Raw genomic sequence first — 142311 nt, 5'->3', positions numbered from 1 at the left:
CAACACTTATGAAGATCAGGTTTTATTGGCCGGGGTCTCCTAAAAGCGGCTTCAGAAAAGGTATGAGAGGAGCAGGAGGGAGGACATATAGATTTATGTGCGGCACAGTCGTAGGAACGGGCTGCCTATTCAGCCGGTATCTTTTTCAATTGTACACTGTAGATATCAAACTGGAGCTGCGCTGTACTGTGGAACTGTTTGGGAAAAGGTCACAGTGCTGCCTCGCTCACTGCATGCAGTCAATTTGTTCAGCTGAAGAGATTCAATTCTCGGTACGAGCCGAACCGGAATGAGAGGACAAGTGTAGCGTTTGAAATGTGTCATCATGCCTCACTTACTGACTTTAAAGAACAGTCATTAGTATGATTAAATGCCATATCTAAAACACAGAACATGATGCATATTGATTGTATCATTACCACTTGCACCATATCCAATTGATTCTACTCCCAGCTTGATGTTTTTGCAGGAAGGCCGCCATAATGTAATTTGAGTGGCAGCTGGATTCTGCAAGGCTGAGATTGGCGAGGCTGTTATATGCCAAAGGCGTGGTCATATAGATAAAATATGGTTCCAGTCAGTTTAAATATTAAATGTATTATGCATGGATGGCTCTCATTCTTTTTGTGCATTTCCAAGTTTGATAAGTGCATGTAAATGAAGAGTAGTTTCAGCCACAGTAGGAGCCCGTTGTAAATGGAAACGTCAGACGAACGCTGCCATCTTTCTGGGAATAATGACAAAACCAGTGGGTGAAAACACTTTGAGAGTCTGTTTTATGGCTGTTTTTCATCCTAAATGATATAGCTTGAAATTCAGCTCATTGTCATTATAATTGCTATTTGTAAAATATGAAGCTTTGGTACCTCAATGTTCGTTGGCTTCTGTTTATTTTTGGATGAGTTGTACAGTTAAGAATGTGAAATTGAAGAAAGATCTCTGATACCTTTTGTTTCAATTCTACAAACTAAATTCCAAAAAAGTTGTGAGGTTGTGTAAAATTAAAAAAATGCGATCATTTGCTGAGCCTTTCTGGCATGTACTCAACAGAAACAGTACAAAGACAGCATATTTAATGTTTCACCTCATCAGCTTCATTGATTTTTGTAAATATATGTTTATTCTGAATTTGATGCAGCAACACGTTTCAAACAAGCTGGGACAGGAGCAACAAAAGACTGGGAAAGCTGTGGAACGGTCCAAAAACACCTGTTTGGAACATTCCACAGGTAAACAGGTTGATTGGTAGCAGGTGATCATGATTGGGTATGAAAGGGGCATCCTCAGAAGTGTAAAGGATATTTCTCATTGGGCTCTGGAAAACTGTTTTTAATTAAGTCTTACACAGTGTCCCAACTTTTGCTGGGTTGTGTCTTTTCTCTCTTCTGTTCTCTTCTATTCGCTCCAGTATGGAACAGTCGCGGCGGTGGAACAGATCGGCAGAGCCCTGCGAGAGCAGAGCAGATTCGTCGTAATCTGCTGTATGTCGTCAGCATGTTATTGTTCTCCTTGTTTGAGCCACGATTAGACAGCAGATTGAAGGCATTTGTTGTGTGCAGTCTCACAGATTACTGAGAGACACAAAAACAACCGGCGCCGCCTGCCATACATCCAAGAACATCCCGATGTGCACGGTCACGATGGGAAAATGAAATGCCAAGCACGTGTTTCAGACACATCATGCAAACTGTTTACAGTAAATAGAGATTACACACTCAACTACACATTGTGCATGTGATCACGCAAGCTAACAGGTCTGAACATTGCAGCATGCGTGCAAAAAAAGCAGACAAACAACTAAAATTTATATTGAGAAAAAATATTTTTGAAAAGAGGTTTTTACAGCACAATACAATTGTTTTACAGGTGAAAGAGCAAATCTCAGAATATAACAAAACAAGTGAAGTAAAGGTGTGTTGCAGGATGAAGCCGTGGCACATTATGCAGATCTATACCTCTACTAATGACATGAAAATTACATGTTCATGCTGCATTACCATACACTTGATTCACACTCACACACATACACACACATGCATTAACAAGGCTTAACTTAGCATGCATTAACAAGAGTGCGCTGATGTCCATGACAGACCCACGTACGCATGAGCTAATGTTGGTATGCATATGTGTGTGGGTGTATGGGTACATGAGTGCTGGAGTGCTGAATGTGTGTGTGTGTGTGTGTGTGTGTGTGTGCGTGCCTTTTACTGTGTGTGCCCAGGCACGTACGTGTGTGTTTTCCTCCCCCGTCTAGTGCTCTAATAGTGTGTCCTCTGGATTAAGTGATATAAATGGATAGCTTTTCCTCCTGATGCACCATTCACCTGCAAGAAAAATAGGCCCCCGAGGGGGAACGTCGTCTCACGGGGCCGACCCTCCCTTATTGTCTTTTCCCCCCTGTGCGGAGCGCGGTGTTCCACGGCCACCGCTGCAGTCACCAGGGATCAGCAATGAGGGAGAAGACACAAATGGAGACGCAGTGGAAATCAGCAATTCAGATCAGTCTGAGGATGTGGGTCATGATATTTGCGAAGGGACGTCAGGATGTGCCACCAGGAGGGAGCGCAGGCAGGACTTTGCAGCTAAGGACTGTGGCAAAGGTGTGATCATTGTCGAGCTAGAAAAGCACTGCATCCTTCAGTAAGTGGTGTACTTTCCTGGCCAGTCGCAGACATGCAGTAATGGCATCATGAGACGATATTCCCATGCGTGGGTACAGTAGAAGAAAAATATTCAGCAATTCAAAACACCACTGGTAAATGTTAGTTTTTCGAAGATTGAGCCCTGCAGAGCTTTTTCAACGCTCACTGTTTCATATTTCTCAAACATGCAGAAATCCAGTTGGGAGGAATGATTTCTCCAGAACAGAATATGAGGCCGTAATGAACTGGCGCCGCAACGCATCGACGAGAGGTGAAGCTTTTTGTTTGCGGTATCAGTCGCCGCCGCTACACGTAGAGCTGACAAGTTTACCCCTGCTCTCCGAGGTTTGTCAGAAGGCATTTCAGGACATGTTGGAAAATCTGTACCTGAGGCAGCCGAAGGAAAGTGGGTTCAGCACAAGAGTAGATTCCAGGGCTTCATCACCAAATTATTTATGATAAGACTTTAACATCACAGGTAGCTCAGCATTGGAGAGTTTTGCTTGAATCTTTTTTATGGTGAGAATCAGGGGAGGAATTTCACAGAGGCCATGAGGGCCTTAGTTTGGCCTTATAACCCTTAAAAAATGATATGCCCCGCAGGCGGAGTGGCCTTGATGCCCTGGACACACTGCCCAGCCGATGCTGCCACTTTCTCCTCCGCCTGCCTTTTCCTGTTTACATTTTTTTGTTTTGTTTTTCGCGTTCACGTTGCTGCTCTATGCTGGTATTTCAGCATCGCGCCTGGGATAAAAAGGTTGCATGAAAGTCTATTTACAGGACTTTAACCTAAATCTGAATCGTGCAAAACTTCCTAATTTGCATCACAACATCTCCACAGCGTTTGCCTCCCCACCCCTGGCTCTCCTCTGTCTTCCTCCCGTCTCCCTCCATCACCTCCACACCTTCGCTCACCTCGCTACCACACATCAGTAACAATCTCATTTACCGCCCCATTAATTGCTGGAATCCTAGACACTGGTGAGAGAGGTGTCTGCGTGAGTGTGCGTGTGTGTGTGTGTGTGTGTGAAGTTTTCAAGTAGCAGCAGTGTATTGAGGGAGGAAGGTGAGGCGGAGAAGCTACCCAGGATGTGTCACTGACAGTAAACCTCCTCCTTGTGCTGTAAAACCACTCTGGGGCCTTGCTGAAGGGGGAAAAAAAGCCTTATATACACTGATACAGCTTATACCAAACATTCGTCAATCAATCAAATAATCAAACTTTATTTTTACAGTGCCCTTCAAACCAATCAAATGCAATTGGAATGGATTTAGAGACTAATGCACACCAGAGGTTAATAAAAGACAAATAATAAAAGAGCGATATTGGTCATATAGTGATTAATGAAATGCATCTTAGCTGGAGCTTTTATTCCTCACTGATTTCCTGTATTAAATTTATATCAGTGACAAAGGATGTAGATGAAGAGCAAGGGAAGAGTAAGACAAAGATTTTTAAAGTTTGAGACAGCCGAGATGTGGATTAAGTTTTATGTTTCATGCATTCAGTTAATACTGGTCTTATCCCTCCTGGTTTCCCCCCACCCTATCATCTACATAGCTTCACAACGGAGACTCATATCTCTGTCTGTTAATGTCTCACAGTGACGTGACGCACAGACACTGGCAAACACGCACAAAAGCACAAAAAGTAGAGTGGCACATTATCAGGGGGCTGCTAATGAAGTGAGTCCCCGCTGCAGTAATGACTGCGCAGATTTAACTACATTAGCATCCCATTCCTCCTCAGCAGTGCGTCAGGTAGGGCATGACAGCGCTCACAGTCAGACACATTACAGTTATTTGTTGCAACATTGATCCAACCATCAGGATGCTGCTGCTTCGCTAGGAGAGGAGATGCAGGGGGGAATTTTGCACTGAAGTACTGTAAGTTGTGCGGAGCCACTTTGAGCTCTGTTTGTATTTGTGGTAATGCTTTGGGAAGGTTTGTTGTTTGCTGCTGTGTTTTTCTTTCATGAGCATCACAGCGGAGACTTTTCTGATCTGAAAATGAGATATAAACTCTTTGAAAGGAGCAGAAAAGACGACGCTTTTTCGAACAAAGCCACTGTTGATGTAAAAATGAAGCACATAACTGCTGGAATCATTATTAACATATGAATATCTAGATATATATATTTATATATATATATATGCATTTTGTGTATTTTTTTTGCAAAGCACTCTCTTTCATGGCTTAGGATTGCCAAACTTCACCTTTCATCTAAAGCAAAAAGACGCACCCACTCAGTTACAACCTCTACATCTTTTCCTGGAGGTTTTTTTTTTCCTTTCTACATACAGCCATGCTTTCTACAGGCAGATGCCAGTTACATTTCTGGTGTGCAATAACTCTAATGAGCGTCTCTGCATGCGGGGCACATCATGTGGATACTTGGCCATGAAATGAAAGCATAATTACACCAGGGAAGTGCTTTTGTCTCTTCATTTTCTCTCATCTTCACTATTCCGTGCTCCGTTGCTCTCAGGTGGCCCCGGTTCTTACGTGAATGCACTCAGGGGCAGCCTCTTTCTGTCTCTCCATCTTCCTCAGTCTTTTTTTCTCTCTCTCTCTCACACACACACACACACACACACACACACATGCATAGACTCCTGAAACTCTTTGTAACAATCATTGTCAAGGCAGGTCTGATGAGAGTGAAAGAAACTGAGAGAAAGGATCGGAGTGCATGATGGGCCTGAGTCCTGGATAAAGGTCAAACAGATTTATGGTTCTAAAACGCTCGCTGCAAGGACACAAGGTTATGACATCTTATATCACCGCTGTCGCTGCCGCCAATGCCATCAGCGTTGTCTCCATCAGTGCAAGTTTTATATTACCAATAAGTGGCAAGCGGTATCTGGCATTCCAAGGCTTTTGCAAATTGTTCTCTCGACAGTTTGAGTTGGTATTTCTCGCTCTCTCTCGCAGGTTTTAGTTTGAGATGAATAGGGATGTTTAAGTGGTGGCTCGGGACGCCGTCAAATCGTCCTTGAGTGTCGTACAATAGACACAAAGCAGAGTAGAGAGAGGTGAGAATGGGAGGCGGAAAGAGATAAGAGGGAGAGGGTTAACAAAGAGGCTGTCAGAGGCTGAGGCGCTTTGTCATTGTCTGGAGCTTTTAATGAGCAAGAATTAAACAATGACAGCCCGTAATAACCTGAGAGCAGTGTGTATGTGGGTGTGTGGATGCGTGTGGGTGTTTGTGTGTTGATACCCGAAGGTTTGCCTCTGCACTCGTATTAAGGTGGTGAGAAATACCTGACCCGCTATTCCGAGCATTTAACTGATATTAACACCCCGACCAAAAAAAGTCGGACTCACGCAGCGGCCGTGTGTATGTGCTTGCACACCTTGAATCATAAGAAGTAAATCATCCCGTACTGAACACGGTATGGACCGGGCTAAAAAACCCAAGGACTCGCATTAAGAAATGACTGGCAGCAGCTGTATCCATTTGCTTAGGATGTTAATTGTGATGTCCTCAGTTGGTTTCCTGTCGCTCTCATTATAGTGTCAGCTGTCTGACGATAAAGGCAAAATGCAAAGGAAATAATCTTAAAAGGGAGGAAAATTGTGCTTTAACTACTTTTCTACTACTATCTACTACTACTATCACTACTCACTACTACCACTATCACTAGCACTAGCACTACTACCTTGTGATGGCACCAGGCGCCAACAGGATCGCCATAGAGATTACAGTTCACCCTGTGGGTGTCAGCCTTGTGGTGGTACAAGAAAAAAAGTCACATAAATCAGTGGGGTTTATCTTCTTGGGACCTCGAATGTCTGGATGAAGGTTTATGGCAATCCATTGATTAGATTCTGCCTCCTTATGAGGTGTTATCAGCTTAGTATGCCTAAAGTTAAAGTGCCTCTGGTTTCTTCCAGGCTTCACCGCCTACTAACACACAGTGTTTTCAGTGTTTAAAGCTCCAAATACACCAGTTCATACAGTAAAATGTATATCCAGACTGTCTGACTGACTCTCATTCCCAGGATGTCAATACAGACATTTTTTCACCATCCTTGGCATCTCATACAGATGCACAAGGTGCCCTTCAGCACAGCGCTTTCAACATGCTCCATTGTCCATCCTTGTTCCATCCACAGCCATAATAGACAGCAAGGTGATGTTGCATAAAGAGCAAAAAAGTCCACATAGGTTCGAGTGGATGGATGGGTGCAACACAGGACTTGCGTAACATATGTAAATGTATTAACCCAAACCATGATATTTTATTAGACCTAACCTAAACATAACCAAACTGCACACGTTTCACAGCATTATCCACCTGTTAGAAAGGCTTTCTGACAGGCGTCTCATACAGGTGCTTGACGGGGACCATGTGCCTCTGCGACAAAACATCATCAGTATTTGACAACCTGTGAATGAGAACTGGCAGGTATCACAGGTGTAACAAAACCCTAATTCATTGGAGACAAGTTTTACAGCAATAAAGGTTAACTGAATTGAATAGCACAGAAGGTATAATATGAATGACTCTGACTTGCTCTGCAACCACAAAATCTGCTGACCATTAGCTGACTGGTTTCTAAATGAACTGTACATCTATTTTAATTCAGCTGTGTGAAGTTGTGAAATACTGATCAGCGACACGGTAGTCACAAGTTTCCTCTGCATGTTTGTGAATCACTGTCCTGCCTTTCAGTTGCCCAAACTGCACAGTGGAAGAAAAAAAAGACCAACAAGGGAAGGCTTTACGCTCTGATTTAAGCATTGCAGCATCTACAGTAGCAATGCAACGTTCACACTGAAAGGAAGCAGGAGAGGCCGCCCACAGTTGCTAAAAACACCTCCTTTGTATTTTTTAAAGGAACAGCAAGCATGGCCACGGTGCATTTACTCATCCCGGTGTCAGTGGAGCCACGGTGAAGCTCGCTGATGCCAGTAAACCATAAAGGAAGTCAGCTGCCACAGCTTTGTTTAAGCCTCCGACAAATTCACTGAGGTGGGTGGAAGCATGTTTTTGTGGAGGTCCAAAAATGATGCCAATTGCCAAACAATTGTGGCGTGCATCCAAAATGTATTAAATTATTAGGTGATAACGAGAAACATCACATTAGCCTTGTCACTGTTTTGCATGGGACTCTCTTACATGAAATCTCGCAAAAACACACACTTGCAGAACCTGCAGTAAATCCCTCCTCAAAAAAGCACACACACAAACACACAGACACATTCATACACTTAGACACAAAATAACTTCCGCGCCACAGTCTCTTAATGAGCATAATCCTCCATGTTTGAATCACACAGGCTCGTAAAAGGTTTGGCCACCCAGCGTCTCTGCTTTCCAGCTGATTCCAATTAGATGCTCCCATTAAATAATATTGTAATGCAGTGGTTTACTGAAAAGAGAACAGGAGCGAGAGGAGCAGAGCGCATTAAAGAAGCTTCTCATCTCTAGAGGTTAATCTTCCATTTTCAGCCTAATTTACAGAGCACCAGGAAACATGCATGCGGGGAGAATGCGAAAGAGGGAGAAAAAAGCCAGTAGTAGTGCAATCAGGGTGTGGGAAGCAAGATTAGAGACACTGAAACAAATAAGAGACAGTATTGATGTATACTGAGAAAAACGGGGGAAAGGCCACAGCTCCTCCTGGTTCTGACCACGCAGCAGCACTGCATGTAGCACAGCGTTTCATTTGTTGTCTATCTGAGTGGAAAATGACTGGTTGTGATCCAATCAGGCTGCCTGTCGCTGGGACAAGTGAGTGAGCGAGCCAATATGAGGAAACGTATACAGACCAGCCTACCCTGCCGCGAGCATCAATCTCCACCATCAGATTAAACAGGCTGAAATTAATCCAGACCAACTGGGCGATATGCAGATCACACCGCCGTATGTAAATGACGGAGCAGCTGTCTCAAAGGTGGATGGAAACCCACAGTCACGAACAGTACAGATATAGACGCCAGCACTGGCTGCTGTGTCATTGGATCAAATGCTCATCCTGTGTAAGACAAAGGAGGATCTCTCAAGTGAAGGCATCGCATAAACGTCAAATGAGGCAACAAAAACGCTGTGAATATGCTGAAATAGGTCAAGCTGGGTGCAGTTGATCTGAGGTCTTCACGCAGCAGGGTGAGCTCCATCCGTGAGGCTTTGTCTGCTTCGAAAACGCACCGACCTGGCTGCTTCCTGTCTGGGTACACAGCACCCCCTAGAGGGTGATCCGAAGCAGGGACTCCCCTCGTGTGTGCCTGTTTGTGTGTGCGTGTGTGTGTGAAAAGGATTGAAAGGGGGAAAGGCAGAGCGTGTGTGTGTGTGTGTGTGTGCAGTAAGCGGTAGGCTAGGCCAGGCTGAGAGGGAGACTCAGTGACTTTATACTCCTGATAATCTGGATTAAAACCCTCTGGGACAGCATTAAACACCGCCGGCTGGGCATTACACGCACACAGATACACACTCACACACACACTCTCTCTCTCCCTGCATTTCTTATACTGAGAGATGCGTGTGTACATTTGCATGCATAAAATCGGGCTCTACATTTATCTTTTGATCTGAGTGTTGTAGTATTGAATGTTCACACCCATTTCATCCGAACCCCTCAATAAAAAGTGGTTATTTTTAAGGGTGAATCATTTCCACAAAAGATTTTTGACTCACACGCTCTCTCGCACCAAAAACCTAAATCCTTTCATTACCAGTCGACAAGGATATTCCAACTCCTAGAAACATGGAGCGACGGCGCCGTTGGATGAGACGAGGGGAGGGGATGGCGAGTAGGTGGGCCCTGGCCTGCCTGGCCCAGTGGGGGTATTAGGTTTGATTGGATTGGGGTTGGGGATTTGTGTATTAAACTGAGATTACCATGTGATCCAGCAATTCGCAGGGAAATCCACACAGCAGCGAGAGGCAGAGCTGGTGGAGGGAGTCCGCTGACCTCCTGCACACTGCTCGGCTCCATTGGCTTCTGCCCTGCTGGGTTCTTGAGTTGGGTTTACTTTTCAATTCTTTCTGTCCCATCGTGATTCTGTTCCCCTGTTCTCTTTGAATCCACTGTTCTGTTCCCTCTCTTTTGGTTCGGTTCTCCTGCCTCTATTCATTCCAGCCTGTTCCACTTCGTTAGCTCAGATCAGTATTCACCTCTCCGCTGATCTGTTCCATTTTGTTCTATCACTCAAAAACCAAATTCAGCTGATCCTGATCCTGCCGGATGCAGTTTTCTGATCTGACACACCTATTAACAGGTGAACACTATTTGTCAAACTGTTATAGTGAATGGGAAATACACTTCTTTTCTTTCTTGGGGAGAGTTAGATGATAAGATTGATGCCGCTCTTGGAGAGCCACCAGCCAGTTGGCTTAGCTTAGCATAAAGACTGGAAACAAAGATCATACAACGCTGCACATTGCGTGTCTCATCAGTTTGAACCATACAATAGCTTTAAAAAATTCAACATTGGCCAGAAGTTACTACTCCTGGTGAAGACATAATCCATCAAATAACCCCTCGTAAAACAGCGAACAGCTAACCGGCTGCTGCTCCCTGACTACGTACCGACCATACAGACGTATGAGCGCTATTGATCTTCTCATCTAACTGTAAACAAGGCAACAGGAAGCAAACAGCAGCCCTCTGTGCCACAGCCCAACATTTCCTTGACCCTTTCAACCACGTTGAGGTCCTTTCCTTGTGGACTTTTGTGGCTCTTGGGAGGACAGTCTAATAGTTAAGTAAATTTATCAAGGTCCACTTCCTTTCATCTAAATCTTCTAGTCTTCCTCAGCAGATGAGTTTGCACAAGGAATAGCTAGTAAGCTGACCTTGAGTTAAGAGGGGTTTTGCCAAGAATGACCATTTATGCTTAAACCCATTTAGTGGCTGTTTTGGGGCTTTCAATCATATCACATGAGCTTCATCAGCCGATGGAGTTTGCTCAGTAGGTATGAAATTGTAGACATTTTTTCTTCATCCGCTGAGAAGTATTATCTAACGCAGTTTAAACTCTGAACTTCAATAATCATATTTCATTTTACATACACATGTTGTATAAAGCACATATTACTGATGTCATGATCGGTTTGAGATTAAAAGTTTTCTAGTTTCCTAAAGTAAATGCAATAACGGACGCTCAGTCGACTCATGTTCTGTACTTAACTTGTGTTTTTCATTGCTTGTTCATTTTCTATTGTCTCTGCTATATTATTGCTTATTTAATATGTTCTATGGAGTCATTTTTGCCGTTGCAACATATTACTTTTGCTGCTGCGCCAAAACTAATCTACAGGGATCATTAAAGTTTCATTTTTTTCTTATCCTAAAATTCAAATTTAACTTTGAGTCCTCACACGTTCACTGCAGATTTTCACACAGCCCCCACGTCCCCTGTCTCAGACAGACCATGTTTGACTGCCAGAAAGCGCCATGAGACTGTGCACAATCTGCACTCGTACTGTTTAATTCTGTTGCTCTCCTCTTTCCATTTATGTCATTTTTGCCGGTCTGTACTGTTTTCTAACATCCTCCTCTAATGACTCTCTGAAGTTGTGAGTCATCTGGTTAGCCTGACCCCAGTGTGGCTGCGTTATGCTGGAAGTCTCTGGCCTAATGCTTTTCAGAAGCATGAGCGGCATTGTGCATCTGCTGTACTAATCTGTGTGTTGTGTCCGAGTCCACAAGGTTGTGTGCGAGCATGAGAGCCAAGGAAGATTAGAGCTCAGAATGGAAATCAAGATTCAGTGAAAGGAGATGTGTGACAACTCTGTCATAAGCTACAGACGTGAATCCATAGTGTTTACAGTGGGTCAACCGTCCACCAGCCTTTATCCCTCTCTCCCTCTCTCTCTCTCTATGCACAGAGGTAGCAGTATTGGGTCTACCGAGTGGGTCATTGATTTTCTGTCAGAAATGCAAGGGCTGAGGGCCCATTAGGCCAGGACCAGACAGACGGACAGATGTGCACACACAAACACAAACTCACACACACGAAGTTAGGCCATTTGCTACGCCGCCACATGCATCCAAATCAACTCTGCAGGCAAAGCTTAAGATTGTTCTGCATGTGTTTGTAGTGTCGCATTAGACCAGGCAGATCTCCTGCAATTTAGTATCACACTTTGATAAAATCATGGGTATTAAAGATTAACTCAATACAGGGCTGTAAAGTGTTTCATTGCCATCTCTAGTTTAACTGACTTTCACTTCTGACTGCACCCAGGGTGTCACACGAGTGATGGGTAGTCAAAGGTGTGTTTGCTGCACCCTTAACCCCACCCACCTGTGATGTCCCAGTGTGCTGACACACCCTAGAGTCCACCTGTGCATCGCAGCAGCAAAATGTGACGTTAAACCACTGAAGGCCAGTAAAAACAACATCAGCTATAGGCCAGGGTTTGCTTAAAATGAGCTAATTTGACACAGGAAAAGGTGTTGTGGACAGTTGTGGATTGCCACACACACACACACACACACACACACACACAGGTAAGGTGGAAAGCCAGCCATGATAGAGAGGGACGAAAATAGCACAACTGGAGATAACAGCACAGACTTCTGGACACTGTCCTCGCAGGCATCGTGATTTTGCAGCTCGACAGAGTCCAAACCCTGCCCGCTTTCACACCTTACTAATCGCCGCGTGAAGTCGGTGTGACTGTCAGATTGTCAGTTTGGGGAAGCTATAAAAATCATATGACACAGCCCCCACATCCCAACATCAGAGAGATTTGGTGGGAAGGGGGCTTCGGGCACTGTTCAATGATCCAGCAAGCGCTTCATTTGAAGTATAGTTAAGCCTTTATGAGCAGCAGATTTTAAAGAAGAAGAAAGCAACCAGATAACCCCTAATTTTTCCTCCACGCAGTCAATTTCTGACAGACGCTTTGTGTCAGAAATTTGTAATTTTCAAGCCCAAGCTGAGATACTCAAGGGATGTCATTTAAGTAATTTCCTCTGACGTGATAAAGCTCCCTCGAAGACCACAGGAGACCTTATGCAGCAGTTTCCCAGGCTGTGTTATACAGTACATCCTGTGACTAATCAATTGACTTTGGCATGTAAAATAATTGATGTTCCCTTTAAGCATGAAATAGTGTGTGGTGCGAGTGCAAATCTTGAAATACTGCGTTTGTTGCTCATCCAGTGATCGTACATACAGTATAGTTACATGGACTCAACACTGCATTACATCATTACTCTTCTCTAAAGTTCAACCTCTCTCTCTCTCTCTGTGTGTGTGTGTGTGTGTGTGTGTGTGTGTGTGTGAAGGACATTTGGTTGATTGATGGCGGTCCAGACGTTTGTTAAGAGGCTCCAGGTGGAAAGCTGTTACCAGCTGTAGGCCACCAGATTACCTCCAGCAGCTTTCTGCTCCAACTTTTCCCTCCTAAATCCGTCCATTCACAAGCTGCTCCCAGGACGCACAGGCACACATGCACATAAGCACAAGCACATACAGTAACAGACACGCACAGAACAGATTTTTTGCCTTTGATGTTTTTCTGCCATATTTCACTTCTCTTTGTCTTTTTCTCCTCTCCGCTATCCCCCCTCCTCCGCCATCCCTTAAGTCAACACCTTTAAGTCAACACAGCGATGCCGAGTGTTGAGAAAAGACCTCCGACTAGCTCACTTAGGTCTCACTCTCTCTCATGTGTTGACCCTTGGATTCAATCTGCCGTACATGTATCTGTCACTCTGCCTGATCTCCGACTGTTTGAGCTGTTAAAATATTAACAAAGGGTATTTTCTGCCTCGCTCTTTGAGCGGCGCTCCGTCACAGGTCTGACACCAGAAAATGAGAAGATGTTATCACCTTTTAAAGAGTTTAGCAGCAGCCACAGCGAGTGACACCTTTCACCTCCGTGCTGCCGGTGACAGGCTGGCTCACTGTGCTGGTGGAGAGCTCAGGAGTGTGAAAAGCATGCATGCAGGCAGGAAAACAACTGTTAAGGTTGAACTTCATCACTCATTATCACCGATATATGGAAGATTGCCCCTGCAAAACTGGTATTCTTCTGTCAGTCAAGATAGACTATCTGCTCCCACCTTCTTTATCATTTTGCACGAGTCATTTGTGTCACTCATTTGTGGTGTCTTGTTGTGGATTGACTATAAGCCCTTCACATAATGTCACTTCCAGCCTCGTGGAAGTGAAGGTGGAGGGATTGTAGTATGTAGGAGCCGGGTTAGGGAAGGAGAGAGCGAGCCGACGGGCTGGTGGAGACACAGCGGCCCTCGCAGGCTGCCAAAGGGCATAATACAGAGCGCGCAGAGGATCAAGATGGATCCAAGGGCTATTATGCAGGCAAAGGAGATAAAAGCTGCCAGGTTTAAAGACAAAAGTGTTACAAAGTCAGAGGTACCGCTGCATGAAGGTGACTGGCAGTGCCAGAGGACAGACAGAGTCGCAATGCCTCAGTATTTAAAGGGAATAGAAGGCTTACAAGGTGTTGCGCAAACAGCGATAAAATTAGTGTATATTTGTTCCGGCTAAAATCGTATTTTTCACCACCAGGGTCTGTGGCCACTGTATGTACAAGCATTAGCCCACATTTGATAAAGAAATTGAAGTTGCATATGGATAAATATACTGGACCATTATCTTGCTGCAGTGTTTGCATTACGTGTTGATGGAAAAGCTAGTTTAGTGGTAGAGGGAATGACAATGACATTGTTAGACAGTGGGTCCTCCACCTCAGTCCAGACTGGAATATCTCAAAAATTACTGGATAGATTGCCACAACAGACTGGCGGCATTTAAGGTCCGCTGAGGATCAATGCCAGTGACTTCAGTGATCCCCTTTCTTCATGTGTAATCCATCCGAACAGCCGTTGAAATACCTTTGTTAGTGAATTACGGAATGGTTTGCCATGAAATTTGGTACAGACATTCATGTTCCCCTCAGGATGAACTGAAATGATTTTGTTTATGACTGAGCGGCTGCAAAGATCTCACATTCCCATCAGCCTCAGGACTTTTTAGTTTAGTTCTACTTAGCAACACCATGTTAACACTGGCATTTTGAGTATGTGAGCTTGCTGTTGAAGCATTTTGCTCAAACTAAAGTCTCAGAACTGCTAGCATGGACTCTTGATTAGTCTGTGAGAGCAACCCTCTGTGCAATTTCCTATTTTGGATGTTGACACGGGCTAGTTTCTGAAAGGCAAGGGTAGAAACTCATAATGCTACGATTCATTTTCTGCATAGCGTCTCGTTTTGGGAGGCTACGACTTGGTCGGCCGCATCTGTCACATGGAGGCAGCCCCTGTGCCTGTCCTGCTCGCTCTCATTTGCATGCTCTTCACCCCTCCGCCCCTCATTGCACCGTGGCACTTCTGGGTCAGCCTTCTATCACGACAACAGGCAGCGCTTCAAACTTGGAGAAAGACCGAGAAGAGAGGAGAGAACAGACGAGAACAAGAGGGAAAAAAAAACAAAGAGACGGGAGACGGAGCGAGACAGAGAGGTGGGATGGATGACGTGAGGAGAAGAGACATACGGACGGACACAGTCCAACAGACGGAGAGCTATGGGGACATTTGGAGGATACATGAGGCAGTTATGAACCTATTTGGTTTCTTCTACAGGAGCATCCAAGTGTCACTAATGGCAAAGTAGGGGCTGGTAAACACATTTCTGTGATGGCACGACACTGTCGAAAAAACAAATTAAACTCTCTTGTCGCATTTCATACCCTCTCAACCCTTTTCTCTCTATCTCCCTCAATTACTCATTTCTTGCCGCTTTGGTTTTCTCTCTCCTCTGTCTTCCTTTGTCTGGCCATCTCTCTCTCTCTCTCCCTCCCTTTCAACCCATCCGTCTGCCTTGCCTTCGTCTCCCCGTCATCGCCCGCTCCTCGCCTGTACCTCCTCCTCTCCCCCTTCTCCTCTCCACTGTGTACACCCAAAAATGAAAAACAGGGCCATATGCGCGGGGACAGCGAGCAGAATTGCGCTCCTGATGTTCCTGCTGAGGCGGTTAAGCGTCTCTCTGCAGGCCGCGCCCACTTCAGCCCTGCCCAGGACATGTGGAGAGTTGGCGAGCGCTGAGGCGACGAACAACACGGTGGCTGCTTCCTGGCTGAGTGTGCTGTGGTGAGACTGGGAGCGTAATGAAGCTTCTGGGTCCTTGTGTAGACTCGCTACGCCGCGTACAATGGCTGCCTGAGCTGCCGGCGCGGAACTGAGAGAGAGGTGTGCAAGCTCCTCTTGCAGGAGAGGAAAAGATGATGACGAGGAGTTAGGAATCTGTAAGATTTCTTACAGGATGACTGGCATGACCCGTGTCCATATGCACACAGATCCACACAAACTTAATGTACAATAAAATATGCTGTTGATGCCTTAAATTGGCCGTTTCTGCTTCCTCGAATGAATCCTTCCTTCAGCAGCTAGATGTAAAACAGCTTCAAATTGCAATTTTGGCATCAAATGAAAGCTGAAAGCCAGCGTTAGCCCCTCCAAAGACATCCTCCCCTTTCCTCGTAGCCTCAGCTTGGGTGAACATGATTTCTAAACACACAGCTCACTGTACCCCTCTCTGACCTTCGCTTCAGGAGAGATTTATGCACATGTGTCGCGTGCATGTGTCACTTCCCTTCACGCTCATCGCCTGTTGTCCTTCAACATATCGATCCAGGAGTCACGTTTTTTTTTCCTTCTTTCTTCCGAGCACAAGAGCCCAATTTGTTTGACACCCTGCGTAAAGCGTGGGTAACGTATCCCCTGACCCTTGCAGTATTAGAGAATGATTTAGCGCGCTTTCAAGGCATTTTGGAGGCTAATCTGCCATCGTTGCAGGGTGCTGGTGTTTTCAAAGAGCATATGCTGCAGACACTGTGTTTGGGTAAACTGCACAAAAGTGGCACAAACATGATGACGATAAAAAAAAGGTCTAACGTGTCCTTGCAAGCAGATCTAGCCAGTGAGTGATTCAAGAGAGTTTATTCTGTCAGTTTTCTTTTTCTAAAATATCGATATCGCTCAAAGAATTGAGATGAAATCTTTTATTTAACTTTTGTGCCGTCCTAAGAAACTGACACATGAAGCTTTTATGTATTTGTGTGATTGCAGTAAACATAGTCTGTCAGTTTTAGTCGTAGCAGCAATGCTGGATTAACAACAGGACAAAGAATGTAATTTCCCCACAGGGCCCCAGCTGGGCCTCCTCCTGCCTTGTATACTTATATGGCCGTACGTTATATTATGCTCACATGGCTCATATTTCTTGATAGCGTTGTACTTAATCAGATGCTCCGGCAGACGAGGTTGGTGCAAAGGGTGCAGCATGAGAGGTGGATCAGTGGGAGTCTAACTTTTTGCTCCTTGAGTGTCGCCAACGAACCTGGCCATGAGAAGCAGGAGTAATATACATCAATGAATGCAGATGTGTTCCTTGTCATGACCAGAGAGAATGAAACTGAGGCTGTGAAATGAATTGAATGAGTATTACCGCACAGAGACATGTGAGCACGTACCAACCACAACATCACGTCTTAGAAATTTTCTTCTGTGCTCACGATAATACAGAGCAATTGCTTATATTTCGCCTAAAGAATCTCTCTTTTTCGTAGCATTTCCACTGAGACCGCCTGCTAGTCCTTGGAAGCATAAGGCTCCAGATACTTTGCTAAAAAACTGCACAGCGAGGACCTGGAACTGCAGCAGGTGGCGACGAACAGAAGGAGTCAGTTGGATGCTTCTCAGAATAACTTGAATCAGACGTACGACTTTAACACCAGGTTTACCAGAAGATGCTATAAAACGCAAACAATTTGTAAGCAGAGTTTGTAATGAGTAAGGCGACATTTAATTGCCCTTAGATGTGGAAAGATTGTATTCTGCAAGTATAATGTGCGGTTACATTGCATCCTCGGATGGCCACATGCTAACCAACACAAAAAAGCGTGATTGTCCAGGAAGTCATATTTCAAGCCACAACAATGCAACTGAACTATTTTACATTAAAATATAGCTCAAGTGCTCAATGAGGCCTTGTTTTGACACTACATTACGCTAACGCCAACAGCGTGACACCGCTGCTATTAGCTCTTCATCCAGCCTCCCTTTCCTCTTCTGCCCCACCTCCTCACATCACACCACACATGCTTTCTGTTATCAGGGAAGGTGTCAGAAGAAAACGCTCTTAACACTTATGCGTATGTGCATGTGCGTGCCTGTATTTAGCGAGGTGACACTTTGGATCGACCATGCGCCGCAACGGTGGCCCGCGCTGGTGTGCAGGGGGGGTTGCATGGGTCACTAAGGCACTAACTGCTGCCGAGGGAAAGCCAGGAGGGGATTGTTGATGTTTACAGGGACCCTCGCTAACACCTATACTCTGCGTGTGAGCTGGTGTGTGTGTGCTAACCTCTTCCTGGACTTTAATTCTTCCGAGAAACATTAGTAACAGACCAAAACACTCCCATCTGCCACTGCTCTGTCCTTCGATCTGCCTCCCGTCCTTTTTTCTCTCTCCTTGTTTAATCATCTCTAAGCTTCTTCTTTTCCACTTTTCTGTCGCCGTATCAGTTTCCAATCAGTGGCTTTCGGCTTCTTTTTTGGCTTCTAAGGTCTCTTTTCTCTCTTTTCAAAGAAGTTCACCCACTCCTTTGTGGTGTTTTTTTCCTCTCCTCATTCTGTCATTCTGCTCTGGCATCCACATCTACAGCTCACACGCTCATTTTAATACTTTTATTCTACGCTCACATTTTAAACTTGAATATTGGATGACTAGAAACTGGAATGCCACTACTGGTGAGAGCTCTCTTTGTCTCTGCTTCTGTCTCTCTGTCTAAATATTTGCCTTTCTCACTGTTTCGGTTTCTTTCCCTTCTCCTCATCTCTTTCACACACACACACACACACAAACACACACCCCTGCCTCCGATGTGGGGGAATAGTAAAACCGAACACAATAAACGTTATCACAACAGCCACTGAATTCGGAGAGATAAGAAATTCATTAGGCGCCAGCTTGCTAATGACGTGCAAAGAGATGAAATTATGGCAAGGACAAAAAGGATGCAGAGACAGGAGCAGGGGAGGAAGGATGGGAGGAGGTGAAATGAAAAAGGACGTGCAGGAGAAAACGTTCCCCGGGATGGTACAGCGTATCGCGGCGTGCCAGCTCGATTGGCTTTTGACCTCTGCAAGTCAAAGGATCAAACGAGGCCTCATTCATATGACAACACCGTTTCCCTTTTTTCTCTTTGCCGCTTCTTCCTTTGTCTCTTCCTCCCTGCCTGTCTGATATCACTCACCACACACCACGGGGAAATCAAGGTTGAAAGTCAAAGCGCTCACGCTCGCGTTCTCCTCCTCGGCTTACTGCTCTCGTGCTACTCGAGGTCACCCTGAGCGCAGGCCCACATTAGCTAAGAACGGAAGCTCACAACCTTCTGCCACGGTGCGACGTTGGCAAAGAGACGGTGAAAAAAGCATCAGGGATGTTTCATATCGAGGGCTATTATCCACCTGCATTTGGTGCTGAGAACAAAACACTACAGGTCCATCTGTGGCACATCAAAAACAGACTACCATAATCCCAATGTCAGTGCCTCAGCATGCTTAACATTCCCTCTAACACACACACATGCACATCCGCCATCTGGTGCCAGTCCTGCCCCATGTTATAACCCCCTCTGCCCCGTACTGGATTACCCCCTCAGTATTTACATCTTGCAAATCCAGCCGGCGGCCTCTGATAGGGGCCATCTGTAATCTGAAGGTTATATTTGCAGCATGTGTGTGTGTGCGCGCGCGCGTGTGCTCTCGTGTGTCTATCGGCCTGTAATTTGTTCCCGCTCAGCGCAGGGACAGTATCAGCGTCCGCGACATCTGTTCAACACAGGGCCTACACAGCAGAACTGAGCGCATCATCTGCACCGCGCAGCACAGGGATGATGCAGTCTCTCTCTCTCTCTCTCTCTCTCTCTCTCTCTCTCTCTCTCTCTCTCTCTCTCTCTCACTCACACACACACACACACACACACACACACAGGATGCACTCACACATATACACGCACTGTATGTTCATGCATACAAGTGAACAACCGTGCAAATCTGCATTAAATCACAATGTAGCATGTTTTTCAGGTGTTATAATGCCTTTGATATTTTTTCCTCCTTTACATATTCTTCTGTCTGTGACGGCTCTTTGTTTGACGTTACTGTTGTGGTTTCTCCCTGTTTTCATCTGACATCTACTGAGTGTCTGTCCTGCATGAGGGATCCCTGCTCCATTGCAACTCCTGCGTTTGGGCTTTTTATGGGGAGAGTTTTTCTCAGCCAAACCAAGGATGAATAAAACAGGCTGTTTGTGCAGATTGTGAAGCCTTTTGAGGTAAATATGTGATCTCTAATTTTGGGCCACATTAATAAAATTGACTTGACTCGACTAGAATTTTGGCTCTGCTTTGGTTAATGACATATTTACATCACCACGTTTTGGCAAGTGCTCGCTCTAAGAAGAGATATCAAACACAAGAAACCCGAAAAAATACATATTTTTTTTTATTAGAGCACAAGCATTAAGAAATGCTTTAATATATGCGTAACATATACTGTGATCACAACATCCCCATGCAGACCTTGCATGTTGCCTTGACACAAAAACCATGTTAAAGTTATGCTCCAGTAATGTAGTCTTGCATTTCCATAAAGTTGACTCACAAAAGTTCACACAAAAAATTCACTGGGCCAAAATTCATCCAATTTAGGTCAATATTGCACTAATGCAAACATCAGTTAACTTTACCCAGGAGCCAAGTGTAGAAAACCACCCAAGACAGAGAGTTTAAATATGGTGGTTGTGAACTTCAATTGTAAAATGTAAATAGAAAGAGAACGTGATGATTTCTAAAACACCGAAATCCAATATTTAGTAGAAAACAACACAAAGACAACATACCAAATGATGAAACTTTCATTCATATTTCACTGTTTTTTTAAATTATATCCTCATTTAAGAATTCATGCCAGCAACACATCGGGACAGTGGCAACAAAAGACTGGAAGAGTTGTGAAATGCTAAAAGAAAACACCTGGTGGAACATCTCACAGCTAATGAGGCTAACTGGCAACAGGTGAGGTGGGTAACATGATTGGCTATAAAAAAAGAGCCCAGAGAGGCTGAGTCTTTGTGCAGTAAAGGTGGGGGAGGGGTTCACTCCTCTGTGACAGACTGCGCTGGGGAACAGTGTAACAATTTCACAAAAATGTGTCTTCAAAAACCGTCGTCTGTGAACACAGTTTGTCGCTCCGTTCGCAAATGCAAGTCTAAACTCTACTGTGCAAAGAGGAAACTATCTGTGATGGTATGGGGGTGCATCAGTGCACATGGGTAACCTGCAAGGCAGCATTAACGCTGAACCATAAATATAGGTTTTGGAGCAACATATGCTGCAAAGTAGAGGATGTCTTTTTCAGGGAAGACCTTATGCATTTCAGCAAGACAGCAGGGCTCCGTAGTTAAAGAGTCCGGCTGCTAAACTGGCCTGCCTGCAGTCCCGACTTGTCACCAATTGAAAATGTTTGCTGCTTTATGAAAAGTAAAAGATCCCAAACTGTTGAGCAGCTGAAACTGTACATCAAGCAAGAGTGGGAAAACTATCCACTTTCAAATATGACTCTGTCTTTTGACCCTACTTTTTTGGAAATGGGATTATATATTGATGCAATCTGGGCTCAAAAAAGAACAAAATAGGTTGGACAATTCCCATAATGCAAGTAAGCAAGTAAAGTGACCCTCGTGAGTGAAATCAGTGGAGGCCCTTTGATGAAAACAACATGGGATACAGTTTATTTGCAGGAACGGTTAACAGAGCGTTTGCCTCGGTTACGTGTGCATTTAGGTGCGTTTGTCTGCACATGAGCACACGCTTCATGCAGTTGTGTGCATCTGTGTGTGGTCAGCCTTGATGGAATCATCTCTGTTCCACCCAAAGAGAGACGGCACAGCAGGAAGAGGAGAGGCTCTGAGGCGAAACACTGGAGTCTGAATGCCCGGCATTTCTCGCCAGCGATGACAACAACCCAAGTGGGAACCACGCAGAGAAGGAGAACAAAAAGACTGAAATGAATTTACAGCTCACCCGTTGGGGGATGGATGGCGAAGATGAAGTGATGATCATCTCTGTTCTCTGCTAAAATGAAATATGATGGCGAGGGAGCTCAGTGCCATTTCCTGCCTGGCACAGGAAGCGCCCATCTGGAGTTGAGTGCTGTCTCTCCTCTGTTGTTGTGTTGTGCATGGTGTTGTAATAGCTCTTGTCACTGCTGTTGCTGTTCTCAGTGCTGTTATTATTTCAGAAGCGCCACGCGGGTCAGCCGAGGGAGATGGGGGGGGGGGTGATGTTCTTCATTTAAGATGCAGCACCGTTGATCGTTGAGGAGAGCGCCGGTGAAATGGACAAGAAGTGAGGAGTTTATCATTTGAACTGCGAAGAGGGGGGGTGATCGAGGCGTTGGGGGGGGAATCTGTGGGCGGAGGCGCAGTGAGACGCATGCTGGCAGCTGCCCGTACGACTGTCACATCCCACCGCCCGCCAGAAAAGCAGAAGGAAGCCACTCGTCATCGCCGTGACAACCAACGCACGACGGGAGGAGGGAGGAAACGTATCCATCAAGAAATGATGCAGGGATGAGCGCGCTCCTTCGTCTTCCTGCTCGCACACACGCGCACTGCCTTCATATTTCACGTGGGTGATCAGAACCGCTGTCTCCGAGAGGAAATCTCCGCGCTTTCGCCACTCAGCAACATACTCATCTATTTTCCTCGTAACAAAGTGGCGGTGACCCCCGCAGGGCTAATGTTCAGAGCGCAGAGTCAAACTGGAGGCACAAGAGGAAGAAGAAAAAAAAAAAAGCATCACACTGACACTGAGGGCGAGCGTCTGGCTGCGCTGTAGGCAAATGTGTGAATTCATCTGAAGGAAATTCACCTATAAACCAGAAAATAGTCCTCTAATACATGGAGATTTATTACAGGCTCTAACACCCAGCTGACTGTGACTGACTGTGTGTTAAAATCTGAAAAAACATCACACAAAATTTCTAAATTTAAAAACCAAACCAAAATGCTTGCTGTGTCACTCACTGTATCTGCTGCAAAGTGACAATTTCCAGTCCTCCAGTGCTCTGGAAAACCTGCCTAATGGATTTCTCCTGAGTTATACACTTAACAGGAACATGACCTACAGCCGCTGGTATCAAGCAGCTGAGATTGCAGACTGATGGTTGTTGATCGCAGGGGGGGGGGGGGGGGGGGGACCTGAAATGAAGCCCGCTGTACAATCGGAGGCGGGCAGGAAGGGCTGGAAACTGTGATTGCTGAGCGCCACCCAGTGGTTTATTGCCGTATGTGTTCATTTACAGCTCTCACTGAGGGGAGGCTGCAGAAAATCCAGCATGAAGGTGGTACTTTTCACACTTCTGCCAGTTTTTTAAACGACAAAGCAAACCTTCAGGGCCACCTGATATGTCATCTCAAAGGGTGCCAACCTGTTTGTTTTGTTGCCTCGCTGCCTGTCTTTGCATTTAAAGTAGCTACAGTGGGGATTTTATGGATCAAATGACAAAGTGAAAACAGTGTGACAGTGTGCGCCTGAATCTGCAGCCCCCCTCAGCTCCCACAGAGCTTTATAATGACTTTCAGCTCATTGTTTAGCTGCTTGGCCCACAACGTTCCTGTTCTGCAGGTGAATGAAATGAACCCCAAAGTGCCAAAAGCAGCTCCTCAAGAGGCCACTTGAGGCTGGCTCCAAAAGCGAGTTAGTCCCCCCATACTAAAATGCCCACTTTAAAGCAGAAATAATGTTTGCAGCCTGCTACAGCTATACGCAAACATGACTCCAAGTGAATGCTAATGTCACACCGTAAATGCTGGCTCACAGGCTCAGCAAACTAACCTAAAACTTGATTATACAATCAATGCTGTGTTCCCAACTTCCTTCTGCTGCCCCCAAGTGGCCAAAACACATCTTCCACTGCTACTTCTGAAAGAAGAAATAACACTCTCCTCATGCAAATGGAAGTTGAATCCATAGTTAATTGGATGCAACCTTGCTCAATCAAACACACTCGCAGCTTTTTGCTGCTAAAGCTTTATCTTACGTTGGCTAAATGTTAGTGAAGTTCAGGTTACTGTGCAACTGACATGAATGAGTCTGTCAGCTGACGTTTAACCACCTCTGGTACTGCTACGCTACGTTTTAGCATTTGCCATTATCACCATCTGTAATTGACACCAAGGTGCCTGCTAACTGACTTTTTTTTCCTCCATGACTAATAAATCCTCAATCAAACCTCTTTTTTAAGAAAAGCATGTTAGACACCAAGTTGATCCGTAATCCAGTCACAGCTGTTCATTGTTGTTATTGATTTCTTTATTTGTTCAATGTACAAGTGACAATGTGCATGCCATTTTTTTTTTCTGTGCAGCTGAATTGCCGCAGTTAATAGTAATAAACTTTATTTGTATGTCACCTTTCATACATAAAGCTACACATGCAGCTCAAGTGAGTTGAGTTACATAAGAAGCTAGATAAGTTAGAAATGGAGTACGCAGAATGCTTAAATCTAGTAAAATATAACATTTTAAATGAAATGCAGCAGTCCTTTAGTGCAAGGCAAAGTACAAAGTAACAGGAAGTCGTAGTTTACCATTTGTTTTTTATTTTCTCTTTCCAAGTCCAGGAATACATGACACCCTAATGATATTGTAGACATGCTTTATGGAAGTTGTGGAAATATAGATTCATGTGTTTTTGTTTGATATTATTTATCAAAGGAAAACTGTCAAATGATAATGGATCCCCACCCTCACGCTGGTCATCAGCTTCTCCAGTCAAAATTCTGCCACCTAGAGATCAATACAGTCAATATTCATGGAGGAAGTCAATAAACATAAAATGTGCTATTTACATTTGTCCGAGTCAGTAAAAACAGGCGCAAATATACAGAACAATACTCCAGATATGTATATGCATATGCGCACGTCACTGAAATTTCATCCCTTTATTCTACTGTCGTCTGTTGGCAAGAGGGCCACAGCGGTGTCTGCAGTGCCACCAAAAAAACCAACAGGCATGACTGTAGCCAGCGGTACAGGCAGAATAATGAACGAATAATGAATAATAGTAGAATAATGAAGAATAATGACTCGGGGAAAAGACGCACACTCATGTGTACACACTCATGTGCCCACATCATAGACACACAAGGACAGACGTAGGTAATTACGCACTATCACCATCTATCTTCCCCTCAGAAAGAGAGAGAGGTTCCTCTGTCCCCTCTGGTGTACACAACTTCATTAAGAGGAAGTCACCGATTGGCTCAATGTGGAGAAATACTAATATCTAATATTATATCTCTTTTACTGCAAGAGGGGAAAAAAACAGAATACGGTTGCAGATTATATCAGCAAAAGTGATCAGAATGTATTTGCACAGGTTGACACTCGGCAAATATCTCAAATTACTCAAAACAGTCAAAACACCTTGTAGCAATGTGATTTATGTGACTTTTTTAATGGAAATTTATGGCAATTTTCTATCATTTCTTCATTGTGTCTATTTCAAAAATTCACCGTGACCATGTGGAAATGAAACCAACTTGTTCTGTTTTTTTATTGTCCATTTCAACTAATGACATAATTGTGATGTCAGTTCTGATTTGTGCTGTTTATACTGGGACAAAGCAAAGAAGAAGAAGAATGGCTGTTTAAAACTGCCATCCTTGTCATGTGCGTGCTAAATAACGCTGCACTGACGTGACTGTCTCACAGAAAACTCACAGAAAAATAAAGCTGATTCCTGCTTTTGGGTGCAAAACGAATGCTCAAATAACGCATTAAGCATGATTTATGATGAGTCACGGCATGACTTGATGCACGATGTATCATGAACTTACATTGCTCACCATTAAAAAAGAAATTATGAAGTTTTAGTAGGCTATGCATGGAAGCAAATAAGGGTCATTAATATTTTGAGCTTGTTAATTTCTCAGCCTGCAGTTGTTTATCACCTGTTGTGTGCATGTGAGAAAATTGTGTGCACGTAACTTTGTGAATGTGTAATAAAGTTTCGCAGCTGGAGAAATATTTGCATTCTCCTTCTGGAATATGCAACATGGGAAACTTTTTGTACACACTTTTTTTCTGATAAATTTGCATGACTGCAGACTGAGAAACTATTTGTGAACACCATTTCACAAGCGCAAAATATTGATGACCCTTTTTTTGCTTCCATAGACGTGAGGCTGCTCCTGACACGAGGAGAAATGAGAGCAGAAAGAAGCTCAGTACATAAAATAAAGTGCTGCGCTTAGGTAGAATTTAGAGTTTCTGTTTTATGCTGCTTCACTTTTAACACTTTTTGCTCATAAAACTTCAGAGGCTGAATCCATATTTTTTACTTGTAATTGTGTCTTTTACGTGATGGTATTGCATTTACTTCAGTGACAGTTTTGAATACATCTTCCACTGCTTTGTGTTGTGAAGCCGTTCACTGTCACCCTCGATGGTTTTGCACTGCAGTGAGAAACAGCAGCTGTTGCTTTGATTTGGCAACAGTTTCATGATACAAGAGACACCTCTTCCCACATTTCAGGGGCATAATCCTATCCTCATTCATGCCTTGTGCCAAAGGCAATGCATATTGTTACGTAGATAGTTTTAGACTATCGACATGAGTAAGCGTGTGCAGTTCAGCACGCTAGGCCATCGGACAGCTTTCATTTTTGTTTTCTTGCAGTACCAAACAAAATAGGAACGTCGAGAGAGACAGGTAAAGATAAAGGATTAATGCCAGAAAGTCAGGAATTAAATCAAGATCCCAAAACATGTTCCAACTTGCACCGTGTGGACAAAAAGCTGTTTGCATTGCCACAATGTGACCTACCTACCGTGTGGGGACAAGATGTATTTTGGTGCTGAAGGTCCAGTGCAGGATACGATTGCATTAGAAACTTAAAACTGTCTAATATATTGGTCTTTGTTTTCTGTGCTCTTAGCAGAAACGCATCAAGCCCACTTGCTTGTCCTGACCTGCTCTTGCAGCCGGTGAGACTTTGCCTCGGGTGAGAGGTCTGATGTCAAACTGTCCAACAGCAACAATCTTAGCTGTCATCACAGCCTGAGCCTGAAGGTGACCACTGTCGGTGATATGAAATGTTCAAAACCAAGTGTGGCGAGATCCTGATAGACTTGCCCGCCAGCCCTGGAATTTAAAAAACCATTAAAAGTTCTGTGGAGTCTGGTTAACTGTTTTTCCTGCAGGTCATGAACTGATTGACAGACTTTAAATGTTACAAACTGAAGCCTTTCAAGGGCGACATTAGACTTGATTATAATTCCCTCTATGCTAATTTGTGTATTTGTATTTAGGTCGCTGTTTTTATTCTTTTGGGGTTTTTTAGCAAGGCTTCTGTGCTTTTATATATTGATACTTTCTCCGCCGCCTATTTCAAAATCAATTACCAATGATTTCAAATGAAGAGGTAGAGGAGGCAGACGCATTGCATTCTGCTGCTTGCCTTGTATAAAAAACTGGGGGAAAATAGTCTTTATTTTTGCACTGTTGTTTGGTTGAACATTTGGAAAAAGGAACTTGAAACTTCCTTTCTTTCAGTTCCTCCATTCTCACCTGTGCTTTGATTATAGCACTCGAATCATTGATTCATTCCTGCACCTGTTTGCTGAAGTGAGCTTCAATTTAATTTTTGTTCATCTCAAAACAACATGCTTAGCTTTTGTCTCCTGTTCTTGTTGTGTGAGAGTACAGGTAAGGACATTTTCATGAGTGAACGCAATAACAGAATCCAAAGTATGGCTTTCAGATATACCCTTATGTTTATTTCTGTCTGTTTTGTGCTCTTGTTGCCCTTACAGTGAAATCCTGGGGTTCAACATGGCCTTCAGACTATATTTCTCTCCAGGGAAGTACTACAGCTACAGTGACTACAGAAGGTAATATAGAACGTGATTCTTTAGTAATTACAATCAAATGAAGCTATTAAAAACAAACCAAGAGCCTACAGTCACACTAGATGTGTGAGTAGATGTGAATTAGCATGCTAGCTAAATGCTAAAAGTTAGTATGTTTGTTCACAGTGACCGTGCTAACATGCCGGTGTAGAGGTGTAACGCCCTCGCAGTCTCTCCCGTGCCATGTAAGGATCCTATATGTATGGCCACCAAGTTTTAATATTTCGATTTAAGCACAGTGGATGTGTCTAAGTAATGCAATACCCATGACCCTAAACTGCTGTTGCCCTGGAGAAGAGGCCAATTCAAGATGCTTTGTTATTACGGTCAAGAAAATCACAGCACACAAAAACACAGCACTGAATCCACCCACGGTTGACCCATAATGTAAAAGCAAATTGATGTGCGCTCCAGATGTGTTATCGGTTTTCTCAACAGCGTATTAGCTTCTATCCCTTGCTAGCTGGGAACTTTGAGATCGGTCGTGGATTGGATGTTTCTTGCAGAAATGCACCTTGGGAGTCGCAGTCAATGTCCACCGTGAAGTTTTTATGTACGCATGCTTATACCTTTGACTTTCTGTCAGAGACCCAGATTTTTTCTGACAGAGTTCTTAATCGTCTGTGCCCATGGTTTAACCAGGAGAGCTCTGTGCTGATCCGAGCTGCAGTAGCGCTTCAGCGGGAAAATTCGACTTTGGCTTTCTGAATTAGATGACGATGATGTGAGGCTGATGGGAATGTCATTAATTGTGATGGTATGAACAAACGTTTTGGGCATCTAAATTTTGACCTAGATAAAAAGTTGAAGGTGCAATGCAGCATGTAAAACAAACAAACAAACAGAGTAACTTCCTAACTGCTAACTGCTGTTGCTGCCACAGAGGATTCTTCCTCTGTGCACCATGGAAACCTCTTCCAAATTTCATAGCAATCGATAGTTGCTGAGATATTTCAATCTGGACCAAAGAGGCCTTCAAACTGACATTGCCATCCCTAGATCCACTAGTGTGGCTGAAAATGTCTGCGATACCGCTAACTGTTTTAGCTCTACTCTCTCTTTCCTTCATCCATCATCCTCCATCCGTCCCCAGGAAAGCCATCTGCTCTGCAGCTGCAGGCCACACCGGACTACCCCGTTGCAGCAGGTCAGAGGGTCGACCTGCACTGCAGCGCTCTCACCAAGGCGAACTATGTCACCTGGGCCTGGGACCGTCTGGAAAATCAGACCTGGCGAGAAGTGAGCCACGGCCAAGATCTGACCCTCACCGAGCCGCAGCAGAGCGGACTTTACCGCTGCCGTACCGAGAGCAACTCATCTCAGAGGAACGTGAGCCCTGACCATATGGTCTATATCATCTCCGTGCATGCGACAGGTCGGTGGGTCTGTTTTGATAACATGACAAACATTCTTGTTGTTAATATTTTCATCTTAACAGTGGATCACATGATGACTTTTATGTGGAAGGGGTAGCTGGTGAGAAAAACAACAGTTATGCTAACACCCAACCCTGAAGTTCCCCTCAGGTCTATGCAGTTGTATTGCATCAGCTCATTGTTTTAGCTGTCTGGCCACCACTTGACCATGTTGTTCCCTCTCATAGTGTTGTCTCTGGCCACAGCAGGAAGTGAAAACACTCTAAAAACCTTGCTACCTGCTACTAGTTAGCAAAGGAAAATACGTACGTACCAGGTGGCCAGACACACGACTCCAAATGAATGCTAATGGCGCTCCACATCTGCTGAATGTATAAACAGGCACTTGTTCGCTAACAAGTTCGTTATGTAAACTTAGAAGGTGATAACATAGTACAGCAGTGTTTACAGTGTGCATCTACCTATAATTGCAGTTTGAAATTCATTTAAGATTTGTGACCAAGATATGTGCAGAGTGAAGAATTTTATGGTTGAAATTTATCAGCGCCATCTGGTGGACAAAGGATGCGATGCTGAAATTGTTAACTCAATTATTACCTCAAACATGTCTTTTGCATTTCTACTGTGACATTTCTTGTTACTTTTCAAGCACCATATGCACAGATATTGATATACCTGCAGTGGGCTAATATCATCTGATATTTAAACAACTAATAAAATTGTTGTGTTTGTCATGCACAATTCTCCTACAATCCTGCGCTGCTTCCCCGACTTACAACAGTCGGAGAGAAATTAGGAATAGCGGCGTTCGCCCTCTCCCTGCTGTCCTTGATCATCAACCTTACTATTCTTTTTTGGCTGGGCTGGCAACGACTTGGCGACATGTTGACCACCTCCAGCCCTGCACCTAAAGGTAAAGAACACCACTGAGCATTTCCTGTTGGGCTGAATTTTAAGCAAATGTTTTGGGGATGATTTTAACCTCTTGGGTTTTTTTAAAGGTGTTGCTGAACCTCAAAAGTCACCAAAGTAAGTCCCAACAGGAAAGAATGATATGTGATATATATGATATTTCTGTTAATCATGTTGGTTTGCAGTTTGTTCACATGTTGTTAGCCAGCTGAGTGAGAAGGCTGCATATATTAACAGTCTGATCACACTTTTTCTGCACACCAGGGAAGGTTTGCCAAAGACTGACAGTGACGGAGACGTGTATATGAATTACACAAGCACCAACCATGCCTACACTGATCTGGACCCCACCAACGTGGCTGAGGATAATGTGTACTCAAGTCTGTCATGAACATCGGTGGGTGGGTGGAGATGTGCAATAAAAAGACGAGCAGACTAGAGTTAGGTAATATCTGCATATGGAGCTCAGCATTGCCTTAAACCTGATAGATGAGGTTTTGCATGTACAGTTGTGGTGTGGCGTGTGTGGATTTCATTTCGCACACGCAATTTAACACAATCTGAATGTGGTAAAACGCACAGACCTGCAGTTCTAGCAGGAAAACTGTTCCCACCAAACACTAAGACCCCCTTCTCTCTCTCTTCTCTCTGTGCACGTACAGGTTTGCTAAAATTTGTGTGTCTGAAATCGCAAGTACTGTTGGGTAGATGTCTCCCTGCTTGTTGATACATCTGCAACTTCTTAATCGTCATGATTCAGTAAACACACAAATAAAATGTTAATTGCAAGATTTATATGGAGTAAAAGCAGCATTTTTCCTTTTCTTAAGATCAAAATATCACAACACACACTTTTTTAATAACAAAAGAGAACAAAGGCTGTTCCACCACATGAAAAAAATTCATCATAAATCTGTTTTTCAACAGCAGGTAAGCTCACAGTATATAAAAGATACAGTACAGTGCATATACAGCAGGTAGCTGAATAACAATAAGCTTTCTTTGTCACAGTGAATCATGGGATTTTTTACAGTGAGACATGTCACAATACTGGATGCCAGAGGGGAAACATAGCTCAAGCATTATTACTTCTGTTCCTCGCTTTCACAATACCGGATATAACTTGTCCAGGCAAGGCTAAAAGAAACTGTAACTGATGGGAGACAACAAATTCATTATCACACATTTTACTGTGTGTGTGTGTGATCTAGTGAGAAGCCCCACTCCAAACACCCAGAAAGAGATGGCAAGACTCTGTATATATGTGTATTATCCTTGACTTTTCTCCCGTTTTTGGTGCCCTACTTAGGGAAGGACAACACCTGTGGGAGCATTTAACCAATCCGTTTGGTATCTGTTGAGTTTAATTCGCAGGCTGAGAAAGCATCCTGCCGAAATTTCAGTCAGAAATGTTTTGCTGATGTCGTTCTGCTTGCAAAACTTCTGCTTTTCGGCGTTAACTTAGCACAGGAAGAGTAGGAGGACTGGTGCAATTCTAGCCGCAATGTGAGATCAAATGTCACAACAGTGTGAGACCACATTAAAAAAAGATTCAGAAGATGTGGGGCACCGATGCGAAATTAGACAACAAGTTATAGATGCAGCACAGTACTGCGTGTTATTCAGTCTATTATGAGCGGCAAAATGAGAGAAGTCTTTCACACACAGGTCACATATATCTACTTTTTTATACAAATATTACACATGATTAAATCAGTCCATTTCGGGCTCGTGGTGCTCGCTCTGCAGTCTCTGGCTCTGATTCCTGCTGTCCATGGAGAGCTGTGAGGTGACCGTCTGAGAGCACCCGTCTCCTTTCCTTAACTTCCTGACGTGGGCCATGATGAACTTCCTGAACTTCCTTGTGGCAAAACAATAAACTACAGGATCCAAAATGCAGTTGAGGCCCATTAGAAGCAAGGTGATCTGGTGCGCGTCGTTGAGCGCCTGACGGGTCTGCCGGCCCCACTCTACGTGGCCCCAGCCCTGTTCGATCTGCAACACCGCCAGGGTCCAGGGGCCTTGGACTATATGATGTGGCAGGAAACACAGGACAAACACTCCCACCACTGCCAGCAACATCTGCAGGGCCCTCCGTTTCACCCCCCTGGGCCTCTGAGATGAGGACATGGTCCTGTTGGACTTTCTAGATACAATTGTCGCAGATCTGAATTCCGGCTGAGGAGGGCTTTGAGAGAGTAACACCCGAGCAATGAGGGAATTACACACCACGACGAGAAAAAAGACGACAAAAAACAATCCAATTATTGCAAAATGAGTAGCAGCTACTGTTTTCTTCTCTGGGTCAGTCTGATTCTGGTACCCTTCGAAACAGCGAGTGACGTTGTTCTCGTCAGTGTGGGTCCCCGGAGACACCAGGTATGGAATAGACATCGATACGGTCAACAACCAGATGATGACACACACGATGATCCCGCGACGCCTGTGGTCCGAAGAGGCCGCGTCCAGAGGCCGGGTGACCGCCCAGTACCGGTTGATGCTGATGGCTCCGAGGAAGAGGATGGAGCAGTAGGTGTTGATGAAGAACAACGAGCCGGTCAGCCGGCACATGAAGTCTGCGTAGACCCAGTTGCCATGGCGGCTATAATAGCCAACCCAGAACGGAAGGGCGCACACGAAAAGGAGATCAGCGATGGTCAGGTTTGTCATGTAGATGCGGATTTCGCCCATGGCCTTGGCCTCGCGGAGGCAGCGCAGGACGAACAGCACGTAGAGGTTGGCGAAGAGGCCCAGGATGAAGATGATGCCATAGGCAACGCGGAAGAGGACATAACGAAACTCTGAGTCCAGGAAGGTTGAGTCATTAGCGGCGAGAGAGCCCAGACCAGAGGTTCCTGTTACGACAACTTGTTCTATAGTTGGGGCCAGCATTTCTGTCTGTTGGAGACCAAAGACATCAACATCAGCGTCACGTCCTATCACAACTCAAAGCGTTCTGGTGGCTGTCATAGTCAAAAGAAGCACACCCAGCTGCCAATTTATTAGGTACACTTAGATAATACTAATGAGCCTAATAAAACAAGTCCTTCAATTAATCCTGAGGGGTAATGATTCACCTGTACGATCATTTTGGAGGCTGCAGTTTGTGGCGCTGGTGGATACTGATAGGCGTTTCTATTATTTTGTCCATTGTTTTCACAGCAAAAAGTGAACATTATAGTTAGCATGTAAGGTAGGTATCAAAAGTAAGCTTTCCTCTCAGTAGTACTGCATCTTCTAATGTGTTGATTAATCCCTAACATTCAAATCACAGCTCACCAATCAGCTTCACAGTTTAACAAACAGGCTTCATCTGCCTGCTTTGACATGACGTCCTTTTTTAGAAAAAAAAAGACAAATATCAAATTACAGGCTGTCGACTCACCGGACTGCTTCCTCTCCTCTAAGGTGTCTCAGGACGCTGTGAATGCTTCAGTCGCTCTGTGGTACAGTTAAACTGACTGACTGGGCGTGTTTGTGTGTCAGTGGGAGTGCTTCAAAGGTCAAGATACAGGAGGTGTGAACTACTTTCCAGGCTTCTTCGGAAAACCCCACATGGTGCAACGCACATATCCGCCTCGGTACATCTCCCCACGTGGTTCCTGTCCGTCAAAACGAAAAAAGATGGTCGCTTTGGAGCAATCTTGGAGTTTTGCAGTTAGTCTTTATTTGCCTAGAAATATGTTAGAAATATGTTTTAACTGGTCAACGATGCCAATAAAGTGGTGTAGAATATGGCAAACAGCAAGACCATATTTCACAAAGGAAAATAAGTTTCTTATTTTACTTGACAATATAACTTAAATCCTTATAAATATAATAACACTTAAGCCAGAAATCTCCACTTTATTAGCACCAAACTGTCCAGTTTTACTCATGATTATATTCTGAAGGTTTTTACAGAGGGATTTGTTCAACTCCATTTTTATGTAACATTTTATTCCTAAAACTTGATTTTTTTTATGGCTGTTGACAGTATTTTCTGATTTATGGAGTGGTAAAAGGGATATCCAAAATTCCCTCTGCAAATTACCACATATTGAATTAGATAATGACTCTGGGGATATATAAACATACAATTTCAAAAAAATGTGGGAAATTTCACAGTGATGTATTAGTTCTTACCATATTTACCTGCGATGCTCGCTCCTAGGCATTGAAAACACACTTTATTCCCCTCTAGAGTTAAGTTATCACAACACTTCAATTTATCCCAAACTGGAACCAAAAAGTCTGTCTAAGTTTATGAGTTTTTATTTCCTCTTTAACTCCTACATTAAACATTTAATTAACGCCTCTAATTAATTTACAGGCTGTCAGACCTCTGATTAAACAAGTTTCCATCCCCTCAGTGGATCATGACTGGGGCTATTAGTCCGAATGGTGACAATTAATCACCTCGTCCAAATACAGATTTGTTTGATGTTTAATTTAACGTCATTAGTACGCTTTAATCGTTCTTTATACAGCTCATTAGGAATGTGCATTTTGAGGGTCACCCCAGCACCCATTCTATTATCCCTATGCCTCCTCCTGAGGTTGGCACACTATAAACCCGTATGCACACAAATATACACACACCAATGTGCACAAGGATGAAACACTGATCTGATGATAAACATTGTTTTATCATTGCTTTAAAATGCAACACTTGCAACTTTAACAAAAGGTTTAATGTACTTTAATGGATATTAAGTATATGGTGTAATTACATAGCAAGCCTGCTCTGCAAATATTATGAAGCTCCACACTAGAAGGAAAGCAGTGCACTTCAATTTACTGCACCCACAGTTAGTGCTAGCAAGGTCCAGATAAAATTACTTTGAGGCTATGTGTAACAATATACACGCAGTATAGAAGAAGATGCTTTACAGGCTAAAAACAACAAACAGGAATCAAGTGTTTATTATAAACACAAAAGGGATAACAGCCCCATCAATCCATAGAATAAGCAACAAGCATAAGTACAACAAAACATAACAATAAAAAGTAAAACAATAAAAACCAATGGAGCTGGAAGGTAAAATAGAAGATCAGAAGAAGGCTGCAGTATAAATGTATGTTTTAAGAAGGGACTTAAATGAAGAAATAGACTTAGCCATTCTAATTTCCTCTAAGAGTGTTCCAAAGTCTGGAGGCGCTGATGGCAAACGCTCTGTCACCTTTGGTTTTTAGTCTGCAGTTAGGAACCACCAGGAGATCAAACACGAGGGCCTGTGACAGAGCATGGAGAGTTAAAAGGTCAGAAATATACCTTGGTGCCAAACCCCTCTGGGGGTGATCAGTAGAATATATAGCATGTACTGCAGGATGAGGAGTCTTCTTCACAGCAAGAAAGGTACTTTTAAAAACATACCTAACCAGCTTTAACTTATAGATTTCCTGTGTCAGATTAAACTGGTTCTTATTTGAGCTCATCAGCAGCTGAGGTGAGTGTGCAGTAATGCACTTCAACCACACGGGGGAGTAAGAGACTAACAAAAAGAGCAAAGGCATTCTCCTGCTTTAAACAATGTATGGTGGTGGACTGACTTGTAGCCCAGGTGAGGCCCCACAGAGCACTTTGTGAACTGCATGAGCCACCACTCTCACTCTCTGTGCAGTTCAAAGCAGCTCCAGCCCCCCTCTTGTGGTAAATGTTTAATTCCAGCTCCTATGTACAAGCACACAACACAACACGTCCTCCTCTCCCTGGTGCCACAGTGTAATTCCTAGATTAAGGTTAACGAGCCCCCCCAACCTTATTGCTGTTATTATGGCTTGGCGGTGGAACAAGAGAGCAGAGCTTTTTTGGTGGTTGTGCCCTGCATGACTGCCAGACGTGCTGTGCCAGTGCTGGGTATACACAGTAAAAAAAATCTTTTCACGATACATCGTGTCGCTTGTGGTTTGGGTGTGGATTCAAAAGATTCCACAGCAAGTGAGTGAGATTTGTCTCGGTCATGAAACGGAGAGCAGCTTATGTGAGATGTGGTCTGGTTCAGAATCCAGTGTTCAGATGTGCGTATTTGTTATTTCATCATTAACGTCATGTAAATGCATGATCTTACTTACATATTTCCAGTTAATTCTAGTCAAAAACAACACATTTCAGACACAATTCAAACTAACAAACATGAGTTACTCTGACTTGAGGTCATGTGGCTTGAAATGAGTTCAACAAATGCACTGCTGAGTGTTTGACACATAATTAGTGTATTTGCATACTTCCCAGCCTGCTTTGCTTCAGGCTTAAAACTCTCCAGAGACCATTATTCCTTGTTGTTAAAGAAAACATACCTGATGGAAACTTGCTGTCTTGTTAATATTTATTAAAGGAATTGCTGAGAGGTAAATGAGAAGATTGATACCACTCTCGTGTCTGAATGGTAAATATTAAGCCAGCAGCCTGTTAGCTTAGCTTAGCATAAAGACCAGAAACTGGGGGAAACCACGCAGATATGACAGCGATATCAATTTTTAAGATAAGTTTACTCTGATACTAATGAAAACAATGCAAAACACAATGAAGATCAGTATCCACTTCAGTCCCTTACCCCCTACACTTCAAACTGATATTTTGGCCATTATGAAAATAACCTGTAAACACACTGACATATCATCACCTTTTAAGCCAATGAATTGGACTAATAAGCAGACATTGTTCATCCAGCAGTCACAGAGCAACATTATCATTGATTTGGAGTCATGTTTCCGGTCACCTGATGAATGCAAATCCTATATTCACTCTCTTTTAGCTCTGTGTTTGTTCTATACCACCCCCTGAGGGGAATTTCCGCCAAAAGCAGTGCTCCTGAGAGTGTCGGTGCAAGGGAACCGAAACAGTACATTTGCACCTAAACTCATGAGCTGACTTATTTCAATTATCTCACATTTTTAAGGCAGCATTTTTAAAGGAAACCTACATTTTTAATTATAACCAGCTTGCGATGTTTTGCAGTGTAATGCTGGATTTAAACATACACATCCCATGTTGCACTGGCAGTACTTTGACGCACTTCACAAATTCTTCTATAGGCTGCACACCTGTGTCTGGCTCCTGCCTGCACGTCACTTGATTCTTTCTCTCAAATATCCTCCTCTATATGGCCTCTAAACGGCCCAGAGCAAATGGAAAATAATCAGATACAGATTCATGCAGGTGATCCCTGATGTTCTGCACTGCTGCGCTGGTCAGGCCAAGGGATCCTTTCTCCCAAGGAATGGTTGTACTTTCAGTCCAGGTGTGCAGACACACTGAGAGGGAATGCTGCCAGGACCTTTTTTTTTTTAATCGCCCTGGAAGAACTATATAGTCAGGAGTCAGAAGCATGCATTCCTCTGGGAGGCAGGAAGGGCGTGAGCTGCCGGTGTGGCGCTCTTCCCATTAACACCTTTTTACAGTTGCTCCTTCACCTCACCTTGATCCATGGCGCTTTGCCTCTGGCTGACATGAAACGCCCTAGCAGGATATTTTACAGACAGCAGGACTTGACTATATGCTCGGGCCACTTGTGAAGAACAGGGAGAAATGTGTGAGGCTGAGAACTGATAAATAGGAAGTGTTTCACTGCAGATGGTTCTGGGCAGACCTGAGAACGTAGGTCTTTCTCTGGCAGATTTACTGCATGCCAGAAGCTGAGGTTGGAGGAATGTCCCCCTGCAGTGAGAAAGAGAGGGCCATGAGAGGGTGAGCTAGACAGGCTGAGGCATCTGTACATCACGATAATATAAGACCTGACAGTAAAACAAGATTTGGAGCTCCCGCTCTCTCTCTTTCTCTCATGGGACATTCTGTGTTTCCAAATTAAGACATGAAAACCTCAAATATCACAACTCACTAAGAGCCGTCGGCAGTCACTCGTTCGCAATTTAAGATGAAAATACTAACATGATTTTATGACATCTTAGATTCACTGCAGTGTTGTGCGAGTGAGGCTGTCCTCAAACACAGCATCTGCACGCCACGCTACACTGATATTAGGTTACACAATGTTGCACAACGCTGTCGGTGCTTGATGGCATTGGATAAGTGCATGTTTCCCCTACATGACTAGCTGCCCCACATTTTGATCCATCAGGGCTACATCTGTTTAAATACTGGCCATAACCCACCCTGAGAGGACAGGGAATTAAGCACATTAATCCTTATCCCTGCTGTAAAAAGGACATAAAGTAGGAAAACGCTGGCATGTGCCACATTGTGGCATTAAGTCCTCCTACTCTGGTCCAATTTCATTACTTATATGCTCATTTTGTAGTCAAAAGAATATTGTAAGGTGACTATTGACCTGATCCTTGCACTCTGTACCACTTGTAATTTTGGTGACCTTTGCAGGATTATTATAGATTAGTCTGCAGTTGAAGCCTCTGCAAGTAGCTCTGGGTGAGATAAACTACCTAAAATGTGAAGTACAAAGAGCAAAATCACGTGGGCTTCCCTTTGAAAGACAATCACTGACTGAATTTAATTACAATTTTTGCTGTTCATCAACAAATTCTTATTGAAACCAGCAAGTTGATGTTGCTGGGTGGTTGAGGATGTTTGTGATTAGGAAGGATGTTGGCTTGAACGCGACTCTTCCTGAATCAGCTTGCCTGTGTGCGCGACAGTTTGTGCTGTGGGAGATTACATTCCCTGCAGCCCCGTCTTTATGCAGCAGATTGCAGTCTGTATTATGCATTTGCATTCATATCATTTGATGTATTAAGGCAAATTCCCCAAATGACAGAAACTTGTCTGTGCATGAGCCAACCCTCTCAAGACGGATGAAACATGACCGACACACAGCCTCATAAAAAAGAGGCACTTTCCATGGCTGTCTTTACTTATATGTCATCTCACTGTTTCTATTGCCCTGGTGGATTTTTTTGTGCTTTGCCTCTTCATAGATCAAGAGTTGTTTTAATGTCTAGAGCAGACCAGTAGCTCTGGAAACTGCAGGAGCAGCTCATTTTCTGCAGCTCATGACACTATGTTTCTCTCTCACACTGTGCCTTTATCTTTTAGGAAACATTAGCATGAGGAATATGCTAATGAAAGGCAAACATATAATTTAATATGTATGCACACACACTCATAGTCATATGCACCTGCGCTTGGCTTCCCTTCTGTGGCGCTCAGGTGTCTGGGCTTGCCTTGTAGCTTCCTTTGATTACTTGATATCTTTGGCCTTTTCCCCACATTGAGAGAGCAGCACTGTCATTTATTAATACCTCTTATCCATAATTCTGACATCATATAACTGCCTTTTTCAGCCTCTCCCTTTCACACAATGCCTTCGACATCCCTTTCGACAATGTGCTGCTGATGTTACTTTTGAATAGCAACCAGGCCGTATAGGTTCTGTTTATGATCATACAACAGAGCGCTACAATGACGGCAGTGTTTCTGTCCTCCAGTGCTGCTGAACAAAGCAGCGTTTCGCAATAATTAGTCCAAATTGTTCAAGTGATACAAAAACACTTCACTCTGTGTGTGTGTGTGCGTGACTGCGTGGGCTGGACTCCACCTGGTTGGCTGGCTGCCTATCACATTCATAAGTGCTGGGAGGTATTTTATCACCTATCTGAAATCATTTCAACAGTTATGAAACCGAAAGACAAGAAACCCATGATGAAGAATTCATTGCCGTACCATAATCAAGCAGCAGTATACTGCATAAACAATACACTTCTGTCAAGGTTGTTATGCTGCATGCACTTGAAGTTATCACTCTCAACGGCACCAGTTGAAACCAGGGAGCATTTCGTACCCAGGCAGATTGATCCATGCGTCTATCTCGAAGGTCAGGCAGTCTGAGCTGCACCAGTATGAACTAAGGGGACGACGATGATGTGACGTGGCCCCTGGTTCAAGCTGCTGAAAGACCCAGCAACCCTCCAACAATGTCCACCATCACAAGACTCAGATGAAAGTTGGTTCTGTGATTCCACACAGACCACAGAACCAACAGTTGATGTATTTGCACGTTTGCCCATGTGCAGAATAATCAGTCAGTCTGCTCTTCCTGGATGTTTTATGGGCATTACAGTGCACACAAACAAACAGCTTTATAGCAACACAATAGGGATTTATAATATGTCTATGCTACTGGAAAGTACATTTAAAGTAATCTTATCAGTATTCTTCACCCATTATGCTTACTTTAAGACTCTTGTAACTTTGCTACAGGTGTTACTCATTGAGTTTATAGCGACTTTGTGATACTTTTGGTTATTAATTCCTGTGTAACTACTTTTTAATATTGCAGTAGGGACTTAAGCTGTGATACACAATGGGAAGCTTAAAGTAAGTGTGTTGTTAATGGTGCTTTATATGCCCAATGGTATTATTATAATACTGCTGCGGAGGCTCATGGTGTGTAAGTGAGTGTATACTGACCTTATGCACTTCAATTCAAATATACATAGTTGTGTGTGAGCAGAGAGATGTATTAACTCGGAGCATGGGACTGTCCTCAGCTCGGATTCATTCCTCCCCACCGGCCTGACTTATGTTATGTGGGGGGAGAGAGGCGGGACCTCGCAGCCGGGAAGGGCGTTCTCTTTGCGGTCAGACCGGGCAGAGTCAACCCGAGGGGTGGGTCCTCCGGCAGCAGAAAAGGAAAACCCACCTTTTTTCATTGTTAAGGACGCGGTGGAATGTGATGGTTTGATCTGAAACGAGCCAGGGAGGGGAATATCCGAGAGGAAAGGACCGACCAAAGTGATTTTGGGAGAAGGGGGAAACCGAAAACGCATTCCCCCCTCTGTCGCCTCCAGCTCTCCGGTCGGATCTGAGGATATGTGGATGAACTTGTCCGCGCCGTGTCGGCAGCAGCGAGTCCCACCGTCCGCATGAGCTCAACCCGTGTGAAGTTGTGGATTTACCGTCGTGTTTTCGGGACCCGGCGGCGGAGCGGCTGAGGTAAGAGTCCCCATGTTTCGGTGTGTTTAAGGTTGTATATGGGAACACGGGAGCGGGGATCGCGGGGTTCAGACAGCGGCTTCCTGAGTTGGACCCAGTCAGTCGGGACTGCAGAAGTCTGAACTGCGGCAAGTTTTTCAACCCACCTCCTCCTCCTCCTCCTTGTTCTTCTCCTCCTCCTCCTCCTCTGCTCGTTTTGTAGCCAAAATGAAGCATCCAGGACTGCGGAGAAAACCTCAGGTGGTTAAACTGTAGCGCTGCGTCCATCATTTACGTGTTTTTTCTGAACACACCGCAGGTTTTACAGTGTTTGGCGGGATAATTCGGACATATTTGCGATTCGCTTGTGTCTACGCACTTCAAAACACCAGGCTCGCTCGTTTACTGTCATAATATTAGCTTGTCATAAGCCAAAGTCTAGTTCAGAACATGGGGTCGATGAAAACATTTAAAAAAAATCAATGTGTTGCCTGCTTGTTCGTGCTCCTGACATTCATGTGGGCCCGGTCTATGTTTTGGTCAGCGGTTAGGATATCATCTTGTGTAACCTGGCTAATCAAACTGTAATTCCCCTGTTCCTTCAGGAGGAATTCAAGGGTATTTTTTATTGCTTAAAGTCAAAATGTTTCAGTTTCCTTTCTTACATGCAACCGCTAAGCTAGCAAGATTTCCAAAGGCAGCATGTTTACCCACACACATCCATATATTTCCTGCTCGTCAGGGTATGTTTACAGACAGGACATACTGTCTGATAAATGGTGGAAATGACATATTATCTTAGGAGCTGCTGTAGTTGTTCATGTAAACTGGCACATATGGTACAGTATATTATCTGGCCTCAATGCATTTTGGAGGCTTTGGGTGCTATAAACTCTTAACTTAAGCACGAAGCCCCCATAAGGACATTAACTTCATACAGGAATGGACTAGTGGAGGGCAGCCACACAAGCCAGTGAGAGGACATTATGGTGATTTTTACACTAGGAAGGAAAATTGATCATTTTTAAGGTCTTTAATCTGTTGAATGAGTTGTGCACCTGTTTCTGTGTGCAGGGCTCAGTGTTTGGATGGTGGACAACTTTAATGTAACTGCAAAAATAACTGAATTAGCATTGGATCGAGTGCTGACAGTTAGTGCTGAAAATTAGTAATAGACAGACAGAAAATTAATCGCCAGCATTTGAAGTGATTGATTAATAGCAAGAAAAAAATGCAGTTTAAATTACTGTAATATAATGATTTTGATGTTTTGGACTGTTCACCGAACAAAACAAACTATTTAAAGACATCACTCACAGCTGTGACTGTCATTGTTCACAATTTTCTTGCATTTTATAGACTAATCAAGGCTGACACATCAAACATTAACTGAATAATCTCACGTTTGCAACAAACTTTATGGACGACATGTTTGTCCTGCTTTGAGTGTATGTGTTCGTTTCCCTTCACATGAGGTGGAATGTGTGGGTTGCAAAGGCTACGCATACATGTACGAAACCAAAAGTGTGAACAGTGTGTGCCCTGTTCTGCCTCACAACAGTAAAAGAGGAGTGTGTGTGTGTGTGCGTGCGTGTGTGTGTGCAAGTGTGTCAGCAGCAGAAAAGGTAGTTGTAGTGTTGGAATACTAATCTGCCAGGTGGGGCTCGTAAAGAGCCGCACAGGGAGGGAAGGAGATGAAGGGACCTGCCTTGACCTGTTTCAGACACGAAGGAGACAAAAAAAAAAAAAAAATCACTGATGACTTTCCAGTAAGGCTCGCCCTCCCAGCCAGCTGTAGATCACACCAGCTGAGCTACCAGCGTGTGCTGCTGTAAAGCCGCTTTCCTCCAGGACTCTGCACAGGCGCTTGCATGGCAGCGCGTCACGGTGGGAGATGTGTGAAAAGGGTTTCCTACGGTATTTTTTGAGGGGATTGTGACACCGCATGTGGAGGGAATGTCTGCAATCTGCTGTCAGTTTTGAAATGTCAAGAGAAATGCAAAGGGAAAATTAAATGAGAGTAACAGCAAAGTGAAGAGTGAGATGTCTAAATATTCCCTGATGACTGCTTGATCCATGCATTTACAGTCTTGGGGAAATTGTGCTCCAGTGTTAGGTTTGATTGCATTGGCTCTCAGGAGGGATAATTCCCAGCCGATGCCTCCTTTTGACTTACATCCCAGCAAGTGAACATGATTGCTCAGTGCAATGATAGTTGTTAGTGTTGACACAGTAGAAACGCCACCGCCATCACCATCACTTGTGTGATCTTTAAGTGATCTTGAGTTACACAAAGACTTCTTGCACCATGTCCTGTCCAGGAGTTGTCGCCTGCCACGCAAAGTAATAATCATCCCCCTCTCTCTTCTTTTACGACCTGGGCTATACCACGCATGATCGGTTTTCCACTCCGCAGAACGCCGCGACCGCCCTATGAAACTGCCTGCACTGCTTTGGGTGAAACCAAAAACTAATCATTATGGGTGTCCAATAAGGGTAATTATCAGACTAAGCACTGGACCTGGGGATTACGGAGTGGCTAAATGACTGCTCTGGGGATTAAATTAAAATATTGAGGTTTTCTGCCTGGGAGAATCAAACCACTGGGAATGTCGAACCCAGCCTGTCGGTGGTAGTATTACTGCCACTCCGCACATCAAGGTTTATGCACAGAGCCCCTGCTGTTCGTGTAGGACCGCCACATCAGTGTGGAATTACAGTACATGAGCACTGACGTCATGTGTTGCAAGTGGAATCAAATAAGAAAGGATCATCAATCAGTATTATTATCAGAAGGTTAAAACAAAGTGGAAGGACAGTTAGCTAATATTAAAACATGAGCTCGCTTGCAGTATATTGCAACAGCTAACAACCATTTTCATTATCAGTGAATTTGACAATGTTTTCTCGATGAATCAGTTGATCATGTCTGTGAAATGTCAGAAAGTAGTGAAAAATGGCTATTATAATGTCCTGAAGCTTATGGTGAGATTGCTTCTTAGAAATGACCAGTAGCTCAAAACCATCAAATCTTCAATTAGTTTATTAGTTTAAGACAACTTAAAATGTCACTGTAGCCTGCTTGCTCTCGAAGGAATGAATGGCAAAAGAAAAGTCAGCACCCACATGAGCAGACGTGCGTCCTTTGCAGCGTAACCTACACATCCTAATATGCTGTAATGGATAGCTCAGGTAGAATTTGGACCGGATGGTGTTGGTGTTGGTTATTATTAGTGGTAGACTCAGGGCCTCCTTGAAATAGCACAGATGAATCATGATCTGTTAGAGGCTCTTATTAAAGCCCACACACACTGAGTGTACATCCTTTGTGTGTGTGTTTTGTGATAATGCAATAATGGGCTCAGTATCCGGGACAGAGGCTGCTGTTGACAGTGCGCAGGCCAGCTGGAGTTGCTGTCTGTCTGTTAGCAGACTTGCATGAGGATGGCTTCATGCCATAAAGACGCCTAAATAAGGACTGTGCTGTATCTCTGGAGTATTTGTGTTGGAGGTGGGAACAAATAATCAAACATATTAAGCAAAAATGCCCTCCCAAAAACAACATGCTTTGCTTTCAGCTTGTCTGAGTTTAAGAGTTGTTGCTTTTCTCTGTTTTCTATCAATTTGAGTTAATTGATTTGTGCTTTTCGACTGTTGAGAACTTCTTCCTCTCTCTTTTACTGTACACATTCATTTTCCCTCTCTTGCCTCGCCTCTTTTCCCTGCCAGCTGTCTTTATCAGTGGTGGGCCAGTGAGAGGGCAGGGCTCTGTGATTGCAGCTGGAGTTCAAACTACTTGAACTTCGGGTGTATTCGTGTGTGTGTGCGTGCGCGCGCATGCATGTCTGCACGTCAAAGCACTTTTCCTCGGTGCTGTTCCCAGCCATGTCGATCTGTCATCAGATACTAGAGCCTGAGAGTGTCAATCACTCAGCGAGTAGTATGCAGAAGTACATCCCAGCTCCAAGTGTTCGCACGCCTCGTTCAGGCTCTCATTAACACGTGCACCGACACACACAGCGGCAGATATGTGTTCTCACTCTTGAAGAATTTCACGTCATTGCAAGAATGGATTCTGTTCACGCAACTTCTTCTGCATGTGTGTGAATGAGTGCCCCTCGTTAGTCCTCCAAAGCGTGCCAAACAGCCTCCTCATTACCAGCTGCTCTGGTGGGCTCTCTGTCCCGTGTGGTGGCGTGGTCCCTCGCTGAGGCCTCGCCGCTCTGCTGTGCCGCAGGTGACCGTGAACCAACAGTGTCATCACGGTAGATCTGCCCCGGTGAAGGCCGTGCGAGCACGTAGCCATATTTTCCCCATCAGAACCAGGTGGATAAGCATATCGGTTGGGCGATTAGCATAACAAACAAACAAAGGCGCTTCATCACGTTAGTGCAAAAATATATAAACGTGTGTGTGTGTGTGTGTGTGTGTGTGTGTGTGTAATATGACCATAAGTCATCAGTCCTGCTCATTAGTTTCATACATTTCACACCCAGAGGTTGTGAAGGAATGGCTTACTTTGCATAAAGTCCCAAACTATACAACCTTTTTACCTCAGTTTTACCTTAATTAAAGCTTTCTGGCTATTTGTAGTATCTTGTGTTTTTTATTTGTGTCACAATGCTTAGCAACATTTCACGATTGTGTAATCCTGTCTCCTGTTGCACCAGATTTTATAGTTTCTGTGTGTTATCATACCTGTTACCTGACCAGGTGGCTATGAAATAGGAATGTTGTCGGGCTGTTAAATGATCAGCTTTGTACACCAGCCAAACTCTACGGTTCACAGATTGTTCGTATCGAAGGTCTGCCACTGACATGAATGTGTCATCAAGTTTGAGGAAAAACGTGTCTCTTTGAAACATTTACTGAAACTTTACTCGGACGTACTGCTCTGAATGACACATTTCCAGTTCCTTGTATTCTTTTATGTGTGACAAGCCAGTCAGCTCAGCAGTGTTGGCAGCTGCACATTGTCCTTCCTTTTGTCATTAAGAAGAAATCCTCACAGCTCAACGGAGAGCTGTAAAAGTACATTCCTAATCCTTTTGTTCTATATGTAGCTGGGGGTCTTCCATGCCAAGCGGATAGCATGACAGCATGTATATGACATGTTTGTTGCTAAATTTACATTATCTCTATGGTATGTCAACTAAGAAGTTAAACCTGTAGTAACATCCTTCATACAATCATGTGTTCACAAAGTGGTGAACCTCGCTCCATCCTCGCTTTTCAGCAACTGAGCCTTTCCAGGATGCTCCTTTCATACCCAATCATGATACTATCACCAATCAACCTGTTTACCTGTGGAATGTTCCAAACAGGTGTTTTTGGAGCGTTCCACAACTTTCCCGGTGTTTTGTTGCTCCTGTCCCAGCTTGTTTGAAACATCAATCAAATTCAGTATGAGGAGATATTTACAAAAATCAGTCATGCTGATGAGGTCAGGCATTAAATGTACTGCCTTTGTACTGTTTTCAGTTGAGTACGTGTACAAAAAGGATCAGCAAGTTGTCACCTTCTGTTTTTATTTTAAAATAACTAACTTTTTTTTAATCAGGGTTGTAAGCTAAAACATGTGGCCATTGGAACTCAAAACCTGGAGCTTTAACTGAATATTGATAAGAAAATTCAGTTCTGGGCATCTTCTTATGACAAATTATAAAACTGGCTCAGACCCTAACTGGACATAGTCTCAAGTGTGCTGGCTTGAAACAGATGTCTTCACTGTCTATCCCCGTTCCTCAGGAATTATCTATTGGTTGTAATGCAGACCTGTACCAGACTTCCAAACTGCCTCCTAGCGCCATATTTCAGGACTTAGATTTATGAACACCCATCACTCTCATGCAGCCTCCAGAACCAGGCAGCTGCCCTGCTGTCGACCATGCGATGGTTTTTAAGCTATGATAACTGAAGAGAGAAAAAAGCTCATCATCTGGTCCTCATTTTGGCTTCCCAACTGTCCACCATTTCCTTATCACACGGGAGCAGAGATGGACATAGTTAGCGTTGAGTTGATTTGCTTATGCTTTACTGCTTTTGATTGATCAACCACAACAGCAATTGATCAGCTTTGCCGCTGTTTCCGCTTCCATACGTTTGATCTTGAATCGAAGTTAAAAATAAGTTTGATCAAATCAAAGATTTCTCTTCTTTGAAGTCTCATGTCTGTTGCTAACAACAACAACATTATCTATCGTGGATACAACCTCAGTGCAGCCAATCAAAGGCTTAAACATTGTTGAGAGCCTCTTACGGCACAATAGATTTCTAGATTCTTACATGTGAATAGTGACTCCTTGTCTGTTTCTCAGTTGCCCTCAGTGCTGAGTGCCAGTTTATTTAGCAAAACCCTCCTGCCAAGAATGTGTTTGTGGCTGTTAGATATACCCTGATAGCTGCAGGTGATAAGTCCTCTAATGTTTAATCTGCGGCCTGGCCAGGCCAGCTGCCCCACACAGCTGGAGTTTGGACCACGTTGACTGATAATGTGGGTCACTCTGCTACTGTGTTTGTGTTTAACATGCTGTCAGGTTGACCTGAAACACAAGTTTCCTCTTGGTTTGGGGATTTTCATTTTTTCATTTCTCCAACTAGTTCCTGTGTGGGATTTAGGTTTCTGTTGGACATTTCAGCCTTCAATAAGTTGTTTTACAGAAGGTTCCCAGTGCGCCTGTTTTGTTTCCTGCACCGTACAGGCTTCTCAAAAATGGCTACCTTGCCGATCCTGGAAGAAAAGAGGAAAGAAGTGCAAAGGAAACAGACTTCAAAAGCATGTAGGAGGCACAGCTAGGCAGAGAGAGAGAGAGGAAGGGAGGGGAGAAACGGACTGAGACGTTTTAATGGGGGAGAGCTAAAGTTAAGACATTTCTTGTAAATTCCTCAACCACACTGTTATTTTTTTAGGTGTTCTCCTCCTCAACAGGCCAACATTTCCCCTCTCTCCTTCCGATTGTTATCTTGTCTCGCTCTCCCTCTCGTTTCGCCTTGGTAAAGAGGAGAACCCCCGCCCCCTTCTCGTGTCTCTCCCCCTTCTCCCGCCTGGTCCAGGATTATTTTTGGAAGTTAATGAAAAGAGAAATCTGAACCGCTTACCCTTAAAAGGCATGTCTGGGTCAGCTGGGTGGAAACTTGTGTGTTATTAATGTCCTTAACATTTTCTAAGTGAGTGGGTCATCTGTGATTGTAAGCAGGCGTGTGTTCGGCGCTGCGTACAGCGCAGGAATGCTGTGGGTTGGGGGACTAGAAGGGAAGGAGGGTGGGCTAGCGAGCAGACCTACGTCTTCAGGAAAAGAGGGGGGTCAGGGGCATATTTGGCATATTTCAGGAGCCATTCCAGTCTGGTTCAAGATGCATTCTTCTTCCTAGAGATCTGGCCGAGCAGCCAGACAGACAGCGATCAAGGGAGGAGAAGAAAGGTGAACATCACGCTCTACTTCCTATCAGTCTTGTGATGCTGGTGGTGGAAGATGGTGCAGACTCTGCATACCTCGCTTTGATGGAGCAAAACCTTAAAAAAAAAAAAAGTACCACCTCATACCACCTTCATACTGACACAGATGTCTAACTCCCCCTCAAGCCTACAACCTCAATAATATCCATAAAAGGCTAAATGTTGAACCAAAGTCCTTCACCCAGCAGCAGGGTTTGTATGTCTTGGGTACCATCACTACAATTTAATGAGTGTTTATATCCTGCAAGCTGTAATATGTCTCTTTCAACCTCTCTTCCGTAGCATTATAGTTACTGCTTCTGTCCCCTAAAATTTATGATGTTTTTTAGCCTGTTATTTGCAGTCGGATGGCTACTGACTGACGTGACAGCGGTTGGCAGGAGTTCACTGTGGAAGCACCAGTCCAGTGCTGAGCAGAGGTCGGGTTCACCCTGAGGTCTCGAGTCTGTGTTGAGAGCTGGTTAGAATAGAGTGTACGGATCTATTCCTGACCGGAAAACTTCTATGTTTGATTCTTCATCTCTGAAACGTCTACTTTTCGTTTTATACAATCACGGCTTGGTGATTTTGTGTATTGAAGATGGTGATTACTGTGTCTCAAATCAGAATGACACTAAACTAACCTGATGGAACGGCAAACAATTCGAATATCAAACACTTTGGTGGGTGTTTGCTGTTCTGACTCTGGCGCTGCTGTTTCTGGGTGAGGCACAGGGAGATGACATCAAATGTGCCTGCTGTCTGTCGTAGGCTTTGATGTGTCTGATGTCTCTTATGTTTGGATCTTAGTAAGAAAATGTGGATAAAGGGAACCACCTCAAATGTGACAAATTAAAGGAAAACTGACTGCAGAACAAATGATGCACAGAATGATACATATGGAAATGATGTGAGTATCCAGACTGCAACCCAACTGAACACCTTTGGTCGATTTTGGACCAATATTTTACCCAGAACTCTCCACCACCATCAACAAAACACCAAACGAGGGAAAATCCTGAGTGTTGCTCATCCTCGAGCGCAGCTGCATAGACTTGTAGAATCAATGCCAAGGAGCACTGAAGCTGTTGTGGCCGCTTGTGGTGGCCCAACACCTTACTTAGACACTTTATGTTAGTTTTCCCTTTAATTTGTCACCTATTTGTACTCTTACTCAGTGTCACGAATAGCCATTGACCGCTGGAATGAACATAACATGAAATCTATGTTCCTGTCCACCTATCTGAGTTGTTTGAGTAGGACACAATTTGTCTTTTGAAAGCAGAGAAATTAGAGTAATCACTGAAAATGAATGTGTAACTGTGGAGTGATACGCTTCCTTCTCCATTAAAAGTTTTGTTTGCTCATCTTTTGCATTTCTGCTTTATTTACGTAGTGGAGAGAGACAGGGAAGGCAGGGGACAGAGAGGTGCTGACATGCAGCAAAGGGCCCAGACTGGAATTGAACCAGGCCGCTGGAGTAAGGGCTTGATGAATGGTATGCGCTCTACCAGGTGAGCTACTAGAGTACCCCAAAACACTTCTTTCTTTCTTTCCTCTGACTAGTTGCCAGGCAACCAGCAGAGACTCCAGGAAGTTATTGGTCCTGACCAAGAAATAGCCGCACACACAACATACCATACACGCACAACGCATTTTCAACAGAGGAACAGACTGAGAAGTTGGGGAAAAGAAAGATGGACTTTGGACTAGTGATACCTGTGTCAACATCTTTAAACGTGTCATTCATAAATTAATTTCGTTGTACAGACAGTGTAGCTGTGTGTGTGTGGGTGTGCATGTTTACTCATTCAATCATATGCCACTCAGACCAGTCCGGGTTTGGATCCTCACGTGTTCTTCCTTTGTCCAGTGATGCTCTCGTACCTCCACCGCTCTCACTCTCACACGCTCTCACACACTCCTGTCTGAGCAGCTGTAATCCTTGGATCTACAGGGTGGCTCTCCAAATAAAATTCCTCCTGCAGATTATTTTTCTTGTGATCAGAAAATACACATGTTCTCACAGAGAGGAATGCTCAGACGCCATGGCGACCTGGCGATTGCTCACTTCCCCCCATCTGTTTCCCTCGTCCTCGCCTGTTTTAGTCTCCTGTCCTCAGTTTCTGCTTTAAGATTCCATTTTGATCTCTCTCAATCGTCACTTATGACCCAGTGTTCGTGGTGGTGTATTTATCTGCAGAGCCCTCTGCCTGTTTTTTCTTATTTCGCTGTGTTTTGGGCGTTTCTGGGCTGCAGCCTTTGGGCATTGGGTGAATAGCCCCCAACCAGTAACAGTGCACAGGTGAGGTTGTGAAAAGGTAGTGACCAGTCTGACACTGTTATCTGAAGTGTCTGTGTATGGATGCTCTGCTAAATTCTCCTTCCTGGACACAAAAACAATTAGTTAATGTTGCTGTTAGCTTGTTTGACTGCTGTCAATAAATCGGCAGATTAGTAAGCATTGTAATTATCCCGTACTCACCATGAGAGGTAATTATTGTCTATATGGCTGTTAGCGAGCGAGTGTGCAGACAGCTAGACGTGCTGGCTAATTAGAGCCAGTAGTCCAGCTATTAACGTAGCTGTTCATTCATATACACAAACACATTATTTAGTCAAATGTTTGCAAGAGACCGCCATCGTCTCGCTGTGTGTGATGCTGCGGGTGGTGCACTGGGCTGTGTGTGTTCTGGGTAGGGGCAGGGGGCTTCTGGTGGTGTTGATGCAGGAGGACAGACCAAGTTTGAATGTTATGTAACCTACAGTTCCTGCATAGTAGAACTTCATTTTTCTGTCCCTTGACTCAACTTGTCCCCTTATTCTCTATTTGACTTTTGTTTTCACCTCATTTAATTTACCCCAATGGTAAGATGTTTTTTCTTCTTCCCCGCAGACACACCTCCCTCTGTTCATCCATCCATCCATCCATGTATTAGCAAGTCTGGTTTTAGGAGCTTTCATCATTGTGGTGCTGATGCATGCAGACCCCGACTGCTAGGCTATTTTCAGCCTCTTTTTCCCCTCTTCTGTCTTCTGTATACCCCCCCCCCCCCCCCTCTCTCTGCTTTGGTTTTATTTTGGAGGAGATCTCTGCACTGCTGCCTTTTGTAAAGGGCAGCTGAGGGCTGGGTTGGCTGGTTTTCCCCTAAATGCCAACATTGCTTTTGGAGCTCCTTCTCGTGCTAGCTGTCCCAACCAGGGGAAGTGAAGCAGCACAATGCGAGACATGGCGAGGCCATAAAATAGACTGACTAAAGTGCAGCTTTTACTTCAAGAGACAAACCCTTTCATGTCCAAGACTGAGTAGAGCTGCATCTAGCATCTTTTTTCCTGTTTTGTTGGACAACTAATAGTATAGAGACAGATAGAAAACAAGGTGACATGCAACAAAGGTTACCAGGTAACCAGGATGACCCACTAATGATTATTTTAATTTATTCATATGTTAATTGTCTTTTTTCAGTTCAGTTTAGTTGAAAAGATGTCTGGAAAGAGTGAAGAAATGACCTTAATTTCCTAGAGCTGAAGCTGATGTCTTCAAAATTAGGGCTGCAACTAATAAACTCATATAAACTTTTATCTTCTCAATTAATCAATCATTTGATTAATAAAACTTAAAACAGTAAAAATGTTCACCCTCAACATGCTGAAATTTCTTGTTTTGTCCAACCAATAGTCTAAAACCCCAAAGTGCTCAATTTATTACAATGCAAAAGCAAGAAAAACAGAAAACATCACATTTTTTGCTCAACCTATTGATTAACTGACAAATAGTTTCAGTACTTTGGCTCAGTTTGAAACAGTCTGAGTCACTGGAACATCTCTGTCTTAACCTTAACACACTGAATGACTCGCAGTGATAACACACATGCTGTGCTCTCCCAAACACACACAGCGACTCAGACTGTGAGCGAGTCATTGGCTCCCCCCCGGTGGTCCCTTCATCCGCCCTGTTCTTCCTTTCTTTTCCTCCCTCCGTGCGTCACCACGAGTCGGCTAACATTTGGACAACTGCACAACAAAAAAGACACCGTTTCACCAAAATGTAATTATTTACCTGCTTTCTTTTCTGTTGCGACTGTTTTACTGGCGAGTGCGCACTCACTGTTGGATAACACATTTTAAACAGCACTGCATGTCTGGCTCACTCACAGTTAGGTAGTGTGTTTGTGTGGTTATGTATGCGGACACATTCAGACACAGGAGCCTCACAGGAATCCCATAACACTCCTGAGTCCCTGAGTGGCTCATTTGTACACTGTGGAACATTGTGGAATACCAGGCATATTTTATGATCCAACCTTTAGCCGGCTCCCTCGCTTTCTCCCATCGTCAGGGTTTATTTGTGAAGCTAAGCCGGTCTGGCCTTCCAGGGCCCCCCGCCCTCCTCTCTGCTTCTCCCTTCAGCAGAACATTTAAACATTTTAGACATTTAGCTGATGCCTTATTCAGAGTAACTTACAGGGGGAGGTGGGCACAGTATGCTGCTCAGGGATGATTTACACAGCATGGTTTGTCACCCTGTGAGAAGTTTAGGTCTATGTGGGTCATATGTACGTATATGTATACCCTCCTCTTGTGGCCTTGGCAAACAGGCCTGCCACATGTGATGGTGTGTTTTGACTGCCAGGGCAAACAAGGGTACAGCAGAGCTCAATGCCCATGCAAAGAAGGACTCTCACCCACCCACTTGGACAAACTTGCTGTAGCTTTTACCTCCTTGTTTTCACCCTCTAGTCATACATTTTTTGCTTCTCTCTGTCTAAACCTCCTCAAATCTTTCCCATTTCGGCCTCCAGTTGCCTCTGTCATCTCCACTCGCCTTCAATACTCTCAGCCCTCTCCCTCATTCCATCTCTTTCTCTGCCTCCCTCCACCTTCGTCTCTTTCTAGGTGTGGACTGCACAGAAGAATGCAGTTAAATTAGTGCTTTATCTGTCCTGCCAGCCAGCTGCATCTGCACTCCCAGCCATGCCAAGCATTTGAGACACAATTGACCTTAAAAGGAAACAATAGCGGCCTATCAATTCTGCTCTGCCAGTCAAGGAATGGCTCACTGCTGCATGGGCAGGGTCCAGCTCGCACGCACAACACAAGGAAGTGTTTGGGAACTGAACTTTGAAACTACAGGGAAATGAGAGAGTTACGTTTTTCTTCAGATTTTCTAGGTGCATGCTGTCTGTACAGGGCTGCAACCAGGGTTTTAGAAATACCAGGGCCACAAGTCTGGCCCCCAAACACATCCACACCCCCCATAAGACTTTAACCAGGTAACTTAATTTTATTCCCACTGTGACAGTTTAAAGGCTGTTTTAAACATGTTATCCATGTGCAAGGAATATAAAATAAAAGAAATACAAAATTCTTTCTTTTTTTTTTTTTTGCCTTAAGGTAGCCAAATGTAAATATAAGAACCTGAAAGACAGTGAAATTAGCCAGTAAAATACACACCAATAGTGAGTTTTTACATGCTGAATGTGACCTCCTTCCCCAGTTCCATAAACCCCCAAATTCACAGAAAACACACATATAATTTTTGTGTCCTCAATGTGTGTGTGTATGTGTGTATTTAAAGACAAAACACAAAATCTGTGTGTGAGAGAGTTGATTCAAATGCAATGCGTAACACAGTACAAGTGCCAAGGAGTCTGCTGTTCCAGCTGATCACGTGTGAGGATTTGCTGTTCTTCTTTGTCTTATGTGATAGTAAACTGAATATCTTTGGGTTTTGGACTGTTGGTTGGAAAAAAAACAACTGAACACACCACCTTGGGCTTTAGGAAAATGTGATGAGTATTTTTTACCACTTACAGACATTTTTATAGACTAAACAACTGGTCAGATTAATCAATGATGAAAATAATGAGTGGCTTCAGCCCTGAAGGTTGTCTAAAAGGCGGATGCTTAATGAGCTGAGAGAGAATGCAAAATTATTTTAATTCTCATTTGTCGGATTTCTTGTGCAGAGAGGCTTGTTTATTTAAAGTAGTCCTCCCATTTTTCCCATTTCACATGCCAGGAGGAGGTTCTTGTACCGCTGAGCTGCGCAAGCCGGTAAAGGTATTCTGTGACATTACTAGTAGTCATATTACTGTTGTACAAATGAAAAATGGTCGACACTAATCTGTGTAGTCAGCAGTAGTGTGTGTGTGAAAGCCTCAGCTGTTGTTTGTGGAACAGGGAGGGCTGGAGCGCTGTAAGTCATTAGCTATTAGGACAGGTTCTGCGGGTTCACGGTGAAGTTAAATAGGTGGATGGTTTCCAATCTGACAGCTCATCAGCTTGTAGACAAAATTCTTACCCCACCTTGCCACTCGGCTGGAATGTAAATAGCAGCAGGAGGAATGCTGTTCAGTGGCAGCGAGAGAAAAATCGATCTCGTACCCTGTTTGTCTCTGGTGCTCCCTCCTCCTTTCTTTTGTTAGCTCCTTCTGTTGGCTACTTTCTGGATCTCTGCTTCCTGTCTCTCCCCATCTTACTCCTCGCTGTGTATCTGCTTACTCGTTCTGCCTCTTTTTCCCTTGTCCTTCTCTCTCTCTCTCTCTCTCTAGGCATCCTGTTCACTGTGTTTGATTTGGGCATTCCTTTCCTCCCTGAGCAGACAAAACAACGCCAGACCTCTCTGAACTGCAACCCCCAGTGTGCGTGCACACACACACACACACACACACACACACACTCTCTCCCTTCTGCTAATCACACACAGGAAATGGGCTCCCATGCAAACGAGGCCCGCCTGGCCAGTGGAACCCAGGATGGAGTTTCAGGCCTTGAAACGTTCTCCAGTGGAGGAAATTGAACATGATCTCTCTCTTCCCCCTTCTTTCATTCTCCCTCGTTTCCTGTCTTGTTTTACCCGACATGGTTCCTCTGCCCCTTTTTCTTTTTTCCACGCTGCATTTGAATGCATCCATTTTTGCTGTGAAACATTGCCATTCAGATCAACTAATGCACACATGCAGAGTTTCTCCGTCATGGAGGGTTGGTGTGCCGCTTGTATTTGAGTAAAGCACTGTGAAATCTGATTAAAATTATTAAAATGTAAATAGACATCTGCCCACATTAAATTGGTATTTTTTTCATGCCGTGTCAGACCAGTGTTAGGTTTAAGTGTCTTTGCCAAAGTGGACTCTCTTGTATGTGGGTGTATGTAGCCTCACATGTACTGTATTGTTCTCAAAGTGTAAGCCTAAGTGCTCAAAAGCCTGCAGTACATTGATAACTTATCAACAGCCTTCAATTATATGTGTGATAAACCATAAGCACACAATACAATGCTTATGTAGAACACAAAGGCATGCTAGGACTTTCTGTTCTGTTGAACAGAGTTTGTAGTTCAGGAATATGGTGTTGCTTTGTAATATTAGCACACTGACCGGACTTGTATTGTGGGCTTGGACAAGAAGTGCTAAATGCAGCAAGATCAATGAATATGCAGAAACTTATCTTGGTATGATTGGTGCAGACGTGTTCTGACAGATTGTACAGGAACAGACTGCCTCCTCATTTAGATCATGCTGATGTGTTTGTTGTGAAAAGGGACAGAACAATAAGGACATTTTAGTTAAAATGGTCAAAACAAAACAATTAGAACCAGAAGAGTTGTCAAAGAAAACCCTGGATTTAATCTGGTCTGGAACCAAAAATGCACTTAGAAGCTCTTCACAGAATACCAGTTTATTGAATCTTAAAATTCTTAGATGTTGCTGTGTTTTATTTCGAGTAAAATGGATGCATACGTATCTGTATATGTAGCAAAACACACAAGGCGTTTTGTTCAAAACTTTGAAATCAGCATAAACAAACCGGCTGCAAAAAAATCTGTATTATCGTTTATCTGTGTATATCATCAATGTGTATTTTCAGATGAATCATATTTTGATGATCTTCACAAATTTCTGTTGTTTAAATGATTGAGTCTGAGCTGTAATTAAAATAAGATAATAAGGTGTACAGTGGGACACTGGTCATTGCTCTGAACATCACTTTTATTATAATCTTAATGCATATATATACTGGAGAACATGTTCTTCAGTCATTGTAGGTAATGATTTCAACTACTGAGTAAGTTCTGTTCATGACACATGAGGAGGTGCCACCTCGCACTGTTTCAGTTTATTCTGCTGAGTAACGTGATGAATCCTCCCCAACCTGACATGCTGTGTGCGTGAGTGGGAGCGAAGGATGAGAAAGAGACAGCTGTTTTCTGTTTCTTTTGGTTACGAGTTGGCTAACTGTCTGAATGAATAGCTCCACCCCCCCTACACACACACACACACACACACACAGAACACATACAAACACAGACAAACATGTGGTCTCTGGTCACCAGGGTATTCGGCGTCTTCTGGATTGCAAAGAATGTGTTGAATCTCATTCGTAAAATCACATATTTTAAATGAAACGCATGTTTATCGCTCACACAGCGCACACACACAAAAAAAAGCTGGCTTCGCACGCAGCGGAATTGCACATTCAGTTTAGTGAAGTGTAAAAGCGTTGTTGTGTAGTGTGAAAATGTCAATGATGTGTAGGAGGAAACCTAAAGGATGACACAGAGCGGAGTCGAGAGTGGCAGGAGCAACCAAAAGACTGATTCTTTCTGTCCATCAGTGGCTGCTTACATGATTGAAGTGTATTTGATCACATCACTCACCTCCCCTTTCTCAGTTAGCTTAGCTTAAGTCGAGAGAGAGAGAGAGCCCCCCCCTTGCAAACAGTTTACTGTCTTGATTTGAATTTTTAAAATCATTTTTTAGCCTAAATTCCAGTGGTTCCAGTTGCTCAGATGTGAAGATTTGTAGATTTTCTTTGTCTTTTGTGGTGGCAGATTGGGTTTTGGACTGTAAACAATCAATTTGAAGACATCAGTGGTGTGGGAGGTCAAAGAGGCCAAAGACACGTGACATCTGAAGAAAAGTGTTGACAACACATCATTGTTGTCAGTACACTGTAAGCTTGTTGTGAACACATGGAAATTCATCTAATTTCCACAGACTAAGCAATTCATTGATTAATCAAATAAATGATCATGAACATAATCGGTAGCTGCAGCCTTACATACATCTTTTCCCCCCATTTCCTCTTCCTTTCTTGTTACAGGAAAAGGTCTAATGTTCAGGTGTCAAAACAGTTTCAACTCAAGGCCGACTTACTTGCTCGCTTTTAAACATCTATCACAGTCTTCCTCATCAGTTGCAGAGTTTTGTCATGAAACTGTAGATGTTGGAACTTTCCATTAGTCTCAGCACCTCTTGGCATAAAAGATGAGCATGGTACTTCGTTCTTTAATGTCTGCTGTATGTTTTCTGTACCAGAGGGTCCTGTTGCTGCTTACAGTTCACAGGAATGTTCCCTTTCTCCTTCAGCCCCCTCGTCCTCCTCCTCCTCCCCATTTCCCCCCTCCCTCTACTTCCCTCATCCTTTAAATTCAGTCCAGACTCCAGTCTTAAATCTGGATTCTCTGTGCTTAACCAAACATATGGAATGCTACTGTAGTGGAATGCTCCAAGTCTGGGTTGTTTTCTGTGTGTGTGTGTGTGTGTGTGTGTGTGTGTGTGTGTGTGTGTGTGTGCGCGTGCACGTGCACGTGCACGTGTGTGCATGCACATGTTTTGAGGCAGATGAGAGCTTCTAAGATGATGATGATTACGATAATGGTGCGTGTGTGTTTGTGTGTGTACCAGTGCCTCCCCAGAGGGCTGAATAGGGCCTTCTGTTGTCGTGGCCAAACACTGCTTGTCTGCTCATGCATGAGTCTATTGCAAAGCCTCCGAATGTGTCCCATATCTGAGCAGTTAGCTCATTCTTAGCCTGTTAGCTTGACTGTGAACCATCTCCCCTACAGTGAGCGCATTGTCAGCCCGGCCACAGGCTCTGGGCCTTGCCAACTGCCAAACATAACAATGGTGAAAGATGGCATGTGTGTGTGTCTTGATATTATGATCATGACCAGTGGATCCTCAGTTACTAACCTCATGCCCTGCTTGTATGTGTTTTCAACCACAGGATGGAGATTTTGGGAAGAGGAGCTTAACATGCAACGCACAAAAGGATGACTCTAAAATGTAAGTTGTGGCCTTCTGCTTTGATTAATGTTTCTGCGTATGTTCAGTGTCTTTTCCAGGTCTATGAAATCATCAAATTTAATTTAAATAAAACACCATTTAAAATGCAAAATCAAGCCGTTCATTAATCCAGCAGTATGAGAGTTTAGCTTAGCTTAACATTAAGGCTGGAAGCAGGGGAAACGGTTAGCCTGGCATTCACCAAAGTACAAAAAAAAAACACCTGCCAGCTCCTCCAAAGCTCACACGTTGTATCTTGTTTGTTTAATCTGTACAAACGAGTAAATCTCAGTGGTAATTCCGTACAGAGCATTTTCAGTTATACCGCTGCTTGTCTGGCAACTTTGATATGACAAGACTCTGGGAAGTCACTGTGCCCGGCTGTTGTTCGCCAAGAAATCGTTACGGTACGTGATTCCCTCTTTGACCTCAAACAGTTTTTTTGTGAGTTTTTTTTTTTTCTTTCACTTCAGAAATTGCCAGGCCAGCTGTTTCCTCGTGCTTCTAGCAGGGGGGGAAGACATAGCATTATGCTAAACTAAGCTAATTGGTATGTGCTCAACGCACAGACATGAGAGTGGTGTACACCTTTTGATGTAACTTGCGAAAAGAAAGAACTCAATTTTCCAAAATGTTCAACTATTCCTAGTTCTGTGTAAAACTGAAAAGTGGTGAAGATTAAAAGAAAAACTTGGCTTTCTTACAGTGAAAGATTTCCTGTTGGTCGCTGTTTGTGTGTGAGTGTGTGTTCGCTTGCATCATATCACCTAGTCAGGCAAGCCCAAGTCACAGCATTGATAATGGTCTGACTTTAAAACATTTCCCTCTGACTCCCTTCTTCTTCTCCTCCTCCTCCTCCTCATCATCCTGCTTTGCCCACCTTTTCCTCCCTTCCTCTCCCCCTCCCAGTCCTCCTCTTCGCTCTCTTCCGCTCCTCCGCTGCTCTTTGTGAGTCTGTTTCCTGTTGGGCACAAACGCCGGCGCCGCACTTCCTTCCCTGTAGCCTGAAGTCACACAGGAGTGGCACACATACATACATGCATACATAGATACTGTATATATTCTGTAACATTTTGGTCAGTGCACTCGTCAGCATGCAAACTGCTCTCAGAGACAAGCAGCCGGTGTTTGTGTTTGCGTCTGTGTTTGTGCTATCAGGTCAAGTTAGTCAGCAGAGACAGCACATGTGTCACTGTCTTACTATGTCTGCTCGACTGTCTGCTCTCACAACCCTTCAGGTCAATATGTGGCTAAGGCGTGTTCTGTGCGTCTTCACTGAGCTGCATTTACATGCGTTTACTATTCCGGATGCTGGTTCACATCCTGCTTGAGCTGAATTCATCCGTAATAGTCCAGAACTAACAAAGTCCATGAAAGCTGTCAGTAAAGCAGGAAAAGGAGCTTCTCATGTCAGTGTCCTGCTACTAAAGACACCTCACACATTATAAAAGAGAAGCCATTGACTCATGCTAAAAGGAGCAGTTTGACATTTTGGAAATGTGCTTACATAGATATCCACCACTGCTGGACAAAAGACACTTTAAACTTTCACAGTTGTAATTTATTGCTCCGTTTGTTCCTATTTGCACCTTTATTTGCACCTCTGTTGTTCTTGTTCTTCCTATTGTAGCGCTACCACAGGTCAGGTAAAGATCCAAACCCGCTACTGCAGGGAAAAAGTCACTTTAAACTTTTACAGTTGTAAATGTTTTGCTCCGTTTGTTCTTATTTGTTCTTCTCCGATAATAAACATCCAGATCCACTACTGCAGGGAAAAGGTCACTTAAACTCTTACTGTTGTTTTTTTTTTTTGCTCCGTTGTTGCTCATTTGCACCTTGTTCTTGTTCTTCCTATCATTCTTATTTGCACCCTTATTGTTCCTGTTGTTCTTATTTGCCCATCCATTTGCTGTTTGCACCCCACCCCCCGCCACCCGTGTGTTCTGAAGAGCTTCTGTATGAGTGAATTTCTCCATTGTGAGATCAATAACGTCTAATCTAATCTAATATTAGAAGTTAGTTACCATTTATGATTGCTTATCATAGCTTATTAAAGCTTATTAAAGAAAGACAAAGGGGAAACGGCTAGCCTGGCTCAGTCTTACGGTTGTCTTAAGATCTGAAGATAAGTGAGCTTAATTGCTGCTGCTTGGGAGATTTTTTTGTGTGTTTTGTGGCTGAGCCAGCCTAGCTGTGTCACCCTGCTAAGCTAACTGTCTCTAGGCTATAGCTTCATATGTAGTATACAGGCAGAGGATTGCAATGGTATGAGATTTTAATGGTATAATAACTGTCTCAGAAAATATCATGGTTTCACATTATTATTATTATTATTATTATTATTATTACGGTATACAGTATTGCGCAATTCATATTAATACTGTTATTATTGGTTACAATGACCCTTAAAGGTAAAGCAGGTGAAAACAAGCGTTTTTTCTGGTTGAACAAATGTTTTCTTATAATTTTGCAAAACATTATAGCCTGACAGGTGAAACTTGATGTAAACCCGAAAAAACAAAATTGAAAATACCATGTTATGGGGAAAGGCAAGTGCACATGGTTTGATAACTGCTGATTTTCTCACCACAGTGAAACTGCTGTACTGCTACAAGCCTACAGGCACGAGAGTGGTATCAATCTTCTCACGTAACTCCTGGCAAGAAATAAGCATAATGTGAATAAGTGTATTTATCAAAATGTCACACCTTTCCTGTAAAGTGCAATCATGCAAGAGCCTCAGTCATTTTCAAAACACACTACTTATTGTCTGTTCACCTGTTTTGGCTTTTGCTCTTCATGCAAGTTACCTTATTCTGCTTACACACAAGAGACCACTTGAAGGGATATTTATTCATATAGAATCCATGCTGATTTTTAAATTCCAGCATCCTGTTGTGTATTCGGATATTAACGTGCTGAAGGGCAACTTTGCATGCTTGATGTGAAATGTAACAAGTAGCTCAACTTATCTGTTGTTGTTTTTTCCCTCCTTTGTTTACTTACAGTAACAGGACAATCTGAAGTAACTTATAATTCAGCATGCCTCTATCTCTCCTCTGATGTTCGCCTTCATCGTTTTACCTCCTGCTACCTCTGCTGCTCTCTTCCCTCCCTCCATCCTGTAGCCAGTGCTGCATTCCTGCTGCAGTAATCCACTCTGGCAGCTACCTGCTCTGCATTCTGTGCAGTCACTCCCCTCGTCTCACTCTCTCTCTCTCTCTCTCTCTCTCTCTCTCTCTCTCTCTCTCTCCTCGTTCGTTTTCTCTTTCTCTACCTTTCTTTGCTTACCTCGCATTATTGCATGCATTTTGCTGTGCACGTTTGCTTTGTCTAAGCTCTTCTGCTGCTCTCCCTCTCCCTCTCGCTCTCTCTCAGAGAGCCACTGAGGTCTCCATTCAGCCGCAGCAGGCAACTAATGCCAAGGCTCAGGCTGATGGAGCACTGCTAAGCTCTGCCAACCAAGCTCTGTGTGTGTGTGTGTGTGTGTGTGTGTGTGTGTGTGTGTGCGTGTATGTATGCGTGTCTGTGTGTGTGCGTGTTCTCTGTGCTAGATTGGGAAGGCGGTGAATGAGCAGGATGTCAAGCAGCCAGGCAGAAGGTTGAAGGCCTGTACGTTAAGAGCTATTGATGTATCTATGAACAGACAGTTTTTTTAGGCTGTTGTCGTCCGCCATCGGGAGGGCCAGCCTGGTAAAATGCCCAGTCCTTCATCCCCGGAGAGGTCGATGATCAGCTGTTGTCTCTTCCTCTCTTAGGTACAGTGGGAAAGATGCATTAATGCTGCAGGAGGGCAGGGTAAAAAGAAGGGAATGCAGCAGCAGAAGTACGGGTTTAAAGGTCGAGGTGACATGAAAGGGACTAACGGAGGATTGGAGAGAAACAGAACTCGAGGAAAGAAAAGAATGAATAGTAATGAGATGGTGTTGAGCAAATGGCAAAATTCCGACCTTTCAGTTCAATTTCACACTCATGTAATTTCTTCTGTTTGAGAATAAAGTTAAACACAAATCCCCTTTATTACGATCACATTATCATTGGCCGCATAGGGTTTACTGCGTGATTTGTATGCTGGGTTATGTGCCTTTTCGCCACAGACTTTTGCTTGATTCAGGCCCTTTACGTTGTCAAACCCAGTCCATCTGGGATGACTAAAGAACAGATGTGAGGTAGCATTTCACCATAAATCTCACCTCACAGCTCCAATAAGCCTGTTAATGCATTTGTGCTCCCCTTGGCACCTGGCGTGTAGCGCATTTCTCGACATTTTCAGTGTGTCTGCAGACGCTCTCTGCCAGTGATGTTCTGCAGACACAGTGCGCAGTTCGGCTGTCGTCCGATTGTAAATGACGCGTTACATTTTGGCGGTGTTTGTTTAACAGAACGTGAGAATATTCTAACATCAGGTTTTACAAGTTCAGCCAGAAAGCACTCAGTGTGTATCTTATCTAAGGCTGCACAATCCTCCTTTGTTAGTTGTTTTGTGTTTGTTAATATAAGAGAAAAAAAAATTTTTAAGCATTTTTGCCAGTCTTGCAGTGTTAATAAATCCTAGATCCCACCAGGAGCAAATCACTTCCCACCAGACTTGGGTTTTTTAAGATATCCTGTTAACTCCCAGAGACAATTATCTCTGTCGTTGTCTGTCCTTATCACTCTAACTCTCTCTCAACCTTTGTCTGTCTGCCTCGCCCTCACATTGCCTGACTCATACTTATTCACACAGACTCGTAGTTACCCCGTGTTGACTCTAACAAGTGTCATCATGTTGTGATGTTTTCGTGTTCACTTATCAGTGTGAAACAGCGACACGCACACATTCCTTCCTAAGCAGTTCATCATTGCACACAACTGCACATATCTGCGCGCACTCATTCAGTCATATGAAGTTTTTGCTGACGTCTGCTGATACCTGAGAGCACTAAGAACAGCTGTTGAGCATTGCTTTAAATAGGTAGCTAGTGTTGGTCCTGACAGAGAACGCTGTCAATGAGAGGTCAACAAGTTTGTCTGCAGTTAGATTATTCGAAATGATGCTCTTTGAAGCTCACCCGACAATCATCACATGATCTTCATCAGCAGATGGAGTTTGTTAAGTTGTCATATTCACATTTCCATTTTTTTCCTGAATAAGGACACCTTATCCATGTTGGTTTAACGTTGAGATTAAACCTTCGTTCTCAAACTTGCAAACAGAAGACTGACACATTCATGAATGCTTAACAGCATTGCACACCTATAATGATGTTGGAATCAAAATTGGCCGCAGAACCAGAGATGTCATCTTTATTCCACACATTCTTCGTCTTTGTCAAAACCTGCTGCCTACATTACCCACAATGCAACTTAACAGCCGACTGTTCAGTTGGAGATGCAAGTGTGTTTCGCTAGTAGCAGTTAATGTATCCTCAAGCTGCTAATCTAAAGCAGAAGAAGCAGTTGGTAAGTTGGCAGGGTAAAAACCAATGACCCTTAATGGCTGAAATTCTTCAAGTTATTGGCTTTGGCAGATATTGATTAGTCTTGTTCCTGTGTGTGTTTTGTGTTAATTCTATATGTGAAACATGTATTTTCATCTCAGCTGCTTTAATAAGATTATACGCTTCCATGTAGCTTTTATGGACACATGACTTTTACTCATTACTCACTGAGCATAACTGAATTAGTGCATTTTTTTCCTGTCTTATTAAATACTGTGTATGCAATCCCTAAATAACTAATTTGTTGGAATTTTTTTTTTAACATACTCATCATTAACATTTTATTGTCTCTCCCGTGTTTGAAGTATCCGTGTGTTTTTGGTTCAGCAACACTATTTAGCATCAAAACTCCATTCTCATTTCCCACACTGCATTCACTGATGCCGTTCAGCTCGGTTCAGTTTGGCCCAGCTGCAGAACAAAACAACACAATCTGCTTCCCTAATCAGGACCTCCTGTTTGCCCCCGTGTCTTGTAAGGAGTCTTTTGCATGTTTACAGTGTCAGCAACCTCTGACCCCAAACACAGAGGGCAGCAGGCTGAGGACATGCTGGAGTAGAGTTGGGAAATATTTCGTGGAAACATGACGGCAAGTCACACGGGACATAAATCTGTGTGTTAACATCAATAACAAGTATTGCCAAACTTGTGTTTGTTCAAAGCAGTTATGCAAGTGAGCCCTGCATGTATTCAGAAAGAAAATGTAGTGGAAATTTGAGTAATGATCTGAGATCGGACACTTACATTTGGCTGTGATTGAACTTGATGGTGGCTGATGCAAAATGGAATACAAAACTGTTAGAGAGCAGAACATGAGTTTGAAGAGATTAGGAGGAGGAGGAGGAACGTGATGACAACATCCCTCACACATCTGTAGCAAAGCTCGTCAAGGGTCAGAAAGTTTGGACTGCAGGGGCTTCCCGCTGTCTCACCTGGTAGAGCGTGTACCATTTATCAGGTTGAGTCCTTCCTGCAGCGGCCCCTGGGGTCGAGTCTAGCTCAGACCCTTAACTGCAAGTCATCCCCTCTTTCTTCCCCGTCTTTCCCATCTCTCTCCTGCTGTCACTATCTAAATAACAGAAATGAATTGATTGTGAGTCCACCAGGGTATCAAACATATTGACACTAGAGCTGAAATGATTAGTCAATTAATCAATCAGTCAGTTGACATTAAAATAGTTGCTGAGTCATTTTTAAGGAGGAATTCCAAAAAATTGCTACTTTTAGCTTCTCGGTGTTGAATATTTGCTGCTTTTCTCTTGTTTTATGTAGTTTCAAACTGAATATATGGATTTTAGACAGTTGGTCAAACAAAACGTTTTTTTTATTTATATTTTTAATTGATTAATCAAGACAGTACTCAGTAATTATTAATGAAAGGAATTGTTGCAGCCCTTATTGACACACAGGCCTGAGACCAGCAGCAATACAACATGACCCTACCCTACAAGATCTGACTGAATGTAATTTAGACTGGATCACGTCTTGGTTACTAGGAATGGATTGGACCTCTAGTCTTTAGTACCCTCTGCCATGCCAATACCTTTGCACACTACAAATGATGTGACAGTTTTTTTCGGGCCATGTTAGGCGAGTGAGCATCTACCAATCCATCCATCCATCCAAGACACCGAAATCCTTCCCTGCATGCACTGCAATATTCTGTGTTTCTATCAGAACTGATTACATTTAAGTTAATCTAGATCTCCTTGGCTGCAGATCTGCCTAAGGACTAGCAACTGACTGGCTAGTATTTGTGGGTGCTGCTTTTTTTGTATAGAGCATCTAATATCCCTCCCCTGCTCTGCTTCTTGGCCGTAGCAACAGTGACTGTTGCATGTAATCCTGTGTGTTGTGCTGATATCTGATGGAGAACATGCTCCAATTTACTGTTATGCCACCAAGCTGAGCCAAAAAGCTCTGAAGGCTTTGAATTTGATTCAGCCTCTTCAAAGTTACATCTGCAATTAGGTCATAAACCGAGAAGCCAATATTTAGTCTACGTGCACATCCATCATACTCTTGCATTAAAGCTGACAGGTCAGATGCTGTAAGTCTCTCTCACCCTGCCATGTCTGTCTTACCCTCTCTTCCAACCCTCTCTGGCGTTTCTCTTCCCCTCCCTTTATTCCCCTCTCTCATCTTATCATGCCCCCTCGCATTAAGCAGGGTGCGGGTTTTAAGCCCCAGCAACAGGACTCTTGATGTAGACAGATGGGGGAGGAGGAGGAGGAGAGACCCAGAAAAGCTTTGGGTTACTGGGCTAAGACCAGAGAGAGGACTTTCTCTCCAGCCAAGCTTTCAAACTAAAACTGGCCATGATGTTCACATAAATGTTTGTCAGGAGGATGACCTTCAACCAAGCTTCACCTTTGACCTCACCGGCCTAAGCTTGATCCCATCTCACTTTCTTTTTGCGATACAGAAGAACAGTGAGATTTAGCATACACATTTCTGTATACAGACCATTTCTCCTTCTCTTTCACGTGCTGTTTTTTATCCTTCACTACCCAGCTGTGGTCAGTTGTGCACATCGTCCATTTTCAGTAGTCATCTTTCTATGTCATGGAGCATCTTTTTATTGTCTGTGGGGCTGCAACGATTGTTTTCATTACCGAATAATCGGCTCATTATTTTCTCGATTCATTGATTAGTTGTCTTTAAAATGTCAGAAAACAGTGAAAAAGCCCATTACGATTAAAACCTATATTCATTTTACCAAATTCATTTGATAATGACAGTTTTCTGTGACTGTCATTGTTCAATCAATGAACTGACTAATTGCTTCAACTCTAATTTTCTGTCTATTGTATATATTCTGTTTGACAGAACAGTTGTCCTCATAGGGTCAACCCTTTGGTTTAATAGTCCAAGGATTTTAATCATATAAATATAATTTATATAATAGAATATAAATAATAGTTATTTTCATTGATACTTGGCTGCTATCAGTATATGGTTTGGCTAGACAACAACTCTCTTGCCAAACAATAGACTTTTTTTCTCGCACTGCTGTCTTCATTTTCCTCTTTTCTTCCTTTGCTCTTTAATTTTGGTTTTTGACTCCCTGTGAGCGTTCAAAACCATAAAGGGCAACTTAAATTGTAAAATTAGTTCAGACTGTTAACAAATGACAGGAAATCCAAACTTAATTGAAGCTAAGTGTCCATGCTGAGCATTTCCAGTCATTGGCAGCCAGGCCTTGGAGGAAAGACACTCAAGAGCAATGGAGCAAAAGTGTGACGTAATGACTCAGTTTTTATTTTGTTTTCAGTCTGTTTTTAAGTGGAAGAGATGAAAAGAAAAAGGAAGTAATGTCACTGAGGAATATCTGAACGTTGAGTGATGCTGGCATGACAGCATCTGCTTTGTCGTGATAAAGGGATTGTGGTTTACTTGCATGTCTTCTCCCATAAACAAATCTATTTTTCTACCAGAGACAATGTTTTGTTCACCCACTGTTTCACCACACTGCAATAGTAATACTGTAAGTGCTCGTTTAACCCAGGATCTTTAGGTGTTCCCATCCCATTTCAGCTTGTTCTGATGAAACAGCTACATGACCTTTAGTTCTTGCCCATTTTTCTGCTGAAATGTAACACGGCCTTTCGTTTTTTTGTTTTTTTTTAACCATTTTTCCAGATGCGGTGCAAAACTGAAAGGGTGAAAAAAAAAATGTAGAAAAAAGTAACATGACAGCACAGGAAACGACAAACCGAGCATTATGGGATGCCGGTTTTCTTTTTCTTGGAAAAACGGAAAAATGCAGGCCAAGCATCAGGTCTCCACCATCTTGTGGCTTCCAGTGCTGCGCCAGCATCCATCCACTGCAGTCGTCCTTACACACACACACACACACACACACACACACACACACACACACACACACACACACACACAGTATTTGTCACACATTCACATACACAAACTGGCAATAACCCCCTACATGAAGATGCGGTTGAGGCATTTTGATTGGACTGGGGCCCTTTATTAACTACCGTTTATGAGGCAGAAGAGCTTCAAACCCATAAGTTCCAACCTAACGTCAAGTGCAATAGAGAGGGGGATTTTTTTTTCTCTTTTTCATGGAGAGAACAGAATGTACTGAAGGCAACAGGCAGGAAGAGAGTGGCTAAAGCCCTAATGATATGGTGTATGATTGTAACCTTGGTGTGTGTGTGTGTGTGTGTGTGTGTGTGTGTGTGTGTGTGTGTGTGTGTGTGTGTGTGTGAGAGAGAGAGAGAGAGAGAGAGCAAGCAGAGTGGATGGACCTCTTCAACAAAGTTTTACTTCCAAGTCCTTTCGGTGTTGTTAGTCCAAAACAAAATGAAGTGGCTCTGGTTTTCTGTTTCTTTGTCCTTCCTGTCCTCTTGCATGCATCACTGTCTGGCTCTCCCGTTGCATCTTTCCATGCTTGGCAGTCCTCATTTTCCCCTTTTAGATGTGGAACACCTGGGCATGAAACTTAGTCACACTCCCACAAATTCATGTTTAGCTGACGAAAGAGGTTTTCCACAACAAGGACTTGTTGTGACCAGTTTTACACATGCCAACATACGCCACCTATAACGAAGGAAAGCAATAGCAGAACCAGTTTAGACCTGCAGATGTAGACGCGTTGATGTGGCCCCCTGCAGGCAAAGAAAGTAATGGTTGCTGCAGTCAACATTGTGGAATCTGTTTCATTCCTTGCCTGAAGATGGCGCTTACTGACATCTACATTTTCAGGTGAAAACGGCTGCTGCTGTTGCTTCTTTTGCCACTAGGAGGCACAGGTTTGACTGGAACTCACCCTGGGTATGAATGCTATGCATTGGGCCAGTATTTACCCAAAAAGCGAAAAATTACCCGTGGGCTACTATTGAACCCCCCATTTCTCCGACTGTCTGTGCATTGTATGTATTAGTAAGTTATTAGTACTTGACTTTGTTGCAACTTAAGCACACATTGAGTTAAATGTACCATGCAAGCACAATTGATAATGAAATAATAAAGGCCCTAAACTGGATTTTAATTCAATTGGTTTTAATGCAGGCGTTGCCTTAAGGACCGTATTATTTCAGTTTTAATGTGCTTTAGTAGCGCATACAGTAATTAAATTACCACAGTGTAATTGCCACATTCTGAATGTAGAGTCACTGGGACCCCTGAGGGTTTGAGGCCCAAGGGCAGTTGCCTAATTTTGTTAAATGAATGTCTTTATGTTCCCTTTCCATCTTCCTGACTCATTTTTCTCCTTCTGCTGCCGGTATTGTTTCTGGATCTACAGTACCTTCTTTGTTGACATGCACTTCACCCCCACACTGTCTTTGCTGTCTAACCACAGAGCCTTGCAGACTTATTCAGGTGGAGGTCACCTAAAACTAACTGTAGTCTGGCAGCCTGCACGCTTACTGCTATTCAACAGTCTCAATGCCCTGCGTCTCTTAATGACGGCAGTAGGAGTTCAGAAGTAAGTTAAAGGACAACTAGGGAACTTCCTGTCCAGATTTCAGGAAGTGGAAGATGCCAGAGTCATACAGTGCAGTCAGCCAGGACTTGGGTTAAACTGTTTTTAATGTTCTCTTGAATTTATATTGGCTTGTGAGTTTTTTTTTTAGAGACGCTGTATAAGCTTAGATGATACCCTGCTTTCATACTGGGGTCAGATAGTCACAATATTCACACAGGTTTGCCACACTGTCAGGACAATACAAGCATGGCAAAGACAATCACAGGAATCTGTTAAAAAAGCAATCACTGGAATTTCTTTCGCCAAAATCAAATCTGGACGCTGGAAATTGCCCTGATCCATCTGATGCTCAAAGCAGATTAGAGCAAAACCGTAGAAACATTTTTATATACTCGCTGGGCCCTGGCCATAAAACCCAGACAATGCCCTGGTTAGGAATGGGCTTGGGAGAGCCCAGTGGCCTGGTTAAGAGCAGACAAGGCAGAGCGAGGGACTGGCAGTGCCCTGGTTAGTCTGTCATTAGGAACGTGTCTGCATAAAAGGGGTCAGTTTCACTGCCTCACAATTCTCACCCCCCTCCAGGTTTCCCATCATTGTCAAACAACGCACAGAACAGGAGAATTAAACCGTTATCTCCATCCGTCCCTCAAACCCTGTTCTTGAACAAACGTCCACACCTTTTGCTGTTCTTGCCACAATCTTGAAAATGAACGACATCTTCCTGAGTGTTGAGTGGTCAGATGTGGAAAATCAAAGGAATATTTGGGTTTATGATCACTTATCTATGTGAATCATGGTCCTAAATGGGAGAAATTCGTGGTCTAAGACTGACGCTCATCCATCATTTCTTCAGCTTTCATGCCTTTCCCGTTTCCTCTACCACCCGACATCATCTTGTTTCTTCTCTCCTCCTTTCCACCTCACCCACCACCCTTCTAATTCCCTCCTGTCTTGTCCTGAGTGTAGCTAATGAGGCCCCAGCCCTGCGATAAGTGAATCAGGTATGTTGATTGGTTTGGCAGAGGCAGACCCTTGCCAGAGTCGCTTTGCACGCACCGCCGCCCCTTAAAAGTGCCCACTTGGCCGTGCTGGTGTGCGTGTCTAAGAGAGATGGAGGGGAGAGATGAGGGAGGGAGGTAGAGAGCTGGCAAAGAAATAAAGGCAGAATGAAAGGAGAGGTAGGCAGCTTGCCAAGACAGGAGTAGCTGGACATAGCGAAACACCATTATTAACCAGGACGGGGCTCAACCAGAGCTGCTCTCAGAGTTGTTGAATTTCAGAAATCGGAGGGCCCCAAAACCCAACCCTGAGATAACCAGAAGTGTGTTAAAGGCAGAATAATAAAAATAGGTCTTAAAGGATGTTTCATTATTTAGTGGGTCAGGACAGTCGGACCACCAAATTGAAAAAGCACCATCTAGTTTTGGTGTCATTTTCAGTGGTTACTTTTTCCCAGAGCTGCATAGTGCAGTGTGAAGAGCTGTCAAGAACAATTGAACTGTGGCTATGTATTTTCTTTTGTTTCAGTGAGCACTCTCTGCTTTTAATGGATATGTGGAAATTGTTCATAGTGTTTTTACTCCTCTGGAACAGGATCAGTCAAGACAGGTTTGGATCACTGCAACCACCTCAAGACAACAGAGGAAAAATGGGTCTACAACTCACTTAACAAGCCACAGCTGGGCAAAGCTAGAGCAACACAAAATGACTTTATTGACTACGGAGTTTTGGCATTCAAGTGTACAGCTAGGCTAGCAGTTTTCTCTCCAACATTTTCCCCATTTGTCATTTTCCCTACTCCCTCTTCAGTCCATGTACATTGCAGTATTTTCTTGAAGTCTCGTGCTCCACTGAGAAGATTACTAAACCACTAGACCTCATGAAAGTAAAGAATAATTAAAACGCTACAGCTAAACGCTTTGAGTTCACATTGTACTTTTTCATAAAGTAATCGTTGCCATACTTGCTTTCAAAGCTTTTTGCCTTGGTTTAATGTTCAACAAGACATTTAATGAATTGTGGCAAGAGTGGTTTAGGCTTTTTACACCAAATGAAACGATAGAAAAGATATGAAACTATGCTGGAGTGAACCATAATGGCACGTTGTACCTTGTTGTGTACCATGTACGCACATAGATAAAAGAGATAAAAAGACTGAGTAAATTTACTGGTTGACGTTTTTACAGCAGTAAAAGTTTTTTAATGTAAAGGAAAACTACAGTAGTCTTTATGTAGTCTTTAGCGGTTTGTAGCTTCAGAAGGGGAATCTTTGAACATGGTACTGTAGACAAGAGGAAAGAGGGAGGCAGGGTTCTGCTTGTGAGGGGTCGATAAGTGATGATGTGTGCAGATGTTATGTCCTACCCTCAGGTCGATTTTTCCTCACAGTCGCTGGGGGAAGCTCGGCAGAATGATGGGGGGAAGGGGAGTAATAGGATTTGGAAAGAGAAGGAAAACCCGCTACCTGAATCATGCATGAGACAAAAGCTTCAGCTGTTCAATTTATGGGGCCCATGCTGATAGGCATACTGTGGTGTGCTAATAATCTCTGTTCTCATCACATAGAGCCAGGCTTTGGTCCACAGATGGACACAATCACATTTTATAGGCTGCAGAAACATATATAATCCAACCTCTGACATAATTGCACTGAATAACAAGGCTAATGACAACACTGCTTCAGTATCCTTGTTTTGTGTTTATGAGATTTCTTAAATGTCTGATTAGAGCTAATTTATTTCTCCCTTGTGACCATGAATAGCATAGTGTTGTGATGGGCCTGTGATGTTGTGGTTGCCAAGGTGACGGCTGTGTATGTGTGCAGATGGGGGTATTTGAAGGAGGCCGGTGTTATTTTAGATACGCTGCTGTCAGCAGAAGTGGGCTGGCAAGTATAAATCGATGCTGGATACAACAGCAGGGAGATGACAAAGTGTATGTGTGTGCGTGTGTGTGCCTGCGCCTGTGTGTGCAAGCCTGTGCAGGTATGTTGAAACCCCCATAGTCACAGATGCATGTAAGCAGTGCCACCCCAATCTCCTTCAAAGGACAGGCAAGGTGAAATACATGGTGGTTCAATGGCAAAAAGGGAGAGGTGTATTTTCTGTATTATGTCCACTTAATGCACTCTTGATTGTCATGATGATGAATGGTACCTTTACCACAGACAGTGTAATGTTTATTTTCATGACTGAAAGGATGTCAACTAACTTCATGGTGACTAACTAAACTAATTCCTGGTCGTATTTGTAGTTGTTCTTTTTAAATGTAACCAGAGCTAAGATTTGTTTCTGTTCACAAAATCATGTGCTAGTTTGCCTTTTTTCTACATGCATTGGTTTTTTGCTTCAAGTCATCTTGTCTTATGGTTTATGGCACAGCATTTTGATGGATGTGTAAAACCATACAGTTTGCCCACTGATCTGTGTGTGCTAAAATGTGCAGTCCTTTTCCTCACTTACTGAACTACCCTTTGAGAATGCAAATGACTGTCATTGACAAATAAGGGATGACTAAGTGTTATTTCCTCTCTCCCTCCTACAGATGACAGATTCGTCTGCTAAACACCACTCTGAGGCAACTTCAAAGTCTTAAAGTGATAGTCACAAACACAAAACAAGACGGACCACAGAGAGAAAAGAGTATTTCCCCTAGAACCTAAGGGACTTGATATTACTACCACACAAATGTGGACCTCCCAAAACGTTGTCATCAAATAATCTGAACAACAAAATAAAGCAGCAGCACAGCAGTTATAACTTGAAGAACTTTGTAGCCATGTCTGACCATAAAGACATGACACATCGCCACTTGCGGCACAAGCTACAGAGTCTCGGCCGAAGACTCGATGAACTGGAAGAAGCAACCAACAAGCTGCAGAAGTCTGAGGATGAGCTACTTGACCTGCAGGTCAGTGCTGGTCTTACACTGTGTTCGTTTATGTGCGCATTTCAGAAGCAGTGAGTGGAAAGGTGGAACAGAAATCCAATGTATGTATAGATTAATGACTGATTGAACTCTCTCTCCTCTACAGGACAAAATCATCCAGGCAGAAGGCAGCAACTCATCCCTGCTTGGTGATGTGGAGGTCCTGAGGAAACATCTCTTAAAGATCCAGGGTAAAGATGAGGAGGTACGCAAAGCCGAGGACCTCTGTCGCACAGTCAGAGAGAAACTGGAAGAGGAGGAAAGCCTTACAAAGGACCTACGGGCAGAGATTGAGCGTCTACAACGGAGGATGGCCGAACTAGAGAAACTGGAAGAAGCTTTTGGGAAAAGCAAGTCTGACTGCAGCCAGCTCTGCCTAAGCCTCAATGAGGAGAAGAACTTGACTAAGAAGCTCTCGTCTGAATTGGAGGCTCTCAAAGCACGTTTGAAGGAGGTGGAGGGGTCTGAGACAAAACTGGATAGGGCAGAGCAGGCTTTGGCTATGGAGCTTGAGAAACTCAAAGGGTTCACCCAGACCTTTGTGAATGAGCGTAAGAGGCTACTAGAGAAACAGAGAGAGGACGAGAAGATCATTTTAAAGTTGACAGAAAAACTGGAGCACCAGAAGAACCGCCTTGGCATGTCGGCAGACACTGGTCGTACAGATTTCATTAGGTCACGAATTGAGGATGAGCTATCATCCACAGGGCTTCTCACAAGTAAACTGACGGGGCGCAAGAAGAGCCTTGACTACTTGAAGATGGCTGATGACAACATTGGCCATGTGAACAAATCTGAGAATGAGAAGAACATTGGTCTCGAGGGCTCACAGGAGGAGGACAACAAAGTAAAGGAGCTGACACAAGAAGTAGAGAGGCTGAAGAACCGTCTTAAACAGCTGGAGATAGTGGAGGAGGATCTAAAGAGCTCGGAGTCCAAACATGGCGAACTTCATGAGAAGTTCCAGATGGAACGAAACAGGACTCGCCAACTAAGCGAGCAGGTGGAACAGCTCAGGACGCAGCTGGGCGGAAAAAGTGGAATTGGAAGAAATGGAACCAGTACTGTGGATAAGCACGGCAACGGAGCTACTAACATTTGCCCCAGCAGCCCTGCTAAGGTCCTTGAAAATGGCAAAGCTGAGAATGAAGAGATTATTTTGAAGGGAGGTTTCAGACAAGAGAAGCCCAAATATAGGAGTGCTGCAACTGTGTCAGAACCGAGTTCCCCGAAACACAGGAACAGGGAGCTCTCTCCTCAGCATAAGAGAGAGACCAAGCTGAGGAACAAAGAGCTAAGCCACTCAGAGGAGAGCTCTCCCAAGTCCATGAGGAGAGCCCTCAGTCCTGCTCACAAGAGTAGAAGGACACCCAAAAACCCAACTACTGCAATTTCATCTGATAACGGATTAAGAGACACAGGGCGAGGAACTGAGGAAAAAACAAGAGGAGCCACTGGCTCTGTAAACACACCTTCAAGTGATGCAAAAAAAGCATCTGTTCTTAGTCGCTACCCTCCAGCAGCTAATGACCAGAAGCCACTGAGGACAGTTCACAAACAGACTGATGGGGAGACTAAAAAGAGCAGAGTAGAAAAGTTTTCAAAATTATATGTTGGTAGTGATAGTGAATCAAACAACTCTGATGTAGTGCCTGAGAGTTCCAGTAACATCAACAGTTCATCTGTTTTAGAAAAGGACACAGCGTCTGCCTCAGATCAAGAATCAACAGACCAGGTTCAGGATTCAGTTGCTGTATCTGTTGCCTCCACGCTGTCCAAAGCCAATGGATCCTACACAGCCTACAGATCCCATGTCACTCCACTGCTATCTAACGACCAGGCATCAGAGGGTCATTCATCTGCCTCTGAAACAGAGTCTACTGGTTCAAGGCCCTCTGAACCAGAGCCTGTAACTGAGACGACTACTACAACTGGAACCAGTAGGACTGCAACCTCCAGATATCCTAGATACTCCCATGTCCATGAATCTCATTCAGAGGGTTCTTCTACCAGGAGCTCGTTTGATGAGGAACTCCACAGCAGAACACCATTAGCCGAGGGAGGCCACCAGGGGTCAACACATACTGCATCTGGGATTGAGATCCAGCGAGTATGCAGCCCACGTGAGGCACTTAGGTCAAAAGCTGTCATCAAGCCAGCCATCGTTGAGATTGACCGTAAGGAAGTGATGATTTCAGAACCTTTGTCTACAAATGGAAAACCCAAAATCTCTACCAAACCTATCGTGACCACCACTAGTAAAATGACCAGTAGTATAACCATCTACCCCAATGACCCAAGCTCTTCCAGAACTAGCAGTCGCAGCAGCAGTGTGTCCAGTGAACCGTTACCGATCAAGGAACGTCACACCTCGACCAGTAACATCCTCATAGGTAAATTTTCACAAACCAGTCTTACTACAGTGAATACTGCCATTTTACACCACACGATCTTTAACAATAACTGAATAAGATGTTCCCGTAAAGACATCATCTTCAATTTTTCACACAATCAAGAACTTATCATCATTGTAATGTGATGTGACTATTCAAACACTACGAAATGACACACCAGAAATCCTGTCGTGGTATTCTGCGAGCTGATAGTTCAACCTTTTTGTAGACATAATATTGGAACTGGAGTTGTACATTTACTGAGCAGTAAAATTGCATGGTAATTGGAATTGCAATGCATTCGATTTTCAAAGCCATTTTCATGGATCAGTTAAATCACCACAAGGTGCTTTATATACGTACATCCCCCAGCAACATGTTTCAAGCAAGTTAGAACAGGGGCCATGAAAGACTGGGAAAGTTGTGGAATGCTCAAGAGTTTGGAACATTCCATAGATAAAAAGGTTAATTGGTAACAAGTGATCGTATCATGATTGGGTATGAAAGGGAACATGAGGTGTTTATGAAAACAAGCGATATTAGCTGTGGTGTGAGGCTGAATTTAGGAACAGAGGTACTTTGAGCTAAATGCTAATGTTAGCATGCTCATAACAAAACACTGATGTTTAGCAGGTGTAATGTTTACCATGTTAACCAGCTTAGTTTAGGACACTGCATTTCAGTCTTGTCTGTGAATCTGTATCTCTATCCTATTGTTATTCATTGTATATCTATGAAATGTTTTGCTTTGAAAATATTTTATATCATTTTACTTATTGGCAGGCCCCAGCAGTGAGCACCATGGCAGCATCTCCGTCCCATATGAGATCTCCATTCCCAAGAGCGAGATCACCATACGGCCGTGCCAGGACCAGGACTATGGGATGGACAACCACAATGATTCCTCATCGCGGTCCAAACTCCACAACACTTCCAGAGTGGAGACCACCACCAGCCACCTGTGCTGCCAACGCAGCAATTTCAGCGTCCAGTCCCCAGACACCACCTCTGCAGACTTAAACGACACAGAGTCAGGCTTCGAAAGCAGCAGCAGCAGTAGCACCACCACGGTCACCAGCTGGAGACGCCAAAGACAAACCCAGCACTCCCAAGAAGACAGTTTACCAGACATGAAGAATGTGACTGTAAGAAGCACCTGGAGGAACCGGGGCCCTGCATCTGTGGATGAGACAGGCCAGGGAAGAGGAAGTACAAGGACGATGACTGATGGTGGGTCAGAGGATGAAGCAGAGGCCGCAACAACATGGAGGGCTTACCGGGCAACCACCTTCGATACAGAAGAGATGATAAACAGTGGAACAGGAGCTGGCGGGAATGCTGAGGCCCAGAAGGGAGCCAAGCCGTCCCCTGCAGAGGTGAAATAATGAATATAGAGACAAAGTCTTGAGTTGAGAATAAGTACATTCCTTACGCAAAAGGAATAATAACTTGTACGAATGGGGTGAACGACTTTATAGCTGCATAATGCAACTCTTTGTGTGACTCCCTGTCCCAGGTGTACATGCGTAGGATCAACAGTGTGGTTACTAACACTAGAGAAGTTGAGGAACCAGGGCTTCGCAGAGGCAAACGCTCACAGTCTCCCGCCATGGAGGCAGGAAGCGGGGGAAGGATCATTCCCCACGCACCTGTGACCTCTCAGTCCTGGGGCCGATCATACACACAACAACCACAGGTAGGACAAACAACTCTCTGCTCTCATAAGAGCCCCTAAGACTCATAAGAGCTTTTCAAATGATGCAGGTCTGTAGAAAGTGTGTCTAGTGATTTTACATGCTTGGAGTATTTTTAGTGTTTTGACAATATAGAAAGACAGCTACTCACTTAAAGAAAGCATAAATTGAAGCTAAAAGAAGTTTTTTCCTCTTACGATAGTCTTCCTAACCCATGTCTGTATATCACTAATACATCGTCTTTCTGTCTTCATTAATATGACAAATGTTTCCTAGTGCTGCATTGAGGTGTATTTTTATAGGGTTTTGTTTATGTTGAATGTCAAATGTATTACCTTTGGGTCATGGGAGACAGCTTCAAACTGAATCACTTACAACTTCTTGGAAAAGAAGTCCTTATATCTGCTTTTACTGTACATTTCTCAAACTTTTCTGGCAGAAAACTGAGCCTGCACTGTTACTGCAGAATGTGGCTTCTAAATTACTCTGAATTGCTCTACAGGTGAAGGTATTATTGCAGCACTCTGCAAATAGTTTTGTCTTGAAGATGAAAGTCCAGAAAGTACAACCGCAGGGCTGAGCTCCTGGTGTGTCCACTTTGCATGAGAGCTCAGCTTGTATTTTTCCCTGACGCCAGGCTCCGCAACTTCAAGCTTAGCACAGCAGTTCTGTAGGCCCCACTCCTGCTGCCCCAGTAAGCACAAAGAGAAAAGGGTGGAACAAGAAAAGAGGGAGGATGGCAATGAAAAAGACCTCAACAGGGGGAAAAGAAGGTTAAGAAACCTCAAGGAGAAGAAAATAGCTTTCTTGTATTTAAATGTGCCACCATATTACAGTCTGTGCCTCTTCCAGGCCACACTGCTACTCTACGCAAACATTACATACATAACTGTTCAAATGCTCACCTCCTCATCATTTCTTTGTGATCCTCAGACATGCTTCCCTTTGCACGTTCTGTGTGTATATCTGTCACTGTGCAAGAGCTTATATTTGTGGCTTTAATTTGAAGTTATTAGCTTCAGTTAGTTAACTTGACATGTTTTGGTTTTCCTTTCCCATCTAGTATGGCTTTCACCACTGTACAGCAAAACCTGACATAACTTCTCCAACACTCAAGGCTGATCGTGGAGTTATGTTATAAATAAGAAAAAGAGCCATATTGAGCTCTCTGATTGCATGTGTATGTGTCTATACATTAACATGTAAGATTGTGTGCATATCTACAGCTTAATTATTGGAGTGTGACGGTTTATAAGTCTTCAGAAAGATGAGGTGAAAACTGCTAATGGGCTACAGTATTAACTTTCTTGTCTATTGGTATATAATATGTTGTCAAATGGCTGTAGTACTGCTTACAGAGTGGGCTCCATGGCTACAATAATATGTTAGTCTGTCAGTTTGACAAACTAGGCTGGACTAGAGGCCTTTTGGGTAAGATCTGTGTTTTCCCCCATAAATACACTGGACGTTGCCAAGGAGACAGACACACACATGTAAAGCGTCTGCTGTCCCGTCCATCATCCGTGGTCACATTTGCGATCTAGGGCAAAAGCTTAAAGTTAGCTGGAGTTTAATTGTTTCTGTCTTGCATTTATATGCCGCAAATTCTGCTGTAGAATATAAATCAGATTTCTTCATTGTTATTATTATTACTTCACGTTGTATGCAATGCACTAGTACAACCTTGATTCCAAAAAGTTGGGACGCTGTGTAAAATGTCAATAAAAACAGAATGCAATCATTTACAAATGAACGGTGTTTACTGACAACAGTTTTACAAAGTGTTTCTGAGCCCATGTAGTAACATCCTTTATACAATCATGTGTTCACAAAGTGGTGAATCTCACTCCATCCTCGCTTGTGAATGACTGAGCCTTTCCAGGATGCCCCTTTCATACCCAATCATGATACTATCAGCTGTTACCAATCAACCTGTTTACCTGTGGTATGTTTCAAACAGGTGTTTTTGGAGCGTTCCACAACTTTCCCAGTCTTTGGTTGCTCCTGTCCCAACTTGTTTGAAACGTGTTGCTGCATCAAATTCAGAATGAGCAGATATTTACAAAAATCAATGAAGCTGATGAGGTCAAACACTGAATATATTGTCTTCGTCCTGTTTTCAATTGAGTATATGTCAAAAAGGATTAACAAATGATCACATTCTGTTTTATCTATGCTTTACACAGCATCCCAACTTTCTTGGAATCAGGGCTATAAATCCTGTAGTGTACCACAGTGTTGTTTTTGTAGCTGTTGTGTTCAAGTCATGATTTAAGGGGTCTTCCTCTAAAAGTAGTGCATTGAAGGTTCATTGACCAGGTCAGGACCAGGACTTCAGGAAGTTGTGTTCTGCACCAAAGTTGTTCAGTGCTGTTATCACCGTGACCAGTTCTCAGCTTCATGGTTTCTCTTCCTCTGAGAACTTTCACTAAGGCTGGGCGTCAACCCTTTTTGGTACAGCCCAATGTGTCAGAAAACTGTCAAGTTGCAAAAAGCTAACACTGAATTTTTTCTCAGATTTGAACTGTAATTACTTGTTCCTTGTTCAGTACTTCAAAATAGGTTTCTACTGTTTGATTAAGTTCTTCTACTGTCACTTGTGTTTGGACAAAATTTACATTTCAGAACTTCAGTAGCTTTGGTTAAGTGAACAAAGCACATGTTGACATGCAAATATTTCTCAACATTAAGAAAAGTATCATATTGGTATCGATGCCAAAACTCAGGTATCATATCCTTCCACACTGTAATACTAAGTTGCACAGTTTGGCTTAGATGATCATTGGTCAACTTGTTCTTCACACTGCTTCTCCCTTATATGTTCGAAATTGTTGCTCGATGTGAGTGTTAGTAAAAGAATAATACAGACAGTGACGCGAACACCAGTATGTTCCAGTCACAGCAAAGACAATGTAAGAAAAATCTCAGAACCTTCAGCAGGGCTCTCATCTCTTGACAATATATAAAAACATAGGAACTGGCACGGCTTGTGAGCTGTAATTGCCTCCAGGGTCCCTCCCTCTCATTAGCCTCAATAGGCTCAATGAAATCTGTCTAACATTGAGCTTCAACCCTTGACGCCGCCCTTCAGCACTGATACAGATTGGTAGAAAGAGCATTAGAGGACAGCCACCTTTGCTTTGTCCCTGACTCCTCCCCTCCTTTCCTCTCTCTTCCATCTCCCTATTTAATTTGTCATCTGAGCCCTGAAATGAACAAAGTGGCTCCAAGACATGTATTTGAGGAGCTCTGTCAGGGTCAGTGCCCATGTGAGTTCTGCTATGGTCTTGACCCTGACTCAGGACGGTGATCATTTATTCTCAATTTAGTTCATAAGTCAACTGCTCTCCTCTTTCTGACCCCGTCCCACATCACTCAATCTTGATTTCCTGGTTACTGTACAGCCCTGCGAATAAGCAATTCTGTGATGTGGGAAATCGGCAGTGACCTGATGAGCTGTCGTTTTTGTTGTCACTCCTTCGTTTTTTTTTGCATTTCGCTATGGGAATTTCCCAAACCCACTCGGTTGACTCTGCGGTGCAGTAAAGCCTTGTTCATCCTGATGTTTGATGCATGAACTGGTCACTCCATTTGGATAGCAATTATGAACAAAAATCGCTGCAGTGCAAAAAAAAAAAAAACATACTTCAATTCATAATTGGGCTTTGAAGCATGCCTTGGAGCTCAGCCGATCATCTTTGGTTGGGATTTTCAGAACATTTCAGTGGTCTGAACAGCGTCCATTCCCAAGAGGTTTGGATACGTGCAGCTGTAGTTAGGACAGTGGGAGGTTGGGATTAGCTTGTGATTGCACTGTCAGAGGTTGATAGAAGAGGTTTGTATTATTACAGGTTTGTAGATCGAGGCACACGGGTTGACGGGAGAGGAATGTAGCTAACAATCATTAACATCCCACTGATCTTGCTTTCACTTAGTATCAGTACTCCTCCATCTTTGGCTAAAGCTTGATCCCTTAAAGTTGCAGTCTGCTTTTAAATCGCAGCTGTTTGTATGTATGATATGATGTTATTGTTTTAGACATTAACTCCTCCTAAATTCTCTTTGAACATAATAAGATTGGTTGAAAAATGTGCATTTGTGCTAGAGATTAAAATCTCCTGTCTAACTGACTTTAATTTCTTTTCATGACCCTTCACATCAAAGGCTTCCCAGTAATGAGAGCAGAGCAGACTGAAAATCAGCTTCCAGACCAGCAAGGCACTATTGATCAGTATTCATTAAAGAGGAGACAACGCTCCCATTCCCTTTGAGTACTCTGGAGTCACATGGGCAAACTGATTATTGATTAGCTTTCATTTTTAAAGCTCATGTATAAATTATTTGGATGTCAGTTATTCAAACCTCTATGAAACAGAGAATGGCATCTTTTCATCTAGTGAAAGATCATGGTCATGTCATCATGGTCCCAGTCCATAATATAAACGCTGTTTAACCCTGACTGTTGCCTCTGGTTTGTCCAAACTCATTCCACCGTTGTTGTCCATAATACAATATCTCAGACAAAAGATTGCCACAACATTTGTGCAGACATTTGTGGTGTCCAGAGAGTGAAGCCTGCTGACTTTGTGGATCCCCTACATTTTTACCTGTAACACCACAATGATCCCAAACCTATAACGTTAACATTTTTGGTTTTCAGTGAAATGTTTTCATGCTGCTGTATGGATTGCCATGAAATGTGGTAAAGACATTCATGTCCCCTCAGTATTAATTGTAGTAACTGATCAATGCAAATACCTGCAAAACTAATGATATTCCTATTTACCTCAGCTACACACAACATTAGCACTTTAGTGCTAATAAGCAAATATTAGCATGCTAACAATAAATAAACATAGGAAATGTTATACCTGCTAAACATCAGCATGTAAGCATTGTCATTGTGATCATGTTAGCATTAGCTGACGATGGCATTTAGCTCATTTAGCGTTAGCTGTGCCCCATAGTTGTAGACTTACTTCAGTTAAGGCTCAGATTATGGACATATTGAGCAGAACAGAAAGAGCATACAGGTCCAAACACTTGAACATCATTTCTGATAAAATTGAACCTGGTTGAACAGGCCAGTGTGAAAAAGGGGAGTATTTGCTTTCTGTAGCAGTCACTCCGCACCTCGTAGTACAGAACAGAACAGCAGTGCAGTAATTCCTCCATGCTGCAGCAGTAGGAAACCTCAGTACATGAATGAGCCGTGAACTTATGTTTGGCTGAGGACAGCGGGGCCGATATGGCCGATGAGCGAGATACCAAAACATCCTTTGTTGAGTCAAAAACCAGTGGCAGCAAGGTAGAGTGTGGGATCAGAGCTGCTCTGCTATTCACCGTTTGCCTGATGTGACCGCACACAAAAAGCCCTGTGGAACAACAGTCTGCGCTGCAGCTGAAGTCGAACTGTGGGATGTTTTTAGTTGTAGAGCATCAGACAACAGACATTGTACGACTGACCCCTGAAAAGCAATAAAAGAATGGCTTTTATGAATCGGAACCAATAAACAGATCATCATCCGGGCAAATGAAAGACAAATTTCACCTTGAGTGTTAAGAGTATTGTCTTGCTTGAGAGGTGATTTAAGAGCTTGGATTGGCAAGACAACACCATTCCTTAAAATTGGGCGAGAGACCAAGGGCAGACAGATTTAAGGCAGGGGTTTAATTTGTTCTGCAGAAGCTCTGACACGCCACTTGTGTTATTTCTTAAATCCGCTGGCCTTCGTTCTGCATTAGAGAGCTGCGTCTTCTCACGGTGTCTGGCTTTCAAAGTGAGCTCTTGGAAACTGTATTGATATTTCTTAAGGAGAGAGCCTTTTTTTTTCTCATAAAAGTCCAGAGTGCAAGAGCTGAGTGAAGGATTTGTAGAGATTGTCAACCCATAAAGCCTAAAACACCCGAAGGGAATAGTTTGACATTTTGGAAAACAGCCTTATTCTTTCTTGCCGAGAGTTAACTGGATTGATACCATTCTCGTGTCTGTACGGTAAATATGAAGCTGAGGCCGGCAGCCGGCTGGCTTAGCTTAGAATAAAGACTGGCCAAGAAATAGTCCGACCCACAACTTGTCATTTTTACACATTGGTTTGCAAGCTTTAGTAGGTTTTGTTAGCTTTGGACCAAGCCAAGCTAGCTTTTCCCCAAAGTTTCCAATCTATGCTAAGCTAAGATGCTACCTCCAACTACCGTACTGATATGAGTGTTTATCTTTTCATCTAGATCTTGGCAAGAAAGCAAATAAGTGTATTTCCAAGATGTCAAAACTATGCCTTTGAATATCACAGCAGACGACTATCCTGTTTATTTGACTCATAAATGTTGGTGTGAGATACAAACTTAACACCACTGCTTTTCCTTGTCGCACCTTTTCTTTTGTTGTTTTATTATGTCAAATCATCATGCTGTGCTGTCAGACATGACTTAGTGTTCCTGATTATAACAGCCTATAAATGTGGGTTTTCCAAGCTGAAGGCGTTCTGATGTGATCTGCAGGAGCAGGTCTTTGAAGGCAGCAGCACTTGCTGTTCCCAGTAGATTTCCTCTGCTGTGGCACATCAGCTTAGTTAACGGCATTTATTACAGGCTGACGTTCCTCTTGCCCAAATATTTTCTTAAATTAACTTTCAGCCACATGGGGAAAAAATCTCTCCGTTGGCACACACAGAAGTTACTAATTTTCCTTCAACTGAAGCCATACATCTTCTAAAAGCTGTTTAGTTCTGTAGCACATTACACTCTTTGCCACTTTCACGTTTTTTCTTTTAACTTTTGGTTGATGCATGCCAAGTCTTTAATGTCGTGTATTATTATTAGTATTTGTACAATGTGTGGAACAATGTAGTATCCTGTGGAGTGTAGGAGGAACACTGGAAGTGCATTGCATGGCAGCCTTGTGAAAGCCCCCGGTCTTGCAGCAGTGGCTTACCATAGAAGGAGAATATGCCACTCTGCCGTTTCCTCCCCTCAGTGACTGGAGCAGGAAGTGACCACACTGAGCACGCCTACTTGGCAGGGTTCGCTGGTGACTGATTTCCTGTCTGTTACCCCAGGAGACCAAGAAAGGCAGTCCAGCAGGGCTCCATTAAAGCCAATTAGCGAGAATACATTCTAAAACTGCATCAGAAGCCAACTCCAACCCACCAAATGTCACTAATTATGGTGCTTTTTTAAAGCCGAAATTATAGGAGCGGGGTGCTGTTTCTGTGTGCTTTAGGAACTGCATCGTCATCTAACTCTCGCCTTCTTAGAGCAGGGTTGCTGAGGTTATGAGAGGGGACGTGCCGCTGTAGCCACCACAGACTAGTAACTTGGGGTTTGTTTTCTAGTCAGCCCACCAAATTATAAATCTCTCAGCTTGGGGTATGTTTGGGGTTTTTGGTTGGGGATTTTTCCCCTGGCAGAAGTCCACATGGCAGACTTTCCTTGTCACACACCAGTTAACATAAACAGCATGTATTTAATGCCCACATAATACTAAAGTCCAAACAAAATGCCCAGAGCTCCTACAACTCCAGAATATGGGATGAATGACCTGACCTCTACTGTAATGTTTGTATTTCTAACAAAGCCAATGCCAAACCAGTCCATTTATTGAACAAGGACTATCTGCAGCTGCCAATTCAGGCTCTTTCTGTATCAAATTTTTCTAACCTCTCCAGGCTGCTGATAGCGCAGAACCCAGTCCAAACCCGAGCCACAGCCCGGCCTCCTGGAGGCGGCAGATACCCAGCAGCAACTCTCACCACCTGGGGAGCTCTTACGACCGGGCGTCCAAGGCAGCAGGGGCCTCCTCCAGAGGGGACCTCTGGTCCAGTCGGGGTCAAGGATCGGGGGCCAGAGCTGAGGGGAGGAGCGGAGCAGGGAGCAGACTGTGGAGCCATCGTCAGGCTGAACATCACTAGACCCACTGGGTCTGAACAGGACTTCTGCAGCAAAAGGACAGGTGGGAGAGGACAGGATCTTGTCTTTTCTTTTGTTTTCTTTTTGTCTGACTCCTCAAACCCATTAATGAAAGGAAGCTAATGTTCATTACCCCTGTTGCAATGATTTCACATCTCTTAAGGGGGTTTCAAATTAAATGCAGCATTAAGCTGGCCTGACACTGCTATAGCACATTTAACAGCACTGAGTTTGTACACCCATCATGGAGGCAGCAGTGTGGTGGTTTAATATGTAGAGTGACCCCCAGTGGGAGACCCCAGGTTCACTGCATCTAACAGTTTGTATCCACCCTGCTGAGATGTCCTTGAGCGAGGCAGTTCCAGGTGAACTGCACTGCAGCTAGAGAAATCCTTTGTTGTCCGTAATTTCCAAATATTTCCTGATTCCTCAGCGCTTCCCTGGAAAGAACTATGCAGTTTAATACTAATAATGTTACATTTGGATGTTTTTTTAAAGAAAAGCTCCATTTAAACCTGAGTTATTCTTCACACATGTTGACTTGTATACCAACAAATTTCACATGTTCAGCTGAGCTGCTGCAGACTGACTGAAAGACAAAGAGTTTTGCTGGAAAATGATTGCAATAATTTTAATTGGAAATGTACCAATTCAGAATCTATTTTCCATATAATTAGTACCAAATGACCTTGTTCTCTCTGGCAAACGTTCTAGGAAATTAGTAAAAAATTACAGACCAATCATGTTCCTAAAGAAGAGGAATACTTGTGCTTAAATATGAGGGATTAAGTGAGACCTTTCTCTTCATTTTTTCTTAACAGCACTCCATTAATCTCTCAATGGCACAAGGAAGGCCAAACATCAGTCTCCCATCAACTAGTGGCTACACCATTACCACCATCTCCAAAAGTCAACATCTACGGCTTTAATAACAAGCAAAGAAAAGAAAAATAGCCGTTGCAGCGGTATAGGACAACAAACCACAGACATCCTTACTCCGACCCTGAGTGTACGCTGAGACGTGAACGGCTCTTCCGATCCGGACCTTTCTCTGTCCCAAAAGACGCATAAATGGAAAGACGGTGCCCGTACGGTGTTTCGGAGGTCGCCTCGCCAGCCCATGTATCCTCTCCTGCTTCTTGTGTTGGATGTGTTATAGTGTAATCCCAAAACTTGACAAGGGAGAGGCCGGCATGCTGGAGACGGCTGGAGATTTTCCAGCGTGCCAGAGAGGGTTTAAAGAGAGTTAGAGAAAGAAGGACTCAAGTGTTGAGAATGCCTTTCTCAGAGGACCATTGCAGTGACCTCAATGGAGCCGGATGTGTCCCCTGCATCAGAATTTTAACTGTTTTTCATAACTGAAAAAAACAACCCGATCTTCTGTCAACAAACAGCACGATGGTTAGGACGCCTCTTCATCTCACAGGGCCGGATCGTCATGCAGAATTCTTCACAAGCTAAAGGATCTTTACCTTGAATGTGACCAAAAACAGGAAGCGAATTACCATCTTTGCTGACTCGTACCATGATATTCACTTCTTCTTACTGAAGTCACACTTGCTTTGACATCCGTATGTGCTTTTTTTCCCCTGATTTCCTCACACGTATGTACGCAGAAACCATACAAACACATGCACAAACAGCAGGAAAACACATCCACACATTAAACTTTTGGTTTATTTTTAACCCGTGTCTCCACTCCCTGGCATGCAGCCTCGATTTAATTTGGAGATGTTGAGCAAACATTTGCATGTTTCTAAGTAATAACTGAGGAGCGCTTAAAAGATTGTGACTCAGCATGCGCTCTGCTGAGAGGATTGCTGGTTTGCTGCATTTAAAGAGCACACACGCACACACATTACTTCTAACAGGCCGGGACCTTATTTATGCTTTTTGTCATTTTCACCACTTATTTTGATTCTTTGTAATTCGCTTCCTGTTCTGCATTATCTTCTTCCTTTCTGCTCAACCATATCAAGACAAATAAAATCAGAGTTTGCACGCAATTAAATGCAATACACATGTAGAAAAAAAAAGAATAACTGGGGAGGCGGGGAGGGGGCATTGTTTATAACCTCAAACCATGCTACAATTTCCATGGTGCTTCGTCTTACAGCTGTTGCAATTGTCCTCATTCATGTATTTTGAAAGAGCCATAGCGAAAAGGAGTTTCTGTTTTAACTGAACGTTGGACTTTGGAGTACCAGCAAACCTGGCCTGGCAAGGTTGATATATTTTCAGTGCTGTTGTAAATACTGTGTACATGCCAGCCAGTCATAGGAAGACACAAGACTTCCAACCACAAGGAACTGACAGTCCAGCTTGTGTGTGTGACTGGGTTCGCAGTGCGAATCGTCGCCGCTTCTCTCCATATCTAATTTCTATAGAGGTGTATTATTTTGCTACGTCATAAAATATGAACCTGTGGTTGGTATATTGGAGCAATCTCTCATTGGCCGGGGCCACTGCAGCAACAGGGGGTGCCATTGAAACTGATTTTAGTAGTGTCCGGTAATAGAATAAGGTTTTCGTTTAGGTGAATGGTGCATATCGATGACAGAAACCTCACTGGCGTTGTCAAACTCTTCTGTAATGTTCGAGTCTCTCCCCAGGCTCCTGCTGGATTTAAGATCTGCCACACAAGAGTCAGTGCAGTTTGACAGGCGATGTATAGTAAACCTCGATCCCACAACAGAATCTATGAATGTTGCTATTGAATGCAGCTGAGAATGACCGATCGCTTGAATGGCTTAATGCGCCAGCCCAACATGACTCTGCTGTAATGGTTTTCAGTGCTGCGTTGAGTCAGATCCTGCAGGGGACGGCCTGTTTCACTCTGAGTACGTTTCTCAGCTCTCCTGTATTCTACCAGCCGCCCAATATTTATTAGTCTCCATGTATGTACAGGTTCTTTGATCGTGCGGGAGCCCAGTCTGTCACCGCTTTGTCACTTTACTGTTTATGCAAGCAGGAGATTATATGCAATCAATAAACTGCCCCCTCCATGCAATGTCTGTAACTGTCAGTCATCACGCTGTGCGCACAAGCAGAGCAGAGGTGATGACTTTAGTCATAAAAACTGAAATGTTTAATGTCAGAATGCACATTTTCACTAATGTTCCAGTACCTTTACCCTCTGTCAGAATAAACTACAGTATGTTCTTCTGTGCCTTGAGATACAGTAAGAGCGGTAGATTGTCCCAACACATCCAGACCGGCAACATATTCTTAGACCCGCTGTGCACATACATGCAATACCAATTGTGAGGTTCTTTTTTTAACTTCATATTGTTTTTTTTTGTTGTTGTGATTTTTTTTTAACATCATAAAAGTATTTTAGTTTAAGCGTAAAAAGAGGTTCTCCGAGGGAACTCCTCCCTGAGGGATGTCAAAGTTCCCAGAGAAAAAGCTTTTTTTTTTTCAATCCTAACTTCAAAGTACCCTTTTAAAGAATATAGACCGCACCGCCCAAACGGCTACGTCCTTTGGACTTGTCTGTCAGAGTCGCAGGGTGCAGCGCAGGCTCAGAAAGGATTGCCATGTGGCCCCTTCACAGCCACTGCTGCCTTTATGATAGAGCAAAAACAGACCAGACATACTGTTCAGAGCTCTTGGTGCACACGCCAAGACCGGATGATCATGTAGCCCTTATGTGCTTTCTTTGTTGCTGTTTCTAATACCACCCTTCTCATTTACCAAGAAAGAATGTCATCTCTTCCCCAATCTCTCATCTTTTCAGCCGATTCCAATTTTCCTTTTAGTATTTTAGAGAAATGTCCCTCCCCCTTTCCCTCTTCCTCTGTTTCTCTGCATCTTCCCTGGATTCTCAGTTCCTAAAGGGGAAGCTGAGGTGATGTGTGTTGCTGGTGCAGGGGGTTGTTTTGTTAAAGGCCAGAGGCCTGTCACCAGACAGTGATGGGCAGCTCCCTGGGTAGCTGAAAGGTTGGAGGTCAGGGCTGCGTCTAATCCTGTCTTTACGTCTTGACTCAGGGCTTCTAAATACAGGAGGGAGGAAGACGGACGGCTTGGCAGCGATGTCCACTTTAGGGATAATTAAAACAGACGAGGGTATCGAGTGTCCAGCTCTGCCTGCCGCTCACGCTGCCGGGCATACTCATGGTGTGGTGGGTGCGAGTTGTTATTAATATGTCAGCGAGGGCTCTCGTTTTGAAGCCGGTGTGTTGTAAGCTGCTGCAGATCCCAGTAAGAAGGCGCCGAATGACAGATGTGCACGTGTGATTGTCGGAGTTGGCGCGCAGGGCCGGACGTGTGTTTTTTTTTTAAATAGTGGAGGCTGACCTCACTGTGGGTCAGGATTACTGTATATAGCAACTTGGTGATGCAACCACCTCCACCCTCACCCTGCCTTACTGCTCCCATAATGTCCTGGTGTCACCTGTTTCTATCCACCCAGCAATAAGACTGCCATGCAGACAGTCCTACAGTTTCACCCGTCCTCGCTACAACTATAAGTGCAACCTCTATCAATCATTTGTCTCTTTCACTTTCTCTCACCCTATAGAGAGTATTTGAGTCGGGGTCCCAGGAAGAGCCCAGCTGTCGGAAACTGTAGGTTTTATGACGCGTTGGATGGTTTCCCTCCCGGAGGCCTGCTTCAAAGAAATGCAGGGCTTAGGGCGAGGGCAAAGTTGAAACTGCAAACTCTGCTATGCACGCTGCCTTTCTTCTTTACAAGGCCCCAAAGTACACTAACACCCAACTGTGCATCCACTCCGTCCACTGGAACCTGGCTGGCCTCTGTGTGCCAGCATGAAGGATGATTTTGAGTTACATGCCTGCCACTCACATGTTAAGGTCTTGCGCGTTGCTTCCAGCAGCGAGCGCCTGTATCGCGTTGACATAGTGGAATGTACTGACTGGTCATCTGGGACTCAAGTAAAGACTTCACAGGTTTCGAGACTTCTATGACTTTTGTGACACTATAAAGAAACGGCTGGGGGGCCCTATTGGAGCTTATGCCGGTTCCTCTCCTCCCTCAGCGACGGCAGGTTTGCAGAACACTTGTGTAATTGGTATGATAGCTGCTGCAGGAGCAGAATATTTAGGACAGGGCTACGAATGATTTGCAAATTCCCACAAGGACGAGTGGTGGTTCAGCAGCGGAGAGAAAGGAGGCTGCTTCCGCTTTCCTGCTCGAATACCAACTAAAGAGTTAGCAGAAATCCTCTTAAGTTCTGCTGGTGTGTGTATAAACATCCGTTATTTACAAGTCATTGTTTTTTTCCTTTTTATAAAGTAGACTAGAATGTACTTAGTGGAGATTGGAGTGGTGGGGCAGAAATGGCTCGCGGGCAGTGAGCGGGCCCTTGTCCTCAAAGGCCTCCATTGTGAAGCCAGGGTCATGGTGTCATTGGGTGGCGTAGGCTGTAATCTGCACTTAACCAGCACTTAACTTTAAGACCTCAAACGACTAATGCCCCCTTAGTCCCCTTTGTCAAAAAGCTTCCTCTTTCGTGTCCCAGAATTGCGCTTTAACTCTGTTTCAGTAGCCGTTCGCTGAATGTACCACAGTCACATGTGTTTTGTGTTTTTTGCACCAGCCAAATTAGAGTAATTAAGAATCATCTCAGCAGTTAAGGAAAGGAAATTGGCGTGCGCTCAGCGAATGAATCATGTTTGAACACATTTTTTTGAGGTATGGCGCCCTGTTATGCCTGCATCTCAGCCTTCTAACGTCGTGCCAAAATCATTCCACAGTATTTCCAGTTTACAGGTAGAGACAGTGCCAGTGCTTCCCCAGGTGGACACCCTGTCTCTAAAATGCTGAAAATTAAGGGGAAATAATCAATTTGAGGATTTCTTTTTTTCTGCTTATGTATGTTTTTATTTCTTTGTTAAACAAAAGATGTCTTATTTTGGAAGCTATATCGGATAGATTTTATTTAAGGAAAATCTTGTAATTTTGTAAAGTGGGCCTTATTATTGAAATATATTAAGTATTTGTCCATCTTGATTTTAAGAATGATATTTTTTGCAAGATAATGTATCTTCCGCATTGCTATTACACTCCTGGAGAGTACTTCTTCCTGTATTTTGTGTTTGTTATTTTAATGCAAGACATTTCTCACGACCTGGAGACGTGATGGCACACCGTGGATCAGAGAGAGACAGAGGCCGGGGTTGTGTCATAGTCACTGAAGAATGAGAGCGACGTGCATCTCGTCAGAGCTGAGCATGTCTGCGGTGCTGAGCGGTTCGCCATGTGTCGCCCCGATCTTGTCGGGGGGCGTTCAGCGCCGCGGCCCCGTCGCCGCTCTGCTCTCCCTCGCTCATAAATTCAGGGTTTGTACATCTTCTGTGCTGTATGTTTGCAAGTGCTGCCAAAGAAAGAAGCGTGCAGGCCCCAGAAACATAACATAAACGCACACAAATAGGACTTACATATAGCTGGATCTCATCTCTCCGACACACGTACATGCACAGATCTAAGAATTTCAGGCCTGTACAATCGTTTTTTGTTTGTTTTTTTAAATTACCGAGTGTTTAAGTTCATTTTGTGTGCAGAAGAAGAAGACAGACAGACAGAGGTGTCAAACACAAAAATGTGTGTAATGCATTAAAATCAAAAGGGTTTTTATGATTTATTATTGCTTCTCAGTCTGTCAGCGATGCCAGTTGGACTCTGTGGGGAGGCTGTTTTTTGTTTTTTCTCTCTCTTTGTTTTAGACTTAATACATTGTGCATGTTTTAACCTTACTGTGGCTGGCGCACTCTGCATGTAGGTCTCTTGAAGCTGCCAACTGTACAGCAAACCATATGTATTCCAATAAAAATAAAAACCAACCTGTTTGTAATATGTCTCCATGTTGGAACATGTGTCAGTGTGTGCGCACCATGTATTTTAATCTCTTTTAATGCTTTTTGCTGAACAAGCTCAGCAAGTTTTGATTTCATAGTGGTACACCCTGTGTGTGTGTGTGTGTGTGTGTCTGTGTGTGCGTGTGTTCAATCCCCTGGTTTGAATGGAGCAGCAGCTGACGGTATGCAAAATAAGCAGGCAGACAAACGAGGTAAATTGGTCAGGTACAAAGAGGAAAACCACAAGCTGTTGTGGAATGCAAAGTCAGCACACACAACTTTCTCTTAAACAGCTACGCCTCGCTTTGTGAAAGCCAGCACTTCTGTTCCTGCAACCGCAGGTTAAATAATCGTCTAATCTGCAGAATCCAGCCTGGTGGATCGTGAAAATGACCGACCTCTCCTCCGCAGTTAGTTTATTATCCATCAGTAATGTGCAGTGCACCTTTTTTTCACCGGAGAGTTTTTCCGGTGAAAGATTTACATTTTATCCACTTCACCTCGAGCTGCCTGGTCCACAGCTCCAGAGAACAGGCCTGAACGCGTTCAATTCAGCTGCCTGGCTTTTATGTGTAGGTGGAGAAAGTGATGGAGCAAAAGATCAAAATGTTCTGGTTGAGAACATGTGACTCCTGGTGCTTTGCTGCAGTGCATTCTGGTCTACTGAGGCCACTCAATACAATAGACAGTGCACATGTTCTTTAAAGTGAGTTTAACACTGATAGTCCCATTTATACCAAACTGCATATTTATTATTTTTATATGAATGAACAAAAGAGCTGAATTCCTAATATAAAACCCCTTTGACACAGTTCTGACGCAGCTAATAGGATGAAAGAATTCCTCATAGTGAAACGTGCATTTATATTAAATGCCACAGAAGAAAAGGTAAAATAATAAAACAGCTGAATTCCATTGAGCTGCTTCAGTTTCAGGGTCCTGATGTTGTGTGTGCTCGAGCAGAACGAAGCTGTCATGAACGTTATAACGCAATAGCAGGTGCTTTACCTACTATGATGACTTAAAATGCCTGCTGTGAATCAAGAATTCTTGCAGTATCAAGGCTTCTTTCTTCAGAGGCACAAGAGAAGAAAATCCCTCATCATGAGAAGCTCACCGGGACAGAATCAAGAGCGTGGCCACGGTTTGTTTGCGGGGCGCCATGAGTCAAAGTGGCTGAGAGTCAGGGGTTAACGCTGTCTCCTGCTTGTGCGGTTTAATCTGTCCTAAGTTCAGATGCGGGGAGGTGCTACCCTAACACAGTGGTGCCTGTTTGGACCCTGGTACTCCTGAGCCTCAGCGCCGATGCCTGACCTGAATTAGTGCGGTGAAGTCAACCATGGAAATGACTCAGCTGCACTCCAGGCGAGTGTTGGAGGAGGAAGATGGAGGAGTGAGAAGTGAGTAAAGAGGCCTCACCGCCTACAACAGGTGTCAGAGGGAAAGACTGGGAGGGGAGGGGCGCCGATTGTGAAAATACATCCAAAGGGTCACTGAGGTTGAGCCTGCAGCCATGAGGACATTTAGAAGCTTGATGTGTAGCCGGCGTGTTATGTGGGGTTTTGACCAAATAGACCAGTCTGCAGCAAAGCCGGCAGCTATAGGGTTGTACTTAAAGCTAAATGCTAACATACTGATGTTCACCATCAGAGTTTAGCATGCTAGCATGCTAACATTTGCCAATTAGCATTGAATGCAAAGTACAGCCGAAGCTGATGGGGATGTTGTTAGCTTTGCAGGTCAAAATGTTGGGCAAAGTCACATTTTGACCTGATGATGGCGCTACATGAAACGTTCAAGGATCGCAGAAGTTACCACTTGTACAAAGTTTCATGGGAATGAGCCTTTCTGCTGGAATGGCTAAAATCCTGCCACAAATGCACAGTGACAATAGAATTTCTGGATTCATCTCATATTTGATGATTATGGATGATGCTCAAAACACACACACAGCACGTGGGAGGTGTTTGTACCTGTGTAAGAGTACATTCCACCCCACACCTATGAATCACACGAGATGTGCTCTGACACGCTGTGGTCTCTCATCTAAAGGATTTTTATAACTAGCTATTTGACTTTCTGTGTCTCTAGCGATCAGCTGATGTGGGCTTTAGGCCATTGTCAACGACAACCTCGCCAGTCACCAGCTACACGCCGCCCTGAGCCTCTGGTTCACCAGGGAGGGGAAAATGCCCGAGTGCCGCGGTCCGAAACCCCGGCTCAAATTACTGTTGTTACATCAAACATCTCTTCTGGTCACGATAATAATAACCGCATCTGTGAGGGAAAACAAGGCCTGTGACGCTCAAGAGCGCATGGAAACAGAGGGGCACGCAGCCCTGAAACACAACTCCACAGAAAGCCTCATAGCTCATGGTTGACCATTTTAATCTCCCCCCTCATTCATCAGATCCCCCACTATGTGGAGCTGCTGCCAGGGACCCTCATCTCTCCCTCACACACACACAGTACCACAGACCCTGGGAGGCAGCCAGACCTGCAATGAAGCAGGGTCAGCGGAGGGTCAAAGTAGAAGCAGCCATGTTATTTCTGCTCATACATGTACAAGTCCAAAAACTGCACATCTGCAGGCGAGAGCGCCAACCTCGCTCCGCTTTCAAGAAGAAACGAGCCGATCTCAAGCTGCAATTTTCAGTCTTCTTTTAATAACAAAACGATTGACAATATAAAAAAGTATGTGATGACAACCATAATAAAATACTTAAACTGCTATGGAAACAAAAAAAAAACATTCACAATTCTTTCAACATATCTGTCTTTTCATAAAACTATTTTCACTACACTCTGCGACCTAAACGGTAGAAAGTAAATTCAGGAGGCGTACAGCTACGGTACACAGCAATGCTTTAAGACAACCGAGACGAGGCCTCCGGAACGACACCAGAGGGAAACGTCTTCTCCTTAGATAAGCACAACAGTTTGAGTGGACTGACACAGTGCTACTGAGTTGGTCTTCTGTCTTGTATGATGTCTGGTTCGAGGTTGTGTGTACATTTAGTATTTAGACAGGGGCGCATAAATAGATGCTGGGTTTTGCAGACATGCTCCACATGGAATCGAATACACTCAATCACTCCGGGTACCGAACGTAATGCCATGCTTCTGGTTTTAAGACTGGGGAATCACACATTTATAAAGTCTTAGATGAGTTATTACTTATTATTAGTATGTAAGAATATTGGGATTTATTCTTTGACCCAGTCTCTGTAGTATGTCAGTCTGGGTGACTGAAATGCCCCAGTTAAGGAATCTCAATTTCACATCACATGTAAAGCCAGAAAATGAATCCTTACAGTGTCATTACTTGAGTGAAGGCAAAGATGCTAAGTTGTGTTGTGTGGGACTTCCACGATCTTTCACAGACAGAAATATCGACAGTTTCTGGGTAAACTTCTGCATTCTCTCTGGGGGAGGCATCCTCAGACGCTGGGCGTGGGCTGAGCCTGCTGAGGGTTGCTGGCGGCCGTGGGAGTGGCCTGTCGGGGAAGCGTGTACATGGCGCCCAGGAACTGATCCGCAATGCGTCCGGCCTCGCGGAGCCCGCTGAGCAGGGCGCCGTGGACCGTGGCGGGGTAGTTCCTGATCGTGTGCTCCCCGGAGAAGAAGAGACGGGGGACGGGCTGAGAGGAGAGGGGATGGGGGGGGGGGGAGAAAAACCACAGTGAGATGGTCATTGGATTGTCCCAACATATGGAGGAATTAAAGGAAAATAGGGGAGTGATGAGAGAGGAAAAAGCGTGGTAGTAAACTGTCAGACCTCATCAGGCCACGCATAAATATGACTTGTTCACATCAATCAGCATGCCGACATCAAAACAGCCCAAAAAACATCTGTGTGGGGAATAAACTGCTCTGCTTTGGTTCGGTTAAATATTGTGGTCAGGGCCGGCATGCCTTTTCTCCCTCGCTTTCTCACACGCATATGAACTGACAGCCTCACCCAAACACTCAACACTCTGGGTTCCCTCTGCATTCGTGTGCTTACCTGCGAGGCTCCCGGTATAGCCGGGCCGGGCGTGATGGGCTGCGCCATGAGGTCGTAGTCGTTACCCGACGAGCCTGCCGCGACGTATGAGTAGGAGCCCCGCGCCCAGGGGTCCGCACGCCAACGAGTGACCACTGTTTCCTTTGGCTGCCATGACAACAAACAACAACACATACTTTTGAGGAGTGATGACACTGGAGGGACCTGTAAACAGCTGGTTGGCAAACAGTTCTGACGCTGGCCTCGACGCATATGATTTTATCCCATTTGAGACCATAAGCAAATGATTTAGAGCGATGCGCGGTTTGGATACGACCCCACTTGTGGGTGCCTTTCACATGTGCTCGCTGCGTGAAGCTGCGCTGGTCACGGGGGTCGACTCAGGAACGAACTTGACATTCCACAAAACCAGAGGGAAGGCTAATGAAGGAGCTTAAAAAATATGACCTGCCACTACATTTCTGTAAACAGCAAATGTCATGAAGTTGTATGTGAACAAAACTGCCAGCTACGTCACATGACGTGGACATCACGTTTGAGAGGAATAAACAATTCGGTGTGTGGACCTGGGGTTCCAGTTCAAGAAATAGAGAAAGAATTTATGTGTATATGTATTTATTCTTATTATTATTAGGCATTTTTTGTTTTCCAGTTGAATTATATGTAATTATTATAAATAATTGCATGAAACAAATGTCACGCTGGACATTGCTGTGCTGCAGTGCTGAAAATATCAGTTAAGAGTGAGAGTCATGTACCTGTGGCACAGCGCTGCTTCCAAATATTCCTTTGAGAATGGCCAGGCAGCGTCCGACGATCACGTCGTCGCTGATGTTCTCCATGATGCCGGCGGCCTCCCCGGCCATCAGAGCGAGAAGGATCGGCGCTGAGAAGAGGATGGAAACAGGTTGTTACAGAGACTTTTTCTGGGTGTATTAGAGAAGCAAAGGGCATAAATGAACAGGAAATACGTGTATCTCAGCACCACACAAGCCCACATCAAATTCTCTACAACGACAGAGGAAACTGAAAAAGGCATCTCTTGCCACCTTTGTAGAGGTTCCAGAAGAGGAAGAGTTCGCCCCGACTTGCTGTGGTGGAGCCGACGTGACCGAACAGGTTGACGCTGGGATCCCAGAACACGCGGTCAAAACACAACACCACCTGCAGACAGGGAGGAGCACAAAGTAAAAACAGTCACACAGCAATCAAAGTGCTTCTTTTCATGAAATGCTTAACTGCCTGTGTAGCACATCGCAGGAGCAGCACATTCACTGCTTCATAGCCGTGAAAGTGTGAATGGCGGAGCGCCCTCTGCTGGAGATGCAGCGCTAGTAGCAGCTCAGATTGCATAATAATGCAGCATTCTTCTCTGTGCTGCAGTAGAATTAGGAGACGAACTACTCTGCTGCAGATGATGCTCCGCGCCAGAGAGAGCCGGCGGGTCAGGAGTGACGCAGGATGAGCACTTGGATCAGATTACTGACAAACAGGCAAAAAGCATCTTTCGTTCGCAGGCCACCAAGCACCGACTGCCTCTACCCTCCTAACACACTGCCCGTGTCACCCTTTCGATCCCACATCAAAACCCAGATGTAAGCCAGGATAAAACTATATCACCTACAGCCAGTTTAAGGAGAGGAGGGAATTCTTCATCGTCAGCGAGGAGGAAGGGGATCTGTTTATGCAGCATGCGGCTAACTTGGACAATGATATATGAACCTGCAACAAATCGAATTCTGAATACTCGTTGTTTTCTGGGCTCTATAGCGCTGAAGGTCGCATTCCTGGCATAAAGAAACTGCGGCTCTAACAGTAGCAGCTCCCAAAGGAACCAAATCCTCACTTCTGCTGCAAACACACTACATGATTTAAGACCTGACTTGAACTACGATTCGCACATGATGACTCATTTCAAGACTGGGGAGTTTGCACAGGTCTGCAGAAGATGTGGCAGATCACACGTGGCGCACATAACCTGTATCTCGCTTCGACATCAGACCACTCTCAGCCATCTTGACTGTCAAACACGTTCAGGTTTAAAGATATCAGCATATTTAGAAGTATGACCTTGTTGAGGTTGCCAAAGCCCATCCTCTGGATAGCAGATGTCTTCCACTCCGGCAGCGGGGGAACAAACTGCACCGCGGGGGGCTGCTGCTTCAACACACCCAGAGGCAGGGTGCACAGCACAGCATCACACTTGTAGATGAAGGTCTGCGTCGTGGAGCGAGTGTTGACCGCGATCACCTCACAGCCTGGACGATGAACAGATGAATGGCCGTCAAATATGAAATCCACAGTGGAACTCGTGACCTTACACACACACACGATCCTGTGCACCTACCAGAGGCTGTGTATCGGACCTGCCGCACTGCTGTGTTTAGTTTGATGTCCAAGCCTTCGGCCAGGGCCACAGGAACACAAGAGTAACCATTCCTTACTGTCAGGTGGCTGCCAGTGAACTCAAAGTCGTCATCCTGTCGATAAATGCATACGCTGTTATCCCAGCGGCACAATGAACTGAGATGGGGTTGTAAGAGGCCTGAGGACATTTGCAATGCAAGCCCGGGACTACACAGCTATGACATTTCGAACTGGGTGCATGTACGTACCTGATCCCAGTGCTTGAGTGAAAGGGTGGAGAGGGGCGTGGCGTTGGCAAACTCCAGGTTGGCAAAGTGCCAGTCGAGGATCTGTCGATCTCTGGATGACAGGTAAACATCGCTGTGGGAAAAGAAGGGTTTTCATGGTGAGGTTTACTGACGGCGACATCAGAGGGACAGGTTTATTCATGCACGAGCTGAAAAAGCTGGAACCGAACTGGCGCTGGGGCAATGAGACATATTTGAACACAAAACATTGGCTGCAACCTAAAATACAGGCAAACAGCCGCAGGTAAACGTCTCCTGCCACAGGCCGCAGGGATCCAACAAGCAATTATTTACTGTTTTAGTGATTGCTGAGAGCTCAGAGATGTAAAAAGTATGTAAAAAGTATCAGTGACATATTAGAGACTATTAGGGAATATTTTATTGTCCTTATTCTATAGGAAACATAATAATTGAAACAATAATTGTACTGCTTGTACTGGTAGTATTAGTAGTCTACATTATTGGTTACTCTGAACCATTCTACATTTTGGGATGTTTTTGCCTAAGATTTTCAAATATACATGTTTTACTGATGTAGAAAAAAAAGGACTATTATATTATTATGCAATATGCATTATGATGCAACTTGATCATCCAGTAATAGACAGACGAATGTACTCTGAAGGTCTATATTTTTCCCCCTTCATAATTAATTGTAAAACAAATAAGAGAGAGATTTAAACACTAAACCAAAGAATGTTCACATGCCAAGAACAGGTGGGCGAACAAACGGAGACAAGCTCAATTTCATTCTTTCCACTGCGCCTTCATCGCTCTCTCCCGGCTGACGCACGGCCAAATAACATGAGACTGGATAAAAACAGCGGGAGAAGCAGGACGGTGATGGTGTTCAGAGGGATCGCTTACCTGGGTGGATTGGCCTCCAGCTCCTGCAGCTTCTCCTCCAGCTTGACCTGCATCTCCACCAGCTCGTCGTACTCCTACGTGGGGACGAGGCAGACAGCGAGGAGATGTGTGCGCATGTTAGTTTCATCCACATGTTTCATCAAAGTGTTTTGTTTTCAGGATTTTATGATCAGGAATAGCTGTAAGATTTAAAATTCCAGTTGAAACTTGAACTAGAAAACTTCAATTCAGCTTAATGTTACTAATTTACTGATATTTCACTATTATACACTCAAAACGATTACAAATAACAATCAAAAAAGAGGATTTCACATCAAACTGAACTGATGTCAGACTTTAGGAGCTGGAGATGCCTCTGACAAGGTGAGTGTGTGATACATTCATGTGTATGTGGCCTGCATGCGTGTGTGTGTGTGTGTGTACAAGGTACACACCCAGAGGGTTTCAGGTCATGTAGAAAGGACGAGCACTCCTGACAGAAAGGGCTGACTCAACCTGCTCAGTTCACCACAACAGAACCAACTATGGCTGCAGCTCAGAGTCTGGTAATACCACCTACCACGCCAGGCCCCAGGACGCCGCTCCAGCAAGTCAAACGTCCTAATGACGCCTCCAGGCTAGCAGGCTGACCTGGGAGAATGCTACAGCGGAAATATCCTGACACAGCCATCCCCCCACCAGCCTTAAAATCTTGTTATATGGTGTAGTCATGCATATCATGAACACACACACACACGCACACACACTCTCTCTCTCCTAAATGCTCACTCCGTCTCGCTGAAGCTGTGTGTGTACAGACATAAAGACAGTCAGACCGTGATTCAAGACCTTGAAGTGGTTTCTCAGACAGCGGATGGGGAGCAGACAAATCCAGTTCAGACACCAGCTGTGTTTAAACCAACTAAAACCTCCTTCTAAAATACACACATAGCAGTAGTGGAGGTGATTTATCCGAACCAAAAATAAAACAGCAGCACTCGCTCTAATAATACATCCTACCGGGGCATTAAACCACTTAAACACAGGCCTGGCTGGTTTACTTGGATAGCATGAGCATTGAGGCATCCACCCTGACCTAGTAGCCAATAAAATATCCACTTCACATGCTACTACTTCTGCATTATAATACTATTAAAAATTATTTGATGCTTCTGGTCATCCTATAGAAAAAAATTACTACGTTTCTGTCGTGCAAATTGTTCTGGTTGGCTTCCTGGCACCTAATAATTAACACAGGATGTCTAGTATTGTGTCAAAGCAGTTCAAATTGCAGCCACTGAAAACACAGACACTATGTAATACCCACACCACCACAAACACAGTTGGAAATAGTTTGTTTTTAAATTTTTAAACTGCTTTGACTAAAGTATTTTAAGTCTCGCAGCCTGATTTCTGCCTGGTCTGAGAGATCTCAGGAAGTAATGAAAGCGTCACACAGAAAATGTTCTGGGTAACAAGCAGTCTAGATAACCGCCCGCAGCTTGTGAATTCGGAAGCGTGAGGAGATGCAAGAGCGCTATCTTAACTGTCTTCTTCAGCTTTTTGACGTTTCTCTTACTCCGGCACAGTGTTTGAACTCACTTTGCAGAGCGCCGTGAGGTCGCGGTGCTTGCTCTTCACCAGGAACTCGGCTGTGATGTCTCTGGGTGGTTTGACTTCACTGGCCTCCTTATACTGCTGATGGAGCTCCTTAACCCGTTCCTTAGTGGTCACCATCTGAAAAAAAAAAAAAAAAATGGTGAGGAAGGAAGTCATGAGTGGATGAAAGGAACAAAAACAGGAAGCAACGACAGATGACAGAATCTGAAGAACAAACAATGTGGCGAATGTGATCATTAGTATGTTGTGTTGTTGAGGAGCAAACGCATTTTAGTGTTTTATTAAGGCTTTTATTAAGGCTTATTAATTTCCAAGTGTGTCTCTGCCTGCCTTGCAGACCAGCCTGACACTGAAAACAGTTGTGTTCTGCCATTTCTTTTGCTTTTTGTACCGTAACGGCACACTCAGACTGCCACCTGCTCTGTCAACAAAAGTGTGCACCATCTATTAGCTCTCTATCCTGGCGTCTGTGAGGAATAGCTCCAACATGCAACTTCCCATAAAACCACGACTGGTCATTTTTAGATTTTGGTTTTGTACAGAAGCTAATGAGACACATGTTAATCAGTGACCTTTAGAGGTGCTGGTAGACCAGGCCAGCTGCTTCTTCCATACAGTGAGAGTGGTACTGATCTTCTCATCAGTAATCTCCATTGTTGGTGCAAAAAACTTAACCTGTGCTCACCTTGTTGAGAAGATCCCTGAGATCTTCCTGAGTCTTTACAATCTTCTTCCAGTGTTCAATCTGCTCGTCTTTTACGTGTTTCTCCTGCAGCCTGCGCACACACACACACGCACAAGATTAGGATTAGAGAGAGTGTATGTGTTTGTTTGTATACATCTCTCTTGGGGCACACACGTGCAGGACTCATCTCACACCATCTCCTGCGTGTGAGCTTGTGCAGCTTCGTCGTACTCACTGTATGACCACCTCCAGGGCCTGTCCCAGAGAAACGGGTTTGTTGTTGAGGAAGTTGAAGTCCAGCTGGTGGCTGAGGTAGGAGGTGGCCTCCAGCAATCTGTTGAACTCCTGCTCCACCATCTCGTCCTTTTCTTTTGGCACCTGGACACAAACACGCACACAACCACAAAGGAGGAGGACACGAGACCATCAGTCACACTGACGGCAGCAGTGATGGAATCTGTAGAAAAAGACTAAAAGATAAACAGCAGGAAAGGCATGCCAGACTCAACTAAAGCTAAGCTACAAACAAAACATTACAATTGGTACATGTTAATTGTGCTATATTATTCTTGTTTTCAACTTTTGAGAAGACTTTTCACAAATCTTAACAGAACTGTATCACATTTTAGGAATGACACAAACTCCTATTGCCCTCTGTCTTCTCTTTAATAAAAGTTGCTAATTGTCATTAATTATATGATAGAAATAATTATTTTTTGTAATTCCTGTTCTAGAAGATGACAGTTTAACGAGATGACGAAATGAGCTGCTCATTTGATTCTCTCAATCGCCTACGTGGATGTCAAATGGTGAGTTACACACAGAAAAATTACAATAGGTGGAGTTGATTTTTAAAAGTGATTCAAAAATGGACGTGTCAAGTAAATAAACCAATACATACACTTGTGCACCGTTCACCCTTTAGAGGTTCACCAAAAGATGAACAAGGAAGGCATGGAGACGACAAGAGGGGGGAGAAAGAGAGAGGACGTATTAAGTAAACACAACTTTAACCTCAAACAGGTTTGCACAAAAGTAAAACATGTACATTTAATTTGCCTTTTCCTGCGGAAGAGGAAACCAGTTTCACATGATGTGGATGCTTCAAGAGCCCTGCTGGCTAGTCTCTTCAGTGGAAGTGCCCTGAACATGAACCCAAACATCCTACTACTGTTGCTGCCACTTGATGGACAGAACAAAAACATGAGGGGAAAAAAACAAAACGCTGTTTATTTTCTGTCTAATTACATTAGGCTATATCGGTTTTCTGGTCTGCTCCGTTCTGGAAGGAACTGGGAGCTGTTGTTGATGACACGCAAGGGTAAGCAGTTAAAACGAATCCACCGTTCATTGTGTTTTTGTGGCTCATGGAAAGCCAGATCCCTGCCTCGGGACAACAACATGCTTAGAGAAGAGCTATAAACCCAGAAACAGAGCACTTCTGTGCCAAGAGGGGACTCTTGTGCATCCATAAACATCTTCTGTTAAAGGAAGTAAACAACACAAGGATCTACAGCGCAACATGCATTAGTGGATACACCGATGCAGCTGCAGCTACACTGCCCTGATGGAGGGTTATTCTTGGGGTTAGCTGTTTGTAAGTGAACTTGATCTACTGCACAGATCAAAGTGTCAATAAGAATGAAGCAAGCAGGTATTTTGCACATGCATACCCATGCTGCTGTTCGCCTCTTGGCATCTGGCAAGGAATTTCTTGGTTTCATGAGAAAACCTTGGATTTTTTTTTCAAATAGCAGTAAAAAAAAAACTGAAGCCTTACTACAACTACTGTAAATGTTTAATCTCTTATAAGGATTCTACTTGTTTAATATGAGAATACCCCAGGAAGCTTGGCTATGGCAGGATAATGGATGAGAGGCAGCTCAATTCACTGACTGAGACACTGCATTATACTCACAGCCTGGCCATTGGCTTCATACAGTGGACACTTCTGCTTGATCTTGGCCAGCTCCATGTTAACCTGCTTGCTGATCACTGCCATGGGATTCCCTCCTGAACAAGCACCAGACACATAGACAGAGACAGATGGTCGATGATGACACAACATTAACATGGAGAACAACACCCTCTACTGGTAGATTTTAGTTACTGTAAAATCTCTTTAAGGAAAGGGTTATAATCAGACTTGATTCAAAGCAGCGACCTCAAATCATATGTCACTGAAAAGTAAGTGCATGTGTGAGTCTATCTAATCACACATCATCAGACAAGCTAATTTATACCAGGCGGCAGCAAAATCAGTTGATGGAGCTTTAGTGTGGAATGAAAACGTTAACACTTGCACCCTGACAACACATGATTAGACAACAGTTTCAGTATTCACATAAGATTGGAGTCTTACCCAGCCCTGTCACCACCATGGCTCCCAGATCAGCCACATAGTTGCCCTTCCTAAATGTGGCCACTCGACCTCCAACGCGGTCCTGCATGGAAAAATTAAGTAAGTACTTTCTAGTTTAATCTAAACCCCTGGAAAACATATCTATATCATATCATATCATGGAGGGTGGCACTTATCAAAGCAATTTAGAAAAAACAGGACATGTTATACAGTCATTAAATGATTTATACCAACATCAAATTACAATCACAAATGTAGCTGAAACAGCAGATTAATGGAAACTCTGTTGGTGACGTACCCTGGCCTCCAGTACTGTAACATCCATCCCAAAGCTCTGCAGCTGCCTGGCTGCAGCTAGACCAGACACACCTCCACCAATGACTATAACCTTCCCGGTCTTCTTAGCTGCAACAACAAGCGGGGCGGGGCGGGGGGGGGTTCATTAGCTGGGTATCATTACACCACTGGCTACTGGCTGCTGTTATATTGCAATGAATGATGTGAACTCACTGGGTAAAGGCTTGACCCTCTTGTAAATGCCAAAGTTAATGAGACCATGCCTTTCTAAGTAGCTGTGTATCCTGTGGACCAGCACAGCATCACCTAAAAAGAGACCAAAAGCACATAAAATCTCAACTCCTGTTTGACTATAGTCTTGTTGGAAAAAAAGTAAAAGAAATTAAACTGTAGAAAACTAAAATAAAAACAGTGTTAAATCAAATGTCTCACTGTTGTATGGAGCTTCAAGCTGCTGTGCTGTGGCCTCAAAGGTCAGCTGGATCTTGGGGTTGTCCAGCCACAGTTGGAGCTGAATGAGGTTAAGATACAGAAGTAAGCATGTTTAAAACAATGATCCCGTTGTCTGTTTTCAACACAAAAATAATGTGTTCATGCTGGCACTTACTGTACGGTTGCGGATGTAGAGGAAGACCTTCTGGGTCTGCTGGGGACCGCTGATGATGTCAGGGAAGCAGGCGGCCTCCTGGGATGTCATACGGTCATGAGGAAGACGGCTCTGGAAAGCAGCTCCTTCCACACCTAAAAATAAACATACAGATCATTATTCTATTAACAGCACAGAGTGTCAGTTAGGATCAAAAGAAAGAGTATTCCTGTACAAGGATTTCCGAATTGAAACACAGCCGTCATGCATTCTTGCTTGAAGAAAAGCTCAGACTTTTACCAGAGCTTGTAATTATGCATCTTAAGTTTCTTTCCCTAACCAAAACCTCGGCTTCATTTGACTGCTTTGATATGATACATGGAGTTTCAGACTCACCAGATGGTTCTTCTGGTTCACTGTCATTCTCTTCCTCAACTGGTGGCGCCGGTGGGGGGATGACCTGCTTCCTCTCTTTCTCTGCCTTGGCGTTCCTCTCCTCCTCTGAGTAATATTCGTCTTCCGACAGATTGGCCAGGCTCTCGTCCATCTCGCGGTACTCCACCTGCAACAGTAGGCACAATAAAAGCATCATTAAAACCAGCATTACAAACTCAGATTAGTTGCTGTGCTCCCATGTAACTTAAAAGTGCCAAAAAAAACTTTTCTGAGGGGGGGGGGGGGGGTAGATAGCATGAACACCACATTGCAAAGGCAATGACAAATTACTTCTGGTTGTAATTTCCATTGGTGCACACGTACCTGTGACTTCAGATAGAGAGCAACATTGCACCTAAAGTTTAAATGATGACACGTGTAATAAAAAAAAACAGTCATTAGATAATGTGACACTTATTGTTTTTGGCAGCATTCTCTCCTCCCTGAGCGCACAGGGAGGGAACAGAACCCTAAAATGTTTACTTTTGCTCGCTTGCGACGACTCGTCCTGCGAACTTCTGCTGAGTCTTGGTCGATCCCCCCGGGGCCTGCTTGGTGGGGCAGAGGGGCTCCTCCGGGCTCCCCACTGGGGGATGACCTCTCCTTTTTCTTTACATCCATTGGCCCTGCAGCTGACGCTGATGGGCCAGTCTGCGCGTCAGAAACCGGGGCCCTCTCACCTCCTGCCGCTCCTGCAGAGGATGAAGAGGAGGAGGAGGAGGTGCCAGCATCTGACTTCTTGCTAGACAGCATCATGGAGGATGTTGGAGGCCTCTCCTGAACAAAGGGGGGACAGAAAAGAAATGAAACCCACCAGAATGAAACATACAACAGCCTAAATTACAACAATTGAAAATGCAAAAAAATCTTAAACAGAAACAATGAAAATGATGAAGAGTGGGTTGTGCGTGCTGAAAATAAAGAAACTAACAAAGAAAAAACATTGGGCGTTTGTTCCCTTTGAGGTATTCCAAATTAAGAATATCACACAAATGTGTTAGAAAAGTAAAACCTGCAGCAGTTAAAATGTAAAACCTTCAAATCCAATGCAAATGATTATTTCACTCACTTAATGGTGGCTTTAAAACAAATTACCTCCTACTAGAAACATCCCCTAAATAAACCCTTTGTCAACTGGTCATCCTGTTGGGGGCAGTGAATGCACCTGCAACAAAAGCTAACAGCCAGCAAATACTGTCGGGCTTTGGAAGATGCTTCACCAACAAATATCACATCTGAATCACTGGATGATTTGAGTAACGTTAACTGTGCATGAATGTCATGGGTTATGAAATGAAGGCTCCATGGTAACAGTAACCTTGTCTTGTTTTACCCATTTCTCCGTGCACCTGGTAATATCCATTCAAACACTAAGAAATGAAGACAGAACCAGAAATATGGTTACGAACAGGACCAAATGAACAAAAAATGTTGGCCTTCCACATTACATCCATTGAGATTTAGTTTAACATTTTAAAAACCTGTTAGCAAATGCACTGTAGTTCATTTAAGCTTCCTTTCGGGATTTAGCCAACTTAGCCAAGTGAGAAAACCCACTCTAGAAAACCTGAAAAATGCTGAACCTCTGCCAGTACGAACCGTGATGCTTGATTTATTAATTATTAGTAAGACGACAGTTATAAGTCAGAAACCTTTGTTATACCGAGGCCGTTAACGTTGGTAGAGCCGTGACTGACATCCTGACCAAATGGACAACTGATAGCTAACTGCAAAGCTAGCAGCACACTGGTATGGCTATCAACGTTAGCTTGCGTTACCTAACAGTAGCTTTGTTCTGGAAGAAGACCGGCATATTGCACATATGAATATGAGATCGTGTTCCTTTAACATCATTGCAACACACGCTAGACTGCAATTATGGATTTGAATCGCTTACAAATTGATCTCCTTTCAAGTTTATTTAACAAGACCATGCTACGTTAGCTAACTCCGCTAACAATGAGAACGGGCTAGTACTAACGGTGGCTCAGCAACGTTAGCAGGTGCGATCTAGCAAAAAAGAAAGCGCCGGCTTTGCTTGCAAAGGGATCTGTATTGATAAATTGACAGTAAAGTTTTAGGTAAACGTCCCTACACCCAGGGTCACTGTTTAATGAAGTAAGGGTAAGGAATAATACAAAAAATATTAATATTACCTCTCAATCCTCCGAATATGTCAACACAAAGACGGCACACCAGCAGGTCTCCTTTCAATGAACTCTTTCGTGATTGGTTGATGGAAAAATGTTATCCAATAGCACAGAGCATAACGATTGGTAAAAAATATCTGTCAATCCGAAAGAAGGCGGGGATTTACGACTCGGAGCCACTGCATTGGATATATTGTTGTTAAAGTTTAGTGGTGCAGAATGCTTTTTAGTAACAGATAGATACTATAATTGGGACTGAAATATTTTTAACATTTGTTACGTTTGCATTTTGTTGCAGATCGGAACTGGGCGTTTTGCACCGTTTTTCTTTTCTATTTTTATCTTCCGTTCAGCTCTACAAACAAACCGACGTCAGTCTGTTGTATGAAAAGGACGGGCAGGGCGTGTGGGGGTAGACAGGTAAAGGTGAGGTATCCGTCGCACCCGCTCAGGGAAGCATACCGACGATTTGTTGACTCCTTTGTTCCTCCGTTTTGAACCGATTGTGTGTAAGTAACACCTTAAATATAGGTTTAAACTTTTAATATATGTGTTTGTGCCTCACTTGAACCATTTTTCTTTTCCAGCGAGTTTGAAAATTAGCGAAAAGTCAGTGCTCTTGTTTTCCTGTAATCGGTACATGTGGTTGTAGCTGGTAATTAAGTTTCAAGATTTGTGTGTGTGATATGAAGCCTTGTAGGGATGTGCTGGGCTTTACTGTTTTTATAAATAAGTTGTATTAGCTGTTGCCGCTGTGTGCTTCCTACAGTAACTCCAAATGAGAGCCGACATTTAACGTGAAAGGAATATTAACGTTTTTAGTGTCAGTCGGAAAAAGAAAAGCTCATTCATTTAGATTTTATATAGAGTATTTTATGTTTGCTATGGCTGATACACTTGAAGTAGCGTGCAGTGCACATAACAAATACAGAGCTGATTAACAATCTATCCAACAGAGCCAAGAAAATGGTGAAGACGGAGCAGGAGTTGGCCAACCGGCCTGACAACACCGCCTTCACTCAGCAGAGGCTTCCGGCATGGCAGCCCATGCTCTCCGCTGGCATCGTCATCCCAGGCTTCGTCCTCATCGGCCTGGCCTTCATCGGCATCGGCGTCGCCCTCTTTGTCACTTCTCGCAGCATCCAGGTGTTGGAGGTATGACTGCAGCCAATGCACGTACAAATCATCCGGTGCCATGCTGAGAGACAAGGGTCAAATGTCAGCAGCAAAAAGGGAAGAAGAGAGGCAGATGACAATGTGTCCACTGGGTAGACGTGAGCAAATCTTAAAACAGTGTTAAAATAATCTGTTTTCAGGGTTGAGAAGAAAGAAAAAAGGTGTAAGGGCCAAAATCGTACATTGCTATTTGCTCACTGACTCATCGCTTGTAAGCGATATCATACTCTTGGGTTTAAAGAGGTGTGGTGTCAGTAACACACAATTGGGATAGGCGTTGTAGCCGTCAATAATTAATAATAACCTTTCTTGTTCTTCCCTCCACAGTTAGACTACACCGGGGTTGCACAGAACTCACCATGCTTCAAGTGCTCTGACCCAGATGTCAAGAACTGCGTGTGCACGCTGGACTTCTCCATTGACAGTCTGTTTAAGGTTTGGACCACTGAGGCTCTGCACGAACACATTCACACACCAACGGATGTTTTAACTGAGCTGAACTCTACTCCTGCCTCTGACCTTTGGTTGTCTGTTTGTGATTCTGTTTTCCCCCACAGGGGCCCGTCTTCTTTTATTATGGTTTGTCCAACTACTTCCAGAACTACAGAAAGTATGGTGCGTCCAAAGATGATGTCCAGCTGTCTGGAGACCTAGAGAACTTCAAGGTGAGTTAACAACAGGATATTAAACACACACACAAACCACTTTGGTTTTGATTTCCAAGAGAAAACCAAATTCCATATGTTCTCAATTAAAATAAAGACTTTGTTGGTGTGCTGAGTTGAGTAAAAATATGCTAAGTTGTCATTCTGGTCAAGCATACTGTATTGGCGCAGTTAATGTTTTTATCAGTGTATATTTTTGTGAAAATGTGCAGAACTTAAAGCTGCATCGGTGGTACCTGGTGCTGTTGCCCACCTGTAATACAAAGATTTCATCCGAGCAATGCAAACACTGTTCTGTCTCTCTTTCAGAGTCCCAGTGACACCTGTGATCCCTACCAGTATGACAGCAATGACAAACCAATTGTACCATGTGGATCAATAGCAAACAGCATGTTCAATGGTATGTAAGGGAATTTCAAATGCCTGTGATGAATTTGGGATGAAGTTTGTTTGACGTATTTTTTTTTTTGTTGTTGTTGCGTTCCAAAGACACCTTCAAGCTGTATCAGCTCGTCAATGGGGCAAAGAAGCTGGTGCCCTTCGATGGAAAAGGGATTGCTTGGTGGACAGACTACAACATCAAATACAGAAACCCCTCTGTTTTTCCTCTGAAGAACGCTTTCAATGGTAGTAAATTAAGTGCATTTTACTGTAACTCTCTGCCTGTTCTATCTAAGTAGTGCTATGATGCAGATTAATTATGTTTAATGAAGCGTTCCCAATCTGCTTGAAACTGAATGGAGGTTGAGTATTGTGTACATAAGAAGTGACCTGGTTTAGTGTGGTCTATATAGTGGACTAAAGGGGGTCCTCTCAGTGAAATCATATTTTATGTCACGAATGTCTGAAAATCATGACAGCTCATTGAAAGTTTGACTTCCAGGTACCGTGAAGCCCATATTTTGGTCCAAGCCTGCTTACGAGCTGGACCCCACAGACCCTGCGAACAACGGCTTCATCAATCAAGATTTCTTGGTGTGGATGAGGAGGGCAGCCCTGCCAGATTTCAGAAAGCTGTATCGACGAATCACAGAGGGGGATTATGCACAAGGTCTGCCAGCTGGAAACTACTCCCTTGAAATTGCCTACAGTATCCTTCCACACTTTACAGTTTCTGGGATGATTTTAAGGATGGTGCTCAGAGGTATGGCCAGTTATGTTTATAGCTTGTGTCCTCTGTTTAAACATTACACCAGCCATTTTTCACTCTTTAGTCTTTTTTCCATCACACAAATAAGAACTGCATAGCTATTTATATCTTGCTTGTTGTAACACAGGTTTAACGGACATCAAAAGTCATTTTGTTGTGAGACATGCATTTATATTTTCTGGGTTTTTTTTGCACATTTCAACTTATTTAAAACCATCATGTAAGTCTGGATAAAAAAAAACATCAGGGAGTATGCTTTAAATAAGAACATTTGTGTGGTTAAAGGAGTTTTACACAGTTCAATCAACATGAGAAGATTTGCGAAGCTTCAAATCTATGAAAGGGGTCAACCATTGCATTGGCCACATGCTTTGTCTCACGTTACAACAACACCAGCTTGGCCTAACTTGTTTTACTGGTTGGGTGTGGTTCTGTCTTTACATGGGGAGAGCAGACGCAGTGACTCAGGAGTTTGTGGAGATGAAGGGGGAAAAAAACAAGCAAATTTTCTGACATAAGTAAATGAGCTAGGCAAATAATTCTTCATGTGATTTGTTACCTATGAAGGCCTGTGGAAATACCTCATTTTTCATTTTGCTAAAAGCACCATGCTATTGTTTAAGCTTAAGGCCCTTCATTGCATGTAAATACTTGTGCATCGTTGATATTTTTTCTGACCATTTCCAAAGCAAGCCTGATGCTTTTAGTTGTTTGTGGGTTTTTTTTCCATTGTTTCAGGCAGCCATTGCTTTCTACTCATCTCCCTACGCATTTCGCAGAATATCAACTGTCAATTCAATCGTGTAGTCCATCCAATCCACAGTGGACATCAAGTATCAATAAGTAATGCGGTTTAAAAGCAGACTGTGATAAATCATTACATTAATGTAGCTCTAATGGACTATAAAAAAAAAGAGTCAGATTTCCAAAGCACAGCATCTGGCAGTGATATCAAGTGTACATGATTTGTTGCAAATGGGTTAAACCATGCAAAGCCACTGGTTGTTTAATACAATCTTAATACAGCTTTGTATATTGAATTTTATGTGTTCCCATTTTTGCTGTATGTCCTTAACATTTTGTCCCTCAGACTATCCTGTTCTGAGCTTTGACGGGAGAAAGAAGGTGGTGCTCAGCAACGTGTCCTGGATGGGCGGCAAGAATGAGTTCTTGGGCATTGCCTACCTCGTGATTGGTTCATTGTGTATCTTCATGTCTATAGTCATGCTCATTGTCTATGCGAAATTCAAATTCCCTGATGAAGAATGAGGTCCTGGTCATGGACTGTGGTCGGCTGGGGATTTATCTAACCTATGAATTTTTTAATTACTTTTTTTTTTTTTGCCTTTTTCTAAATGGGATGATGAAAGCACAGAACAGGGCTCACACAAAGGGGAGTATACAGCTGGACTCCACCCTATCAACTGAAATCACATGTGTAACATGAAAATACCCCCAAGGTGTGAAGCCTGGTAACATTTTGTGAGGCAGGACTCCCTGCAATGTCAGTTTCCATTCATGGCGAGTGGAACAGCTGTTGTGGGTGTCTCTTTGATAGTATCTCATATTTGAGCGACCATAAGGGAAGTGTGCTCACAAGCCAAGCCCAAAATCATGACAATAATCTATGTTAAGTCTCATGTAAATATTCTGTTGTTTCTTTTTGGTACCATGGTCAAGCCTCCAATGTGAACCTTAAGGGATGAATGTGAAAGTATAATGGACGTGCACAGATGGGTATCAGTTGGACAAAAGGAAACATGCAGCTTATTTGTCTTCTTGTTTATTCCGGTTATGCTCGTCTAGTTTATTTTACAATACTTGGATGTTGCAGGGTGTTTCTCTCAGGTTTTTAATACTGTATTTGTTGCATCTGTGCTTTCCTAATCACAAAATGAGCTGCCTCCTCATTTCAGGTCAGTAATAATGTTAAAGCCATAAGTGATTTGATAAGCCATTTGACGCTGGACAAAAAGTTAGTCTTGATGTCCATCTTAGCTTGTAAATAATGTTGGAATATGTGGAAATACATTGCTCCTCAAACTCTGGGATCTGATGTACAGATTATGCAAGATCATGTTGTCTTCTATGCTATGTAGATGACGATTTGAGATTTTACTTCATGTTGATATTTATTGAATAAAACAGCAGCAAAACAAACTTCACATTCATCATTGTCTTATTCGGACATTTTGGACCCACCAGCAACAGTGCCATGCTATGTTTACATCATTTTGGACAGTCTATGATGGATTATATGGAAATGTGGGCTTTCTGCTGTCAATAGGCAACTCTTTATTGTGAATTCAGAGATCTCGGGGCTCAGTTTTTCAGATCTAGGATGATATTTTGCATTTAGCCTTCCCCGAAAGCCCAATAACCATATCCAATATTTATCAACAGATGGATCATATTTTCATGTGGTCCTGGCTGATGAGATCTGCCTGCTTAGATCAGTTCCCTTAAACCCAAGATCCAAGTACTCTTTTATTCTTGATGGGTCTGGGTGTTTAGGTTTATAAAAAATATGTCCACGTAATACAGATAACTGAACAAATGCATCTCATTAATTCTTGCTAGCATGAGTCTGCAGAAAGTGCACTCATGCCATTGACAGTCAAATTGTGACTTATGTTGTAATTAGCTCATAGCAAGTCTAATTTTTAACATTATTTTATGACAGAATTAATAACACCATTATTATAGGTTTATCACTTTGTTATTAACACCTTTATTGTAAAAGATCATTAGGATTTTTCGTTTTATTGCTGCATCATTGGAGACAACTCCCTTTCGCCCCCTATCTGTCACACACGATTAAAACAAAAAGAGAAAAAAGGTGATTCGTTCCGTTGCATTGTGGGTATTGAAGTTGTCGGCATGTATAAGTCCAGCGAAATACTCATCACTAATGGACTACAAGTACCACAATCCATTCCGCTAATAAAGTTGACGGCACCACTTGCGGCGTTTTGACAGCGGCACAGTCTGAGCAGCTCGGTAGACACTACGGCCACTCGGACGGCGGCACCCTCAGTTCTTTGTTCACTTTCACACCGTGACCGGTCATCGTTGACCGCCTCAGAGCATGTCTGACGGAGGGGGGACGGAGGAAAACTCCGGCACCATGGAGGTGTCGGCCGTTCAGACGGTCGCCGATACCTCGGTGTTGCAGAAGCACATTCGGAAATTGGTACCGCTGCTCCTGGAAGATGGCGGCGAGGCCCCGGCCTCACTGGAAACCGCCCTGGAGGAGAAGAGCGCCGTGGAGCAGATGCGCAAATTTCTGGCCGATCCCCAAATTCACACCATTTTGGTCGAGAGAAGTGCACTCAAAGGTACATTTGGGAAGAAGCTAGCTAATGCGATTTGAATAAAATGACTACTCAGTGTCCCGTTAGTATGAACGCAACTTGTCTGTCATGTTAGCTATAACATTCGTCACCAGCGAAATGTCTTTAAACCCAATATAACTAAGTTAACGGCGTATGTAAGCAAGTTAGCATTATTTGACAGCCGGCTAGATAACGATGTTAACCTAGCTTGCTATCTCCATTCATGGCAATGCTAAAAGGCAACTGCGCCACACTGGGTGGGGAAGAGAAAACAGCTAATGCTATACACTCTTTTGAGGATGCTTAATGTTAAACGTTAGCTGTCTTTTTAAGGTTAATTTAAGCCACAGTCAAGGTACGTTTTGCTACGATAGCGTAGGCTATTGTGCAAGTGAGTGCTATTAGTGTATTTATATTCTGGTGCAATTTATTTATAAAGCACATCCAATTAATAGTTGTTGACAACGGTGCTATACACAATAGAGACACAGTACTAATAAATACACAAGCTCCTTCTTGAAAAGTGGACAGGCACAAAAATGGCAGAAAAGCAAAGAGAATGAATCCTTTGTAATAACTACAAGTCATGTTGTGTGCACCTTCTTGAGGTTTTATCATGTGAACGAGCTGGTGTCAATGAACACATTATCGTCTGTTTCTTCCAGGCAGATTAAGTCTGAGCCTCAGAGTCACTTGCCCTAACTAATGTTTTATGAGTGCTGAACCTTGATCCCTAGATACTGCACATGACCAGCTACTGAGTCTGAGCCTGAAGGTTTTGGATTCCCAGACTGAGAGTCACTGCCCCATCCTGTTCATGTTTTCACTTTAAGAATACTGATGCTGCAATGCGGAGAGCGCAGATCCTGCAGATGGCTATCTTTTCTTACAAACCATGGCCTCACTTGTACAGGGGGTGGTGATGTAGTACCCTGACTAGCAAAGTAATTTTGCTAACCCGTCAGCGATCAGGTCTTACTGCTTCATGCAAGTCTTATAATAATTTTCACACACCTTCCATAATGGTACATGGTGCCTGTCTTGATTATGTGACAAGATGATATAATAGTAATTACATGCTGAAAAAAGGGATCAGTGTTTTGACTGTAGGTGTTACATGGTGGTACCAAACATTGACTTGGTGGTAATGTCCTGCATTTTACTCGTTAGTGGAGAATCTTATCTACTTGGTTTCAGTGTGGAAAATGGCTGTTGCACTTATTGATCATTGGTCAAGATTGGCAGTGTGAAGAGTATGATTTCATGATTTGTTCTTCACACAGAGGATGTTGGAGATGAAGGGGAGGAGGAGAAGGAGTGCATCACTTATAACGTCAGCATTGACATACACTATGGGATCAAATCAAACAGGTAAATGATGCATGTAATGCACTTGACAGGTCTTTGTTTCATGGAGGTGATTGTATGTGATTATATTACTAAAACTGGGGGAAGAAACTTGGCTTTCACTTAAGTTCTGTTAATTCTGAACTATGAATGTCATCACCCTTTCCTCCGCTGCAGCTTGGCTTTGATCAAGAGGGCAGTCGTCATTGATGCAGACAAGCCCATATCAACACAAGTTCGAGTTCTGACCTTGAGTGAGGACTCTCCCTACGAGACGCTTCACTCCTTCATCAGCAATGCTGTCGCTCCTTTCTTCAAGTCCTACATTCGTGAGTCTGGCAAGGCAGACAGGTAATCCTCAAAATGTGTCTGTTTTTTATAAATCCTTTCATGTAATAAACTCATGCTGAGTCATGAACTCAGCATGGAGGACTACTGTAACATCGACAGATAATTCATCGGCACTATGACGTCTGTCCTAACCCTCTAGAGATGGGGATAAAATGGCTCCCTCAGTGGAGAAAAAGATTGCAGAGCTGGAGATGGGCCTTCTCCACTTGCAGCAGAACATTGAGATTCCAGAGATCAGCCTGCTCATCCACCCCATCATTACAAACATCGCCAAGCAGTGCTATGAGCGTGGGGAGAAGCCCAAGGTCACAGACTTTGGGGACAAAGTGGAGGACCCAACCTTCCTTAACCAGCTGCAATCTGGAGTCAATCGGTGGATCAGGGAGATCCAAAAGGTAAGAAGCATTCCCATATTTCTATCTCAAAAATAAACAAAACAGTGCTATTATACTTGATATAATAATAGGTATATGGGGAAAAAAAATCTGTCTTACACTCACCACTGGTTTTATTTATCTCCTTCGCTCGTACTTTTATCAGGTGACAAAGCTCGATCGTGACCCAGCTTCCGGCACAGCATTGCAAGAGATCAGTTTCTGGCTGAATCTGGAGAGAGCCCTCAACAGGATCCAGGAGAAGAGAGAGAGCCCTGAGGTTCTGCTCACACTGGACATCCTCAAACACGGCAAACGTTTCCATGCCACTGTCAGTTTTGACACTGACACTGGTGAGTGACAAGCAGTTGAAACAGCTTTTCTTTGGCTTGTTTCCCTTCTACTGTCTTAATGGGGCAGTATTCCTGAATACAGTGTGATTAATTGTTTGTCCTTTCTCTACTTCTCACAGGTCTGAAGCAGGCTGTGGAAACCGTCAATGACTACAATCCTCTGATGAAGGACTTCCCTCTCAATGACCTGCTCTCTGCCTCGGAGCTCGATAAGATCCGCCAGGCCCTGATGGCCATATTCACTCATTTGAAAAAGATTAGAAACACCAAGTACCCTATTCAGAGGGCACTGCGTTTGGTAGAGGCCATCTCAAGGGACTTGAGCTCCCAGCTCCTCAAGGTGTTGGGAACCAGGAAGCTCATGCATGTTGCCTATGAGGAATTTGAAAAGGTTGGTGTGGTCAGATCTTTAGCATGAAAAAAAAATGTATTTTTTTCCCCATGAATGTACACTCATTCTGTAGCTACTCAAAATATTGTACATCTTTGTAAATGTCCTTTAAACCTCTGTGTGCAGGTGATGGTGGCTTGCTTTGAGGTGTTCCAGACCTGGGAGGATGAGTATGAGAAACTGCAGGTGCTTCTGAGGGACATTGTGAAAAGAAAGAGAGAGGAGAACCTGAAAATGGTGTGGCGTTTGAGCCCCGCCCACAGGAAGCTCCAGTCTCGCCTGGATCACATGAGACGTTTCCGAAGGCAGCATGAGCAGCTGAGGGCAGTCATCGTCCGTGTGCTTAGGCCTCAGGTAAAACACCATCAGCGTCTGTGATGGCTACACTTGAACACCTCGACACCGTTTACTTATTTCATGATCATTATCATGTTGTTTACCTGTAGATCCTGACAAAATAGTAATTAATATCTGGTTGTATCTGAACTTTATTGAGAAATTGTTATTTTACCATTTTTGTCTCCAGGTGTCTGCTGTGCCACAACATGCACCCGGAGAGACGGTTGAGCCTCAAGACATGAAAGTAGCTGGAGTTCTCTTTGATGCTGCTGATGCCAATGCTATAGAGGAGGTCAACCTGGCATATGAGAATGTCAAAGAGGTCGATGGCTTGGATGTGTCTAAGGAAGGCATGGAAGCCTGGGAAGCCGCCATGAAGCGCTATGATGAACGCATTGACCGTGTGGAGACCCGTATCACTGCCCGCCTGCGTGATCAGCTGGGAACCGCCAAGAACGCCAACGAGATGTTTCGCATCTTCTCTCGCTTCAATGCTCTCTTCGTGCGTCCCCACATTCGTGGTGCTATCCGGGAGTACCAGACGCAGCTCATCCAGCGCGTGAAAGATGACATTGAGTCACTGCATGACAAGTTCAAAGTGCAGTATCCTCAGAGCCAGGCCTGTAAGATGAGCCATGTCCGAGACCTGCCACCTGTCTCCGGCTCCATCATCTGGGCCAAGCAGATCGACCGTCAGCTGACTGCGTATATGAAAAGAGTGGAGGATGTGCTGGGAAAAGGATGGGAGAACCATGTGGAGGGACTCAAGCTGAAGCAGGATGGCGATAGCTTCAGGGCTAAACTCAATACTCAAGAGATATTTGATGACTGGGCTCGCAAGGTACGGAGCTGATCTTAGACATAAATATAGTATTTTTAAAGTGTTTGTCAATTCTTGTTCTGTTATAAATATTTCACATGCCTTTCACAAATCAGGTGCAGCAGCGTAACCTTGGTGTGTCTGGCCGCATCTTCACAATTGAGAGTACTCGTGCCCGTGGACGAACAGGAAACATGCTCAAGCTTAAGGTCAACTTCCTTCCAGAGATCATCACCTTGTCCAAAGAGGTCCGCAACCTCAAGTGGTTGAGCTTCCGTGTTCCTTTGGCCATCGTCAACAAAGCCCACCAAGCTAACCAGCTGTACCCGTTTGCCATCTCTTTGATCGAGAGTGTTCGCACCTACGAGCGCACTTGTGAGAAGGTGGAGGAGAGGTCCTCCATCTCCCTGCTGGTGGCTGGGCTTAAGAAAGAGGTTCAGGCTCTCATTACTGAAGGCATCACTCTGGTTTGGGAGTCCTACAAGCTGGATCCCTATGTTCAGAGGCTGGCTGAGACAGTCTTCAACTTCCAGGAGAAGGTCAGTGTGGAGGAGCTGTCACTATGTAACTTATCTATAGCTATAGCTTATGTACATACTGCATAAATACAGACCCTTTCTCAGCGTCACTTTAGAATATAGCAGGTGCTGTTGTTTAATTGCCCTAGACAAGAATTCTAATCAGTTTTTTTCCTGCTATTTGTTGTTTTACAGGTGGACGATCTCTTACTGATTGAGGAGAAAATAGATCTTGAGGTTCGCTCTCTGGACACTTGCATGTTCGATCACAAGACCTTTACTGACATCCTCAACCGAGTTCAGAAGGCTGTGGATGACCTCAATCTCCACTCCTATTCCAACCTGCCCATCTGGGTCAACAAACTCGACATTGAGGTTGGTGCCACAAAACAACAATACGAAAATGATTTCTTATTCTTATTTGGTTAGATTTTGGAATGGAAATACATTTCAATCTTTGTTTCTTTTTGCATGGGGCCAGCTTGAGTGGTTTTTAAACAGGATTGATTTTTGTGTTGTTTTCATAGATTGAGCGTATCCTGGGAGTGCGTCTGCAGGCTGGCCTGAAGGCCTGGACCCAGGTGCTCCGTGGCCAGGTAGAGGACAAAGCTGATGTGGACATGGACACAGAGGCTCCACAAGTGAGCCACAAACCTGGAGGAGAGCCCAAGATCAAGGTAGACATTGTGACTGTAGTGAATTTTTTTCCTTATGCTGTGTCTTGTTTTAGGGATTATACATTACTTAGAAATCTTTGTATTCCTGGACACAGCTGACTAAGTATTCTGTTACTTTTTTTCCCCAGAATGTTGTTCATGAGCTGAGGATCACTAACCAGGTGATCTACCTGAACCCACCTATCGAAGACTGTCGCTACAAGCTCTACCAGGAGATGTTTGCCTGGAAGATGGTCATCCTTTCCCTTCCCAGGATCCAGAGCCAGAGATACCAGGTAAGGATGTCTGAACAGTCTGAGTAATAGGGCTGTGATTCCCACTTCAAAAAACCATGAAAACAAATTCATGTCAGAATATCTGTGGTATGCAAACATGTAGACACAAGCCACTTTGAACAAAAGATCTGTCAAACGTAGATACATTTTATTTAATTAGGTTCAGATATGATGTACAGACAGAAATGTTTTTTGTGTCCTGTTACACTGTGCTGATGCTTTGATCTAAGCTAATCTGTCCTTCCTCACCAGGTGGGAGTTCACTACGAGCTGTCGGAGGAGGAGAAGTTCTACAGAAATGCCCTGACCAGGATGCCAGATGGTCCTGCAGCCTTAGAGGAGGCCTATAATGCAGTGGAAGACATTGTTAATGAGGTGGAGCAGTATGTAAAGGTAAGAGTCATGTTTATGCTTAACACAAAAAATATGTTGTTTGAAGAACAGAAGGAAGAAGAAATATAAAAAAAAACGTTTTCCTGTTTTTGTTATAAACATATATAATATATCCTTTTATGTACATTAGTTTGTGAGTATTCATCTATTTTCTTTGTTACTCCCGTTACCAGGTGTGGCTGCAGTACCAGTGCCTGTGGGACATGCAAGCTGAGAACATCTACAACCGTCTGGGTGAAGACCTCACCAAGTGGCAGGCACTGCTGGTCCAGATCCGCAAAGCACGTGGAACCTTTGACAATGCAGAGACACGTAAAGAGTTTGGACCTGTGGTCATTGACTATGGCAAGGTAATGGTGGACAGTTCTAGGTGCTGTATCAGGGCAATATTTCTCAAACAACATTTTAAAACACTGTAAAAGTCCATATCTATTTGCTTCTTATTAAATATTTTAATTTTGTTCCTGACAACAGGTCCAGTCCAAGGTGAACTTGAAGTATGACTCCTGGCATAAAGAAGTGCTCAGCAAGTTTGGCCAGATGCTCGGCCAGAACATGCAGGACTTCCATGCCCAGATCTCCAAGGTAACATATACTATGGGAAAGATTTCTTTTGACTGACATTGATTTCCAAGAGACACTGATGAAGAGATTATTCTATGAACCTTTTTTTTTCTCATCAAGTTTGTTTTTCTGTTTTTGTAATAGTCCCGTCAAGAACTGGAGCAACATTCTGTGGACACGGCTAGCACCTCAGATGCTGTCAACTTCATAACATATGTCCAGACTCTGAAGCGCAAGATCAAACAGTTTGAGAAAAATGTCGATGTAAGTGCTCTAAAAACATTCAGTATCATTTCCTACGTTCTTTTATAGCACTGTATGCTTCAAGACTAACAATTTAGAGTTCTAATCAGCTTCTCCCCCATTTTACCCCTAGTTGTTCCGTAATGGACAGCGTTTGCTGGAGAAGCAGAGATTCCAGTTCCCTCCGTCTTGGCTCTACATTGACAACATCGAAGGTGAATGGGGTGCGTTCAGTGACATCATGAAGCGCAAGGATACTGCCATCCAGCAGCAGGTGGCCAACCTGCAGATGAAGATCGTCCAGGAGGACAAAGCTGTGGAAAACCGCACCACTGACTTGCTCAATGACTGGGAGAAGACCAAACCAGTTGCTGTAAGAGAAATTGGAAATGCATTATACAGTACAGTCAATCCAGCATACTTTCTCTGGATGCATAATTGATGACTGCTAATAGTTAAATTATTATTTGTACAAAAGATAAAAAAATTGCTATTGAAGCTGAAATAACAAAATGTTTGACATTTTTTAAACTGTATTTGTCAAACTGGTAATCTGTTTCACCAGGGTAACCTGCGTCCAGAGGAGGCTCTTCAGTCTCTGACGATCTATGAGGGCAACTTTGGCCGTTTGAAGGATGAAAGGGAGAAGTGTGCCCGAGCCAAAGAAGCCTTGGAGCTCACAGACACCGGCCTGCTCAGTGGAAGCGAAGAGAGGGTGCAGGTGAGACAGTCATTTGGAACAGGAGTAGTGTTTAAACCCATTCTGCACATAATACAGCTCTTATCTTTACATTCCTAGCTGTTCCAAAACTAGAGTGATGCCTTAAAACAAAACAAAGCTTTTCTTTTGATTTGTTTTGTCTTTGTGGTGTAGGTGGCACTAGAGGAGCTGCATGACCTGAAGGAGGTTTGGTCTGAGTTGTCAAAGGTGTGGGAGCAGATTGACCAGATGAAAGAGCAGCCATGGGTGTCTGTACAGCCTCGCAAGGTACCAAATCCACAATAATCATTCAGATCATTGTCTCTCTCTGTATTTGTGATATCCTTGGTAAATAACTATTCTTGTGTTGGTGTTTTGTGTTTGTAGCTTCGTCAGAGTCTGGATGCTCTTCTGAACCAGCTGAAGAACTTCCAAGCAAGACTAAGACAGTATGCTTCCTACGAGTATGTCCAGAGGCTGCTTAAAGGATACCTCAAGGTCGGCTAGTGTTTCCCACAAACCACAAATTTTGACTCACAAGAAAACTAAAAAATGAGTTATTAATTCCCCTCCTGTTCCTTTCTCTCACCAGGTTAACATGTTGGTGATTGAGCTGAAATCAGAGGCTCTGAAGGACCGCCACTGGAAGCAGCTGATGAAGCGTTTGCATGTGAACTGGGTCCCGTCAGAGCTGACTCTGGGACAGATCTGGGATGTTGATCTGCAGAAGAATGAGATGGTGGTGAAGGACGTCCTCCTGGTAGCCCAGGGAGAGATGGCTTTGGAGGAGTTCCTCAAACAGGTGAAGAGCAAGACCCTGGAGAGATTATGCAGTGTAGTTGAGATGCTGCACAGCTTCCATTCCAGTTGATTCAAATTTACTGTGGCTTGTAGACCTTTTAATAATAATTCTGTGGTTTTTGGTCTTCAGATCCGTGAAGTGTGGAACTCGTATGAGCTCGACCTGGTGAACTACCAGAACAAGTGTCGTCTGATTAGAGGCTGGGACGACCTCTTCAACAAGGTCAAAGAACATATTAACAGCGTGTCTGCCATGAAGTTGTCTCCATACTACAAGGTAAATAGAATGACATGCTGTGTTCTTCACAAATATTTAAGTTTTGAGAACTTCATGAACACCATGCTCTTCCTCTTTCTTTCTCCCAGGTGTTTGAGGAAGACGCCCTGAGCTGGGAGGACAAGCTGAATCGCATCATGGCTCTGTTTGATGTTTGGATTGATGTCCAGCGTCGCTGGGTCTATCTGGAAGGCATCTTTACCGGCAGCGCTGACATCAAACATCTCCTGCCTGTAGAAACCCAGAGATTCCAGAGGTAAATGACAGACCCTTATTTTTACACTCTATGTTTTCAAACCAGAAGTTACGAAAGTAACAATGTTTTCTACTAGAATCTTACTTTAATTACTCTCTGTGTTTCTTCCACAGTATCAGCACGGAGTTCTTGGCACTGATGAAGAAGGTGTCAAAGTCTCCTTTAGTGATGGATGTGCTGAACATACAGGGAGTGCAGAGGTCACTGGAGCGACTGGCTGACCTTCTGGGAAAAATCCAGAAAGCCCTTGGAGAATATCTGGAGAGAGAAAGATCCTCATTCCCCAGGTAGAAGATGATACGGGAAGAAGGGATTGGACACTGTTGTCAGTGTGCATATAAAACACAAAACTCCTCCAATCACACCATCACTCATTTACTATCCTTAATTGATCCATCACACTCTTTTTGTTTACAGGTTCTACTTTGTGGGAGATGAGGACCTGTTGGAAATCATCGGCAACAGCAAGAATGTGGCCAAACTGCAGAAGCACTTCAAAAAGATGTTTGCTGGTGTTTCCAGCATCCTGCTCAACGAGGACAACACTGTGGTGCTGGGAATCTCCTCCCGTGAGGGTGAAGAGGTTCACTACAAGACACCAGTGTCCATCACAGAACACCCCAAGATCAATGAGTGGCTGACGCTGGTGGAGAAGGAGATGAGGGTGACGCTGGCCAAGCTGCTGGCTGAGTCTGTCACAGAAGTTGCTTCCTTCAACAAGGGCACAGCTGTTGACCTGAGTCAGTACATCAACTGGATCGATCGATACCAGGTTGGTGTTGAGAGCTTTTATTGTACACAGAATTAGCCATTCAAAATCTATGGAAATCAGGCAATGTGTTCATGTAATTTTACTTGATTCTTCTAAGGTTTACCTGGATGAATGAGAATCTCCACAGACAATTTTACTTGATCTGTTTCCTCTTTTGACAGGCCCAGCTGGTGGTGCTGTCTACTCAGATCGCCTGGTCTGAGAACATCGAGTCCGCCTTGACCACCATCTCTGGTGGTGGGGACATGACACCCATGCAGGGAGTGCTGTCAAACGTGGAGGCCACCCTCAACGTGCTGGCTGACACTGTGCTGATGGAGCAGCCTCCAATCCGCAGGAGGAAACTGGAGCACCTGGTCAGAGAGAATATTTTTAAATACATTTTTAAAGAATAATGTCCAATGAAAAAGTGTATCTGAAATCCCTCTTCTGCTCCACCTCAGATCACCGAGCTCGTGCACCAACGTGATGTGACCAGGACTCTGATTAAGAACAAGATCGACAACCCCAAGTCCTTTGATTGGCTCAGCCAGATGCGCTTCTATTTTGACCCCAAGCAGACCGATGTCTTGCAACAGCTGTCCATTCAGATGGCCAATGCCAAGTTCAACTATGGCTTTGAGTACTTGGGTGTTCAGGACAAACTCGTCCAGACCCCACTGACAGACCGCTGCTATCTCACCATGACCCAGGCTCTGGAGGCCCGCCTTGGAGGATCACCGTTTGGTATGGGAACTTTTTTTGTACACACACTATTAATGGAGATTTCAATTCTGAAGAAAAGGACAGGTTAACATATAAATCTTTCAACTTCACTGAGTTTGTCCTCTGTTTAGGTCCCGCTGGCACAGGCAAGACTGAGTCAGTCAAAGCTTTGGGACACCAGTTGGGCCGCTTTGTCCTGGTCTTCAACTGCGATGAGACATTCGATTTCCAGGTACACAAACACATTCAGATCCTTTTTGTTTTGATTATCATTTGCTTTTTATTAAAGGATGTGGCTGCCTCTCATATTGGTTATTGAATTAACAAATTGTTGACTTTTTTTCTTCTTTTGTTTTTTTAGGCCATGGGTCGAATCTTTGTGGGTCTGTGCCAGGTGGGAGCGTGGGGCTGCTTTGACGAGTTTAACCGTCTGGAGGAGAGAATGCTCTCTGCTGTTTCCCAGCAGGTCCAGTACATCCAGGTGGCCTTGAGAGAACACAGCAACCCCAACAGGGACAGGAGTACGTGATATGTGTTGGAACTTGTGTGTCATTATATGTAAAAAGACTGCTTTTAACCAGAATTTCCAGATTCAGCTTAGTATCTTTGAACACCAATTGCCAAAAAGGAGGGGTCTGCTCAACAAAATGGCTTTCATCATTTAGAAAAAATTACACAGAAATGAAGAGTATTGTTCTCGTTATGCACCACCATTTTTTTTTTTTTTTTTTTTTAACATTTACTGCATTGTAAATAACTACATATCTGACACCCCCTCAGGTGTGCCAGTCACCACAGAGCTCCTGAACAAGCAGGTGAAGGTCAGTCCAGACATGGCCATCTTCATCACCATGAATCCTGGCTACGCTGGCCGCTCCAACCTGCCTGACAATCTTAAGAAGCTGTTCCGCAGCTTGGCCATGACCAAGCCCGACCGCCAGCTCATCGCCCAGGTCATGCTGTACTCTCAAGGTTTCCGCACAGCCGAGATCCTTGCCAAGAAGATTGTGCCCTTCTTCAAGTATGTACTGCTTAAGAAAAAGCGTATGTAGCTTTGAGAGAAATTTGTGAGCTTTCTTCTCTGAGTTTATCCCTTGTCTCTATTCCAGGCTGTGTGATGAGCAGCTGTCATCCCAGAGTCACTACGATTTCGGCCTGCGAGCTCTGAAGAGCGTGCTCATCAGTGCTGGTAATGTCAAGCGCGAGCGCATCCAGAGGATCAAAAAGGAGAAGCTAGAGCGTGGAGAGGATGTTGATGAGAATGAGATTGCTGAGAACCTTCCTGAACAGGAGGTAGAAAAAATTATATATTGAAGGACTTAATTGCTGTATTGTTTTTATTACTGAATTTTGGCAGCTCTGGCAAATCTGTTTGTATAATCCAGCTCAAAATTTTAGGAGCCTGGTTATTTCACTCAGTCTGTGGCTTGTTACTGTAGATCCTGATCCAGAGTGTGTGCGAGACCATGGTTCCCAAGCTGGTGGCAGAGGACATTCCTCTGCTGTTCAGCCTGCTGTCAGACGTCTTCCCTGGAGTACAGTACCTGCGTGGAGAGATGACTGCTCTGAGGGAGGAGCTAAAGAAAGTCTGCACGGAGATGTACCTCACCTACGGAGACGGTGACGACGTGGGCAGCATGTGGGTGGAGAAGGTATGTAGCTAAATGCAGTATACCTTACTGAGTGTGCCAGGAAACAGTGACTTATACAGACCTGCTTGCATTGTGAGCAGTTACTCTACATTTCTGAAATTCTGTCATCCTCTTTTAGGTGCTCCAGCTGTACCAGATCACACAGATCAACCATGGTCTGATGATGGTAGGACCCTCAGGTAGTGGGAAGACCATGGCATGGAGGGTGCTGCTCAAGGCCCTGGAGAGGCTTGAGGGTGTTGAGGGTGTGGCCCACATCATCGACCCCAAGGCCATCAGTAAGGACCACCTGTATGGAACCCTGGACCCCAACACCCGTGAATGGACTGATGGCTTGTTCACACACATCCTCAGGAAGTGAGTCCTGTAACACATTTATTTAAGTTTACAAATCAATCCATTTCATCTTTTTCTTGCCAAGTAGGACTTTTTAGAAATAACTGGTGTAAAACATTTTGCTGTTTTTTTTTTTTTTTTTTTTTTTCCCCATTTCAGGATCATTGACAACGTTCGAGGTGAACTGCAAAAGCGCCAGTGGATCATCTTCGATGGTGACGTCGACCCTGAGTGGGTTGAAAATCTTAACTCAGTCCTGGATGACAACAAGCTGCTCACCCTGCCCAATGGAGAGCGTCTCAGTTTGCCACCAAATGTAAGAGCACAGCACCTCAGAGACAGATGTTGGTGTTTGTCTCATTATTAGACTTTAATGAGACAAAAACAAAAGCTGTGTAAAGCAGACTGTATCGAACTGAAATTATTCTCTCGATCTCTCTCTAGGTGCGTGTCATGTTTGAGGTACAGGACTTGAAGTACGCCACCCTGGCCACTGTGTCTCGCTGTGGTATGGTCTGGTTCAGTGAGGATGTCCTCAGCACTGACATGATCTTCAACCACTTCCTGGCCCGCATTCGCAGCATCCCATTGGACGAGGGCGAGGATGAAGCTCAGCGCCAGAGGAAGGGCACAGATGATGAGGAAGAGACTGCATCACCAATGCTACAGGTGATTAAAAGGAAGAAGATACTTCACGAGAAAAAAACGAGACCTCTCAAACAAGTAAAATGTGTATCAGTTAATTCAGTAAAATATTTTACATTTCTTCTTCACTGATGTCCCATTGCATATTTTACACTAGATCCAGCGTGATGCTGCAGCCATCCTGCAGCCTTACTTCACCTCCACAGGCCTAGTGATCAAGGCCTTAGAGCATGCCTCCAAGATGGAGCACATCATGGACTTCACCCGCCTGCGCTGCTTGGGCTCTCTGTTCTCGATGCTGCACCAGGCCTGCCGTAATGTGGCGCTCTACAACAACAACCACCCTGACTTCCCCATGCCCATTGATCAGCTGGAAAAATACATGCAGGTATTGTTCTGCTTTCTGCTCTCCATATAACTGAAAGAAGTATACTCTGCATGTTTTATTGTTGTTATGTCAACTTGGAACGTCATTACTGCAGAAAATACGCATTTTCTTAAAACCTATCAATTTCGTGTCGTTATCTTTCTCCAGAAATATCTGATCTACGCTGTGCTGTGGTCCTTCTCTGGTGATGGACGGCTGAAAATGAGGGCTGAACTTGGAGAATACATCCGTCGCATCACAACTGTAGCCCTCCCGGCTGCTCCCAATGTCCCTATTATTGACTACGAGGTACAGCCTCTTAGTGTTGTTTGCCTTCAATGACTTGCATATATGAGGAAGCAAAATACTGCAGTTTTGTTTTGAGAATGACCATATTGCTGTTTTCTTGGCATCGTACAGGTGTGCATCTCGGGTGAGTGGCAGTCATGGCAGGGCAAGGTGCCTCAGATTGAGGTTGAGACCCACAAGGTGGCATCCCCCGATGTTGTGGTTCCCACCTTGGACACTGTTCGTCATGAAGCTTTGCTTTACACATGGCTGGCAGAGCACAAACCACTGGTGCTGTGTGGACCACCCGGCTCTGGAAAGACTATGACTCTGTTCAGTGCCCTCAGAGCATTGCCTGATATGGAGGTGAGAGACTGGATGAAAGAATTCATGGACTGATAATAAATCTATAAAATTAGTTAAAGTTGAACATATTCTAAACTCCAGAATAAATATGAATAAACTGGGTTAAAATTGGAAAAGATTGTGTCACTGTCAACATTGTAATTTCCAAATTTTCATATTTACTCTCTACCAGGTTGTGGGTCTGAACTTCTCCAGTGCCACCACCCCAGAGCTGCTGCTGAAGACCTTTGATCATTACTGTGAGTACCGCCGTACCCCCAACGGTGTGGTCCTCGCTCCTGTCCAGCTGGGCAAGTGGCTGGTGTTGTTCTGTGATGAGATCAATCTGCCGGACATGGACAAGTACGGCACACAGAGAGTCATCTCTTTCATCAGACAGGTATGATGCATTTTTTATGAACTGAAAATATTGCCTATTATGCCTATTTTATGGGACTATGCAAACTGAAATCATGGCAGGGTAAAATGTGGTACTGTACTCCTTGTACAGTGTTTCGAATACAATCCAGTGATAAATACAGTTGTCTCTTCTTTGCAGATGGTAGAACATGGAGGTTTCTACCGCACCTCAGATCAGACTTGGGTCAAATTGGAGAGGATCCAGTTTGTTGGAGCCTGTAATCCTCCCACTGACCCTGGCAGAAAGCCTCTCACACACAGGTACAGTTATCAAACTTTACACCTGAATAGAACAATAACATAATTAATACCACAATTAACAGACACAAATGTAAAAATTGAGATGAAAATGCTAATACAAATAATGAATGTTGCACATGAAGAACCCTAACAGAGACCATGTTGTGGTGTGCTGTTTCTAGGTTCCTGCGTCATGTTCCTGTGGTGTACGTGGACTATCCAGGTCCAGCCTCTCTAACCCAGATTTATGGAACCTTTAACCGTGCCATGCTGCGCCTCATCCCATCTCTACGTACTTATGCGGAGCCTCTCACTGCTGCTATGGTTGAGTTCTACACCATGTCTCAGGTAAAGGAATCATCATCATCACTATCACTTTTTCATTTGTTTTCAGTCACACAATTATTAATTACTTTGTGTATCTAATTTCACTCCCTTCTTGCCTTTAGGAGCGGTTCACCCAGGACACCCAACCTCACTACATCTACTCTCCCAGAGAGATGACCCGCTGGGTTAGGGGGATCTTTGAGGCCCTGCGGCCACTTGAGACTCTGCCTGTTGAGGGGCTCATCCGCATCTGGGCCCACGAAGCTCTCCGTCTCTTCCAGGACAGGTGAGAGGCTGAGCTTTAGCACTCAAATAGGAAACTAATCTTATATGTACTATTCAGTGTTTTAGGGGACTCGCATAGTTACAGTAAATTTGTTGTTTAGACTAACCGATCAATCTGATGAAGTGCCACTTAATAAATGCAGTAAAAAAAGTATATGAAGAATGATAATGTTGTTCGTCGTAAACCTTTTTCCAGACTGGTTGGTGATGAAGAGAGAAGATGGACAGATGAAAACATCGACATGGTTGCTCTCAAACATTTCCCCAACATTGATAAGGAGAAGGCCCTCAACAGGCCTATCCTCTACAGCAACTGGCTCTCCAAGGTAAACCAGAAACAGATTGATCATGCTGTGAAGATACTGAAGTCTTCAGCAGTCTGATTTCCATTTTCACTGAGTTTATCATTTGTGGATGCAGGACTACATCCCAGTGGAACAGGAGGAGCTTAGGGACTACGTGAAGGCCCGTCTGAAGGTCTTCTATGAGGAGGAGCTGGACGTCCCTCTGGTGCTCTTCAATGAGGTGCTGGACCATGTCCTCAGAATTGACCGGTCAGTAACAGCTTCTTAACCTGCTGAATGATCCAAAAAAATCGAATTTCAGGTCTGAAATAATTGTTTTGCAGTGAATTTTAAAATTGTATATACTCCTCCAGAATCTTCCGTCAGCCTCAGGGTCATCTCCTGTTGATCGGTGTGAGCGGAGCAGGAAAGACGACTCTGTCTCGCTTCGTAGCCTGGATGAACGGGCTGAGTGTGTACCAGATCAAGGTTGGTACAACACATCTGAAGATATTTGGGGCCATGTTACTGCAATTGCCAGTCTGTGTTTATTGATTTTTGTATGTGTGTTTTCAGGTACACAGGAAATACACTGGAGAGGACTTTGATGAGGACCTGCGTACAGTGCTACGTCGCTCAGGTTGTAAGAACGAGAAGATTGCCTTCATCATGGATGAGTCCAACGTGCTGGATTCTGGTTTCCTTGAGAGAATGAACACACTGCTCGCCAACGGAGAGGTAACTGCCATCATGATCTGTTGTACTTCACAGCGATTCACTGGCAAATAACAAAACAAGAGAAATCTGTTTTGCTTTTCTGCTTTCTAATATGTTGATGTTGCCCGGTCTTTGCAGGTTCCTGGCCTGTTTGAGGGAGATGAATATGCCACCCTGATGACTCAGTGTAAGGAGGGAGCCCAGAAAGAGGGCCTGATGCTCGACACACATGAGGAGCTGTACAAGTGGTTCACCAGCCAGGTTATCAGGAACCTCCATGTTGTTTTCACCATGAACCCCTCATCAGAGGGCCTGAAGGACAGGGCCGCCACATCCCCTGCCCTCTTTAACAGGTATGCAGACATATGGTGGACAATGAATTCATTGATTGCAACACTTATATACAGGCGATAGATACTACAATGTTATGTTTATTTTATTTAAGAAGGGACAATAATTGTGCCAGATTTAGCCAAACAGGCTAATTTTCCCAGACAGGTTGATGTCATATAAAAAAACATTAAAAGATAACATACAAAAGCACACACTATGTTGCAATTACAAGATGTTGTTCCTTTGTGTTAGGTGTGTGCTGAACTGGTTTGGAGACTGGTCCACAGAGGCCCTGTATCAAGTGGGTAAGGAGTTCACCAGCAAGATGGATCTGGAGAAACCAAACTACAAGGTGCCAGACTACATGCCCATCGTCTATGACAAACTGCCCCAGCCACCATCTCACCGCGAAGCTATCGTCAACGGCTGTGTGTTTGTACACCAGACCCTGCACCAGGTATGGTTCTTTAAAGGTTGACAGTGGTGGTCAGTGGGATTTTGCTTTACCAGAAGTTTGATGCGTGGAAATCCCGTAAAACCAGATGAATACATTGAACAGTTTGCTAATACGTACTTCATATGTTTATTCCCTACACAGGCTAACAACCGTCTGGCTAAGCGAGGTGGTCACACGATGGCCATCACTCCTCGTCACTACCTGGACTTTATCAACCAGTATGCCAACCTGTTCAATGAAAAACGCAGTGAGTTGGAGGAGCAGCAGATGCACCTCAACGTCGGTCTCCGTAAGATCAAGGAGACCGTCGATCAGGTACATTAATTTTGTATTTGATTTAATTCAGTGTGCTTAAAAGGATACATTTTGTTCCCCTTATTCTCAAAATCTGACAAGAGCCTGCCTCCACAATCCCAGACACTGTCATTTTTGTTAGTGCTTGCACTTTTCCAACCCCTGACTGTACTTGTGCCTCCTCATCAAGGTGGAGGAACTTCGTCGTGACCTGAGAATCAAGAGCCAGGAGTTGGAGGCAAAGAACGCTGCTGCCAATGACAAGCTGAAGAAGATGGTTAAAGACCAGCAGGAGGCGGAAAAGAAAAAGGTACACAGGAGGGGATTTAACACTGAGAACACTTCAGAATAACAATAACTCACTCTATTGTGTTTTTTCTTCTTCTCAAAAACAAACCTAACCTTTTTGTATGTTGTGCCGTGATCCCTGTAGCCCTGCATTGCACATCTGGATTAACTGATGCATCAAGCTATACTGTTACTGATTTCAGGTGATGAGCCAGGAGATCCAGGAAGCTGTGTACAAGCAGCAGGAGGTGATCAAGGACAAACAGCTGAGTGTCAAACAGGACTTGGACCAAGTGGAGCCTGCTGTCATTGAGGCTCAAAATGGTACAGTAGTTTATTTTCTTACAGCAGTCTTTATATTGCATTTGATGGAATAGATCATACTGTTTACACAACAATAGAACTATGTAAATGCATTACAATGTGTGCTATGCTAAAGGGTTGCTGGCCGTTTTTCTTACAGTGTTATCACAATGTTGTCACTTATGGTGCAAGGCCTTCCAGTTAACAGCCTGATCTTTACATGTCTCCTCCCTTCATCACTGGCCCTTCCTTGTCATAATCCACATCCTTGTTCACCTGATGTTAATAGCTGTTAAGTCCATTAAGAAGCAGCACCTGGTGGAGGTGCGTTCCATGGCCAATCCACCTGCGGCCGTGAAGCTGGCCCTCGAGTCCATCTGCTTGCTCCTGGGAGAGAGCACGACTGACTGGAAGCAGATCCGTTCCATCATCATGAGGGAGAACTTCATCCCCACTATTGTTAACTTCTCTGCTGAAGAGATCAGGTGAAATAAGAAAGAATGTATTCTGCAACTGTTAACTAAAGATCTCTCCCTCTCTGTCTCTTCCTCTCTCTGACTTTTCAACCCTTCAACCTTTCTTTGAAATTCCTCCCTTCTTTTGCTCTATATTCTCTCTCTCCTCTTGCTACATCTTTCTTTCAAACACATTATTCCTTCCCCCTAACTAGCTGTGAGCTCTATTAAGCGGCAGCACCTAGTAGAAGTGCGGGCTATGACCAATCCCCCAGCTGCAGTCAAGCTGGCCCTGGAGTCTATCTGCCTTATGCTGGGCGAGGAGACCAGTGACTGGAAAAAAATCAGACAAGTTATTATCAGGGACAATTTCATCAGCAGCATAGTCAACTTTTCCTCTGAGGAAATGAGGTACCGCTGTCAGAACATCTGTCAAATCCTCAATGGAAGCACAAATTATATTAATCAACCAGTATATTAATCAAGTGGCACCTGTGATCAGAATTTGATTTTAGGTTTCCCGAATCAGACACTGAGCTGATGGTATTAACAATGCTGTCCTTGTTTGTGGTTTGCATTGCTTACAGAGAAGATGTTAGAAACTGCACCCCTTCAAAAATTGAATTGATCCTGTCCAGCGTTTCATTTCCTGTGATTTATGATAATTGTTCCACACGTCACATTAGAGTATTTGACTGTGCAAAGTGCTGTTGTAGTCTAACTTCGTGGACTGTTTCAACTTAATCCAGCGATTCCATCCGTGAGAAGATGAAGAAGAACTACCTCTCCAACCCAAGCTACAACTATGACCAAGTCAACAGGGCATCTCTGGCCTGTGGACCTATGGTGAAATGGGCAATTGCTCAGGTAAGAAAGCCTAAACCATCTGAAAGTAAAGATGATAATTGGGTAGAGAGAGTACTCCTTTAATATTTACTATGTCGTACCTCTCCCTCTCCAGCTTAATTATGCTGACATGCTGAAGCGTGTGGAGCCTCTGCGTAATGAACTGCAGAAGCTTGAGGATGATGCCACGGACAACAAGACGAAGGCAGAAGAGGTGGAGCAAATGATCAGAGACTTGGAGGCTAGCATCGCTCGTTACAAGGAGGAGTATGCCGTCCTCATCTCAGAGGCTCAGGCCATTAAGGCTGACCTGGCTGCAGTCGAGGCTAAGGTAACCAGTGTTTAGTTCCCTCTGTATCTGTGTCTTTGAATCTAGATTACACTAAAGTATCTTGCAGCACTTTTCTGAACTCTTTTTCTCTCCCCCCAGGTGAATCGCAGCACAGCTCTGCTAAAGAGTCTGTCAGCGGAAAGGGACCGCTGGGAGAAGACCAGCGAGACCTTCAAGAACCAGATGTCCACCATCGCCGGAGACTGTCTGCTCTCTGCTGCTTTCATCACCTATGCCGGCTACTTTGAACAGCAGATGAGGCAGAACCTGTTCACTACTTGGTCTCATCACCTGCAGCAGGCCAACATTCAGGTAATTAAAGCTCCAATACACAAGTCTTATGCTGTTTTTGATCTCGCCAAATTCCAAATCACACCCAACCACATTTGATTTTATGGTTTTGGTTTTGATTTTATGTAAGAAGACATTTACTATTCTATAGGCTCATGGTGTAATTTTTGTTCCTCCCAGTTCCGTACAGATATCGCTAGAACAGAGTACCTGTCCAATGCTGATGAGAGGCTTCGCTGGCAAGCCAACTCCCTCCCAGCTGATGACCTCTGCACTGAGAACGCCATCATGCTCAAGAGGTTCAACAGGTTGGTATCTTTCTCATCTGGTATTGCAGTTTTTTTTAGGTTGTGAGACTACTGATCAATTATTAGCCTTAAGATGAATTTACTTCCCATGTTGATCTATCCTATACCTTTGCCCTTTTCAGGTACCCGCTAATCATCGATCCATCAGGCCAGGCCACAGAGTTCATAATGAATGAGTACAAAGACCGCAAGATCACCAGAACCAGTTTCCTGGATGATGCCTTCAGGAAGAACCTGGAGAGTGCTTTGCGTTTTGGAAACCCATTGTTGGTCCAGGTATGAACTTAACACTTAGGTATGTTACTTAACACTGCCAACATATTATTGTGAACTTGCCACTTGCTCACTGTCCGAGGCCCTTATACGTCAAGGATTTGTGTATTTATAGTCACTTCTTCCTTCTTTTCCATTAAGGATGTCGAAAGTTACGACCCCATCCTAAACCCGGTGCTGAACAGAGAGGTCCGCAGGACTGGAGGACGTGTCCTCATTACGCTGGGTGACCAGGACATCGATCTGTCACCATCGTTTGTCATCTTCCTTTCTACACGAGACCCAACGGTGAGTATACTGTCAGTTAAATTTAATCTATACGTAATGTAAGACTATTAGAGAGTACTTAAAATCCATAAACTGAGAATTTTCCTTATAGAAATGATTGTAGAAAGAAGTTCATCTGCGTTACATGGTGTGTTATGTGTTTGTGCAGGTTGAGTTCCCACCAGATTTGTGCTCTCGTGTTACGTTTGTCAACTTCACTGTGACGCGCAGCAGCCTTCAGAGCCAGTGTCTTAACGAGGTCCTAAAGGCTGAGAGGCCTGATGTGGATGAGAAACGCTCTGACCTCCTCAAACTGCAGGGTGAGACGGAAGATAGACGTGATAACACAATGACAGGGCAGAGCTGGGGGTGATGATGATGATGATGATGATGATGATGAACACTGACAGGGGGTGCATGATATTTCAGGCATCAGTCACATTGGAAGAAGAGTTCACTGAAATGATTAACAACTCCTCCTGTCCCTTGTAGGTGAGTTCCAACTCCGTCTGCGTCAGCTGGAAAAATCCCTGTTGCAGGCCCTCAATGAGGTTAAAGGCCGTATCCTTGACGATGACACCATCATCACCACGCTGGAGAACTTGAAGAAGGAGGCAGCTGAGGTGACCAGGAAGGTGGAAGAGACCGATATTGTCATGGCAGAGGTGGAGGCTGTGTCACAGCAGTACCTGTCTCTGTCCTCTGCCTGCAGCAGCATCTACTTCACCATGGAGGCTCTCAACCAGGTCCAGACAGTTTTTCTTGTTAATCTAATCTCATAAACCCTAAACACACATGCACATAAAAATAAAAGCTCCATGTTACACATAAGTAATATTTTTATGCTGTCTTATTTGTGCACACTTGTAAATTAGCCAAAGAACAACTTAAGAAACAAATCCTTTTTTGTGTCTTGCTCCAGATGCACTTCCTGTACCAGTACTCCCTTCACTTTTTCCTGGATACCTACCATACTGTGCTGTACGAGAACCCCAACCTGAAGAGCATCAGCGATCATTCACAGAGACTCAGTGTCCTCACCAAGGACCTCTTCCAGGTTTGAAGCACGCATTTTCAAAGTAAAGAGACTCTTTTCTTCAGTGTTGTGATTGTGACAGATATAATCTGCTTATATCTTTTATGTAGGTGGTGTTCAACAGAGCAGCCAGGGGCATGCTGCACCAGGATCACATCACCTTTGCCATGCTGCTGGCTAAGATCAGCCTTAAGGGGATAACCAGGTAAGATGCGAGTATTACACTAATGTGCCACTAGTGATAGTATTACATAAAACAAGGTTTGTCAGGAACATCACACAAAATGAATCTAAATCACTTCAATCTGTCTCTGTCCAGTGAGCCCTCATATGACGGAGAGTTCCAGCACTACCTGCGTGGTAAGGAGATCGTTCTGACTGGCACGTCACTGCCCAAAGTGAAAGGTCTGACCACTGAGCAGAGTGAGGCCATGGTCCGCCTCAGCCGCCTGCCAGCATTCGGCGACTTGGTGGACAAAGTTGAGGCTGATGAGGTGAGTTTTGACGGTGATAATTAAACATAAGCTGCCTATGAACAAACTTGTATTTCTCAGCATGCCACATACTAAATGACTGTCATTGAGTACAAACCGTATCAGCGAGTGTTATCTCTTCGTTTTGTTTTGTGCTTCAGCAATTCTTCATGTGGATTGAGAGCAACACTCCCGAGCTGGCTGTTCCTTACCTGTGGTCAGAGGAGAAGCAGTCAAGTGAGTATATAGACTTGTTCCATTTTGCAAATGATGCATAAACATGAAAGTTAAGCAGATATTATGATCGATATATTCTGCGTGTACATGACCTGGTCTGCTCTTCCCGTTCAGCTCCCATTGGCCAGGCAGTGCACCAACTGTTGCTGATTCAGGCTTTCCGCCCCGACCGTCTGCTGGCCATGTCACACATTTTTGTGTCAAAGGTGCTGGGAGAGAGCTTCATGAACATCATTGAGCAACCTCTTGACCTGGCCAATATCGTGGATAGCGAGGTAGTAAACCAATATTTCTTCAATACTTTTCCCCTCCAGAGGCGTTTGCCACAGTGCTGTTGAGCCTGCTGCTGACTTTCCTGTCTTGTGTCTGTAGGTGAAGCCCAGCACTCCAGTGCTGATGTGTTCTGTTCCAGGTTATGATGCCAGCGGCCTGGTCAGAGATCTGGCTGCTGAGCAGAACAAACAAATCACCTCCATCTCTATTGGTAAAGAGGGAATAAGTTCATACTCTTGACACACAAAATAAGATCCTCAAGCCAAAAGTTGAAGGATAAACTGACTCATATTGTTTACAAATGGTTGTGTTCTCACACTGTCCACAGGTTCGGCTGAGGGCTTCAATAAAGCAGACAGAGACATCAACACTGCTGTCAAGTCTGGCAGGTGGGTAATGTTTCTTCTGTGTATTTTCTAAGCATGTACCCTTTTTTGTTGTGCTGGTGTTCTGACGGTGTCCATCCTGCAGGTGGGTGATGTTGGAGAACGTCCACCTTGCCCCCGGATGGCTGATGCAGCTGGAAAAGAAGCTCCACTCCATGCAGCCTCATGCCAGCTTCAGGCTTTTCCTGACGATGGAGATCAATCCCAAGGTAAACCACATCACTTATAAAAACATTTCCAACATTTCATAATCTTGATCATGAAAACTTCAGTGACACGTTGTCTAGCCCCAAGGCTCCTGTTTTTTCCCCACTTCTCATAGTCTCAGTACTGTCTTTTCCTGCCAGGTGCCGGTGAATCTGCTTCGTGCCGGTCGTATCTTTGTGTTTGAGCCGCCTCCTGGTGTCAAGGCCAACATGCTCAGAACCTTCAGCAGCATCCCTGTGGCTCGCATGTGCAAGGTAACTTTATCTGGACTTCTGGACCAACATGCACACTCTCACTTTTCCACCAAAAGCTTAATCATGGCCATCAAATGCTGTCTGCACACTTCCTCCACATCTGCTATCTTTAATACTTTATTGACTACACCTCCACAGGCTCCCAACGAGCGTGCTCGTCTTTACTTCCTGCTGGCGTGGTTCCATGCAGTCATTCAGGAGCGTCTGCGCTATGCACCACTGGGCTGGTCCAAGAAATATGAGTTTGGAGAGTCTGACCTCCGCTCTGCCTGCGACACTGTGGACACGTGGCTGGATGACACTGCTAAGGTTGGAGAATATTTCAAAAATCATATACAGTGCTTCAAATGCGTCTGCATAGGAGTTATTTGTTGCCAGTAGAACCTGATATCAACAATACATAAATTCATACAGTTATTAAGAAATACTGAATTCATCAGATAAATTATTTAACCTTGCAAGTATACTCCATACACACACAGGGTCGTCAGAATATTGCACCAGACAAGATCCCCTGGGCAGCTCTGAAAACCCTGATGGCCCTGTCCATCTATGGCGGCCGCATTGACAATGAATTTGACCAGCGTCTGCTCAACACCTTCCTGGACCGCATCTTCACCAAGGGAAGCTTCGACAGTGAGTTCAAACTGGCTCTCAAGGTCGACGGGCACAAGGACATCAAGATGCCCGACGGCATTCGGTTAGTAGTGGCTGATGATGGTCCCACACAAGTGTACTTCAGTTTATTCATAGTCAAAGAATGTTTTCATGATGAGCTCAACTGGTTAAAAACGATGATTTTGATGTGTTGCAGGCGTGAGGAGTTCATGCACTGGGTGGAGATGCTTCCCGACACTCAGACTCCATCTTGGCTCGGCTTGCCCAGCAACGCTGAGAAGGTCTTGCTCACCACTCAGGGTACGCTACAGCCGGTCATCTCAGTCATCTGTACTGTGGTGTTCTGTCACAGCCACTGGAAGACAACACGTCCTGATTCTTCTTCCTCAGTCCATCTCTTCAGATTTCATGTTTTCACAGGGCTCATCATTAACCATCTCTCTCTCTGTTCTAGCGTCTTTACTTTTATTTTGACAGGGCGTCTCAGTGCAACAGTATTCTGCCCAAAGTTTCTGCTTTGGACAGAATACTGTGTGTGTGTATGGTGCCAGCGAATATGTGCTGTCTCTGCTAATCTCTCATCCTCACCTCACCTGTTAGTTTTCTATGGTAACACAAGTAGCTCCTACTTTGCAGTCTTGTGTATGGCAGTCCTGCAGTTTAGCTGTGTAGTTGTAGCCAAGGTGCTCTGCCCAAAGGACGGGTGTGTGTCTCCTCACCCTCCAGCAGCTGTATTTCACAGCCATCATGTCGCTTTGCTAAAATACTACCCCCATCCCAACCTCAGATTAGGATTCAAAACAGCCACACCTCCCCTCAATCACATCCTCCCTCCCCGTTTCATCAGATTGATTTCCACACCTCCTCGACACTCCCACAACCCTGGCTGCCGAAGCATCTGCCCCTTTGACCACCTTCCATACTCCCCCTCTCCTTCATCCTCACTCCCACCCTTTAGTTTCTCTCTCAGACCTGTCTCCCTACATTGGTTATGTTTATTTCTTTTACAGATCCAGTTGATCAAGAATGCAGTTAATTTATCCACTTTGGAACTCTGTTAAATGTTACGTTTGATGGAAATATTGCCTGAAGCCTTGTGTGTCTTTTGTCCTACCCAATGTCTTTTGTTTTTATAAAAAACAAACCTTATATTAACACTCCCTCCAGGTAAGCTGTTTGTTTCTTTGTTCCACTATTAATTTCTTCTCCCCCTACCATTGCCTTGTCTTCCACCTCCCTTCCCGCTCACTCGCTCCCTCTGCCGGGCTGCGCAGGCACTGACATGATGGGTAAGATGCTGAAAATGCAGATGTTGGAGGATGAGGATGACCTTGCCTATGAGACGGAGAAGAAGGAGCGCACTTCGTCCACATCTGATGCCCAGCCGGCCTGGATGAGGACCCTACACACCACTGCCTGCAACTGGCTGCAGCTCATGCCCCAAACGGTCAATCCACTCAAACGCACGGTGGAGAACATCAAGGTAATGGCAGAAATGAGAGGAAAGGTGGTTCGAAAGCAGACTTCATGGGACAGACCTAAAATATTCCTTTTTTCTTCTTCAAGAAGCTGTACAACATCCTTGGCAGTTACTGCTATGTTGATCACTTTGTATGTTTTATATGCTCGACTCATGAGGTAAATTGAAAGAAACCTGCCAAGCCTCTGTATTTGATTTAATGTCTTCTTTGTCCAAACACACAAACACCAGGACCCACTGTTCCGGTTCTTTGAGCGTGAGGTGAAGATGGGTTGCAAGATGCTGCAGGAGGTCCGTCAGGATCTGTCCGATGTGGTGCAAGTGTGTGAGGGCAAGAAGAAGCAGACCAACTACCTGCGCACACTCATCAGCGACCTTGTTAAAGGTAAAAGCTCACTTTTTCCTCTTTCAACTACAAACTTAAAATTCCTCATTGTCAGCCTTGACCAGCAAGATGTCCATAAACAGATTATACTTTGAGGGAATAACTGGTCGACACCTGTTTTTCTTTCTCCCCAGGCATCCTCCCTCGCAGCTGGTGTCGGTACACAGTTCCTGCCTCCATGACTGTGATCCAGTGGGTGGGAGACTTCAGTGAGCGAATCAAGCAGCTGCAGCAGATCTCCCAGGGAGCTGCCAGTGGGGGTGCGAAGGAACTGAAGGTACTGTAGAATCAAGCATTCAACAATCTGTAACTTTTTAAAAGTGTTCCTTTGGAAATCAACAGAGTCACTCACTGTGCTATTTTTTTTCTTTTCTTCTCCTTCTCCAGAACATCCACGTGTGCCTCGGCAGCCTGTTTGTGCCAGAGGCGTACATCACCGCTACCCGCCAGTATGTGGCCCAGGCCAACAGCTGGTCTCTGGAAGAGCTGTGTCTGGAGGTCAATGTCACCACCGCCCAGGGTGCCACACTGGATGCCTGCAGCTTCGGCATCAAAGGTCAGACAAGCCAGTAGATGCATAACAATGTTAAACCGTGGCAATACGACAGTAGAGGTATATATTGAATTGGGAAAATATCTTTCAGGTGTCTGTGCTGTTGTCTGCTCTCATGGGAATTCCAAACATTAAAAAATTAAAAAGAAAGGATAGGTCCTGTTAAATACTCACCACAGTTGACATCTGTAAAATTCAAGGGTTCTAATGTCGAATGTGGTCACTGTTTCTCCCAGGTCTGAAACTGCAGGGAGCTACTTGTGCCAACAACAAGCTGTCTCTGTCCACGTCCATCTCCACTGAGCTGCCTCTCACTCAGCTCCGCTGGATCAAACAAAGCAGCGCTGAGAAGAGACACATGGTATGAAGGAGATGTGTACACACAAAATAATTCACCTTTCTATCAAATAATCTACAGAGATTGATTTGAAAAACGCCTAATGGTGGTGTTAAATTCAGATTGTGCCTTGGCTTTGCACGAACCACTCATCACATTTCATTTGTCTTCTCTTTGCAGGTCACTCTGCCCGTTTACCTGAACTTCACCAGGTCTGACCTCATCTTCACCGTGGACTTCGACATCGCCACCAAGGAAGATCCACACAGCTTCTATGAGCGTGGAGTCGCTGTCCTGTGCACCGAGTAGATGAAACAAGTCACTCCTGAAGACCAGAGAGTCTTGATTGTTAAACCACACATAATCACTTAGCTTCATGACTTATTAACCGCCATTTAAAAAGTAGTTTGTAGCCTGTTGCATTCACAATATAAAACATAGCTGGGAACATTTGTGGATCAGTAATGAACATGTAACCATTCTTGATGTTTGTGGAAAGTGTCTTAGAAGGTCGAGGGGATGTTGTCAGATGGTAGATGAAGAGAAAAAGAAGTGTGGAAAAGGAAAGTTGGAAGTAAAAGATGTTTTTACGAAAGTACGTGTTTGTTTTTAGATTAAAGTGGATTGAAATAAATTGCATGACTGACTTCAGTGTGTACTGTTGGTGTACTAGTGAATGTTTGATTCAAAGTATCATACATGGCATTTACTGTCCTTTTACTCAATGATAAATAAAATTCAAGGGGGACCAGCAAGAATCTCTATCAGAACCTTTTCAGTAATGTATTAATTCTGGTCCTCAGAGTTAAAGTATGGAAAATGTTTGACTCTTCCCATCTGAGACTCCTCAGCTCTCAGTACTGTCAATGTTCTCTGTCAGTATCTAAAGTTCACTCATCAATCATCAAAGGTTCATGGTAAATGAAATTGGCATCATGAACAGGGAAACTGATAAATGAAATGTCTAATACCACTTCAGAGGGGAGAGAGATCTTGACCTCTGGACACACAACATGAGAACTAAAATGCACATGGTGGTGGATGTTAACTCCACTGAACTTGAGTTCCGGCCCTCCGTCACTGTCTTCATGACAGGCACAGAACATTTTATCATCTTTTCACCCAAACCTTTATGCAGAGACACTGAGGGCTTCATGGGTCAGAATAGGAGCTGTGGGACAAAATGATGTAAAAGTTACATTTTCAGTGTGTTACTGCCACCTGCTGGTTGGAGAGAAAATTCTAGTTACGCCCGAGAAAAAAAGTACTAAATGCTCCAGGAGGAAATGAAACTTGATAAATCTGCAAGCTGCTGAGGAAAAAAATAAGACATTTCACAACAATTCAGTGAGAACACTTGTAAGAAAAGGACTAATGGATATGAGACAGCAAAAACAGTAAATGCAATTTTTACATTTTATGGTTTGTCCATTCGTAAACCTGCAGTACTTCAGACTGCAAAAGAAATGGCTTTAAAAGATTTATTTTCCAGCAAGACCAGAAAAAACAGCCAAAGCTGCACAGGGATGGCTTAAAAACAATGCTTCAAACTGCTGAATACTTCTGTAATCTATGCAGCTGCAAGTCATTTTAACAAAAGAATTTCATAAGGCACCTGTGGCTAAATTTCAGTGGGGCTGTCACACTT

At 43.9% G+C, this 142311-nt stretch overlaps 6 protein-coding genes across 8 annotated transcripts; 4 read left to right on the top strand and 2 right to left on the bottom strand.

The window, feature by feature from the left end:
* Window positions 1-27287: 27287 nt before the first annotated feature.
* On the top strand, window positions 27288-30695 carry LOC121618395. The gene is made up of 6 exons (XM_041953884.1): window positions 27288-27413; window positions 27521-27598; window positions 28710-28991; window positions 29774-29905; window positions 29994-30021; window positions 30169-30695. Exons 1-6 carry the CDS (start codon window positions 27371-27373, stop codon window positions 30293-30295), a joined length of 690 nt encoding a protein of 229 aa, XP_041809818.1. The 5' UTR covers window positions 27288-27370; the 3' UTR covers window positions 30296-30695.
* ptafr (platelet-activating factor receptor) lies at window positions 30685-33340 on the bottom strand. Its single transcript, XM_041953883.1, has 2 exons — window positions 33290-33340; window positions 30685-32802 (listed from the first exon to the last, which is right to left on the bottom strand). Exon 2 carries the CDS (start codon window positions 32794-32796, stop codon window positions 31618-31620), a length of 1179 nt encoding a protein of 392 aa, XP_041809817.1. The 5' UTR covers window positions 32797-32802; window positions 33290-33340; the 3' UTR covers window positions 30685-31617.
* A 7201-nt stretch (window positions 33341-40541) lies between these two features.
* On the top strand, window positions 40542-91945 carry luzp1 (leucine zipper protein 1). Of its 2 annotated transcripts, none has more exons than XM_041953814.1 (8): window positions 40542-40792; window positions 58218-58276; window positions 72752-73117; window positions 73242-75528; window positions 76312-76904; window positions 77045-77224; window positions 84890-85173; window positions 85952-91945. In XM_041953814.1, the coding sequence occupies exons 3-7, from the start codon at window positions 72986-72988 to the stop codon at window positions 85130-85132; spliced, it is 3435 nt and encodes a 1144-aa protein (XP_041809748.1). In that variant the 5' UTR covers window positions 40542-40792; window positions 58218-58276; window positions 72752-72985; the 3' UTR covers window positions 85133-85173; window positions 85952-91945. The 2 variants fall into 2 exon arrangements, with proteins under 2 accessions (XP_041809748.1, XP_041809749.1); XM_041953815.1 differs by lacking the exon at window positions 40542-40792 and adding an exon at window positions 49670-49720.
* Window positions 91946-94593: 2648 nt separating this feature from the next.
* On the bottom strand, window positions 94594-107666 carry kdm1a (lysine (K)-specific demethylase 1a). Of its 2 annotated transcripts, none has more exons than XM_041953482.1 (21): window positions 107597-107666; window positions 105924-106217; window positions 105402-105570; window positions 105027-105160; window positions 104852-104930; window positions 104633-104725; window positions 104421-104527; window positions 104123-104204; window positions 103679-103773; window positions 102662-102679; window positions 101996-102138; window positions 101761-101851; window positions 101058-101192; window positions 99477-99550; window positions 98571-98682; window positions 98303-98435; window positions 98026-98213; window positions 97005-97119; window positions 96714-96841; window positions 95956-96102; window positions 94594-95590 (listed from the first exon to the last, which is right to left on the bottom strand). In XM_041953482.1, exons 2-21 carry the CDS (start codon window positions 106194-106196, stop codon window positions 95390-95392), a joined length of 2517 nt encoding a protein of 838 aa, XP_041809416.1. In that variant the 5' UTR covers window positions 106197-106217; window positions 107597-107666; the 3' UTR covers window positions 94594-95389. The 2 variants fall into 2 exon arrangements, with proteins under 2 accessions (XP_041809416.1, XP_041809417.1); XM_041953483.1 differs by having other exon boundaries at window positions 105402-105567.
* A 136-nt stretch (window positions 107667-107802) lies between these two features.
* tmem30b (transmembrane protein 30B) lies at window positions 107803-112736 on the top strand. Its single transcript, XM_041954154.1, has 8 exons — window positions 107803-108099; window positions 108547-108745; window positions 109094-109201; window positions 109324-109431; window positions 109741-109831; window positions 109921-110058; window positions 110315-110521; window positions 111672-112736. The coding sequence occupies exons 2-8, from the start codon at window positions 108557-108559 to the stop codon at window positions 111848-111850; spliced, it is 1020 nt and encodes a 339-aa protein (XP_041810088.1). The 5' UTR covers window positions 107803-108099; window positions 108547-108556; the 3' UTR covers window positions 111851-112736.
* Window positions 112737-113571: 835 nt separating this feature from the next.
* Window positions 113572-141310, top strand: dync1h1 (dynein, cytoplasmic 1, heavy chain 1). The gene is made up of 78 exons (XM_041954153.1): window positions 113572-113919; window positions 115200-115287; window positions 115441-115614; window positions 115754-116009; window positions 116155-116341; window positions 116461-116732; window positions 116859-117086; window positions 117259-117912; window positions 118008-118430; window positions 118605-118784; window positions 118937-119086; window positions 119215-119361; window positions 119614-119754; window positions 119928-120104; window positions 120229-120339; window positions 120463-120582; window positions 120695-120934; window positions 121127-121282; window positions 121436-121549; window positions 121649-121759; window positions 121854-122063; window positions 122193-122339; window positions 122429-122595; window positions 122709-122882; window positions 123013-123367; window positions 123529-123723; window positions 123811-124093; window positions 124204-124304; window positions 124434-124593; window positions 124853-125093; window positions 125182-125365; window positions 125512-125724; window positions 125843-126081; window positions 126220-126376; window positions 126505-126729; window positions 126863-127093; window positions 127241-127381; window positions 127493-127726; window positions 127899-128105; window positions 128265-128386; window positions 128548-128713; window positions 128815-128978; window positions 129174-129303; window positions 129398-129531; window positions 129636-129750; window positions 129838-129999; window positions 130117-130331; window positions 130564-130768; window positions 130910-131083; window positions 131253-131372; window positions 131554-131674; window positions 131943-132138; window positions 132858-132975; window positions 133070-133285; window positions 133385-133597; window positions 133757-133884; window positions 134007-134160; window positions 134299-134445; window positions 134594-134744; window positions 134917-135170; window positions 135347-135481; window positions 135571-135665; window positions 135780-135954; window positions 136095-136170; window positions 136285-136445; window positions 136543-136654; window positions 136772-136832; window positions 136915-137038; window positions 137177-137290; window positions 137429-137599; window positions 137773-137990; window positions 138105-138208; window positions 139183-139391; window positions 139620-139773; window positions 139908-140050; window positions 140161-140329; window positions 140563-140687; window positions 140844-141310. Exons 1-78 carry the CDS (start codon window positions 113670-113672, stop codon window positions 140970-140972), a joined length of 13923 nt encoding a protein of 4640 aa, XP_041810087.1. The 5' UTR covers window positions 113572-113669; the 3' UTR covers window positions 140973-141310.
* The last annotated feature ends 1001 nt before the right edge of the window (window positions 141311-142311 follow it).

Source organism: Chelmon rostratus, chromosome 15, assembly GCF_017976325.1.
Source record: "Chelmon rostratus isolate fCheRos1 chromosome 15, fCheRos1.pri, whole genome shotgun sequence".
Classification (NCBI taxonomy): domain Eukaryota; kingdom Metazoa; phylum Chordata; class Actinopteri; order Chaetodontiformes; family Chaetodontidae; genus Chelmon; species Chelmon rostratus.
This window is presented reverse-complemented; position numbering and strand designations above follow the sequence as displayed.

Excerpts from the sequence above, each read along its gene's own strand:
- LOC121618395 (XM_041953884.1), top strand. The coding sequence starts at position 27,371 with ATGCTTAGCTTTTGTCTCCTGTTCTTGTTGTGTGAGAGTACAG. Across the intron at positions 28,992-29,773 it reads CATCTCCGTGCATGCGACAG|TCGGAGAGAAATTAGGAATA; the intron begins GTCGGTGGGTCT and ends GACTTACAACAG. Across the intron at positions 29,906-29,993 it reads CTCCAGCCCTGCACCTAAAG|GTGTTGCTGAACCTCAAAAG; the intron begins GTAAAGAACACC and ends GTTTTTTTAAAG.
- ptafr (XM_041953883.1), bottom strand. The coding sequence starts at position 32,796 with ATGCTGGCCCCAACTATAGAACAAGTTGTCGTAACAGGAACCTCTGGT.
- luzp1 (XM_041953814.1), top strand. The coding sequence starts at position 72,986 with ATGTCTGACCATAAAGACATGACACATCGCCACTTGCGGCACAAGCTA. Across the intron at positions 76,905-77,044 it reads CCAAGCCGTCCCCTGCAGAG|GTGTACATGCGTAGGATCAA; the intron begins GTGAAATAATGA and ends TCCCTGTCCCAG. Across the intron at positions 77,225-84,889 it reads CATACACACAACAACCACAG|GCTGCTGATAGCGCAGAACC; the intron begins GTAGGACAAACA and ends TAACCTCTCCAG.
- kdm1a (XM_041953482.1), bottom strand. The coding sequence starts at position 106,196 with ATGATGCTGTCTAGCAAGAAGTCAGATGCTGGCACCTCCTCCTCCTCC. Across the intron at positions 104,205-104,420 it reads TTACAGTACTGGAGGCCAGG|GACCGCGTTGGAGGTCGAGT; the intron begins GTACGTCACCAA and ends TTTTCCATGCAG. Across the intron at positions 98,214-98,302 it reads GGTCCGATACACAGCCTCTG|GCTGTGAGGTGATCGCGGTC; the intron begins GTAGGTGCACAG and ends TTCATCGTCCAG.
- tmem30b (XM_041954154.1), top strand. The coding sequence starts at position 108,557 with ATGGTGAAGACGGAGCAGGAGTTGGCCAACCGGCCTGACAACACCGCC. Across the intron at positions 109,202-109,323 it reads CCATTGACAGTCTGTTTAAG|GGGCCCGTCTTCTTTTATTA; the intron begins GTTTGGACCACT and ends TTTCCCCCACAG. Across the intron at positions 110,522-111,671 it reads CTCCCTTGAAATTGCCTACA|ACTATCCTGTTCTGAGCTTT; the intron begins GTATCCTTCCAC and ends TTTGTCCCTCAG.
- dync1h1 (XM_041954153.1), top strand. The coding sequence starts at position 113,670 with ATGTCTGACGGAGGGGGGACGGAGGAAAACTCCGGCACCATGGAGGTG. Across the intron at positions 132,976-133,069 it reads TGAAATGGGCAATTGCTCAG|CTTAATTATGCTGACATGCT; the intron begins GTAAGAAAGCCT and ends CTCCCTCTCCAG. Across the intron at positions 140,051-140,160 it reads GGGGTGCGAAGGAACTGAAG|AACATCCACGTGTGCCTCGG; the intron begins GTACTGTAGAAT and ends CTCCTTCTCCAG.